The sequence below is a fragment of the Rhamphochromis sp. 'chilingali' genome (assembly GCF_963969265.1).
Source record: "Rhamphochromis sp. 'chilingali' genome assembly, chromosome: 11".
Lineage (NCBI taxonomy): Eukaryota > Metazoa > Chordata > Actinopteri > Cichliformes > Cichlidae > Rhamphochromis > Rhamphochromis sp. 'chilingali'.
The window spans coordinates 34,580,024-34,695,087 of record NC_137938.1 but is presented as its reverse complement, the minus strand read 5'-3'; the positions used below and the strand labels follow the sequence as shown (position 1 = coordinate 34,695,087).

Genomic DNA, 115,064 nt, shown 5'->3' with positions numbered 1-115,064 from the left:
TGCGACTTTAAAAGGTAGAAATATGCTGGTGTTTTGTGGACATGGGAAGCAGGCTGATGGGTGCATAAATAAGGCATGTTGGAACATCTGGTCTTTGTTGTGCGTTCAGCTTTTTAATGTCTTCAAAGAGCAACTCTGACGCATCGCTGACTTCCACTCCTTGCTCCGGCTTCATTTTAGCATGGAATAATAAACCATCTTTGGGGAATTGAGTCCCTCAGTCTCTCTCTCCCTCACTCGCTCTCTCGTTTCATTTGGATATGCCATTGCAACAACCCCCCACCCCCACCCTCACCACCCCTCCACCCCATTTAAGACAACTTTCCTTTTTACTTAGTTGATTTTAAATTTTTATACCTTAGGGAACGCTGGTGTGTGTCACTGCAGTCGCCGGCTGTGTTGCTGCAAGCACAATTAAAATTCACGCACACTTTCCCCGTCCCCATTCCCCAGCATGCTCAGATGCTTCTTCTTTGGATGGCGCCGAGATGGAAAAGTTGTAAATTTCTGATTATATGCAGAATAGATTTAGTCTGGAAGGCCCCTCTCAACACGATTAAGCACCCAGCACCCATAAATTAAACACATATAGGACTTGGTATCTGAATGATAATCCTGTTGACCATGAGAGCTCTGCTCGGCTTGTACTTTCATTACGAGTGTAGTCACAGACTATGTTCAACCAGAGCTCTTCTGCTCAACTTAAATCAACCAGTGACATGACACATTAGGAAATGTTTCTAGCAGCCCAACACAGAAAAGTTGTTCTGTCGCAGGCACCAAAGACACGGCAACACTCTCACAGCGTGTCATGTTGCTATTTTAAGAGAACTCATTCACTTTGGCACATGGTAATTGAAAGATGACGGCACACTGTATTCCCTGAGAAAATGATAATTCACATGTGGACTCAATGGAAGGAAGTGTTGAGGAACAAAAGGCATTTTCTGACTTTGGTGCCGTGGTGTTGTGGGACATGAATGCTGTGAAAATTGGCACGCATGCTGAGGTCAGGCCACTTTTAGTATTTAGTCTTATGAGTGGCACATGACTCGCTGGTGATGCAGATTTAGTTTGTTTAGCTGCAGGAGTTAAACTGAAGCCACCTGAGGTTAAAAGTGTTTCACACTTAAGAATCGTAATGTAAGAGAAGAAGTCCTGATCTAAAATCTTTAACCTTCCAGGGATGGATGCTGGAAAGGTGAAACTCTCTACGCACGTTCATGAGTCAGAGAGAGAGAGAGAGAGCTGTTTCTGAACCAGAAGACACGGACCTCTTACCCTGACTTCATCTGTGCCCTGACACCAGGCTACAGCACTAAGCAGATGGGTCTGTTGCTCTGAATTAAACATTTTTTGTTTAATTTACTGCTGTGAAGAGGAGTAGTTTAACCCCAACAATGAACTCTCTGTTAACCTCAGGAAAAAGGTTTTAGTGCTTACAACTAACCAACTAGTTTTTAGTATCAAACCCAATCAGTGAGTGAAACTGAAAGAAAAAAGTGAGTGAAAATGAAAAAAAATCCAGCACTACTGTCTCCTGGTTGATAAACCTGTGACCTGTCCCACCATGCTTCTTCGACCCTTTTAATGTAGATTTTGTCGCCTTCTAAAAATGGGACCTTTAACTCTCCGTGGCCATTATTGCCACGGCCAGTGCATCAAGGACACCTTGTGTGCAACGGTAAGATGCAGGTGACATTTGAGAAAATGGCTCATCACACCTCGGGATGAGAATACGCTGAACCAGCCTGCTGTATAAAATTATAGAAACCCAAAGAAAAAGTACAACACAAACAGCTCCAATGCTGTTTAAATGCTGCGGCATGCATCCATCTCGTCATGAATCGGCTGTGTAATGAAGGCAGGAAAGGACCCAAAATGCAGACTCACGGAGACGGGACTTAAACTCAAAACTCAGCTTTATTTGCTGAAAGGGAAAAACATAAACTACACTGGGAAATAACAGAAACTAACGACATGAAGCGGCACACAGGGGAAACACACAACCATAAGGGAGACTGGGACACCAGACAGAGGGAGACACAGACCTAAATGCACAAAATGATAACGAGGGAGGTGGAAACACACGGGGAACACAGCTGACACATATTAGAACTGATGGGACGGGGAGGAAAGCAAAAATGAAACACTAACCCAGGACATGGACTGTCAAAGTAAAACAGGAAACATGGTGAGACGTAGACTGTGACAACCAGACATGGAACATGCAGATATGAAACACACGACTGGAACACAAGAAGGGGGACAAGGGGACAGGCAAAGAGTTAAAACACAGACACACAGGACAAAGACATGGGGGGAATCCAATAATCGAGGAACTGAACAGGGAACATAAACTCAGACTAAGGCTACTAATGAACCTAAACCAAAATACAAAATATCACAAAAACACAAGAAACTCAGAATGCTGGGTCAAAAGGACCCAGAACCATGACGCATCTAATGTTAAGCTTATCCAATTTAGGGTCGGGGTGAAAGCCCAGCCCAGCTTACATAGGGTAAGAGGTGGGGTACACCCTGCACAGCTCAGCTGATGCCAGGCTAATGGTGCAACAAGACCAGCTTTTAATCTTTTATCAGAATTTTGAAGCAAGATCTTTTCTTTTTTTTAATAGTATTTCAGCATTCGCATCAGACAACTACAGCTCATTCAGAACTCTGCTGCTCGAGTCCTCACTAAGACCAAAAAAGTGGACCACATCAGTCCAGCTCTGAGGTCTTTACACTGGCTGCCTGTCCGTCAGAGGATAGACTTTAAAGTTCTGATGCTGGCCTATAAAGCTCTGAATGGTTTAGGACCAAAATACATCAGTGACCTCCTGACCCAGTATGAACCTTCCAGATCCCTCGGTCATCTGGATCCGGTCTTTTATCAGTTCCCAGAGTCAGAACCAGACACGGAGAAGCTGCATTCAGCTTTTATGCTCCTTATATCTGGAACAAACTCCCAGAAAGCCTCAGATCAGCTGAAACACTCAGTTTATTTAAATCCAGGTTGAAGACTCACCTGTTCTCAGCTGCATTTGAATAAAGCACCAAATCCACACTTTTAAGCTTAAATTTCAAAACTTACACTAACTACTGATCTTATCTATTTCTGATTTTATCTGTTTTGATTTTATATACTGTTTTGTTTGTTTGTTAAGCTTAAATTTCAAAACTTACATTAACTACTGATTTTACCTACTGTTCTGATTTTATCTGTTTTGATTTTATATACTGTTTTGTTTGTTTGTTTGTTTGTTAAGTGGGTTTAGAGCTCTGGGTAGCTCCCCAGCTGGGTCTAGACTGGGTCTAGAGAGTATTTTAAATTCAGGGAATTTAAAATAGAAAGTAGCTCGTCCACAGAAGGACTGGTAGCTCCCCTTACGATAAGGGTTCAGATCGCGCGAACAGGTGTGAAATGTGTGTGTTTAGTTAGTTTGTTTGTTTGCTTGTTTTAACCTTCCTGCCTTCTTGGGACCTTTTTGTGCCACTGCTATGTGTTAAATGGCTGCCATTTCCACTGTGTTCAGTGGAATATAACCAAACTTGCCACAGGATAGTTTTTACCTGTCAATGTTAATATTCCAGTGTGAATTCCTTAAATCAGCCTAAAATGGCTGAGCAGCAGAAATCCCCACACCCATCACCCTGGGGACCATTTTCTGCCCATTGACTTCCATTATAAACGCTATTTTTCAACCCCAAATTATCATCATATGATTTTATTTTTTCTTCTTTTCTTGGATGTCAATGAAGACTCAGGGCCTTGAAGTTTTAATTTTTAAATTGCAAAAAAAATGCAAAAAAAATAATGGCAGGTCAAAATGTATGTTGGTGCCAATCTTTGGTCCATCTAAAGGCCTACTTATAATGACAATCACATATTACTTCAACTGGTTTTTTGTGGAAATATTTAGTTTCGTTTTTTGGTTTTTGGGGCTTATAACACAGGGCGCTCATGTAATAACACTGGGATTTGAAGGGTTAAAACAACGAAAATATAATTAAAACTTTACATGAATATTTCAGGGAGAAGTAGTTTTACAAGGTTGGCTAATTTAAAGTGGAATAAAATATGGATATATGGTCTTTTTATGGCGTGGCTGAGAATGGTCCCTAGGGTGATGGGTGTGAGTTTTTTAAAGGATGGCAGGAGGGTTAATCAATTTTAAATCATGCTTTTTATTTGTTTTTGTTTCTAATGTCTCTGTAAAGCACTTTGAATCACCTTGTTGTTGAATTGTGCTATACAAATAAATTTGCCTTGCCTTGCCTTGCCTTCCTTTGTTGCTGGCAGCCCATTTTAGCACTTAATACTATGCTATGCTACTGTGATATGATCGGCAGAGTATGTTGCTGTAAAATCTGGATGCATATCATCCAGCACTGATGGTGCCTTCACAGATGTGAAGTGGATGTGGACTTGGATGGATGAACTCAAATCAGTAAATTAATATCTGGATGTTGTTCTATATATTTTTTAAACTTATTAACATTTGTGTGAGTCCATGTAACGATTTACACAAAGAAACTTGTTATTAATCATCTGTGTTTTCTTTAAATTGTACACATTCATCTTATGTCCTGTTATTTTTTTTGTGGAGAAACTGTATTTTCACCCTATTTCCCACTTTTTTTCAAAACCTTATGATCTCCCTCTGTCTATCTTGGACAGACTCGTCCACACGTACACGGGTATTTTTGAAAACGGAGAATTTCCGTTTTCGTTTTAAAAAATAATCCCGTCCACATGTAAAGGCAGAAATGAAGGAAAACGCTGCTAGGAACATGCCAAAGCAACAGGTGGCGATATATTCCTAACCATGCAGAAATGTTGGCCAATCAGAAGTCTAGAAGCCTCGGTGGAAAAAAGTAAACAAAGCTGGGGCATAGAAGCAGAACCGAGTCGTATGTGTGGACGGACAGTAACTGTGTGTATATGTAAACATTTAAACACTGCAGAGAGTACAATTAACAGTAATAGTATTGTAGAAATTCATTTCACCGAAACAATAATGTGGCGCACAGTGTGACGTCAAAAAATGCGCACACCTTTGACGCTGTGTTTTCTGCGTTTTTGCCGTTTTTCTCATCCAAACGTAAATGCAAAAACGGCGTTTTCAAAAATATCCACCCTGGCCGGAGTTTTTAGAAATCTCCGTTTTCAGTGACCAAAAACGCCGTTTACGTGTGGACGAAAGGTGCAAACGCATAGAAAAATCTGCGTTTTCAAAAATACCCGGGTACGTGTGGACGTAGCCATAGCCTCAGCCTCTCTGGAAAGCTTTTTTATTTTTAAATATTCAGTCAAGTTCCATCAGACCTGTTACTATTTAACCTAATTGGCTGTGGGATGCGCTATGCTATCATCAGGTGTTACGCATATGGAACGCACTGCACTTTTCCAGTCTATTATTGTGACTGGGACAACTTGTTTGATATGTGTTTGTGTTTTTCAAATATTCTCAACTTTTTGGACTTTGTCTTGTACAGATGATTGTTTTGTTACTGTACAGATGTCATAAATGCAACAGCTGTTCCCTAAAATTGGCTTAAACCAGTGTTTGCCACATTAACTACTATTAAACCTATTCTGGGCAAGATATTTAGATATTTAGCGATTCACAATATAATTTCAAACAAATGTCTGAAGGAACATTGGCTTCACAACATGCGTTTCAAGCACCTACAAATTTGCATGTAAACCATCAACGAGTCAGTAAAAACTTTCCTCTGACCCTCAAGCGTGAAGTCGATATTTTCACTCTAGAACAAGATGTAGATGCTCATTTACAATGTAACAGTTAGGAAAAGGTATGATACCAAAGGATTTAACTTCTTTTCCCCTGAAATCAACCATTAATTAGCAATAAACAATTTCTCCTCACTATCTAATTGGCATCACATTTGTCAAGATACAGTTAAAGAGACTGCTTAATTAATTAAACATGAAATAACACCTTTCCTGAGTGTTTCAGAATACAGATGTAACCATAGATTTTTTTCTGCACAAACACACATGCACACACCTGCACGCACGCACACACACACACACACACACACACACACACACACACACACACACACACACACACACACACACACACACACCTCCACCCCACCTTCTAACAAAAATCCAGCACCAGATTTGATAAGATTTGTTCTCTTTATCACTTTAATTAGCACCTCCCTCCTGTCCCCTTTGCAAATGAGGGTTAGGTGAGGGGGTTCGGGATTTGATGACTTAAAATGCACACAGCTAACGAGTTATTCATACCCTGCACAGCTGTTAAGGCAATTTAACTGCTTCTTCTCTGTTCTCCCTGCTTTCACGTGATGCTTACTTGTCGAGGAGGGAAAGGTGGCAAGAAGCCGAGAACTGCTCCATTATCTTACAAGAGACACTGTCTGATTCAAAAAGGGTCACAATTTCCACCATTCACCTGTAACAGCAAAGATTTACAACTATTCATATCTCAAAGTTGCATCTTTCCTGGAACTTCTGACAGTTTTTAATGCAACTCTGTCTCAGCTGTGAAAACGTAGGTGTTGGGTAGGCAAGCAGAGTCTAAAAAAACCCCACCTGACTGCTTTAAAGCTGTTCCTGTTTGGAGCTATGAGCACATTTCTATGCATGCTGTATACTTGTGCGCTCCACCATTGCCCATCTGTCACTGTGCAATTATGATCAGGGGAAAAAAATGCTCGAATGTAGTATCTGCACCTCGGCTCCTCTGCAGATTGCCGACCAGGACGTGTCAACTTCTCCTGGATAAGCATCCCCATGATTGGAAGATCACAACTCACATCTACAAACACTGACGCAGATGCAAGCATGCTTTACCTAAATCCGCTGAATTAACTTCAATAAGGTTCAAATATTGCAAAGGTTCTACACGGTTTAAAGACATTTAGGAATATCAAAGACAAAGACTGAATAGGATTTTTCTCCTTTTTGTTTTTGAATTTAATAAGGCCGGAGTGTGGAAACCTCCAAGGACAGGCTTGTGAAGAGACCTCCTAAACTGCCTGATTTTGGGTGAGTGCTCATACCTTAAGTTTACCTACAGAGATGCTTTCAGCTCTCTACTTTTAACAGCCTCGCACTGAATACATTAAACATAATTCACACCGATAAGTGGCGAGGCACTTTGACGTGCCAGCGGCCTAAAAATCTGCAATGCAACTTTCACTGTTGAGTCTGTTTTGGTCAATGCATAAGTGGAACTATTGTGACAAGTGGAGCCTGGTGAGTGGTGTTGTTCATCGATGAGTTATTGCTTTAAAATGAAAGTGGTAAGACAGGTTTAGAAAAGGAAAATGGGTTCAATTAGTACTTCAAATAACAAGTGGCCACTTCAACTAAATTCCTAGAAAATGAACAACAGGCCGCAGACTCGATAAATAGAGAGTAGTTGATTTTCGCTGTAATTTTAAAGCAGCCCGCTGCAGTGGCTGCTCAGTCAGGTATAATTCATTAGCAAAAAGACAGAAAAACCAACATTCGTTAATATATCAGCTCACTTCTATCCCCGAATTTACGTTGCTTTTTCCTAAAAAGCAAAAGTGATTACTCAATTCTTTAAAAATACATTAAAAAATACTCATATCCGTTCCTTCAGACAACAAGGCGAGTGAATGGACTCATACATACATCTCTAAGTTTGCAGATGTCAACATTCTTGGAGGCCTATTAGATTCATCTGCCCGTTTCACAACGTTATGCTTGAGATGCTTGAACTGTAAACGGAGGTGGAAGGGTCTGAGCGCCATGGAGCCACCGCTGTGCTGTTGTGTCTGCCTCCAGACTTCAAACAAAAGCTGTTATGTCTGAAACAGTGGAGGCGAATAAAAGGGCAGCCATAGGTGTCGGCCCCAAACATAAATACAAGCAGTGGAATGTGGTACTTACACTCTCAGAAAATGAAGTACCCTATTGTACTTTTAGTGGTACGCTCCTAGGGTTCTCAAAGTGCCCACGAGGGCAACAAGGAAAGAATGCAGCGCTGTGCATTTAATTCACCCAGAGTTCATATTGATATAACGGCTCGTGGAGCACTTCTATTCAATTCCAGCTCTTCTGTTTCAGCCATCATGGCTGACTAAACCTTCATAACACAATACAACTGCCAGACAACAAGAGTAACAGCGACCTCAGTAATGGTTAAAAAAAACCCTGTAATCTAGCATAAAAGTGCCAGTTACTCTGAAGTGACACCAAGCACGTGCACAGGTAGAGCTCAGACACATTACAAGTGTAAATATATAAGTCCAGAACATAAGTCCGCTTCAAGTGTCACTCAGTTTTTATCAGTTTTGCTTTTTTCCTCTTACATTTTACACATTTTACAATACAGATATCATCAAAAACAGTATTTTTAAATGGACTCACTCTTATGACACTCTCCTACTCTACTTGAACATTCAAAGCACTTTTTTGTTAAGCATTTGGTAATTGGAGCAAAACCAAGTGCAGGTTGGAAATATTCAATGCAAAAGATCATCATATAAATATAAATTACTAATATACTAATTTTTGATCTGATGGATATCTGCAGGAGTGCTGAATGAAAAATATCTCAAGCAAGTAAAAGCTGTGTTACTTTGTGCAGCTTCATTTTTACATTTTTTATTATACTTATGTATTTGCTCCTTTTTCGGTTTGAACACATGCCTCCTAAAGTGTCTGTGCACAGCTATGACTGACACATTACACCGATGTTTGATGTCATAGCCGTGGGAACTTATTTCAGGTATGAGGGTGATGTGGAGATGAGGCATCTGTGCAAAGGAACATCTGTTAGATGAGGGCAGCACCCTCAATACAAATACAAATATAAATCTGTGTTACCAGTTTACCTGGGCAGCTGGCCGTTAACTGAGAAGAGGCAAAGACACTAGATCATCACAAAAAAATCATTTTAGGCTTTAATTTGTCGTTATAGACATGCATCACCAACGCATGCTCCAGGATCCTCAGCAGCCCTGCTTCACATGTTCTTGTCTGTGTGCATTAATTTCTATGTGTGATATACGCCTCATATGCTATAAAAATAATGCTGTTGTACCCTTATTGGTACCCAGGTGAATTGGACATTATAGATATCAGTCATGCTTGTCTGGTGACAATTCTGTACCTTAGCGTAGTGGTAAAAATTGCTTTATATTCTAATAATATTAATATCTTAATATTCCATTCAAACAGTAGTTGTCAGTTTATTTCTCCTATATCTGTAGATACATTTACAATCATCAGTTAACCTATGGACTGTGGGTGTGGGAGTTTGTGTAGATTGTACCTTTAAGGCCAGAAATGGACTATTATTGTACTCCTACTTCTAAAATTGCGCCAGGTTAGACCCTTTGAAACGAGCTAAAGATGATATCTGCAAACCTTTTGTGAGATGAGCCCCTTATCTTGCAATGACATAATAGGATAAAGCACAGGCATGTGCCACTTGTGACATAAATCAGACAATATATGCATGGGAGTGTAATATTTCTACATGAATGTGACCAGAAGGACACCTTGAGTCCCCTGAGTAAGTCCGTGTTTAATTTTATCACCTTAAAACAACGAGCGAGAGGGCAGAAATCAACTCTGTGATGAATGTCATTAATTTCCACACCTCTAACCTGTTTCTGCATCTTTACATTTGTTGAGAAGTGTTTCATTTTGCTCTTACCAAGCAGCTTGGCATAGGAGCGAGGGAGAGACAAGTTCCCAATTTACGTTGTGGTGATCCCGCAGAGATTGCTATCATTAGAATAACTTTATTAGACTTTCTGCTGCATTTCCTGTTTGATTTACTGCGCAGTCCCGAGGGCTCGCGTGTAGGCACAGAGGACTCCGCTATGCGAGCCAGACCTGCCGATGTTGTGGCGCAGGAACCTGAGTGTAACGTCCCGATTAATCTGGAGCTAAACGTAGCAGAAACATAACCAAGACACTGCCCAGTAAATCTGCTGCAGACCTTTTACATCAGCATGTGTATGCATTGGTACGTCAGCGTTTGTGTTAGCAGAAAGCTAACAACCATTTGCGGCTCTGGTACTGCAAAGCTTAGTCCTTGAAATGCAATTAAATATATTGTGTATATTCATATCACAGCTATGATTGTAAATAAATGCATTTAAAAAAAGTAGCTCGGGTGTTTTATCAATTCATGGCATATGTGACACCAGTATTTTACTAAATGAGGTAAAATGTTTGTGATTATATAGAATCTATTCAAACACAACAATGAACAATCAGAAGCAAACAAACTGCGTCACTGTCCCTTGTTGTGGTGTCTGTTAGCGAGCAAAGATTTCCTACTTTGTAAACAGTGTAAATAAACAACCTACAACTTTCTCCAGTTGTGTGACTTTTCCCTATAATCTTGTATAAACCAAGGAATTATTCAAGGACTGCAGCAGAAAATAAACAGAGGTGAACTTTGCTTTGTGCTGTAACTGTGTGTTAAAGAATTAAACTATTTTGTTGAGCTCCCTTTGGCCCGTTAAGGACTTAGACTGTATACAAACAATGAACGTTATGAACGCTATATTTGCCCCAAAACAAAGCTTAAAAATGCACGCAGCTTCATAGCTAAGTAACAATGTCCAGGACTGAAAAATGAAAGCAATATGAAATTGCCAAAAACTCTAATGGGCGCTAGGGGCTGGCTCCCAAAGACTCCCATGTTAAAGTGCCCAACTTCACAGTATTAAAAGCATGTTTTCAACCTTATACAAAACAGTTTTGGTCTCCAGTGCAATAAGATGCGAAGTAGATGTAAAACAGGGACACAAACAAGTATCCAAAAACACAAGGAAGAGGCGAAATCTAAGGACAGCCATGGAAACAAAGTAACTGGGCTGCAGGACACATCTTGACAAAGTACACAGGGAGGATTGGGTTATTTATACACACACAGATGGCTGATTAGGGATTAGACACAGGAGGGGAATGAGACACAGGGCCACACTGTCAACAACAAATGAAAACAATCAGGGAATCAAGCGAAGACAGAGAGGAAGCAAAACTACCACAGAACACAAAAGAAAACTAACCTTCAAAGTAAAACAGGAAAAAACACAAAGAGACTAATATCCATGAACGTTAACACTAAACAAGAGAACACAGAGGGACTAAGGAATAAACTGCTGCTACTACTACTGCTACAGATAACAATAATAACAGACCTAAACAAAAACACAAAATGGAAACTCATCACTAAAATGAACAAAGTAATAACATCAAGACTCACACAATACTGGAACAAAGAAATCAAAGCAGGAATTTAAAATCCAAAGACTAAAAATAAAACACAAACGCTATAACAACCATGAACTGGGGCTGTGTTGAGCTAGGTGGCTTGGCTAGGCTTGCCTTGCTTGCAAGCATTAGCTTATAGCTTGATGATAGCACTTCACCCCGTTGTCTAAACACCTGGCCACAATCAGTGGCGGTCCTAGCCTGTTAGGCGCCACAGACAAAACATATTAAGGATTGTACATTAACATAAAGCTGTTGCACACACACACACATATGAAGAGAGAGAGAGTATGCATAGTATGCTAACGGCTACCAAACAGCCATCACAATTCATCATACAATGAGAACAGGACAAATCAACAATTGACAATGACTAATTAATATTAAAATCTGTAACATAATGTATTGTTTGGAGTTTAGTCTGTTACTGTTACTATTTTTACCATTTCTTCTTGGAGCAACTGTAACCCACATAATTTCCTTAGGGATTAATAAAGTATTCTGATTCTGATTGTTTCAGGATGACCTGCCATTGTCCAATCACACATCTGCTTACCTGCATCTTTTACTCGTTTCTCCTCCTCTTCTTTTCTCTTTTTTCTAAACTGATGGCTTTGAACTTTTCTTGTCCATCTTACATTGGTTTTAATTTTGCACTCCAGTATGAACACCCATCCCTCAACCCAAGGATCACCACAACATGATCTAACACACCTACACCTTAGTTCACAGATTCACTTTGTCTAGGGTGCATTTCTGAGATTTCTTGAAGCTTGGATTTACAACCTTATAAATGAAATGTGCTCTATTTGGAAGCAGCCGCCCCCCGCCCTCCCCTTTCGACGGGTTGTGTGTGAGACTTTAAATCATCAAACTGTAAATTTTAAATTGTTATTGATCCCTTTACCCCAAGTCCTAAAATGTAAATTTATTTTCTTACTCTTCTTATATATATTGTTTGTTTACTTGCACTGCTGTAACTGGAGCCTCGTCGTCTCGTCTCTCTATATACTGGACTGTATGTAACGGAAATGACAATAAAGTTTACTTTGACTTCAGCAGCGAGCAGGCGCACCGAGGGCTCTCGCGCTCACTTTTCGTGTATAGAATTTCGAAAAAACATTGTTGCAAATTATAAGTCTGGTGTTTTCGTGTTTGTTGGTTTGTTTTTATTTTGTTTTATTTTGCGAGTTGGTTATTAGATGCTGCACCAGCCGGTCAGAGAATCCCCCGCCACCGGGCGATAGAAAACCGATCGGTGCCTATGCCATTCCCAATATGCGCTGGCATGACGTCGGGGCAGCATGAGTACGAGCATTTTTTAAATTTTTTTTTTTGCAGATGCCCGTGATGCCGCCCGTATCTAAAACCACTACTGGCCACAATGCTAATGTTGAGACTTGCAAAGTCGGGAGTCCAAAATCAGTCACAGAGCCTACTTCCATCTTTTATGTACAGTTTATGTTAACCCCATAGTACCGACTCAAGCTAATCCTACCAGAGCACTAAACATGCTAATTGATGCTAATTCCCAAACCAGTAGAGGACTAAAGTGTTCTATGAGTATCTGAATGGTGTACTCAAATATCAAAAAGTTGAGTGTGGAGCACTGTACATCTTCAACAGTCAATATTTTGGCTGTATAGCTGAAAGATCGAGGCAAGCAAAGATTTCAGTTATCACTGATAATGATGATGAAATCAGTGGCAGCTAGCTAACTGCAGCAGATTTTTTCATCATGCAGGTGAGAGCAAACATTGCATGTGTTACATGTGTGGTAAACTGTTCACAAAGTGCAGTAGCTAGCACAGCAATTGCAGTCAGATATTGCATGCTATTTATGGTGCACAGCACAGCGCTTCTATTTCAGACAACACTACCCTTTCAGAGTGCATGTAACAAACGAGTAACTAATAAAGAATGTGCAAAAGAGGGACTGGTTTGTATTGGCCACCACCATCTTGTTTTTTATTAGAAGTGACCATATTTGGATTAAAAACTGAGGTTACAAGCTAGTGCTGTTAATCTTGGTTAGTGAGGTCTACATATAAACTATAAGAGTGTAATGTACTGTCATAGATATTTGCTAAGAAATAGTGCTAAGTAACAGCCACTCACCAAAACTGAAGCACAGACCTTTGTTGGCATCACAAAATAAGATATTTTAACTGTAAAATAATTACATTTTTAAAAATTCTCAAAAAGGCACAAACACAGTAGAGAGGTCCAGTTTAGCGACTCCAAATAGCAGAGATGAGGCCTATTTGATCGATCAGGTGTCAAAGTGGCCATGTCTAAAATCCTGTTTTTAAATGGAAGAGTTAATATCATTTTTTTAATCACCCCACTTGGAGTTGTTATGAAGCCGTGCAAGGATTCACTCACCATTGGAACAAGCTTACTAAAGGAAATGCAGTTTTTGGCACATCTGCGTTATTATTCCTTTAGCTGCGCTGCCTAGGCTGCTGGGGACGTCTTTCTTCTTCAATCACCTCTTTCATTCTCTATGTATTTATACACCATTCTGTATGTAATCATTAGTTATTAATAATCTCTGGCTCTTCCACAGTGTATTTTTTGTTCTGTCTTCCTCCCATCGCCCCTAACCAGTCACAGCATACGACTGCCCCTCCCTCTGCTGGAGGCTTCTTCCTGTTAAAAGGGAGTTTTTACTTCCCACTGTTGCTTGCTCAGAAGCGGTCGTTTACTTGTTGGGGTTTTCTCTGTGTTATTCCTTGTCACACAAAGCACCCTCAGGAGACTGCTGTTGTTATTTGGTGCTATATAGATGAGCCTGAATTGAAAACTTGAATTGAATTGGATTCTGCTGCAACTTGGAAAGTCCTTGACGATTGATCTGACAATAATAAATAATAAAAGCTGACAATAAGCTACACACGGTCTGAAGCAATGCAAAACTGCATATCTTTGAGTGTTATTTGAATCAGTCATATATCATCGTGTACACAGTCCACCTTCCTTCCATGTTTGAAGTTTAAAATGCTTCCTTTGCATGGAAGTTTTAAGGTCATGCTCTATGTCACAACCACTTTGCACAAAACTTATGTTAACCTCTGTTTTCCAAGTAAGATGTCCTATTTCTCCCCAGCACTAAGAAATAAAATTATACCACCTCATGATGCTGTAAAATTCTCAGAATTTCTCTCTAACTGCTGAACGTCGACTATTAGTCTGATGAGTACAAACACTGGATCAAATATCACGTGAACGATTACGAAACAGAGCCTGTGAGAGACCGGGCCAAGCCGTGAGCCCATCCCCTGGTTTACCCAACACTGAGACACTTTCAGAGCTCTTTTTTCAGAGTTGCTAAGTGTCTGTTATGATAACACAAAGTGGAAAAAAAAACACTCACACACACACGCAAAATATGATGCATCCCCTCAAATCTGCATTCAGAAAGCTCAAACTCCTGCTTCCTTCAAATCGCCTGTGAAGTGTTAATGTTCATTGTTGATTGACATCTTTGCATGTACCCTGGGGGGTTGTGTTCAGTGGAGCATGTATACGTTCTTTGAATGTGTCCATCGTGCAGCTGTGCAGCCCAGAAATATAAAATACACATTAGTGGGATAACATACTCCTACTGTAGGTTTTTCATCAGGGATGTTTGATTTTAAATTGTCACTTCAGTTCTGTTTCTGTCCACCATTTGTCTTTTTTTTTTTTTCAATTTGTGCGCTGGTGGAGTGTAGCTGTGTACAATGTTTTAAAATACTGTACTTAAACACTTTTCACCACAAACCTGGAAGCCGTCCAGCACGACAATCTGACATGTTGGCAGTTGGAATTAAAGGCCTCACTCAGGAGCTTCTCTTTGACGGAGCACAGAAGGTACTTTTTACAGCACAGCACTGACATATTTAGTTATCAGACAGAAAATAATTTAACTCTGAAAACATGCTAAAAAGAAGATACTACATTAAGATGACACATTTGTAAAGAATATTAAGTGCAGCTTTTTAAAAATCTTTATCAACTTTGACAATGTCCTTTTTTTTGTTACATCACAGGCTTTTGTATATATTAAAACACATTTGGACCAAATATTAAAAGTGTATGTGCATCTTCCATTCATTTGGATAACATAATTTCAACATAAAGTACTAAACCTAATTGAGATGAATAGTTGTCAGTCAAAAATATATGTAATAAAAAAAATATATATATCATATATTTATGAATGTAAAACTGACACGCAATTAAAAAACAGACTTTTTTGTGTATGTTGCATTATTGCTGAACTTCCATGCCTGGCCTGTGTAAATGTAAGGCAAAGCTCTACACCAACTCCATTAAGCTCCTATGACCTGCAGGTAAAATATCACTTTATATGTGACATGATATCTCCGCTTAAAGTTGGATACCTCCTGTGACATCCAAATATACATACCTGTGAATTTAGTTAAAAATAAACTTTGTTTGGCATTTTGACCTCAGCCTCTCCAGCCCACCGTCTGCCAGCCACGTCTTTATGTGGAAGCTGTTTATTTGCTCTGACGCTGAGGATTTCTACAAATATCACAAGAAGACACTGTATCTGCTGGGCTTCTTTCTCCACCGGCGGCATACCACAGTATGATGTGGCGTCATCTACATGCTTTCTGGTAAATTTGTGTAGCCTGCTAATTTTTTTCTAAATAAGCAACAGCATGAGGCGCCCGGGGGTAACGGAGTCAGTGATTCATCAGTCACCATTCTTGTCGTAATTATGATTTCTATTTTGACATCAGGGAAAGTCTTTGAAGTGTGTTTGGTGCCGTGGAGAGCCAGCGAACAGCCTAATGGAGATGGAGTATCAAACCTGTTCGGTGCTTGCCAGTCTTCTCTGAGCAATCACCCATGATACCCACCCATGGTGAAACAGAACTGGCTCTTTCTTGTCATGGCAAACCTCCTCATCTCACGATCCCCTGAAATAACACCATGTTTGCCGAAGACTTTTTTTTACAGCTGCTGGAGAACACCGGATAACCCCTCTGTAGGATATTTCACTTTATAGCTGAACTTTTCCAGAAAACATCAGAAATCAAGTCTTGAACCACTGTTAGAGCAAAGTATTAGCCATCTGTGTAGAAAAACCTTTTGTAAGCGTGCGGCAAATATAGCTGATCCTTATGAAAACAGTGATAATGAGGAGGAGTATTACGCTAGAGTTCCTGTTTGTTGGTGCCTTCACCTCTGTTTGTCAGTGAGTAAGCCATTTGTAATGTCAAAATGGAGAAATAATGAAGCATAATGGCGCCTCTTTGCTCTGTGACATGCGGTAATGTTTTTTTATCACCTCTTAACACGTATCGTGTACCCTCTGATCACCTCTGACAAAAGGATGTCCTCTTGAGAGCATCTGACACTTCTATATGTCTGTTTCGTTTGATTGTTCTTTTCCCGTGAATGTACACAACATTGCACTGTGGATTTCTTTCTATATTTATGGGATAAAAACAGCACAACACAAAGGGAACGCTGGCCCAGACAGGCTGGCACATATCTCAGGGTGTGAACGGGTGGGGGTAATTTCCTAAAGGTGTAGACACCTGGCCCCGCCTGGGGTTTACGGCAAGGTCAGGACACCTGCGCTGTTTTATAGCCGAACTTCCTGCAGAGGGCTTTGCTATTACAGGTGTTCACACCTAACATTTATTTATTTTAGATTTCAAAGGTGGTTCACATACACTCAGCATGTAGAAGTGGAGATGCAGCAGAAGAGCCCCGGTACAGTCGGTTTGGGAGGAAGAGGCACGACAGAATGGCGATTCAGCTTTGTACGGTGAGCTTTTGCACAAACTTCAAATATATTTACAATATTAAACAATTAATGATTCATAAGATGTGATATTTACAGATATTACAAGTGACATGGGTTCAGTGATCGCAGCGGAATGAGTCAGTAACTGGAGTTGCTCTTTCTTAGCAGAACTTGAAAGAAAAAAGCAAAAAGAAAACCAAGAAAAACCAAAAAAAAAACCCAACCATTTCACATTGTTTCCTCTCCTGTTTCCAGAGGAGACAAACACACCTCTGGTGTCAAAAGAGCCTGGTCAAGTTAATGCCAAGAAATCTGTGGTACAATACAAACAGTTTAATTGTGTAATTAACAATCAATAACCACTTCTAGTTAGAACATTTCTGCCGAAAGGAACCGAGAAACACTTATAAAACAGTCAGTCGTAACAAAATAACTGGTGTTCTCATTGAAATGAACTCATAAAAAAGAAACACTTTTTTACAGAATATTTATACAGGAGTAGCTTTTTGAATTGGATTCTTAACCAAAGGAAGACACATCGCAGACATCGATTTTCACACAGATTGCATATGTTTTTCTTTCTAAGGTGTTCTATAGGTTAGTCATTTTACCTAAGCTTATTTGCATGATAGTAAAAATTGCATACAACATTAATTGTGAAGCTTGTAGCATGAGTTGCTTGACATACAGCACTTTTTATAGGCAACCTTTAAAGCACATTTCTCCATTTAAAACGTTTAAGACACTTCTTGTTTTTACTGCCCACTGAAATTACATTTATAAATAGAAACAAGATCGGTGGAATAAAAAAAAGAGAGAGAGAGCGCGCACAAGGAAACATAAACTGTTTTTTTAGTTTTTTTTTTAGAAAAAGTAATTACATCAGAAACACTGCATGAACTGCAAATAAATAATGTCAGACAACATAAACATTGTGAAATTCACATTTCCAACTGTGTGTCAATTCAGAAAGTTACAGTGACAAAGGTTTTGCAAAATAATCTAACATCGGCAGTGCCGTATAGTACAAGGCATTTGTTGGCATAGTTTTTTAAGACTGTATTTTTTTTACAGTTACAATATAATGTCTATATATATATATATTTATATTTCTTCCCTAACAAATAATATGTAAAGAGACTGAGCTATTCTCGTAGATGCACCTGGGCTGGGTGATCGCGTTCCAGAGTTTGGAGTGATCCATAATCACATTATGCGCTTTTTAAAAAGAATAACTAATCTGCCAGCAGGCTCCAGACTTGATACCTCATAATTAAGGCCTTGTCATCCACATGGTCCTTGATTTCATTTGCTATTTTCTTAAAAAAAAAAGAATCCAGTTAAACATCACATACGTAAACACCTATCGAAGTCCTAGCAAACTCCAGGGGAACTTTTTTTTCCTTTTTCAATATAATCAGTAGCTCAAAAAGATAAAGTAAGTCAGTGTAAAACAACAGACATAGAGTGCAGTCAGCAAATATCCACGGCAACATACTTAATAATTTTTTTGTGCAGATTATTTAAACGATGCATCAGTCTTTACAGTGAATAATACAAGTTTTACAAAATCGAAAAAGTAGTACTTTTTGTATTACTGAGTCTGAAATGGGCTTTCCAGTGTGTGAACACTCATTTCGCACTGTGAGTTCATATGTGTGTGTGTGTGTGTGTGTGTATATATATATATATATATATATATATGAACACTCCTCATACAGTCCAGATGCTGTACTGATTGAAAACACTACTTCTCTTTGTTTGCAGTGTGGTGTTTCTGTGGCGGCCAGAGCGTTACATTTAGCACAGTCACCAGTCTGTGTGCACAGGAAAACTCTCAGTACATGTTTCAGAGGGAGAGTCCTACTCCCTGGCCTCGTGCTCTGACTCGGACTGGGCTTCGGCACCTCGGCCCAGCTGCTCTTCGATCTTGATGGAGAAGATGGTGCTGTTGGTCTGCGTGCTCTCGTCCAGCTCCTTCAACAGCTCTCCGCTCTCCCTGAAGTCCGTCAGCTCTTCCTCAAAGGCCGGGCTGCTGCTGCTGCTACTGCTGCTGGTGGTGTTGTTGACGATGGCTGCAATAGTGGTGTTGTTGTTGTTGTTGTTAATGGGCTCCTTGGGTGCCTTTGCTGGGTGACTGACATAAAAGCGCTGGTTCTGGAAGAACTTGATGATGGTGAGCTTGGGCAGGTCCAGCTGGGCTGAAAGGGTGTGGATGGCCTCCTCGTCGGGGTATAGGCCCACGTCCTGGATGAAGCTCTGCAGGATACCTAGAGCTTCCAGGGAGATCTTGCCTCCACCCGTGCGGGATTTGATGCTCCCTCCGCGGCTGCCTTCGTCCTCCGTTTCGGCCGGAGAGGCGGTGGAGGGTTGGCGAGGTGGCAACCGGGGACCGGTGGTGGGCTGCTGTTGCTGCAAGGGCTGTTGGGAGGGGTGGAGGGACAAGGAGGGCTGGTGCTGCTGCTGTGTCTGAGGCGGCTGAGCCTGCAGTGAGGAAAAAAAAAGAAAGAGGGAAGAGAAAGGAGATGGGGATGTTATCAGTGAACACTTATCGGCGCCTTAATAAGGCCTTTCATTAAAATCAATTGAGTTGTGAGGAAAAATGGGCCTGCTGTGTATAGAACAGGCACTTGGTTGAAGGAATTTTCCATGTAATATCTGATTGAATGCAATCAGTTCTGCAGATATGATGTTTTTCCTTTTTCGGTAGTGGGAGCTTGAGTCTCATTGTGGAGGTAGAGGAGGCAACAGCCCCACACCAGCATATACACTCGTACACATGAGTGACACGATCGGCTCCACGCACACTGGGAATTCACAGGCAAACTGGCCTCTCTATTATATCCTGTGCTGCTTATCGGCCTCTATTGCCCGGCAGTGATAAACAAGCTCCCTGTGTACAATTCACATCGCGATGGTCTGGCTGATTTGCCGCCGTGTGAGAATGCTATCGATGGCTTTCGCTCTGCCGTCAGAGTCCCGTTAGTGTAAACACATGACACATTACTCGTAAAATGTCTCATTGTGTGGTTGGAGAGCGAGTGAGTGGGCAACTCGTGGTCTCTATTGACCCTGCAAAATGGGCGCTCTTTTATTTTCATTTCTGAGTCAGACACTGTAGATAGGTGTTTCATAATGAAGTTTGCAAAACAGCACTTTGCAGGGACTCTGCTTGCCAGCTGCATAAATGCACCCAAAGATGTGATTTTTACTGTATCCATATACTGAGCCGGGCTAGTTCTTGTTGAGCAAATGTGAGCTAATTTGGCTAATGTATCACGTTAGTAAAAGAGCAGCACAAAATAGTTAAACACCAGTCTCTTATGGACACTGTAAAACTGCACCATTAAATCAGAAATAATCCTATTTTATCAATCTGCAACCGTTTTGCATTTGCATGCAAAGTATGCACAAAATTCCCTCATTCCATATCTGCTGCTCAAACTGATTTGTCAAAGAAATCCTATTACCTTATTTATATCCACTAAATGACAGTCTTTGTGAAACGCTGCCATTGTATCCAAGTAACCAAATAACTAATCAACCACTCTGCTGTGGCTCAGACTTTTAATAGAAGTATTATTGTACTTCATTAAGATGTTTCGACCGTTAACCGAGCCTGTGTGTTATTTTCTATTCATCTGCCAGATGTCTCTTATAAAGCAGCTCTGTTAAGCAAGTTCAGCCTAATGATATCTTTGAAAACGTTTTTTGCTTAAAAAGTAGCAACTTTTAAGTGTTGCAGTGTTGTTAATTTATGTGTTCGCAGAAACTCCTGAGTGCTGTTAGGGTTAGAATTACTGAAAGAAGAAGTCAAATGGGGAAAATTAAGGTTTCCCTTTTTTTTTAAACTAAATTATTTTTGACACAGACCTTTGGAAAACAGGATATGCACAGATACAATAATCAGACTTCATTAGGATTTTTAAAAATGATTCTCTCCACTGTTACATAATATCTTTAAACTACTTTTCATAAGAAATTGTACCAAAAAGAGATCCAAATCACAAGCACAAATAATCAAATTGCTTTGATTTAGCAATTAGTGATCCATCTATCCATTTTTTTAACAGCTGGGGGAGGGGAGCACCTTATATTTTACTTTGACATCCACACCTAAGGGCAGTTTAGAATAAGCAGTTAACCCAACATGTGATCAGCCACAGCCAACCAGTGGATTCAGCCCCAGAAACATATTGCTGTGATTCAATATTCATGTTCTGGAACACATCTGTTGTAGTTTTAGCTCGGTGCCTTGCCCAAAGGCACTGGCTCAGGTCATAATCTTGTGAAAAATATCACACTCACCTGTAGCTGGTCACTGGAAATGTGCATCAAGTGCGACGGCCGCTCGTTGTGGTGCTGCTGGCCGGCGCTGCTCTCCTGCTCGTAGATGGCATCGCGTTCGGCCTGAGAGAGGCTCAGGAAGCGTCGGATCATGGAGAGGTTCTCCCAGAGTGTTCGGTTCTCTGGAGACGGATCCTCTTTCCAGCGCAGCAGCTCACAGAGCCAGCCCTGGACAAAACATTTGAAAGGAAGGAGGGAGAAGGAAGGAGAAAAAGGATACAAATCAGTAAGAATAGAATGTACTGCAATTCGGACCGTGATGTCCAAAATGTTTAAGCACAGTTGCAGCCCTAAAAAGGCCAAACAATCAACCAGACTACGAAACCTTAAAACAGAGCTGCTTCTATCGGAAGCATCAAAGTACTGTGAGGAAGAAAAAGCCACTGTGACACCATTTCAAAATAATTAACACATTTTTTCACTAAAATGAACAAAATAAAACGAAAACCACTCATAAAATGCACCATTGGGGCTTTTTTGGGTTACACAGCTGAAGATGAAGACGTAAGGTAGACAAGGTCAAGCAGCACAGCAGGAGGGAACATTTTAATATGACAAGAAAGACATACTGGCATATTGAGTAGCACCCTTGGGAGGAAGTGAGTGACTCCCATGTTTAAAATGCTCCAGCAGAGGGCCATGAAAGACAGAGCTGAGGAACAGTATAAGACAAGTGCACTTAGAAAAGGCTTTATTTGATTAATACAATGCACAAAGAGGTCTGACCTTGGTGATTAAAAGATTCAGCGAGAGCCCGACACAGGAAGCGCTAACACTCAAAGTGCAGCGGGGAAGGCAGAACCCCCCCCCCCCCACACACACACACACACACACACACACACACACGTATTTGACAACATGACTTGAACATGCATGATAAAAGTTGGTCTCCTTTTAGAGACATCGCATCATTTGGTCATACTGCTTTGATATTTTATTCTTTGTTATATTAAATTTTTGTTGTTTAAATAGGGAACTAATCAGTTGCTAAAATAATCAAGATGTTCGAGTTCATGTGTTCATTGGATGTTTGAAGATCAAGATGCAATACACATATGAATCTAATGATAAATTGAAATGACCAAGAAATCAGTGGGCAGGATTATTGCTCATAAAAACAGCTGCAGGTAGCGATGCACCAACATGTCAGCTTATTATTGGTACCATCAGATTTTGCTGATGTCGACTGACATCCACGTAATCAGCAAAAACATGAAGACTTAGCAAAGTCAGGCTACGTTTTGTTTTCAAAATATGAAAAATTTAAAATGGTTGCTTCCCCAGTATAAAGGGAGAACACAATAAAAATAGAAAATGATCAGAACTGTTGCTTGGTCAAACTATTATTTAAAGTGTTGGTAACATCGGTGTTACTCGATTCTAACTACTAATCTCACTTCCCTTTCATTTCTTTACAAACAGAAACGCCTCACGGTCACAGTTGCTAAATGTGTGTTTATGTTTGCTCATGGAGCCGAGTGAAAGGCTGAGGACTGCACAGACAGAAGGGTTCTACAGGGGCTGAGTGACGTGGTCAGACGTGATGACCTAAACCTCAGCAGGCCAGTGTGTGAGTGTGTGAGTAAGAGTGAAAGGAAATAACGCACTGAAGAGCTGCGTGGGAGAGAGAGAAGGGTAACGAAGTGGGGGGGCCTGCAGTGATGTGGGCATGAAATTGTAGTGAAGCTAGAAGAGAGCTGTAAAGGAACAAGAGAGGATGAAGAAGGAGGGATGGCCGCGGAGCAAAAAGCAGCGAGGAGGAAACGCGGCGTCAAAGACAGACAGCGAGGTGTGTGAGTGTGTGTGTTACAGAGGGCCGCTCTCTCAGCCGGGTAGTCTGTCCTGGCAGCGCGACAGAGCGGCGCTGTAATCTCCCGGCCAGTGCGCGGCAGCACCTTTCATTTCCACAGGATTACACCGTGCTGCTGGTCTGCACGCAGACACACATGCACACACACAGAGGGCAGAGCCACGCCGCCACACTGCATGCAAGAGATAACTCAGCAGTTTGGTTGTCCCCTGTTCCAACTCCTCCCATAAGCCACATCAAACCCAGGAGGGGTTTTGGAGGAAGGCGAGAGGGGGAGAAAGAGAGGGAGAGAGAGAGACATAAAGGGAGGGAAGGAGAGAGAGAAAGGTGGGGGAGAGGGGGCCATAAAGCCTGCGTGCCCACCTTGTTCCTTTGCCACGTTTATTGTTGCGTTTTTAATTTGCATGCAGAGGGATTTGGACAGCACTCCAGTTGGGCTGTCTGTGGTTTCAGCTGATTCGGTAGTGAGGAAGAACACACACACACACACACACACACACACACAGACACCCCCCCCCCCCCCCCCCCAAAAAAAAAACAAAACACAAACAGATGCACACAAACCACCACACACCATCTTGTCAAAGCCAGAGAAACAGTACCCCAGCCCAACGATGGAGTAATCCAACTCAAACACTCCCCAAACCAGCAGGATTAAACCCAAAGTAGCAGAGCCAATCAAACAAAGGCGCGACGTGAACTCCATTCCAATGCCAGGAAGTCCATTTGATGAAATAAAGTACAGAGTTTATTAGTTCACAAGTGTGAATGTTCGTTTGTGTGGCTTTTTTTCTCTCTTTTTTGCTTTCGACTGTTTCTGGGCTGCCATAGACGATGCTGAAGGAAGAATCACGTGCCAGGAAGAAAAGAATGTTTTTAAACGCCGCCCCTGTCCAACACTGCGGACAGTGGACAGTCAGCACTTTCCAGCTTCAAGAGCTCTGTTTGTGTTTGTCTAATTGCATTGCTTCCACAGTCCAGGCAGAGGCAGGGGGACGGCAGAGAGGACAGAGATGGAGAGGGACAACGAGAGCGAGACAGAGAAAGAAGTGAGCAGTTCCCTCTTGAACTTTGGAAGAAATAAAGTTGGGATAAAGTAAAGTAACAAATGTACTGTAAAATATGGCATACCATGAAATTTATTTGATATAAAACCTACTTAAATATGACTATTTTTCACAAAAATTACCCCATCAACGAGACTTTATGTTCAACATTCCCGCACTCCACTGATATTACCATACTGTTTCAAATCTGTTTTCCCCTTTATTGTTTAATGTAATTTGTTGAGCCTCTCCACTGCAGCTGACAAGCACCAACTGCTCTTGATTGGATCATGGAACTTGCTGCCCCTGCCACTAAAGTGTTCCAATACGGCCCAGAAAACAAAAATCTAGGGCTCTTCAATGCAGTGTACTCAGTGTTTTGTTGAAGATCATTAAGGGCTCTCTATAAATAAACAGAACAGGTAGTTCAGAACAGGCCTGTTTGACGACCAATAGAGAATACGGCGCTCTCTCAAAGTGTTTCACAACAACATTGTTGTAAAGGCATTTTCTCATATCGCATGACTACAAAATGCTGCAGCAACAGGAACCAAAAGTCTACTTATACTTGCTACACTGTCTTTGGCTGATAACTTTGATAATGATCAGTTACAGCAAACCTACATTCATATCAGAAACAGAAGTAACAGATTTATTTTTATTAGGTGGACTCTACAGTTCTAATCTTCGCACCTCTCATCCCCCCTCACAGTTTGCAACCGCAGAAAACAATGTCAGCCAAGCTAGAACTCAACACCCAGCAGAAAAACGACGACCAAACTTAACAAATGTCTGTGTTGGAAGCGAACGGTGACCTAAAACCGGTGTAAACATTCATTTTCCTCACTCTCCTTTGCGTCTGCCGCACCTGTAATTTGCCCATGGTGGGAAATCACTTGCACTTTTGGAAAACGCCACAAAGTAGGCCTTTTACAGTTTTCCACTAAATTTTCTCTCGGGTGAAAACTGTTGCATTGTTTTCATTTGAATCATTAGTTTGACCTCAAAGTCACAACATTGACCCCAAAAATTGCAATTCTTCATGACATTCTGACTTTTTACTGACAATTAACCTTCACTTTAACGGTTAATAAATCATATTTACTATGCATTTAAGGACAAACAGCTTTACAGCTGACCTAATAAAGAAAGCTATTGCTCAGGAGAGCAGAGGTCAGTTCTCAGGCTGCTTGTCCTTAGCATACTCTAAATACTGGACTACAAATTGCCCCCACGTGTAGCTATTAGCATGCGAGTGTTTAAAGTGAAAAAAATGTTTCATAAATGGGTGAATGTGGCTTGTAGTATAAAAAGCGCTTTGAGCGGTCAGCAAGACTAGAAAAGCACTATACAAATACCCGTCCATCCAAACACATTTTTTCCAACCTAGATAACCTCAGAAATCACAGATTAAGTAGTGAACTGGAAAGGCAGTTTATTTGGATACAAAGCACATCTCTCAGTTGAACTCACAGATGCTGCAAACAGGTTCATTGAAGCAATAAGTACTGAAAGGCATAGGATTATCTTGCTATGCTGGCACACACCTGCAACAATATTGCGCTGTAATCCGCTGCCTCTGGGTCATTGTTGCTTAATTATTAATTACTTTCAAACAACTGGACTGACAATCAAGGATTCTTTTTCTTGTTTTGAAACAGACATGACCGGTGGCTCATGGGGCTACGGGGTCATGGGGTGCCAAATTAAAAGAGCACCTCGGGGCCCTAGAGGTCAGATCTGAGCACAGCCCCATGAGCTTCAGCAGACCATTGTATAATATTGATATAAATAGTAACCGGGTGTTCTGAGAGAAACGGTTTCCTTGCAACACAATAGTTGAATTCATGCGCAAGATTCACCCAGCTATGCAATGCAGTACACCGTGTATGTGTGCTGCAGTCACAAGCTGCCAATGAGAGCATAGGCCTGCTCTGTCAGAGAACAGCATGGTATTCACCGCTCAACCCACCCACCCATTCACCACCAAACTACTGCTGCAAACACCCCCAACATGGAAGGAGGAACGTTTAAAAAAAAATCTGGCTCTGCTGTGAGACAGGCCGAGTGGACAGACAGGCAGACAGACAGGGAGAGGTCTGTCATATGGCCTGGACCAACACCTTCCCCCTAATCTCATTTGCTTGTTATCAGCCCCATCAAGCTGACCTCGGCCACTGCAAAAATAAATAACTAAAATAAGCCAACAGATGTCCATCAATTTGCCATTTGAGGTTTTTCCCGCCCTCCTTTCTCAGATTACTGCGTGACCAAAAATAATGCCTCACATTCAACCCAACAAAAAGTACTTTGAGCACCATTTGGATTTTAACCATCTGGACAAAAAAGGCCAAGATGACACAAAAAAATGAAAAGGGAAACTCGGTGATGAAGAAATGATTGTGGCTATTGTTGTGGCTGGCTGGTTGGAGGAGAAGACGGTTTCTGAGACAGCCAGACAAACCTCCTGTGTCTGAATAAGGGAGCGAGCTAAAAGAAAGGGGAAGACAATGCATCACTGTCTTTCCTCCTCCTTGAACCTGGCAGAGGCCCAGCACTGGCAGGCAACACTATGCAGATAAACGCAGCCGATAACACGGTATGTTCAAACCTGTTTCTCCTCCCCGAGCACACCAATCCAGCGTCTGCGCACGCAGGTTCAACCCTGCGAGGTAACGTGCGCCGTGTTGTAAATACATTACGGCATGGTGGACGCCCATCTGCTGACGACGGTGGAGTCTTGAGATGTTCCCGATGCTTCGGCATATGCGAATCTCCCGCAACAATAAGCAATAATTGACTGCACATTTCTGGGCCAGATTCCTTTGCGGCGTGTGGGTCTTTATAAGCAAACAGAAAAAGCTTTGACTGTACGAATTGTTTCTGGCATACAGTGAGGATGAAAAGGCAGTGGAAACGGGGTCAGTAGCCTTAATTGAACTGCAGTGGCAATTGGAAGGACGGCCAAAAAATATACTAAGAGCACATTGTTCCCATCTCTTGTAACAGATGAACTCTGTGACAAAAATGTACACTTCTTCAAGTTCAACTCAATTGTGTTTGTGTAGTTTGCCTTCTCGGAGCAAACGTACAAACTCGCACAAACTTCATCTAGCCCTTTAACAAAAGGACAGGCCTTAATCCAAATATATGTTCCTCTGTGGGGGTGATCCAGTGATCAATGCTTAAAGGGAAGGAATTAATTTGCAGTTCAGCTAAGGATTTACCACATTGATTATCGTTGCACCGCTGCAGCTAGATGAATATGTTGGGTTATGCGGGGAATTTATTATGTAGCCAAAGTAATCGTGTTTATTTTCTTTCATTCTCCGTGTGATAGGCAGATGATCAGGACAAGGGCAAGATTTGCACTAAAAATGTCTGCTAGCAAGATTTGAACATACAAATTTGTCTCGCTACTGGAATGGAAAAGATTACTGAACTGTGCATTCATCATATATCCAAAGTAATGCAAAGTAATCGTGTTTGCATTATTTCTTTTACTTAAGAGAAGGTTTGTGCTGGAAATGGCTTTGCTATATGACAAAATACTAATGTATCCAATGTTGCTGAAAAGGAGATTACTGAGCTCTGTTTCAGGCCGCTTTATGTTGCATTTATAATGCCGCTTCTGGCTAGACTTTATGTCTTGATGCATAGTTTTTGAGAAAGACCACGCCAATACTAAAGAGCCAGTACTAAATCTGATCAATTCTGGAGAAACTAGGGACCCACCAAATCACTAGTTTGCCTCTCTAAGCAACTCATGAGTGGATATTAACTACAGAAGACAACACGGCACTGAAAGTATGAGGCATTTCCAACGGATCGAGAGAAAAACGTTCAGTGCATTTATTACTTTCTAATAATATACCCCCTTCTTTGTATCGTATCTAAGGCTGTTCACCAGATGGTGATCAAAGAGTTGAATTTATTGTTAAGCCACATTTTTATTTACCTCTGCATAATTTTTCATAACCTCACCATCTGATTCTAATTCACACGCAGGTCCTAGGCCCTCATGAAGGAGGCAGACTACAAAACAAACGGATCAAACGACCATCTTTGTAAAATGACAGACAGGCCCCAAGGATGGCTGGATTTGCAACTGCAGAAATTAATGATGAAATTTCTAGTACGGTCGCTTCTTTCTTAAGGAAAGCTTTTAAGGATTAAAAACTGAGTCATCTAAATCTTTAGAAACTTGCCTTTAAAACTCTATTTTTTTTAGTTATTAAATCTCGTTGATACGACTCTGATGTCTTGTCAGAGAGGATGCTTTCCAGATTGTGGTTGCCAGATTGTGTTACTATCTTCTTTTGTGAGGATGTCAGTGGCTGAGCTTTAGGAGAGAGATTCGCCAGTCTGAATCATACATGCCAAACATTTAATCTCAATTCGAGCTGTGACACGGAGAAGTCTTAGCCAAACAGCGAGCGTTTTCTGAAGAGGGGTCGCGACCTCTCCAGATACAATAAGCAAGTTGACAACAATAACAGACTGACAGCTAATGCGACACACATTGTGAGGGCGAGGCATGACTGTGCAGGAAATGGCCCTCTCTCTGTGTCAGCACTCCTTCCCAGAAACAATACCGACTAGCTCTGTGTGGCAGTTTACGTCATGGCTGCCGAACCAATAAAGCATTGAGGGTATTTTCGAGCAACCAAATAGAGGCAGATGGAGCATAAAGAATAACCAAAGGCAAATGACCAGTCCATCAAAAATGGAGCACATTAAACATCTGTGTGGTTACAGTTTCGTTTTTTTTTAACCACACATTTTATTCTTTTCCAGCAAAGTTCTTCACACACAACTGCACATAACACAGTAACAATTGTACGACCAGGGACTTTCCCACAGTCATCCTCCTGCAGAAAATCCTGATTGTCTGCAGGATGAATGCGCTGCCCGAGCCCAAGGAAAAAAATTGTTATAATTTGCATATCCACAAATTAAACTGTTGTAATATTTTGCTCAGTCCTGACCAAACACTTGCAGGAAATATATTTTCTCTCCTAAGAAGGTAAACTTCACATTTTAGTGGACTCTTTGTCCAGGAAAGCACCACAGATTTTTCATGTGTACAAAATGGCTGAAAATGGAGTCACTGATGATGCTACAGTACACGTGTCTCTCTGTATCAAATATTAGTATTGTTGAAATTGCACCATAATCTAGTTTAGCCTGGTGGTGGGCTGATATTTGTATATCCGCACTGTCTGCACAGCCACACTGAATGTTCAAACACTGTTCTCCATCCACAAATTTACCTCTTGTTTATAATCTTTTCTATTCAATACTGCTGAGGCAGATGGAGGATGAATGCACACAAGACAACAAACACATCGAAGATGAACTGCAGATAATCAACAACTGCAGCAACATTACAAACGCAGAAAGCACCTACATGGAGTCTGATTCCATCAATTATAAGAGCTTGATTGAGATTTAATTCAAAGCTGGGGTTTAATTGCTAATATCAAAGCATAATTAAGCTGATAAATCATGACTGATCTTATTGAATTAGGGATTGAAATAGCAGGGAACCTGCAAATTGTCTATGTCAGCTAAATAAGTGTTCTTAATTGTTGACAAGTTTGCAGATTTTAGTGAAACTGATCAAATATTTAAAGGCAGACAAAAGATATATGTTTTTTTTGTTTCCTGTTCAATTTGAAGGGACTTGTCTTAAAATAAAATCACAATTTTCAAATGTTGAGAAAATAGCTGAAAAACCTCAAATGTCTCTGTGAAACATGGCTGGAAGCCCTTCGTCAGGCTCAGTTCATGCAGTATATTGTAAATTTACCCACTAATAGAATTCAATGTGGATAAAGTGATTAGTAGTGAGAGGCAGTCATCCTCAGAGGAAGCAAAGAGACAGAGAGGAGATTTTGAAAGACAGAGAGGAGAACAAATAATGCTAGCAAAACCAAGTGAACGTAAGCAGGATGAGGACTTAGATAGGTCCTAATATCTCCCCATGCAATTCCCCCTCTCTCACACTCTGTATGCACGCACACTAGCACAGATACACACTCTCTCTCTCTCTCTCACGCTGCATCTGCCGGAGCTAGTGGCTGTAGTTAAATTGAAATATTTCCCGGCGTGTGTCAGAAGCATGCAGAATGGTAATTATGACAGATCTGATTAGGCGGGCCGAGTCGGGCGGCTCCGGGCTGCAGGTGCGACCTTGTGCATTCCTGCGTGTGTAAATAAAATTAATTACAAGCGTAGGGGGCGCGCAGCGCGTGACATCAGCGCGCACAGGGGGGACTCCCACGGGGGGCACCCTAATGGAATATTTTCCCCGAGTCTAATAATACAGTTGGTATTGACTTGAGGTAATTAGGGGGATCATTAAAGCGCTTTTCCCGGCGTATTTGCCTGCCTGATCAGATTAGCGAGAATGGGCCTCAGAACAAGCCCTGTGTGGTCTGTCAGGAGAAGTGGAGACAGTGGGAGTGGGTTAGCTTGCTAACATTTGCAGGAAAGAAAAAGCTAGCAAAACCCTGTGCCTGTCAGTGGAATAGGAGTAACTTTTTCTAACAAGCCAGAAAACAGTGAGAACTAGTGATGTGAGCTGTGTGACAGAATAAGCATCGGTTAGGCTTGTTTATCGAGAGAGCTCTAGTGCTACTTCAGTTATGTAGCGAACTGGCTAACAGCTGCTGTGCTCCACGAAACATTTGTCATACAGTAATGTACTAGAGGTGATGAGGATGAGACAATTTGGAGTCTTGACAGTCGGGGCAGATTCCTAGTTTGGACTGCAGGGAAGGAGGTGGGCGACGAGGGGGGAGGGAGTTGTGCGGTTGGAGACAGATGGGGTGAGAGGTGGCACGTAAGGCGTAAGTGAGAGAGATGGCAGGAGAGACACAAAGTGCTCTGAGCATGCTCAGTGAGACCCCGTGCTCCCACTAAGAGGAGGAGGGCTCAGAAAACAGGCTGGTGGGAATTCCACTGTCCATTAAACAATAAGAGAAAGGCTCATTTCAGAGGGAGGGGAAGACTTACCGTTTGCAAGATAATTCGTTCACTAAATTAATTATTCAGACAGCTGGGTCTCCAGTTCAAGAAATTGTGTCTTTAATAATGGAGGGGATCTGGCCTAGCCTGTTTCCCATGGCAACCTAATAACCAAGCAGGCACGGGAGATAAATAAATAAATCAATTAATAAACAGTCACGGCCCTTTTAGATCCCCAGGGGCTGTGATATGCTCACTCTGATCTGCCTAATTTGAGAGAGAGAGGTGAGGAGAAGCACACAAACAAAAATTAAGACTTGATGCCAGCACTGCTGTAACAGTAAAAGTCAAACTTGTGGGAAGCGATGCAAAACTGTAACAAGTACCAGTGTAACATCTTCACTGTCGATTCTGACGATCTATGGATGCCACGATTTTCATGCAAAACGCGACTTTTAATATTCCGACCCCGAGCAACAGACAAACCTCTGAACGGTCACAATCTAGACAGAGACACCGAAAAGGTCAGCCATCTGCCCCTCTTGTAAAGCAGCCACTGGATGGAGCAGAGCTGCATGTGTGTGTCTGGTTTGGTATAGTTGGCTGAGATTAAAGCTAAGAAAAGCTTTCATGTCCATATAAAACATGTAAAACCACTAAGCGGATTCTACCCGTAACAGGAAATTAGCAACTTTGGAAACATGAAGCAGTCACAGTTATGCGGTCACCCTCCCTTCCTCCTATCAGTATCCCCACCCGCCGCCTCCACCCACCTTCACCCAATAGTCCATATCCTTAGACCAACGAGGCACTCACTCCCCGCCATCACCGGCCCCCCACCACTCCCCTCCTCCACTCCAGGGACTGCCGTGCCAGGCGGGTGCAGGGTGACAGATGGCATACACCAACCTCCCCCCCCTCTCTCTCCCCTACTGCACCAGCCCCCCTGCTCGGCCCCCCCGGTGGCGCAGCGGCGGACCAGATCAGTGCCATTCTGTCTCATTAGAGCCTGGCTAATTAGCGTAGCCTCTTCCAGGGGAGAATGAGCGAGTGAGAGAGGGAGACAGAAAGAGAAAGAGAGATGGGGAGGGAGGGCGCCGTTTGTGGTGTTGACTGCGTTCTGTACTCCACTGGCCATTGAGGAGTCGGAGGGCTTTGAGCCCCGCAGTGCGCAGGGCTCCCAGGGTGCTTGTTTTATGACAGCAGGGACTCTGATTCCATCCACCGCACAGTTCCTCTCAGGAAGTGTTGGGAATGTTTAGACATAAAAGTCGTGTCAAAGGAATGCCCCCGATCCGCTCCACCCCACCCTCAGCCGACCTCCCATCGCTCAGCTGAATATTAGCTGCCCTCTCCGTCAGGCTAGCCAACACAGCAAGCCTCCCCTGTTAACATGAATGAAAACAAAGCACTGCAGCTTGCTAGATAGTGCACTAGCCCTACTGAGCCAGTTAATAATGTTGACATCAACTCCAAGCTATCCAGATCATAGCTTGCACCTCTGCAGGCTAAAATGAAATGGGCCGTTTGGCAAATAGCACAACTTCTGGCAGTGTCAACGCTGGATTTGAACCAGCAGCGCGCAGTTGTTTTCTCCAAGTCTGACATCTCCTGAAGCTAAATGGAGATGGAGCATTCTTGGAGCGTTCGATCAGTCTGAATCATTGAGGAACGGATCATGAATAATGATTTCGATTTTATCAAAGAGTAAACACAATATGTATCCTAATAAATCAGAATGGCTTTGTGGATTGCTTAAAAAAATGAATGGTCTGACTTCAAGTAAATAGCAAACATTAATCTGATAAAGTATTATGGCTCGGGTTAGAGTCACTGCTCTATAGTTACTACTCTGAATATGTGGCAGTAAAAGAGTGATTGAAACGCAACGTTGAATATGTGCATGTGGAGGGTGAGGACTGGCAGAGGCCTTCAGTGGTTACGAGCCCTAGGAGAGGACAGAATGGCTGCGTTCCAAAAACTCCCCAAACACCAGCCGACATAAATATGCACACTGGAGTATACATGCACTGGTCCACGCATTCAATGTGCCTCCTCAGAAAAACACACAGTACATGCTCCACACCTAACCGCACGCTCAGTGGAGCGTGAACCAATGAGCAGGCTCGGGTTAACTTTTCTACTCAAAGTATTGCTGCCCGTGGCCTCCGTCAGGTCACCATCTCCCATCTTTCTCTCCTTAAAGATTGTCAGATCTGTTCTCATCTTCTTGGCTGTCTCAGATACTCTAAATACACCAAGTGGTGTGCACCTACCCGCATGTGTCCAAGTCACCTGGTCCCGTGCTTATGTAAACATACTGGGAAACCCTAAGCTGAGCTGAACAGGCAGAGTTTGAAATGCAAACCAAGCAGACAGGACAGTGCCAGTTTCAGTGATGAGGCCTCTTCCTTCCCCTCCCCCCATGATTATTTCCCTGGACCCCATATGGGCATCCTGCCAGTCTAGCCCATCCTCCATCCTCATCACCAACCACAGTACCAGCAGTCTCTGCTGGCATGGTGCTCTACCCACGGCTCGGATGGTTATTTTTTTCCCCCTGCAAGGCTGCAAACCTCTCTTGACCTAAGCTTAAGTGATGATTTTGAACATTATAAATGGATACATTCAGCTGTTCCTCTCACTGATTTAGACAAGCATTTTACTAGCATTTTAAAAACCTAAAAAATGTTTTTAAAGCAACACCTCTTTTAAAAATGAGTAACCACTGCAGCCAATAATATGTAATATGACTAAAGAGACAACAAATCACTGCTAATCACTAACGAGCATATTGTGGGTATGTGTTCTACAACAAACCACCACATTTTAAAATGATTTTTTCTGGTTAAAATAAAACTAGTGCCATCTTTTATCAGTTAGCATAAAGGCAGCACACTTTTACTGGATATGATATTTCATGTTTAATAGTTCAAAATCTACTAATATTTTCATCATTAATCAATAACTATTATATTGACTAATCACTTGGTTTTGTTAAATCGGCAACAATCTTTTGAAAAAAATGGCCGTCATAATTTCCCAGGAACCAAGGTGACGCACTGAGGAAGAGAACAGGACGTCTGCTTGGTTCTTATCTATTTAGGAATCTGTGTGTGTGTTCCTGTCTAGCTATCTTTGTGAGGACCGAAATCTGCATTCTACTATACTTGTGAGAACCAACAGTCACTTGTGAGAACACACACACCGGTCCTCACAAGTTTGAGGCTCAAAATGTATTTTTAGTGTCAGGATTACAATTAGGTTATGGTTAGGTTTAGGGTTAGGCATTCATTTTTAATGGTCAGGGTAAGGGGCTAGGGAAACCATTATGTCAATGAAGGTCCTCACTAAGATAGCTGAACGGGCTTGTGTGTGTGTGTGTGTGTGTGTGTGTGTGTGTGTGTGTGGGTAGCGGGATGGTTTGTTCTCATTTCTTGACAATTGTTCACCTGCTTCGGGTGTATTGCTAGAGACCTGATTTAGTGCAGTGTCAAGTCTTTGTATTTTGACTAAGAGCTGCCTTCTATTACACTTTCACATCTACCGATCGCCTGTCTGTGAGGCATTTAGAGAACATTGGTAAACTGCAGCTTCATCACTCCCAGCCACAAGGATACTTTCAATCTGTACGAAAAACTGCAGTAAAATTGAGTACAAAGATGGTAATAAAGGTTCTCACTAAATACAACTTTGTTCCTTATCTGCATGTCAGAGGAAGTGATTAATACAGGGCGAGATTACATTTGATTAGTTACCAACTGGCTCAGTGAGCATTAGCTCTGCTGCTCAGACTTGCTCCATATGGTTTGTGTTAAGTAATTGTATCCTTATAGGCATCTTCTATTCAATACAGTAACGCTATATCTGTGTATCACCTTTCATAGCCGTTTGCCTGTTTGCGAGGTGTTTAGGGACGTCTGTAAATTTCAGTTGTGGTGATTAACTCTTTCCGCAAGTCTTTACAACGAGACCTGACAAAAATGATTGACTCATTGCTTGACGAGCAAACTAGCTAATCTATCATTTAACATATCATTGCAGCCCTGCGGTTGCCTACACAAAGTGCCATATTTATTTACTTTTGTGTATGACAGTGATACTATACACAGCATTGAGGGAAAGGAAACCCTTTTTTATCCAGACTGCGATGCTGGCATTGAGGATAGTAAGATAAAAATGCTTGAACTGTCTGCCCAGAGCATGAAACTAACACAATGAACCCACTGTCCTGCTTTAAATTAAAAAAATATATATTGACAATTTCTTTTTTGAATATTTTTGAGGAAACTGCAGCGGAAAGCTGGGTCCCAGCATCTGATTTTCAGAGTACGTGGGTGCTGCTGGGGAGGAGCAGCCGCTGGCCTGGCGGTGCTGGTAGATGTGGCAATGCCGGCTGGGTAGTAAGGGGGGAGGACCAGCTGCCCGGGGAGCGCCCATTACGAGATAGAGCCAGAGATAAGTGCTCTCCCAGGCCCCTTTTCAGAGGCATAATTAGCACACTTCTTATCTGCTGCTCAATTCACATTCACACCCGCCTGCCATGAATGGAACGTGAAAGAGAGGCAGAAATCGGGGGAACGAGAGAGGTAGAGGGGCAAGACAGAGAGATGGGAGGGAGGTGGAGACAGCATGATGGAAACCTGTTCCCAGACAAACCGTCATTTGAGAAGAGAGAGACATGAGCGAGTTAATACTGCGACCGCCTCACTCTCCCCCTTTTCTCTATCCTTCCAAGGAGTCTTTGAACTCCTTAACAAAAACAGTGGTTTGTGCATCAAACTGCAATTTGGTAAAACAAAGCTATCTGGGGCTATAATCATCCTAATCAGCAAGAAAAAAATAAAGCCTTTGCAGATATTTCAAGATTATTCCGCCCTTGGTGATCTATTTCTCCCCCCCACCATCTTCTTCATCAAGCACAATTGTGGAAATCTTCCCAACTCTGCCTGCGACAGACACACGAAAACCTTTAATAATAAGTCCTCAGTGCTACATTTTTAATTGCTTTTAATAAAGAGTTAAACTGGCGCTATGTTTTCACCCTCTGTTTCCAACACACACAAGCTTGTGTTGTGTGAGCTCTGCGCTCTTTGTGAGAAGATGACAGGGGCTCCCATCATCATCTAACTGAGTGGAGCTAATATAAACAGGTTTGTTTGGTGTTGAAACAGTGTCGACTGCTAAACTCCAAACCCACAATAAAGAAGACATGTGTCATTATGACGATAAATCGCTCCACTGATACACTGAGCTAAGTTTCCTTATGCGCCGTCTCCAACCTTTGATGGAGATGTACAGTTTTCCTGCACACACGCATTGAAGGAAATTCACCAGAGTTCACCAATCAGAGACAAAAGGTCCTCAATTTCTGGCTTTAAACACAAAGGCTGTGTCTGCACGTGTGTGGACATTGGACAATTACGTATGCCCGTCTGGACTTTCAGGCTTGGATTTATGGCATATCAGTACAGCTCTACTTTAGAAAGCACGATCCAATTAACAAATTATGCTACCTAAACACAGAGGACAATTTGCGACAGTTCTTTAGTGTGTATTTCACTACCTGGCTCTTGGAGGCCGCCACCTTTGCAAACAAGGCCTGGGACACTTTGGCCCTCTTCATCTCCTGCTGGATCTCATCGTAGATGGTGGAGTTGATGTTGAGGATGCAGCTGTCTGCCTTGCCGTTCCACTCGCTGGGCAGCGGTGACGGTTTAACCTGGTAATAAAAAGAACAAACATTTGATTTAAAGGCTTTCCCGGTTTTATTAAACTCTAATATGTTGTTAGATATAAGATTCTATTTGTATTTGGCAGGTTTAGATTGCATGTGTGGACCTGGACTCTCTACTCTGTCTGAAGATTTTTTTTTATTAGTGTTGTGTGACAGTTGGTTTACTAAATACTGCAACAGAGTAATGTAATGTAATTTAACTTTATTGTTCCAGACTTTCTGATAACACTTTGCGCTGATAGACAGAGAAATTAATATTTGCCTCGCGCTTGAAAAATAACTTTCCAGCTTCATAAACATAGAAAACACTAAAATTGCACTGACATAGGGATATTGTTGTCAATGAGAGTGACTTGTATTTTCAATGAGAATGTATCTGCCCAGTTGGCAGTGCTGGGGTTGGGGAAGTGAAGGGGTGAAGTTGTTTGCTCACAGGTGAAATGCCCACAGGGATTCGGGGATTCCAATCCTCCGGCCTTACGCTGTTACAGTCTTCCCTTCGGGGCTAGAACACAACACAACCATATTTGTTCAGGCTCACATAAGAAAAAATAATAATAAAGGGAATCTGTCTGAACACATGATCATGCATGCAGCCAACTCTTACACACACACCCGCGCGCTCGAGTGTAGATTTCACCCACACACAGCACCAGCCTTACTTTGCTCAAAAACACTTAGATGTGTTGTGTGAAACGTTATTATTCTTATGTCAAGCCGGTGATTAAAAAATAAATGTAAGTCAAGTGAAATCAAATCATCTTCATTCAGCGGCTTGTTGCATCTTGACGAAAATCCTTTGACAAGGTAACAAGTATCCTAATAAAAGCATTACCCAAGAACCATTAGCATATGAATCATTCCATACGAGTCTTTTTGAAAGGAACCATCGACAGGGTTGGGTGTGGGTACAAGTAAATGGCATTCAAATAAACCATAATAACACCAACAGCTACCATCTCACGATGGAACTGGTGATCAAAAAACATATATATTCAAGTATTTGTCTAGACACCTAATACGAGCTCCTTTATGTGTTAAAAAACAATCTCTGAAATTTGTGGTGAAAGTGGAATGTCTGAGAATTTCTGGGCCTTTTATCCTGTTTTATGACAGCTCGACACGGGCTTGTCAGCGGGAGCAGGAGGGTACCGTGTCAAGCAAATTGTTAAGGCAGAGACATGCACTAACTGGCTTTGGGAGAGTCGAGCCGAGCCATCGGTACATGTGAGAGAAACATACCTCTGCATCTGTTTTTATGAGGCCAATAAAAACCCTCCTCTGTCTCAGGCTCAATTGCCACCCTGTCTGATTTATGTGCTTAAATTCACACCGCATTGCTTCATAGGAGAGGCTGGCAGATGGCCAGGTGTATGAGTGTGCAAATCTGTGTGTGCGCGTGAGAGGAAGGACAGAAAACAGGTCTATATGATAAATGTCAATTGGTTTAAGTCATACAGGTGAAGCATATTAGGCCTTGAGATATTGTACTGATGTGCCAACAGTATTTTGAGTGATGTGAAAATAAAAATCAGAAAGCAGGATTTGAATTTTCTACACCATGCTGTAGCCACTGCCTTTATTCTCCGCCTTGGAGATTTATTTCTGTTTTATTTTGTTTCGTTATGTGCCTCTGCAGCTCTGTGAGCTCACTGCAGATATGCTAAGATAAGCCTGATATGAACTTAACAGGCACTTCATAGTTCCACGTTCCTGCCTTGGCTTTAAGGACACTAACAGGAACACTAGAAGCAGATTATTTTGCCAAAACCTTCTTTTATTTTCCTTTTTTTACATCAATAAATTCCTGTGCGATAGTTCACTCTGCTGCTTTGAGTTCCCGTCCTGTGCCGGCACAGCCTGAGATTGTAAAGATGAGCCGTGAACTGCAAAATGCTCCTGCTTTAAGTTCAGCACCGCTGCTTCACAGTACGACTCTTTCTTTTCAGCCGGCCACTGCCACCACGCTGAGCCTTTTCAGAGGGAAGATTGATTTTTAAGATGGGTGGGCTGGGGCTTCTATCTCACTCTCCTCCGCACCTAAATAAAAGCCAAATTTTCACCGGAGACAGGACAGAAGAAGCCTTTGTCTGGCCCTCTCACCTCCCAAATGCAGCTGACCGCACTTCAAATGGGCTTAAGTGGTAGAAAGTTGCCACATACCTTTCAAATGAGGGACACTGATTTGCGGCGAGGGTACAAAGTTGTGCTGTGGTACGAAGCGATTTTGAAAGACGCACTGACTAAACGATGTTTGATCTTTCACAGAGCTTGTCATCACCGAGTGAGCTTTATTTTTTTGAAATGGGAGGGCTGTTAATGCTGCCTAATGCATGGTAAAAGGTCAAAATTAGCACAAAAAATTATCCATCATTTGTGCACCATTCTCACCTGTGTGGTGAGGGCGGGGATGATGCACAACTCATTTACATGCAGGAAGAATGTAAAGTATGTTCTCTTTACCACTGACAGACTTTTATTTGTTCCATGTGTTTCTGGAGAGGCTGATACAATAGAGGGGAATGTGAAGTATGCAAAGAAACAATGTGTTGGGGTTGTTCTTGTACACACGCTTGTTGTTGTCCCAGAAAACAGAGTGTGCTAATGAGTGCATGAGGTGCCTGTGTTTGTACAGTATAAATATTTAACATCGCGCAAATGTTTTATACCAACTGACTGAATCTTCTGAAGAAGAAAGAAAAAGGAAATAGCGTTTTGTTTGACCTTGTGTGGTTTGCAGCACCTCTAAAAAAGCGCCCGCGTCACGAGGTTTGATTCACACGTCTGTCTGTCTGTCTGTGATCCCAACACAAAGACGGACGGACAGACATTCTCAGCTCAATCCAACCTGCTCTCACGCATGCATACCTTTACCCGTTGCTCACTGCGTGTAAACACATTCATGAAATACCAACAACATCTCGGCAGAGCTGGCTCAACAGTTCAAAGGAACAGATCCCTTCAGATATGTCGTTTTATGGGGTAGAAATGTAGATTTATCAGCCCTGAGTGTTGCGTGCACACTGAAAACTATAACCGTGTAGAAAGTAGATTTTCTTTGCTTTTTGTCAGCCACAGGACTTTAAAGAACTGTCACTTCATTTCAGATTACTCTGACTCGGAGCAGAAAGGGTTTTCTTTGAGTTGGCCACACAACAGAATAGTTGTGGAGTTTAATAAGCAGGGTAATGGCAATAAACATCTGGGTTCGGTTGGCAATACTACATGATCAATACTACATGATTTTTGGGTCCCAAAGTTGACAAAGTATTTACTACAACTGCTGATGCTTTGTGTTTTATCCATCACACTTCTGCTACCAGTGGAGCACAGCCTCATCTCACATCATATGTCAAGTTCACCGTCCTAATTTGGTGGCGTATTTAAGCTCCATAACTTTGCATGTGTGTCTGCTGGTTGAACCCATCCACCACCCCAGCATCCACTATAAGCAGCAGGGGCCTGTTCTACTTAAGCAAGTTTTTTTTAGGTTATTACAACATGCTGTATAACCACAGAAGAGCATCCACAGAAACAATAATTTACCTGTACAGGTCGGCTGGATGGGGTGCTGATGAGCGGAGCGGAGCCCATTGCAGAGGCGGCCGTGAGGCTGCGCTCCCGCTCATCCTGATAGATGCGGTCACGTTCGGCCTCCGGCAGCTGCAGGAAGTTCTGCATGGCGCGCAGGTTGACCAGTAGCGACTGGGACGCCGTCTTGGGATCTTCCTCCTTACGCAGGATCTCAGACAGTAAGCCCTACATGATGAAACCACATTTAGTATATATATTTAAAAAAAGAAAAAAAGAAAAAGAAACGAGAAGGTGCCAAAAGAGCAGTGGACGGAGAGCAGCATCAAAGAAAAGTGAAAGAGGAAGAGAGAGTAAGAGGCTCCCAGAGCGGGAAATAGATGTGAAGCAGGGGTCACGGTGGTAACCAATAAGGAGAATAATCACATTAGAGGGTTCTTAAGTAAGACAGTAAAGTGTAAATGGAGACTCTAATGACAATGGAGCTGTGACGCTCTCACACACGCTTTCTTTTCTGAGTCAACTGATTATATGAGAGTCTCCACCTCTCACAGACTTGCAGGAGCTTTGTCTACAGAGAGCAGTCCATTATTAATGTTATAAAATCATCCCATCATATCCTCATGACTCTCTGCAGGGCTTTTGTCTGGAAGTACAACAATACTGTTCTGTCAGTCTAAAGCACTTCATCCATGATCATTTGTGGAGATGACGGGAAAAAAACCCACTTTACTGAAACTTGTGTGTGGCCTCTGAACCCATCGCACATGGGTGGTATTTAGCACATCTTGGACATATTCTTTGAGTCGTGTACTGCTTTGGATAAGAGCGGAGCTACTCGCCTGAAACATCTTGTCTTGTTCAGCGGGCAATCAGTGTATCCTCTGTTTACTTTTCAATAGCGCTCAATTCCATCATTATGAGACGGCGATGACTCCATTATCAGAGACGTGTGATTGGGCCTTTTCATCAGCTCTTGGCCACACACTGTGCAAACCATCGCTCCGCTTCTCTCACCATCAATACGTGTGATTTGGTAATAAAACAAAGTGATGGTAAAAACAGATTTGTGCCTTTATTTATTTATTTTTAAAGCATTCGAGTCCTCTCGGGCTAATGATCAGAACTGCAATATGCGATTGGCGGTGTTTCTTCGGTGACTATTAAAATATATGCAGCCATATATGTCATGTTTAAAATATGCAGGTCTGTGGTATGCAGACATGTGTGAACAAACCACACATTTTTATTGGTGTGACTGTGTACTTGATGGATACACATTGTCAGAGGACAGATTAGCAGTATATCCTTTTTATGCTTGAACTCTGTGTGTGTCTGTTTGCATTCTTCAGTGTGAACATGCTTATCAGTTTTCACCATCAACCATTTCTATCTGTCTCTTTGGGTTGAGTAGTGTCCACCCCATTAAAAAAAAAGCAACCTCTGCTCCTTTGATCCACCTCCTGCACTGACAGAGGCCCCTTCACCCTGCTAACCAACACCTCCCTCCCCTGTCCTTTTATTAATGCAGACTTTGTGAAGAAACACAAACCTAATAAATAATCCTCCGAAGGCACGTTGGACTAATTCCTAACATCAGCCACCGATAAGGCTCTATTTGTGTGGGAGCCTGCCATGCTGCACAAAACCACCACTGTCTGAGTAAGTAACACAAACACTCACATAATTTTTGTTGCTGTACGTTCTAACTCCAATAGATCCTTATCGCTCTTTTTCCCCCCTTTTCTTTTTCACATATAGAACTTCAAAGAAAATGGAGAGGTAATGAGGTTTGTTGTCAACCCCCCAACACAGATAGTACGTCTTAAGGCTTTAACGCTGCCATCTGTGTGTCTGTTGATATGTCTGTTAGGCCTCTGACTCTGCAGTGAAACCACATATTTTTGGCAGAGAGAGAACGGATGCCATGACCGAACCTGGGTCTTTCACATGGCAGCCTGCCAGCTGTCTTCAAGTGAAGCAGAGGTGCTAGACTACTGGAGTGTGTGAGAATTATGAATAAGCAGTGGATTCATACAGAAGCCTTTCCTAACATTTCATAGCGAGAGAGATCTCGTGAAATTGTAGAAATGATAATGTGATACGCTTCCTTTTCAAACAGGATGTTGTTGTAAGATATACACTTGATGTGTTACTACGGGAGATAAAAGCTGATGTTTTTGGTTTGATTTTGGTTGGGAGTATTTGGCTGAATTTCACCGGTGCCACTTGATTTTACAACTAAAGAACTTTAAGGGGATGTAAAGGTACCTTTTCCATATTTTAAATACTTTATTAACATCTGAATATACACAGTATTGATAAAAAATGAATGAAGACTGTATGATGTAGGCAGATGCAGTATGTTTTTTATAATTTTCTTCCAGTTTAAATATAACCCACTGATTGAGGTCAGTTCTGTTACAATTCGATCTCCTCACCTGTGTTCTGTTGAAGGCCACACGGGCAAAGACAGCCTGTGAGATGCCGGCCCGTTTTAGCTCGTCCCTCACCCACTGGTAAATCTCAGAGGAAACCTCTGTGTTCGATGCCACCTGTGGCTCCAGAGGCTTGGTGTGGGAGCTGCGGTTGACAGGTGGGTGGTTGAGGTACTGCTGTGACAGGGATTGCTGCGCCAGCAGCCGGTTCACTGCATACTGCTGGTTGAGGATCTGTGCCATCACAAGCTGCTGGTTGACCAGCTGGGGACTGATGGGTGTGGACACCAAGCCCGGGTGATGCAGACCGGGGAGCTGGGGCTGTCGGCCTCCCGTTTGACCACCGTGCGGCGGCGGAGCATGAGGCAGCGGCGGCACCGGCGACGAAGGAGTCTGCTCCGCTGTGCTGCCGGGGATCGGCTGCTGCTGCTGGGAAAAACTCAGGTGGTTGTGGTTGTGGTTAGAGCCAGGTGGGGAGAGGTCGGACAAGCCGTCCATTTCCGCTGGAGAAAGACAAAGAAAAATAGACACGAACAAATGATTGGCTTAAATTCCACAAAGAAAACAGAGGAGGAAAAAACAGGCGCGGAGAATGACGTAAAAAGAAAAACTAGCAGATAGCCATCTAACAATCATGAACATCAGTTTAATGGCACCATAGTCATACTCTCTAATCAGAAGAAATGAAACAGACCCGGCCTGCATCAGATCAAATGTTTGCCTCGAGTCAATCTAAGCCTGTCAGCTTACATTCCTGTTTACATTATATGAGAAGGGAATTCATTTGTGAAGCTCGCACATATCTAAGAAACCAACGAAAAGCAACGGGAGGTTAGAATCTTCCCCCTAACCAGAACTCTCCACTGGTCTCTTCCTCCCTGCCAATGACCGGGTAAAAAAAAGAGAAAAACGAAAAAGATGGAAACGCAGATAAAAGAGCCTCATTGTGTTTGACCTGTGTCTTCCACTAACCATGCCTTCGAAATTAAGTACAGAATGTCTGTGGCCTCATCATGTGAAAAAAAAAAATTCTTGTGTGTGTGTGTAGGTACAGAAATGATATGTGCGTGTTTGTGTGTATGTGCATGCACAGAGGCAGAAGCAATACAGCTAAATCTGATTCTCTCTTTGCATCCTTAATTCTAAAATAAGGAACACAAGCTAGCCAATATGACATATTTAGGGGAGGATGGTTTAAATATAAAATGTTTGGAACAGCGAAGAGAGAAAGGAGGGGTACATTGGAGGACAGAACGAGTAACCGGAGGAACTGCCCTGTTTGAAATACTGAAACGGTTTTGACTCGAACTGTCTGTGAGAAAAAAAAAAATTCTATGTGCCGTCATTTAATGGCATTTTGGAGATTTTTGCAGCATCTCTTGCTTTGGGAATCTTTAAGTCCATAATGGCTGCTGGGGAATATTTTAAGACAGGTTTAAATTATGTGCTTAGAGGATGAAAACAATGATTTAACATTTAAAGTGCTACCCACAACGAAGTGAATGAGCATTTGGAGCAGCTGAATGTTTTCAGGTTACCGCCTCTCTTTAAGGAATTCACATATGCTGAGGCTCTTTGCATGTACTATGCCGAGTGAGTGAGGGGGCAGTATTTAAGAATTCATACGGATGGCAACATTAACACCTCAGAAGTGTGCTGCGGCCTCCACATCCCACAGAAAAGCATCGTATGAGAATGTGAAAAGCATAAATTGCTGTTAAGGGAAGGGGTGGTTTTGGGGGGGGGGTCTTCAACAAGCTGAATTTTTCAGCAGATGAAAGATTAAGTGCATGGATGTTTTCCAAAAATACCCACAATAATCGTGTGTTTGAGCTGCCTGTTTCTTAACTGTCAGCAAGCACAAAACACCCGGCCAAGACGGGTCTATTGAGTGTTTGTCGAAAACAAATGATGTGGAGGGGGGGGGGGGGGGGGGGGGGGGCAACAAAAAATAAAAATCTTGGTAATAATCACATCTCTTTCCATAATCCCTGGCATTCCCTGGCTCTGATGGTATGGTGTGCCTTTTCACTCATATGTGAATGTGTGTATGTGCGTAGTGCGCATATGCTCGCTCACACAGACTGCTGGGGGGCATACTCGCAACACACAAACACACAGGCACATGGAGGCATTTCCATGCAAATTGAAAAGAGAAGGGGTGACAGAAGAGCATGGCAGGCCCTGGGAGAAAAAGGCTGCCACAGAAGCGGGAGTCCTCGTGTGGAATCCTGCCACAAAAGAGCCCCGGATTAAACACACAATGGGAATGGGATGTGGGCTGAGGGAGGGAGGGAGTGTGTGTTTGTGACTGGGAGTGAGAGAGAGAGCGAGAGAATGAGGGAACGAGAAAGAGAGAGAGACACTGACCCAACTCCTGCTCCTGTTTCCTTCCCTGCGCTCACTCGCTGGCACCCACTTCAGCTGACAGAGAGTACCTGTGACCAGGTACTTGTTCCCCTTGACTTCAGGCTAAAGCTACTCACTGAACATGATGTGCTGAAGTGAATTTAGAGTCACATAAGACACTGCTTTCAAAACACAAAGGGTTGCTGTGCCCCCCGCCCCTCTCTCTCTCGCAGCCTTCATGCTTGGCAGTTCACCAGTGTTTTTTCTCTTGCTGCCATTTGTGGCCACATACAACAGCCCATCATAAATACTGAGGTTGGACTGGGGCAGGAGGTTTTGCCACGGGCATGTGGTGGGCACCTGAGGCTCATGTGCCAAAGTTTTTGCTTCTGAGGTTTGGCTAACATGGCGTGCGTGCGTGTGAGTTTATCTGAGTGTGTACGAGTACATCCTGAGATGCTATCGCTGCTTCTCTGTGTGCGTACACATCTGTGGTTAGGTTCTTATCAGGATTCGAAGTCCTCAGAGAGTATCATGCAAAGAAAAAACACAACTGTGTAGTAATTATTGCTTTTTTTAAAAAGACAAGCATAAATCATTTAGATTGATTCTCAAATTGTAAAGGAACTCTAAGTTTAGTTGTGACTGAGATGGAGATTTCCACGTGTAGCCTGTGGGTTAAAGTTAACAGAGCGATTTTTTTTTTGTTTTAATTGTGACTTTAAAATGACTGTTGTTGGTTTTTGGATCAAGATTATAATTGTGATTCAGTTTTTGGAAAGTCTGGTTGTTAACGGCAGTTAAGGTCACAGTCTGAGTATAAAGGAAAGTTTCTCAAAAAGTGACTGTGTGTTTATCTTTGTGTATTAATCTGTATAATCTCATTACAAGAAACAGGTACAAACAAGGAGAAAGGCTGTAAGGATCAGGTTTGACATCACCGTAAGTAATGCTATACTGAGTTTCCGCACAATTAATTAATGCCAAAGCAAAGTCCTCTACAGTGTGTGTGTGTGAGTATTTGTGTGTGTGCCCACGTTGCAACATACCTAGTGCATTGGCACGTGGGCTCTCACGGAGGACACACGTCCCCAGGTACCCCTCCAGCTGGGAGGGTTGACGCATGCCTGAATAGTCAAATAGCGAGGCACACACACACACACACACACACACACACACACACACACACACACACACACACACACACACACACACACACATTGCAGAGTTGTGAGGAAAGAAAGACAGGGTTAAGGCTTTTTACAATTTGTCTCTCCCACTCCAGCTAAGCAGAAATATGACATTTAAAACATCAGCATTTAAAACTGAGGCCGGACTGGCAGCTGCAGCGCTTCCACTTTTAAGGAACATAAAACCAAAAAGAAAACAACTGTGACAGAAAATGTGTAGGTGTATGCAAGAGAGTACTAAAGTACAGCAGGTCTCGAGTAAATAAAGTTCCCAGTGTATGTTGCTACTTTAACTGATGGAGGGGGGAAAAAAAACATCAGATAAGATATGATCACAACACACTATTTGCATGGAAGGCTGTGAAAACATTTTGATATAATATCTGTGTCTATCATCACTGCGAGCAGCAGCAGCAGCACACTGGTAAAGAAAAAAGATAATGTTCAACAGATTGGTAAAGCTAATATCTCAGCATTAAACCAGCTCACAACAGAGCGCTGTTCTGCTGAATCAAAAGACATAAAAATATATCGGCGTGCTATCTGCAGCTTGGGTGCTACTGCTATTATATAACCTCATTTCCTGGCAGGTCAAAGGGGATTTTTCTGCGATTATATAAAGCACGTGTTGGTAGAAGTTTGATAAGAAAATCTAATTGAATTTTAGACTAGGCCGGCTGAAGTCATACTTGCCTTTTGTTCACTCACACACACACACACACAAACAAAACACAAAACATCTTGGGTCACTTTGGCTCTTGCATTAGTGTTAGTTAAAGCAATAATGGATGAAGCAAAGTTAACACTGTGTGTAACTGTAACACTGCCTGCAGTGAGCTTAAATTATTAGACAACAAAATAAAAATGTATTTCTGCTTCATGCAACAGCAGGAAGACAAAGAGACGGTTGGTTAGGGAACATATTGCAATGGTGACTGGTGTGTGTGTGTGTGTGTGTGTGTGTGTGAGAGAGAGAATGTGTGTGCAAAGAGACAAAAGTGTGAGCGCCATACTTTGCGCCCCTCCGTTTTGCTTACCCATCATATCTTTTGTCTTCTTGAAATGTTTATACCAGCGCCCAAATTCCTGACACTTCGCCGCCGACACATTTGCATAGTAAGTGCTGTTCACAATGGAGGAAATCATACTCTGAAAGAGAGAGATTGATTGAGGGAGAGGGAGAGAAAACGAGAGAGAGACTTTAGATTCTCATTGTGGAAAATGCAGACATAATAGTAAAGCTTGTGAAACATGCAGTAACACTGTAGCTTGTCAAAACAAATAAAATATAGGGATCGAGTAAAACCCAGTACCAGGGGAAAAAAGCTAACTGAAAAGTATCAGACATGCAGAAATCTGAGATTGTTTTCTTCTACAGGTAAAACAAATTAAACCAAAGAAGGGGATTTATCTCTTATTAATTAATCAATTACTTTTATTTTTTTTTATCAAATGCCGATGAGTTTGTCTGAACTTTTTGGGTCACTTATAAGGTCACCTGAGCTCTACATCTGCTCACTCCATGAGCATGCAGTGGGAAAGATATTTACCTTTGAAAGGAAAAGAAGATAGCTGCTTATTGAATATCAGCACCTGGGGAGCTCGGCGATGTAAACAGATAAACCTCTTTTATTTTGCGGCTCTTTATTTATACAATCTGTTAAAGACAACGACTTCGAGCAGATTGGGGGCCGCACCGAGCATGTCGTTCTCCGATGCGTACGTGCTCCCATCTCCCCCCTATACAGTCGCCTCTTTGCCCTCTCAACATTTACTTCAACCGCTCTCCTTCGCCTGGGAAAAACAAAGAGCTGTTTTTTTTCCTCTTTCCCATCCAGTTTCATTAAAATGAATGTTTTAACACCTTGCCGGCCTCCGGGTGAATAGCGAGGTTGGCACAGGAGAAATTGTTTTTGATTGTTATAAATATTCAAAAGAACCAAACCATCTGTTTTCAAATTATAGGTATGCCATCTTTATCATTTTCTATAATATATGCGCTTGGAGGATGGTGGGGGGAACCTTCTGGCAGAGTAGCATGGCAGTGTGAGCAGAAATGAACAGCCACAGGATGATTCTGGTTCTCTGGCTCCAGCTTTTCACCACAAAAGGAGGTTAAAGGGTGACAGCTGTGCCATCAAAAAGGTCGATCAAACTCTGAACTCCTGACCTCCGGATTAAAGCTGTACGCCGCACCTTATACAGCAGCGCTGCAGCTAAGTGTGACGCACCGAAAACTTTAGACATGGCAGGAACGAGCCACCCAAAAGAAACAAGACAGACACAGGTTCCTTTTGTTAAAAAAAAAAAAAGCAGCAGGTAAGGCACAATTTTAACCAGCTTCCTCCTAAAAGATTTACATGAGGAATATTTTCCATTCCTCTGTTTGAGACAGAGAATACCACACAGGAGACGTTATAAAAGCTAGAGCTCTGTGCTAGCCAAGTCTTGGTTCAGTAATATTAAAACCCAGCCGAGGTTGGAAAAGAAGCAATTACATGTTTAGGAAGACATCGAATTTTGTGTCATGGAAATGACAAAAGACACCAACTATCACACACACAATTACTACTATACCTGCTTGTACCAGGTGGAGTCAAGTTCAACATTCAGCTGCTTATTATTATTAATATTTCTTTCTTTCTTTTTCTTTAAAGGCAAATTCAGGCAGCTGAGGCGAGTCACATTCGTGCAGCTGGGTGAGAACTTGTGCCAACCATGCTGCGGTGCATGATGAAAAACAGGAGGGTGAAAAGGTCTGCATTTGGACTTGTACGCTACAACAAAGCAGTCTTTTATCAATATATTGAAAAGCCTTCATTCAACGGAAGCGCTGACGGAGTTCAGGTTCGGTTTAATGGGTCACACTTTTATGCATGAACTGACTCATTTTTATACAATACTGGTATTAGGAAATAGTAGCTGCAAGTTCAAAATTCTCTGGTCCTACATTGACAGTCTCTCTCCAACTCCACGTCCCCACCCAAAGATCCATCTGCAAACCACGTATTTAAAACGTAAGAAGAATTCGCCTTTAAGTCAGGGGGATAATGAACTCCTCTCCTCCAGCCTGGCATCTTTTATTTACAGTATATCTGGGCTTAGGCGGCTCCAGGCAACAAACAGGAGGCCTGCAAAAGACGGTGTGCTTTTTTCTCCCTCACTTCCCGTCTTTCTCCCCTATCTCTCTCGCTCCCTCTTTCTCCGCCATCTTTGACACAGATGTTCTAATAAACGCTCCTCATTAATCAGCCCTCTCCCTCAATACATCACTCTACCTCTCACAGGGGGCCCTGTGTGTATGTGAGAACGAAACAACACACACACACCTATTCTCTCCCTCTCCCCACCGCTCTGTCACACACACATGCATACGCACTAAGTGAAATCAAGCAGATAACCAGAGCCTCTGCTGCCACTGCGGTGCCAGCGGGAGGGCTGTGCTAGGGCTTGTCAACAGGTAGCATGACTGCATTTGTGTGTGTGTGAGAGTTTGCGGGTGTGTCTCTGTGCATGAGCACGTGTGTGGACCCTTTAAGTGATAGCCATCTGCAGCACAGAGAGCTTATCAGCAAGACCAGGAAGTGGCACTGGGCTACTATCGGTCCCCAACATCTATTCCACTCCCCAACATGGGAGACAGGAAGAGCGAGGAAAGAGTGTGTGTGTGTGTGTGTGTGTGTGTGTGTGTGTGTGTGTGTGTGTGTGTGTGTGTGTGTGTGTGTGTGTGTGTGTGTGTGTGTGTGTGTGTAAGAAAATAGCAGTGCAGCAGGCAGGTACTGTAGGCACCCAGCTGCTAGTGTTAGAGTGTGGTATATACACACTGGCAAACACACACACACACATACAGAGTACAACCCCTGCAGACAAACACACATGGTGCTGTTACACAAACTCACACAAGCACATACACAATTAAACACCAACACGCATTCCAACTTAGCCTGATGTCTTGAATCAGCTGGGGAAAAAAGCGCATCCCATTTGCAACACTGCGCCTCGTCTCTCGCCAACATCTAACAGAGCTCAATTATGGCACATATCCACCTCAACTGGGATGACCCCTCCCCTTCCTTCATTCTAACACACACACACGCACTGGCAGCCAGGTTATGCCTGTGGCAGCCGAGGTGGTGAAGGCCTGCAAAAGATGGCATTTTGATGACTATTTGCTGCTACACAACGCAGCAGCTGGTGCATCAGGGGCCGCCCAGCGAGAGTGAACAGGGGGTGGGCAAGAAGAGGTAGTGGTGGCAATGGGAAAGAGTGGGGTGAGGTGGTGGCGATGGTGGGGGGTGTGGGGGGGAAATCTCATTTGTTGCCATAGTTTCTGAGAATATGGGCAAGGGGGATGCTAAGCTTGGTAGCAACCTCAGAAAACAAAATCAGCCTGATTGAGGGAGAAGTTGTATTTTGCAGATGCCTCTCCCAGCTATGAACTGTGAATCCTGAAGCGTGCTTCGTATTTCGCACGGGTCAGAAACAGTTCCTGTAGCAGAATGACAACAGGCATTAGTGAACACTGCATTCTCTTGAGTTTCCTCGAGCCATTTGTAGGCCGAACACACAAAGCATGACTCTCCGCTACAAAAGAATGAAACTAAATGTTTGACAAGGCCCCGGACAAAAGAAGCATTTCACAAAATAACGCCCCACCGCCCTCCCCTCGCTGCTCTGCTCCCCCTCCTCCTCTACCCCCCACCCCTGTCTCTCTTCAGAGCCCTGTTCAGAGGTGGGCTAATTCTCTTTCACTCACTCGCTGCGATTCTCTCATCTGTTAACCTCTCTTTTCGGTCTGGGATTACGCAGAAGAATATCAAGGAAACACTAATCCTAAAAAGGTGCCAATCTTCTGCTCCCTCCTGCAACGCCCCTTTCTCCTCCCACTCATTTCTCTCTCCTTTTTTTTTCTGTCAACTCAGAAATCTCAGCGGGTGGGCCAAATGCTTCCTGGCTTCTCACCTTCTCATGAGACTGCACACAGGCGGTGACATCACCGCTCGCAAGGCAGGGAGTCCGTGTATCGAAGCAACGTGCGGATGACCACGGTCGTAAACCAATCGGGTTTAGGAGGAGCAAACTGCCGCTCCATGGGTGTAACTGGCCACATGCAACCCCACAGAGTAACAGATGTCAAACACCATCGTGGCAGCCATGTTTCAGTGAGGCAGATAGAGATACATGCGAGGAGATCATCAGATTATCAAGCAGCAACACGGCAAAGCTGCCAAGTTACACGAAAACTTAAAAACTGGATTATTCTTTTTAAGCTCGCTGCCTTACATTTTGACTGTAGCTGCCATAAATCTACAAAGGACGCTGCCATTTAAATGTTGCCGCTGAAATCCAGACTGGCTTGTAAAATACATAAGATATTCACAAAGAAAAAAAGATCAGATAATTTCAGGTCTGCAGCTCGTCCTCTCTGCAAACCAAAAACAATCTTCAGTTTAATTTGAGACTGGTGTGTATGTCAATATAGCAAAAATGTGTCTGAGCAGGAGTGTGTGTGCTTGTGTGGTAAATCCTCTGAGCTAGCGTGTGCTCTCTTCTGAGCCGTCTTCACATATGGACCGTAAACAGGGTGATTACCAGACCGGGCTGGGCTCCGCCTGAACGCCACCCAGGGACTCTTTACATCATCAGCGCACTGCTCATGCCCGGCTAAACAGACACACACACACGCACGAACACACACCGAGAGCAGCAGCTCACTCGCACGCGTTCGCACACAACGCAAATGAGGGTCTCCAGGTGACCATACGGTGGCCTAGGAGGAGAGCTGGCTTCGTACTGAAGGCACCTACGCACACGCTCCGATGTGAATACACACACGCATGCAAAACGCAAATAGCAATTTCGCATATGCGCTCTGCACATTGATATACAAGCAAATACACACAGGTGCACACATATCTCCTTGTGCTGTAACTCCCTCACACACGCACATTATTGGCCCCTGTGAGAGATATACTGCCATTTCATTCCATTCACTCCAGAGCTGCCTCTGTGATATACTGACTACACCGCCTGTTAATACAATATCTGCACTAGTGCTTTCTATCCAACCTCCCAGCCGACAAAAAAAAAAAAAAAAAAGAGGAAAAGAAAGACACAGAATATAAAACCTAAACATACCTCCAGCCTGAAATGTTGAGAGTGAATCAAATGAGAAAAGAACAAAAAGCATCCAGATCGTTCTGGGCCCGGGCCAGTGTTTATCTCACAATAACCATACGTTCAACAACACCTCTGCTTTTTGGCTGCTGGTACATACGAGCCTGTGTGTGTGTGTGTGTGTGTGTGTGTGTGTGTCGTGGGTGGTAAAAGAAAGAAACAAAAAAAAAATCAAGAGGCAAACAAATAACAATAGCCATTGATTTGGATTTTCTATGCTGATTCTCTTTCCCATGTGATCAAACTCACGGCATTTGATAAGTTAAAGATAAAACACGGAGGTGATGGACACAGTGGTGTTTGTTTAGTTGTGCGGTATGATAGAAGGGTGTAGGGTTGGGCTTTTTGTTTTGTTTTTTGTCTTTTTTTTTGGAATAAGCAGTTTGGTCTTCAGCACCTGTGATAAAGGACATTCTTTAGCCAGAGAGCTCTGATTCATGTCTTTGAGTAACTCCTTGAGGGCGTTTCTTACTGTAGAGTGGCTCCATTGCTCGGGCGGCAGGTCCTCCAGCTTAGGACAACTGTGAAGAGAGAGGAGACACACAGGGATTTGGGGTGGAGGGTGACAGGGAGGATAAGGATGGGGAGAAGAAGAAAGGGATGAGTGTGAGGAAAGGACAGACAGGGATAGAAAGGAGAAGGGGGGAAAGAGTAGAGCATGAAAACAAATTCAGATGGAACGGAGACTGAGACAGGAAGGCAGCAGCTTTGATGGGATCTTCAATGAAATGCTAAAATTCACAATCTTGCAACTGAGTATAGACATTACACATGTGTATTACACATTGAACTATAGAGGTATTTTTGTGCAACTTCAATCCAACATCATAGACCTTAAAAATCTCGCTGCATCTTAAATCACATATTTTCACATTTACATTTGATATTTCAAGTGTAACAGTCAAAAAGCTGGGTGTGAAACACTGTCCACATCTTACTCTTAGAGGTTGCCAGACGGAGGGAAAACCAAACAATCTGCAGCTTTTGGAAAGGGTCAGCAGGTGTCGTGATGTTAATACTGGCTAGCTAAGAGTAGAAGCTTTTTTCCTACTTTTTTCCACACACTGAACGTGTTGGCATTGTTTTGTGTGAAATTTTCATTCGAAGAAATTACTATTCTGTACTAATACAAAACGCAGACAACTGTAGTGAAATGTTGTAAATGACATATCTAGTGAGTATACAATTCTACCCCACTGAAAATGATAAGTGCACAGTATCCAGCGTGTACAACATAAAAGCATAAGAAAAATTTAAGAGTCGAGATAGGTGTTTTCTTCAGTCTACTCCTAAAACTGCCTAATATTTGTAAAAGCTGTGGACATTATCACCTGCAGCGAGTGGATATTTTATTGTAGCATAATTTCAATACTTTTGCTATTCGATTTAGCCTACACATGTCAGAAACCATAACAAAATGTCTTGAAATCGCATGTTAAAATTGTTATGTTCTATTTTCTAAAAACAAGAGAAACGCACCAAATCCTCAGCCACGAGACGCTTGAACCTTTTTCGATTATCATCATTACTCCTGATTAATTTTCTGTCAGTCAACTCGACTGATCATTTCCCCACTAATCAAGTGCTGAGCTGAAAATTCTGGAAGCAAATCACTTTCCCCAAAAACAAAGGTGTCAAACACAGTTTGCAGCATTTCGCCTGACCCCGGTTGAGGAACATATACATGCATACGTGGATAAATTGGCTGGTTTGCATCAAATAGGCAGAGCAGCAAAGACAGAGAGGAAACCAGAGAGAAAGCGAGCTGAATGCACACGGGTCCCTGCTCGTTTTTCCTGCTGCAAGCGCCCCTCCAAGACAGACAGATTTCATTTGGCGCATCAAGCAGATGCATCTGGAGATTGCTCTGTCTCTCTCTCTCTCTCTCTCTGTATCTGCCTGCCTCGATCTCTCTCCCTCTTTCATATTCTCTCTCTCTCTCTTTTTCTCTCTCTCCTGATTGTTCTGATTAGTTAATTACTTTATACAACACATCTGCTGGATTGATGCATGAATTATACATCAGCTGCATGTGGCGACTATTATTTCGTGTTACTTCTACCTTCCTGGCTTGTTGTGCTCGGCGAAACAATTTAAGGTGTTACTGGCGAGATTTCTGCTGCAGTCGGGGCGGGGGGGCTTTAAGAGTTTGGCGGCGTGGGTAAGAAAAAGGGGAAAAACAAATACAAACCAATAACAATATTGACAATTGCGTATATACGGCGTAATCAAAATGAAGCTGTATATCAAACAGACTGTCTTTGCTGTTCGCCTGTGCTGCAATCGCGAGCTGCAGAGACACCGACTGAATTCTGGGTTTTGAAAACGTAAAATATATTTACGTGGTGGGTGGAAGCAGAGAATAACTCAACTGGGCTCCCGTGACTTTGTGTGTGTTTCGCATTACACTTACCGCTGAATTACTTCACGTTAAACCTGGCTAGAGACGTGAATAAGAGAGCGATGAGGGCGCATGAGATGCTGTGTGTGTGTGTGCCTGTCCATAAATCTGTCAGCCGGTGTGTTGGAAATGTTATGAGCGAGGAGAACAGAAAAGGGATGCACACCACATCTGCTACTAAGAAAACATACACATGCACACTCTAACACACAAACAATGGATTTTCCAGAACACCTTAAACTGCTCCAGCAGCTAGAAAGCCTCTGGGGAGACGGAAGTGAACAAGAGGAGGGAGAGTGGGAGAGAGAGACAGGCAGAGAGAGAGAGAGAGAGAGAGAGAGGGGGGCAGCGGAGAAAGACAGCTATCCATGCATTCAGGGGCTAGCAAGCCGGAAATAAACACAACCTTCTGTAGTCTGGCTGGTGGACGTGTTCACATCAGTCGCCGTGCCTGTGTGTGTGTGCGTGTGTGTGAGTGCTTCATTGGTGGAGGTGGGTGGTGATGGTGTTGGTGGCGGGGGAAACAGAAGGAGAGGGAAGAGAAAAGGAAGAGGCAGAGCGAGGTAGAAAAAGAGTAGAAACAGCTCTCCAGAGGGTTGCAGAACACTGGGTTAGCGTGCAGCTGGCACAAGCCTCCACACCAGAGCCAGTCGGCTGTTTGTGTGCGCGCGCATGTGTGTGTGTGTCCATGAGTGCATATGAGCCTGTTTGTGTCCATGTCTATAAATGCTTGTATGCTCTTGCCGTGTGTATAAATATGACAAAGCCTCACACCTACAGAGAATAATTTAGCATACAATATGGTGAGCAATGACAGGAGAAAGCTAGCAGTATTCAGTATAGTAAAGGTTTCATCTTCATCATTCACAATGTAGACTCAAAAGAAATATATTTTGCCTAAAATATCCGCTGCAGCCAGGTTTATTTATGGAACTATTTCAGGTGAGTCATTTTTAGCCACGCAGTCACCGACCACATTCGTTTATTTGGTTTTTTTGGAGCTGAAGCAGAGCTTGGTTTAAAAACGGTTATTTACTTATCATATTTCACGTTTCCACTGCAACATGTTAAAAATCACTCAGCGGTTAATTTCATAGAATCACTTCTCAGCTATGGATAAGCTAGATTGTTACCAAGAGTTCGAATTCTCCGGAATCTGTGTTCTGATCAATTAATCAGTGGTTTTTTTTGGTTTATGAATGGGTTTTTCCCACTTCCTGGAAACGGCCAGTCTGAGTAATAATGTTTTTCTCGGTATTAAACACGTAAACTGGCACATGCTATATGTGTTATTGCTAGAAGCAGAGATTGAGAGGTTGAGATTGAGATTACACACTTTCAAGAGAGAGTTCATTAAAAAAAGGTCTAATTTATGTATTTTTAATTTGGCCTGCTGTGGTATTTATCTAACAGATTTTGGTGTGAACTGTCCAGTTTGGGAGATGTCAGCTGATGTCCCGTTTGAATCATGGTCAATTCACACAACAGCAAAGAAGCTAGTAGTAGCAGAGCTTTTAAGGTAAAAACAAAGCTTTTTAAAAGCCTTAATTTAGGACAAAGTCAAGAAAAAAGTAATTGAAAGAAACTGCTGATTTTAAACAAGTCTTGAAAATCACGCTTATTTACAAAAATGCTTCAAAATAACCACCCAAGTGAGTGCCCGCATGTGTTTCAAGATGGCTGCCAAGTTGCTTACTTGAAGGACTTGTGACACATTTGAAAAGTTGACCATCTCTCTTTCCAGAAAACCCCCCCAAACACTTTTAACTTCAGCCGTTCACTGTGTCACTCTCTAAAAGGGACACAAAAGGCTTATGCTAGTGACAAAAACACCACCAGCACATGTAATAAACAGTGTGATAAACACTGACGGTATCTCCTTTGCCTGAGTTGTACTGTTTGCTAGCTGCACCAATCTTTTGCGTGGCGGATGTAGACAGCAAAAAGAAAATAGTTCCTACACGAAACTACTCACAGCTAGGTTGGTGGACTGTTTTGAGCAACCAGGTTATGATTTCCAGAAATACATATTGCTGCTGAGTTTTGTTTAATTATGTATTGTCTTGGCATTTTTGCACCACAAGATATGTGTCATTTATTTCCATTATACCAATGAGAAGGCAGACATTTCTACAACCAATATATCTTCAAAACGCTGAAACTCACATCGAAATTATCTAGATGGATAAACAGCGCAACAGATCAGAGGGGGGAAAATGCTAATGTGATCATGACTAACTGTTCTCTTCAAACACAGTTTTGTGGTTAGCACTCAGGTAAGAATATGTATGAACATGTGCACACATTCTGGGCTGGTGCAACTGTAAATATTCCGGTGCACATGTGCCCAAACTTGTGGATTGGTTGCTTACCTGTGCAGCTGGATCTTAAGTGTGACCACGTGGTAGACGTCCTGCAGCATGTCTGCCACTGTGGCGTCTGGTGCGTCTGTCACATATGACAGTGGGACGGGGTTCCACTTCCCCACCTGAATCATACCTGGATGATGCAAAACACATGCAGGCACACATAAATATGGACAAAATGTGGAAACGCATGAAAAAAAATCACAGATTTGGAAACAAAAGCACAACAATGGACACAGAAGCAAATAAATCAGCACGAAGCTCGCTTTCACTGTTCATTTCAAAGCCGTAAACATGTACGGTAGGAACGAAGCCACGCATAGATACCCCCAGGAGCATTCCGGTGCCATAAATGCTCTTTATTTCCTTAATTTTCACTGAAATCGCAACAACCACGCAGGAATTTTTCCTGAGAGTGCTTTTAAAACAGTGGCAGCCCGCACAGCAGAAAGAGAGATGGAAGACTGCTCATGAGAAAGGTGGCCTAGGATGTGTATGTATGTGCAGCGTGATGGACAGCCTATAATAAAAGAGCATGCATCGAGGCACCTTGAAACAGCCGCACTCAGCCTACGTGTGCTCAAGTGCAATTAGCAGACCCTTTCCTCCACCTGCCCCTCCCACCCACTGTCACCGAGGGTATATGTATATAAATATATACAATATGAGCACTCAAGTGAATGTGCATGTAAACATTTTACTGTGCAGCTAGCCTCTGTGAGAGTGCGAGGATACCTCTGTGTGGGAATATGTAGCGTATGACCCCTGGGAGACTTTCTGGGATCAGTGTCAGGTTGTGTTACTGTGGCTTCAGATCTGCTGGCGGTAAGCTATTATGGTCACAGAGTGTATGTGTGTCTGTAGGTTTGAGTGAGTGTGTGTGTGCACAAGCACCAGCATGTCTGAAAATGCTGTAGAAAAGACGCTGATAAGCATAAAAGAAGAGCGTCAGATCAGAGAAGAAAGAGATGACAATGATGAGAGTGGGTGAGGGGGTTACCTTTGGCCTGGGCTGCTGAGCTGTGGGAGTAGCCCAGTGACAGCAGGGCCATCTCGATGAGCTGGTTGAAGAGCATGTCCTTGCGCACCAGGACAAATTCAGCGTGCTCCTCCTTGCTGTCAAAATCCATGGGATTCTCGTAGTGCTCGACCACACAGAACACAGGCAGCATGTTGCCTGCAGACAAAGAGACACAAGCCATTTCTTCACATGCAAAACTCTGACCTTCAGTCCTCTGTTTGCAGAGGAATGGGATTAAAATTTAGTGCAGATGATTAAGTTACACTGAGGTTGGCTGTCGAGGGATTAGAAGTGAACATCCAGGTTTAAGCTCTGAACACAAGTTTGGACCACAAAGGCATATTTCATCTTTTATAGGGCAATTTCCTTCAACACCTTCACCTCTTTGTCCCATTGCCAAACTCTATGATCAGCTTGAGGGATCAAATATTACTTGGGTGCATAATTTTAGACACAGAATTTGCTTCGTCTTTTAAGAAATTGCCCTCTTTTTTCTTTCTTTTTTTTCCATTTCCATCATCTCCCCCCTGATGCTTTTTGCTCCAAATTCCCATTTTAAGATTCATTTTAAATGTTGTAGCATTCCTTCATGTTGCCTAAAGCTTTAAGATGATGACATAATATTGCAGAGGTGTTGCACTATGGCCTGCACTGATTGGTATTGCTTGTGATAATGATAACCTTAACCGCGTGTGAACAAACATGCCGCAAAAAACAGAAAGTCTCGTCTCTCTTTTTGGCACAATACACAGTTTATTCACTGTCAAGGTGCTGGGATCACATTAGCCTTTTTCCCCTTGACTGCCAACCCAAAATCATCTTCCCATGATGCAGCGCTACAAATCCCGAGCCACCTCTGCGCCCTGAGGTTTACGAGTCTGTGTCAACAGTGGCTCTGCTGTTAGGTGGAATGAACAATCCTTGTCCAAAGACTGTCAAATGTTCAAGGGACCAACTGTGCAAATATCATCCAATATGCCATTTTGGCTAAAATAACAGGCGTGAAATTTAGACTTTGAGGGCACAGGGGCGGCTTGGCCTTTTGAAGTTTTAGTCTGAATAAAAACAGAAAGTCAAAATTATGTCAAAGTACTGACTGGAGGTAATCTTTTGCTTACTGTACTTTGTAAATGTTGCCCTGTTTCCCCACTTTTTCAGTAGGTCTCTGCTCTACCTGCTGCCACCTGGGAACGTTTCTTTACATACGCTGTAAGTGCAGATAGAAATGATAAACATTGCCATATTTTCTAATCCCAAGCATTCCAGAAGATGCACACAGCTCTGGCAAAACAATCAATAAGCCAACAGATGCAAAAGAATGTGCTGAAAGAGCTGCTTTTCTCCTCCCCTGATTTTAATAGATAAAGATCTAACAATAAAGACTGCTGTGCAGGTTCATTTGGGGGATCAATACTGGCTTTGTTTCCAGGGAGCCCAGAGAGGGCTGCGGTAAATAGTGTTTCGGGCTCGGACACAATGCCCACTGTGGGCCCTCTGCGAAGCCTCCGTGGCTGACCAGCCGCCTCTCTCGGCTGCTTCGCTCTTTTCTAAAATTTGACAAAAAAAAAAGGATGAGAGGAAAAAGAAGAGGAGGGGAGGGCAAAGAGGATGCTTGGAGGAGCAAACGTTGTAGGAGGCCAAGAGAAGCAGAGATGATGAAGGTGAGAAATTAGGCTCTCTCAGCTGGTGTGCAACACGTAGATAAAAAGCAGCGAATAAGAGAAATGGCCCATCCGAGGACACTCTCGCAGCTACATTCCAAGACTTCCTTAGTCCCTGTTGGCCAAAGAAAACCAAACCAGCCAAACAAACAAACATTTGAGCCCTCGCAGCCAAGTGCTATTACAACTCCAAACCTGCAGGATTTCAAACTCAAAAAAAAAGAAAGAAACATAATCATAAAATGAAGGTTCACATATTGGATGGCTTTGCCTGGCGTGTTTTTCACAAGATGACACTGGTTATATTAAAAAGCTATGTCATAATCTCAAAGTAAAGGCTCCCTTTAAGCAGCAATGGCTCTTAAAGGACTGAAACTTTCCCTTAATAAACAAATGTCAGAGCAGGAGTGCCGGGGTTGGAGAGAGCAGCAGTGACACAGCGCTATGCAGCACGGCACAGGAATAATTCTCACAGTGCTTTTCTATTAGCTATTGTCTGGGCAAATAAGTGGGAGTGTGTGTGTGTGTGTGTGTGTGTGTGTGTGTGTGTGTGTGTGTGTGTGTGTGTGTGTGTGTGTGTGTGTGTGTGTACTGAGATGACTAAAGAAGCATTGTAAAAAGGTTTAAGAGTTTTGGAGAGCATGCAGGGGTGGTGGTGGGTGGAAGGTGCTGTGTGTGTGTGTGGGAGGGGGCCTATTTAAACTGCATTTAAATTACTTTCCTCTTTTTACATTGGTTATGTTTCCTCTCAGTCATTACAAATACACGCAGAGCTGCGTATACTTTATTTGTATTGCATGCGGCTGATACAGGCTGGCACTGCGGCTAACATTTAACACCTTCAAGATTATCTTGTTGTGTATAAAGGACAACTATAAAAGATGTCAAAAAATAAGGCCTGAAAGTAAATGGTTATTTTGAATTTAAAATAATTTTGTCTGTAAAATAACAAAAAGTTTTTTTCTTAAAAGAAAAAAGCAGTGAAAACATTTTCCGATCATTTGTTTTTCCTACCAACACTTAACCCCCCTAAAATATTCAGTTTTCTGTCATATAAAAGAAATAAAAGCAGAAACTATTCTAATTTTAGACGCACATATTTGGGATATGTGCTTGATCACCTGATTTGCGATTAATTTTCACCTGTGTGATTAACGCACAAAGCGCCACACAATTTCCCAGGACCCAGAGGGAAGTCTTCAAATTGATTATTTTTGCCAATAAACACTCCAAAAAAACAAAAAAAGAATACAATTATATGTTTACAATTATTCTCAATAAATTCCTTTTGATCCGTTTCGGTCTTTCTTACCTTTCTTATGGCAGGTCTTCAGCAGGTGGCTGGTGGGTTTGTACGGGACCCCTCCGAGTTTGGTCCCGGTGCTTCCCAGCCTGGCCCGTCCCAGGGGGCTGCCGTTCTGCTCCAGCCGGGGCAGCTTGGCCGGCGGGGCCTTGGCGTCTGCCATGCTGTTGACCAGCTCTGAGTTCTCCTTGCCCAAACACGTCTCGCTGAGATGTTCCATCATTCTCAGCACCTCAGCTCACTATCACCTGGGGGAGGCAGAAACAGCATGTAATCAGCTGCCAGGGGAGATATGTGTGTGGCATAAAAGAAGCAGGAGAATGAAGAGTTGCCATGTGATACAAAAGGGGCAATGAACGCAAAATCTTTTGTGTTGATATCACTGACATGTGAAGATGTGAAGGGACATTTTTATAGAGCAAAAAAAAGTCCTTTAAGTAATTGAGACCTCTGAAAACGGACCCATTACGGCAGTAACTGTCAATTCGCCTCGGTTATGATGACTCGGGCCGCGGTGATGTCATCTTGCTGCTGTAATGTTCCCATTTTTTAACGCATGTATTATGTATGGGTGTCCCGCTAGAAATTCCCATGCGAGCGGAGGCAAACAGGCCGAGGTTTTAGAGCAAATACATTAATTTGCTGGGAGATTCCACTTCAATAAATACAGTACAGTTCAAGGAACAAGGTTGTGCTGCGGAGCACGCACGGAAGGGGAAACTAACGTAATTCAGTTTGTGAGTCACTTTGTGTGGCTTACCATTCGTGACGCAGCTTGGAGAAAAAAAGAAAGAAGGCAAAAGGCCGCACCGTCATTTTGTTGTGACAGACAAACAAAATCAGTTACAAGCTTTTACAGGTGTGAACTTTATTTTTAGATTCTGCAAGTGCAGCGAAACACCCGTGGCGAGCAATGAGTTTACAACTTTAGGATGTGGGGGGGAGAAAGCAGCTTGAGGAAACTCCAAAACAGGCAGTAGCTGACTCATGAGGGTAGTCATCTAAAGTGGGAAAGAAAAGGGAGGAAGAGACAAAAAGGAAAGATGGAGGATGGCTGCTTTACCCACAGGTGTGCTTACACACACAAACACACACACAGCTTCCTACATCATTTGAAGTGCTCGGGCAAACTTTGAAAATCTGATCAATAATAATAGTAATATGAATAATATTAGGTCACAACAGAAAAATAATTATTCGTGGTGGTTAGTGGGTGCCGGTGGACTGAACTGGAATGCTGTTGTCAAAGAGTGAAAAGGGCAAAATCATCCACCCCCACTCAAAAGATCATGAACTCCTCGATTCATAACATCCAATGAAGCAACTAATTCCCCACAGAGAGGGAGCCAAAGGAATCCAGACCCGGATACAGTCTGGATCCAGGTCAGGATTTTTATATGACCTTAAAACACAAAAACTCTTTGAAGTTTTTACCACTTATTATTATTCAATTTTTTTTAAATCCAATAAAAAAATTGTAATATTATAAATAAAGCTACCCAACAATATAGAAAATGATTAAATTAGTCTTTTGATGCAAAATAAAGTGCTATGTACACTATTGAATCAGCAAATATGATAAGATGATGTATATTTTTCTGCATCATCAATATTTTAACTGTAAGTACCTAAAAGTACTGCTAAAGTTTTAGTACTTGTAGACTTTGACTTAAATAAAGAGTTTAACCACTTTGTAAAAGAGTTTCTTAATACAAAACAAGTCACAATCAATTCATCAAACACTGCTTTCTACAAGGCCCCCCTTGCTTTGTTCTGGGCCACCCCATTTACAAAAATCCTGGACGCCCCTGCTCAAAGGGGGGTGGGAGTTAAGAGAGGAGAAGTTGAGTTTAAAAAAAAAAGAAAGAAAGAAAAGAAATAGAAAAGAAAAAAACTTCAAACCAACCTGAACCGCAGCACTTCAGCACTGGAGAGCATATAACACCGGCTGGAAAACGCTTCTTCTTCAAGTTTGGCCAGGGTAGAAAAGATAGAAGAAGAAAAAGGAAAAAAGAAAGAAACCCCCCCTCCCCAAAAACAACTCCCGGTTCCTCTCTTGTTATCTCTCTACGTGTGCATGACAGCGAGGGGTTCCCAAAATCAGTGTTTAAAAAGATGCTTTCTCCTGCTCTTCTTGGCGGAGGACTGGCAGGCGGTGCGAAAAAACAACAACAACCCGGGTCTGTGCAAGGGAGGACGAGGTCGAGATGGACCGTGATAGGCGAACATTGGTAAGCGGTTGTGCGTGTGCGGCAGGAGCGGAGAGAGACAGGAGTGTGCAGCCCTGACGTTACAGCCAATTCCGTCCAAGTGGAGGAAAAAGGACGGCAACGGAAAGCGTTAAAACCGGCGACATTTAGCAACGCTTACAAGTGAAGGCGACTTCGGCTTTAGTTCGCAGCACAACATCCAAAACGGCGAGCAGGCAGCCGCACAGTACGGCCAGCACGAACCACAAGCACCTCGGACACAGTTGTAACAACAACAACCGCCGCCGAGACCTAACAAACCCTCGCTGTGTGTGTTCACGGAGGGACTACGGGAAAAAATAGCTCAGCGTCGGCTTAGCTAGATTTGACTGCCGGCAGACTGAGAGAGAGCAAAAATACTAAGAAGCGACTGTGTGAGCTTGCCATGGAGGCGATGTGGAGACGATATGCGGACAGTCGAAACAGGTTCGCAAAATAAAACAAGGAGAGGGGGGTCAAAAAGTGCGGTTTACTTTCCGATGCCGAGGATGAATAAGGCTCGCTGTGGATGCATAAGAGAGCTGCCTTGATAGTAATAGTAGGAGGTGTCCTGTTGGCTGGGGATTGGCGTCCGGACGGAGCTCCTCTTTCTCTCTATCTCCCTCTCTGTCTCTCCCCCTCTCACTCCGTCTCTCCCTCTCTGTCCCCATTAAATTATTAGTTGTATTGACTCATCACTCCCCCCTCTCCTCTCCTCGCTGCTGGTGCTGCCGCTGCCTCTGCTTTCCTTCTCTCCTCCTCATTTCAAATGGCGTGGTAAGAGGGGGTAAAAAAAATAGGGTAAAAAAATAGAAGAAAGGATGGGGATGTGTGTGTGTGGGAGAGAGAGCGCAGGAGATGGGGTGTAAAGTGTGTGAGAATAAGAGAAAATAAGAGGAATAATCCCCTCACACACCACCAGCACCAGCAGCCTTCCCTATTAAAATCAAAACAGATTATTCCTCCGCATCTCAGGCAGGAAAAGTCCTGGCGGAGACAAAGTGGAGAAAGTGGACCGGGAGCGAAACCACACACACATAAACACACATGCATTCACACACACTCACTAATACACACACAACGGGGAGGAACGGTGGTGCGATTTCCGGCTGTGCGCGCAGGAATTTTTAATCAGCTTGATTAGAGTGAGGCGGTCCTGCATTTATTACCGAGTAACACACAGATGCTCACACACACACGCGCGCGCGATACCTTAATTTATGATGTGTTTTATTTATTTATTTATTTCAGGACTTTACTTTGGGCCAAATGTATAGTTTTTGTTTGACAAATTAATCTACATCCAGATGAAGTCAGAATAGCAAAATAAGTAAGGTGGCTGGCCCTTTGAGACAAACTGAAAGCAAAACGTAAAAGTGAGAAAAAATTTAACAAATGCTGTGTTTGCAAAAAACAAAACCCATTTATTTAAAACTCCAAAATAATCTCATAACTAGGAATAAAAATAAATTTTTGCAGAGTAGAAATATTGTTTGGAGTTTGATCCAAACCATACACCAAATATATTTAAGGCCACTTTAAATGACCTCAGGATGCAAATATGATGACTGACCATAACTGACCCTGCTTAAGTCTGAGCTTTAACATTAACCATTTTGCTTTGTCTCATACACATAAGTACCTATAATGTTCCTATTCCATGTGTGGATTACTGATCACAGTTGATTGTGCTGATGTTTATCTTGGCAGACACACATTTCCAAAAGATATTTTTAATCTCAAGAGTCATATTTTCCTAGTTAAATAAAGACTAAATAAAAATACAAAACTAAATACGCTACAAAGTAATATAAGAAATTACACATATAAGTCTAAAAAGCAGATAATAGCTTTATTTCAAATAAAAACTGACTACATATTAATATATTTATTTACATTTTCCACCCTTACAGCAATAATATACAATTTAGACTCATATTTTTGTATTAATATGTACGTTGGTTGTTTATCAACTTGAATATTAAGCTTTAGTGATTTCTCAGGGCTATTACTGACTTATTGCTTTGTAAATAGTACAAGTAATACAGTTTTTTTTTTTTTAAAAGCAGTCTTCATTGCCACATCTCTCATTTCCCTCTCTCAACATTTAGCTTTCAGCAGTCTTCCCATATGTGCTAAAACTTTACCTCCACTGCAAGTTAGACCAAAATATTAGATGAGCTAATCTCTGTTGATATTGTCAACAAAAACCCTGAACAGGCTGATGTTAAGCTATTGTCATTATTTTGTAATTATTTCTCAAACCAGTCCCTGCTGGCCGAACTGCCAAAACATCACACAAGTTAATCTGTTGGTATTGTCAATAAAGGCCTGATCTGGTGTTTTTACCGAACCATTAAGGTGACCCAATAATAAGATCCTCACTCTGACTTCATGAGAAAAAGGTCATTTTAATGATGGACACACCCACACATGGTGTGAGGGGTGGCATATCTGACTCTCCATCTTTAGATCCTAGAAAGAGCCAGATGGGGGAGTGTGTGAGGCAAAGTTCAGCGTTGAGAATACATGGGGAAATAGATTTTGCACATTAAATGAAAGCATGGGGACACTTGTTTCATAAAAAGCGTGCTTTTCTTCACACTTAACATAAGGTGTGGCTTTGTCATCAGGCCAGTGTGTACATCAAAGAGAAATGAAGAAGCACGTCTGTCCAGGCTGTGCAAGAACAAAAACAGGAAACCAACAGAAAACAGGAAGTGTGTGTACCTATCACATCGACAGAACCTGAATGTTGTCGATCGTGGAGGTCAGGTGTGCATGAAGTGCTACATAATGCTACATGCTGACTTACGATGTGTTTGCAGGGTTGATAAAGCTCATCCCCGCAAAAAAAAAAGAAAAAAAAAGACTGCAAATCGTCTCACACAAAGCTGCTGTTTCATAAACAATGCATCCCGGCAGTTGTAAGCATCTTAGCTTAACCAGTGACGGCAGTCGGAGAAGCCCGACAAAGAAAATGGTTCTAAATTTACATAAAGTGCTTCTTTTAGGCAGGGAAAGACCTGGAGGTCTTTAAAATAAAGCCAAACCTGGAACCGATCAAAAAAAACAATCACGGAAGAAGTGATGCATCACAGTTACACCTCTCATTCACCCCCCTGGTTGTGAAACTAAATCATTGTTCCACCCACCTTTGTGGGGTCAAAAGTTTGTTCATTTTAAAATACATTTGTGTCCAAAAACACTGCATTAGGAATTCATAGCAGGAGGCCATCAAAGAGGCTTTTAACGGAAAAAAAAAATGCAACGTGAAACTCACCTTTCGGACCTGAGATGGAACGTCTTGCAATATTGACACCTAGTTAGTGTGAGGTGTAAGTTTTGAGGAGGCGGTTGCATTTTAAAAGGGTCCCACGTCGTATGTGGTTTTTTTAACAGGAAGTAGAAGAGTTGTTGAAAATGCTGATATGCGACCCCAGCATGTTTGAATTCACGTGCAGAGGCTGTCACTCAAAGATTCAGCAATCAATTCTTATCTCCACCAGTCTCTGGTTTTCAGTGAGCTGCCAACACTTGCATTAAACCCAGCTGTGGTGTGCAGTGTGGTTAAAGGACCCAAACTGTGGAGTAAATACTATTTATACATCTTCAGAGATTCATATTATTCAGCAACAAGACTTCCACCAAGCCCTTTAAGACATAAAAGTCACAAATGGATTATTTGTAAGTTTACCACATCATAGATACATGAAAGTAAAGGACATTTGACTTTATTTTTCATGAATAGAAATAATAATCATGAATATCGTGTGTGTGTGCATGCATGCGCCTCCTTTTCAGGTTCTCTGTGATTTGTACTAACATGAATCTGACAGGCTGGAGCCCCCCTACACCCACACCTTCTCTTCAGCAGATTGCTTTGCATCACCTCGGCTTGCACAGCATTGCTACTCAACGTTCTGCACGTTGACATGTTTTCCACGTTTGACATGTTTTACATGATGTTCACGGCAGCGGCTCCCGTTCCTCTCTCTTTCTTTTTTTTAACCAGTTTTTTTCTTCCTTGGCCGTCGTTAGCAGCATCCGGAAAACAGGAGCGATGGTGAAAGCGAGCCATTGTCGGCAAATGCTCTTTTCTATCTGGCATGACGCAAGCAGCCGCAGTCATTTCCACTGTGATTGTCGGGCACCATCAGAGAGCATCGATAACCCCTGCCAGGCCTTGGCACCGCCAACAGGTGCCGGCACTGCCAGCTAGGTTGGCACCGACGTGGCTGTGAAAACCCTCTGACATCCAGAAGGGCACAGATTTGCACTGAATGCACCACTGAATCAACACTGCTGATTATCAATTAACATATACCGTTTTGTATCACACAGAAAAGAGGGAAAAATGGGTTTTGAAACACAGAAAGCCGTTTTAAAAATACTAGCTGTGCGGTGTTATAATCATGTGCTGAATGCAGATTTAGCTCTGTTCAAGGTGGGTTTTTACAAGCCTTGTGTGGCTTTGTGTTGGGGAGATGCATGTACACAAGTGTAATTGTTCAGGCAGGATTTTGTGCCTGATGGCTACATTTGTAAAGAAATCATGAAAAATGACATGACAGACTGGATGCTAAAGAGACACCTCATATTTAAATAATATTAAAATATATTTCACCCTCAGTGTGTGCATTATCACAGGTACCGCGTGTGTTTTTTTCCCATAACACACTTATCAGTGGTATCATATCTGGCCCGCTGCTTTTTAAACTACACGTCCCTGAAGAAATGAAGTATTATGTGCCTTTCATTTAAAAGGATACTAATCATTGGCACACAAAAGGGGGAGAAAAGGCTGAAAATGAATAAGAAAATATATTATTGTTGGCTCAGCATCGAGAGGCGTCTTTATTTAGTGTGTCAAGCGAAGCGGCAGCGCCATCACTTACTCTACGTAGGTGTTGTGATGTCTTCATGCTCACCACTTGTGATGCTTCTAATGGGAATTAATGCGATTATTTGGTTACTAATACAAATTAGTCTGCGGATCCAGTCTGAGCAAACACACAGACGCAGCATGGGGGTTAGCGCTGTCACTGGTTCGACTTTGAGCTCTTTCTGCAAGTGTCTCGCGCAACAAAAAAAACACACACACATAAACATAATAGTATTATTAGAGGCTGAAGAGGATTTAATAATCTGTCGAGGAAACGTGTCAAAACACGCCTGCATCAGTGTGGGTGCGCAGACGAACCTCAAAAATATGTCATGTGCAGAGAAAAAATGAAAACAAGGGTGTTGTACAGTAGATGCCGTGCAAAACCAAGAAGCAGTTAAATGAGTAGCAAAAAAAAAAAGCCACAAAAATAAAGCGAACCTCTTTTCTAAACAAGAGCACAGCACTTGGTGCAGAATTGATTTTTCTATCATGAATGAATTCAGGAAAAAGGGAGGCGTTTGACTTGTTTAGTGCCACTGACATTTCTTTGACAGTGTGTGGGCAAATAAGTTTCAAAAGGCGCTACAGACTCCACTAACCCAACCCAGAATATTACACTTTCTTAACAATACAAGCGCAATGTGTCATCATTTGGTTCGATGCTGTCTCAGAGGTGCTCATTGTTTTCTCAGAAATGTTTTTTTAAGAGTGACCGGTTTCACCCTTGGTCTGTGTGTGTGTTTGCTGTCACAGGTACTGCTTGCGTTTTCCTGTTGCGCACAGACAGCTCGCATTCAGCTCTGTACAGAGCTCAGCTTTGAGGTGGTTTATTAATATTTACATGCAAGACGTAAAGAGCTACTTACACAGCTGCTGCGAGGTGACCACAAAAAGACAAACTACTCCGCCGTGAATATATCCTTCAGCTCGAATTAGTTCCGTGTTTTAAATTAGCTTCTCATACAAGGAGTGTGGCTTTCAATTAGCGGCAGGAGAAGGTGATTTCTACATTTCTCATATGTCCGCACTTTGGTGTGGGAGGAGGCAGAAAAGAGAGAAAGAAAGAACAAGGGGGATGTAATGAACTGAGAGTCGGCTCCTAAGTACTTAATTGTTTTATAATCACATGAAGTCGACAGAAATAGAAGCAGAGCAAGTGGTCTCCACCTCAGGCCTGCTGACAGGAAGGCCTAACGCCAGTTCCCCTCAGAGGGTCTTGGCGTCGCTGCAGACAGCAGACCCCACGAGGATTTCCTCCCTCCCCATTTCTGATACACAGACAGATCGACCGCTGCACTCCCACCTCTTGTTTTCAGGTTAAAACTCTCCACACCCAGCAGCCACCCCCGATGGCGTGTGGTGTACACTGTACACTGTGCAGCTCCCACACAGATGCACGCCACACAGACAGACACATGTACATCCGCTCAGTGGTGGCGAGCGTTTTTCCGCGCCGTTTGTAACGAGGCCCCTCTGCCCTGGAAGTTCGTGCCTTTTGCCCGAACCCGTGACCCCCGCCATCAGGATAATATTGGCTGTAATGACCGCCGAGCAGCGCCGTGTCGGTTCAAGCCCATGTCAGGCCTCCTCACAGGAATCTGCGCTAACGATTCAAAGCCAACATCCCCACCCAGGCGCACCCAGAGGACCCTTCACCGCCTTGTTTATCACCCCCCTCCCTCTCTTGCGCCTCTGCGCCTTTATCGAATTATAAAACCAATTAGTCATAGAACAATCAACAGGCATCAGAGGCAGGGCCCTGTTTGGAGAAATTACTTTTCTGTCACTGCGTGCTGGACACCGGTCGTCACATGATCAAATAATTAAACTCTAATTTCTGCCTCGTGGACGGCAAAAAATAAACAATTAATAGAGTTAGAGAGACACGGGTGTTAGTGTGTGAGAGGCAGAAAGAAATACTGAAGACGGCTTTGTGAGAGAGGGCATGCTGAAGGGGCGAGAAAGGTTGTCATGGCTCGCTGGGTTTTTCCTGAAGTGGGTGAGAGGCGGTGAAGGGCACAGTTCCCCTGGCCTTGTGGGGAGTGTTAAGGAAATGAGGGCAGGTGACGGGATGGTGTTACTCGCCTCAGTGTGCAAGAAGTGAGGCTGCAGTGAGTTGAAGGGAAAAAAGATGGCACGCAAGCGTGTAAGGAAACCGCACTTAATATTCAGGCTTAGGCAGAAGTATTGAATAAGAAGCACAGACTTAAAGATGTGTTTCTTTATCTACATATTTTTCTTTGCATATTTAATCCCTTGTCAAAGGATGCATCATCCATCCACTGACGAACAAAACAGTTGATAAGGCAAATGTGTGTGTGTGTGTGTGTGTGTGTGTGTGTGTGTGTGTGTGTGTGTGTGTGTGTGTGTGTGTGTGTGTGTGTGTGAGACAGAGAGTACAGTATCTGTTGAAATTGTTTCATTGGGGTATGTGGGTGGGTATTAACAACCTGATCTTAGCGGGATGCGCTTTCCTCTAAATCGCTGTTTTTTTTCCTCCCTCTGAACAAAGGATTCAGAAAAACCTACACAGATCGGATGAAGACAAGCATCGAATGAAAGACAATGAGGGTTTTTTTCCCTCTTGAGAAAAAAAACATACGATTAGACCGGTAATAATATGATTTGAATCATGAAAACTTGAATGTGTTTGCGTCTGTAATTTATATTTGATACAGGAGCATGAAGCACAATAAAGAACAAGAACACACACCCCCCAACTCCAAACTCCAAAAAAAAATCTAACATAAGAGGGATGTCATTTCATAAAAGCGTGACAAAACCAATGTGACGGACTTCGGATATTTTTTTATGTCCCAGGGAGGACACGCCAAGCCATTCAGCGAACGGGGCTGACTGTGGGGACCCAAAAACAATATGATGCTTTTATCACTAAGCCAAGGAATCTGGATCAACAGTATGCAAAGCATATGCCAAAATAAATGCAGTTGAACATGCCGGGACAACATAACCCACCCCTGTTTCTTTCTTATAGAGAACTTTCCAGATAATGACAAAATGAGCTGTAACTCCTGAATCACACACACTAAAAGCATGCACCCAGGGTGGTATGTCTGTAACTGACAGGGGGGGGCTTTCTTACATTTTTGAGCCCTGGAATGCAGCAGTCATTATTAACTCACCAGCGTTTTCTTATTCCACACTAGTTGTAACACGCCACCAAAAAGAAAAAACGGGGAAAAAAAGAGGGAATCATTGTTATCTTTCTCCTCTATTAGCAATCATAACAGAGCTATTTCATACAGAGGAGGCATGGCGGGGAGTGTGGAGGGATGGAATCCCCAAAGAGCCACACATTAAAAAACGAGACAGGCCTCTTATTTACTGGCGACAGTCTAATAAATACATTTGCTGGCAGCTAAACAGGTATTTACTCTGCTCCCTACCACAGGTATAATTTCACTGTTTGCTGAGCTGTTATTTTGCTACAGCGATAATTATCGAGGTGGTAAAGAAAGACGATTAATGGTTTTAGCCTGAGATATCAGCCTCAGCAAAGTGAGGAACAGCCCAGCTCTAAACTCCCAGCAAATACTCAGCGAGTGAGGTGGTGGTGGTGGGGGAGTTAATAAACAGCATCTTTTGCTGGAGGAATTCAAACAACAACCATGACACACAGCCGACACAGCAAAGCTTATGGAGACGTATAGGAGTGTCTGTTGTGTGTTTAGAGACAGCCTCTTTCCCTGAACTTTTTTGTCTAATTTTACTGAAAGCAATGATGATTGAGAGCATAATTCAATTTTAAAGCAAAGTGATGAAGCATTCCTAATATAATTTGAGTGCAGACTGCACAGCAAAAACAACAACAAAAATCACAACCTGTGCTCTCCGATGTCCACGCTAATTGGTGTCTCGGGGTCACCGGACAAACTTTCTGCTCCCGCTCACTCCTGACAACCTGCCCTTCAGAGTCTGTGAACCTGACACTGAGCGAGAGCACGGCAACGTGCAGACACTGATATACACTTAACTAACACCACCTCCACCTGAGAGATAAGATTTAATTTGTCATCCTGCCAGTCCTACGAAACCCTTTGACCTGACGACCTGAAACTGATGATTAAAAGAGATGTGATGCAGAAGCGTCACTGGGATTTAAAAGCAAAAGACGGTGAGAAAGCCCTGAGTGTTTGTGCACACTACACGCTGATTTCCTGCTATTACAACACTACTACAGTACAGTAAATGCCGCGTGCACTAGTTTCGATTAGTCGTAATGAAAACAAAACTAAGCTCTGAGGGGAAAAATCTGAGTATAACAAGGTTAAACCTGTAACTTAAAAGAAGAAGGGTGAGTATATTTAAATGTCTTCTCAGATCGTAGGTTTATTGTAAATCACGGTAGGGTTATTGTAAGAACTGGGAACACATTCAGAGGATTTCATTAGGCACTAATAAGCTGTAACAGATGTTTAAGCTTTACTGCTGGATCTGTGTGACCCAGCAGTATGAAGCAACGCTGACATCTTCACACTCTGATTCTTATCATTCCTGCTAAACTAGAACGAGTGGAGAAATTTTGCCAAACATATTGACATGGTATCGTATGTACACAAACATTTTTTGTGCCACTTTCACAACCGCAAGCTGATAAGGAGTGGTTGTAATGAAGGCGAGGAGTAATACCGAGAAGTTTTGCTTCAACGCTCACAAACTGCCGTTGAGGCTTTCTTCTGGTTGTCTGAGGACTTTTACAAGAAGTGACACATGGCAGCCCGAGACAGGAAAAAGGCTGTTTGTCATTGCTGTCTAAGGCACTGACCAGATAAGCCACAGAACCTTGAACTGCCACAGATCTGCAAAGATAAAAGGGAGAAAAATCACCGGTGTTGTGCCATAACCTGCTTTTTCCCATGCAGTAGTGCCACTCTTGACCTTGTAATTTGCACGTGCGTGAGCAACGCACATGACCTGACTACAGCAGCAACATGGTAAACAACCGGTGACACCGTGAAGTAATTATTATTTTTCAGAAAGCTATCAGATCAGGTCTCTGAAATGCAAAACGCCGCTAGATTATTATTATTTTGTATAAAATTAATTTCTCTGCACAATTGTCACAAATGATCACCCCTGTGCCACATCTTGCTTGTGCCTTAAACGCAAACTCTACTCTGTCTTACATGTGTGTATTTATGCTGATATCTATATATAAATAATCTCGAATATCTGAGTGAAAGCCACTGGCCTTGCTGCTGTGTGAAATGTCAGCTATTTTTCAAAAGGAACAGACAGAGAGTGAAACCTTTAAAAACCTGTAAACCACAGAAGATTGGTGCCCACGCATTTTGAGCACACTAATACATCTTCTCATAACTGCTCCCTATTCTCTATCTCTTTATCTAACACACACATAAACACACACACACAGGTCTGGTTGTACCTGAAATTACTTTATCAGCACTGTGACAAAAGCCATAAGGCAGACCAAAACAGCATTACCACGCCGACTCTGTCATCACATCCTCCTGACTGCCTCACGCCATGTCAAGCAGAAAGAAAGCAATAAAGTCATTTAATGTTTGTTTCCTTCTGAGTCTCTCACACCTTTTTTATACCTTGTTGGGCTCAGTCAGTGTTTTTTTTTAAGAGTTACACAAAATGTTTCATGTCACAGCAGTAAAAATGTTGAAGCAAGTTGACACGTAATTAAATGGTAAGTATGTGGAGGAAATAAATGAAGTGGCTCTAATGGCCTAATAAAAAGTAGTAAAAGTAGATGGGCAGTTGGGCTGCAGTAGATTCATTTCTAATAGACGTGTCAGCTGTTTGATAGCACGCACTTCATTATAAGTAAGAGAGGAAGGCCTGATTTTGAAGTCTAGTATTTTCTACAAGATTCACGACTCGACGGAAAACTAAGCAACTTTCTGTGACACGGTCAGGCCAGGAGCAGCGGTGGCGATGGCTGCATCACTTCTCCTCCTCCTCTGCTGCGACGCAGAGTAAGTTGTTAAATGAATTAGAGGAGATGGGTGCACTTAACCCCGCGAATATCACGAGTGCTTTGCTTATTTGTGCAGAAACGACACGGGCCCGTTTAAATTTAGAAAGTTCTGAATGCGTGCGTTTAGGTTCGGCGTCACCGCTCACAATCTCGATTTTAATTTTATTTATTTTATTTTAAAAATCTCTCTGAAATATTAAATTCTTACAGCCACTTTTGGTCTGCGGGTTTTAAGTGATTTGGAAGATGAAGGTCTGCAAAATTGCTTTTAATTCATTTAGAGTATCTCACTCTTCTAATTCCAAGGAGACCCCCTTTTTTAATGTGACACGCAATAAAAATGTGATTTCAAACCCGTGCAGATGCTCTAATAAAGAGGCATGTGACAGAATGACAGCGGACAGCGATCACTTGAGCAGAAACAGTTTAGAGTAAGAGACCGTACCTTTAAAGTCAGCAGTCGCCCGACCTCTTGTTTTCCATCAAAAGTTGAACAATCTCTTGTCACTGCTCCACGGCGAGAGATCCAAAAATAGGCGACTGCTCTGTGGGAGGAAGAACTGCTTTTTTTAAAAAAAGAAAAAGAAAAAAAAAGTCAAAAGTCCTACGGATGAGGAGGAGGAGGAGGGGGTCGTCAAGTAGAAACCGCACTGGCGGAGGTTGGAGTGAAGTTGGGGAGCGCACACGGCTGATGGAGCGCAGAAACGTGAGCAACCGTGCGCTGCGGGCAGCGGGGGTGAAGAAGAGGAGAGTAGAGTAGCGGCATGTGAGGAGGGCTGCTTTGAGAGGGTGGCAGGTAAATGAACCGCCCCTCCCCGTTTCTGATGCTCAAATCGATGATTTGCCAGCTGTGGCGCAGCTTGTCTCATTGCCCCACTTTGGTTTTTACAGCCGCTCCTCTCCGACGCGCCGCTCTCCGGGGACAGAGAGCGAGCGAGCGAGAGAGCGAGAGAGAGAGAGAGAGAGAGAGAGAGAGAAGTCACTGCCAGGAGAGCTCTTATACTCATTCATTTTCATATTTACACGCCACATGTTTGCATGTCAAGAAGAAGAAGAAGGGAGGAAAAAAAAGTCTGGTAAATAGTAAAAGTGCGCGCAGCGGCGTGCGTTTTGCTCCGAAGCGACTCAAAGCCTGTTGTTTTAATAGCGGAGGGCAACCTGCCAGCTTTCCCTCCCCGCACACCTGAGCCGAGCATGAAACCGTACTGCCCGGTACAGTCTGGTATACATCACATGCTCGTATCGACATAAAGAGCTGTTTATTAAAGCAGATGGGTTGATTTGTCTGAAAGCCGCCAAAATATAGGAAACAAGGAAGGGGGGGAAAAGTTTTCAAGAATAATTAAGTTTGAACAATGCTGGTTGAAAGGCGTGTTAATGCTGCAGTCTGTTCTTCTGCTGTGTTTGCCGACAGCTATTTTTCCAATTAATTTCGCCAATTTAAACAAGGCTTTTAGTGGGAAATAATTATTATTCCGACTATTCGGCAGTGAACATTTTTAATGCATCATTACTGAACCACACTCACTTTGATTTTATCAACGCAAGCTGTTGCTGTGTGCTTTTTTTGCGCTTATAACTTAACTGCGGACATCACGCAGACACAGATCCACCAACCGAAGTCAATACAGGCCTGTTTAAATAAGAAATTAAAAAATATATATACTAAATGACTGCAAATTTGTAAAACCAGCATAGAGAGAGGATCATTTCATTTTATTTGTTGTCTTGGATATTTTTTAAGAACACAGTAAGAAGCTGAATTAGCCGAGACACTGAGGATGCTGACAGAGAAAGAAGAAGAGAGAAAAAACCTTTTATTTTCCGCCCTGATAGCGTCTAAATATATTTGTGATATTTTAATTGATTTTCATATACTGAGTGCTGTATTTACGTGAAAAAAAAATACAATATAGAGAGATATAGGTCGCTTTTTCTGCTGAAGTCTGAAAATAGATGGGAAACATCTGTACATATGGTAAATTCAATTTAATAGTCTTAATGAAGTACATATTACACTTAGTAAAGGAAATTATTTTTATACCTCTACATGTTGTGCTTGAACGTCCCCAACAATATCCTTCAGCATCAGAAAAAAGATGAAAGAGTTTAATGCAAAAATAATTTATTATATTTGACTTTATTTGTGCCAATCGTGTATGTGCATGAGCTGCTGCTGATCATGTGGATGTGACACTATAATGTGAGTGTGTTTTATACTGTGTGTGTGTGCATCACAGATTGTGGTTTGCAAGAATTTTTTTTTTTTTTAATTTGTGTCATGTGTTTGAACTTTCTTGCACCTTGCACATTTATACACATTTGTCACATGCACGCCTTTGTTTGTTTGCCTGCGTGTGTGAAATGATTGACAGTTTGCATCTGCACAGGCTAACTGCTATGCACTAGCAGGTGTGCAGGAGCCCACAGGTAATGCAGCTGTTTACTTACAATACGAACGTGTTTCTTTGGCTGGATTTAGCATAATAACACACTGATCCATTTACATTTACACTTAATTTACAAACCCCCGTGAAAATAGAATTAGTGAGGGGAGGGAAAGGAGCTAAAAGAAACTGAGCAACAGAAGGTGAGATGAAGATAGAGTTAGTCTTAAAAAAATCTGAATGTTTCTCTTGTTGTCCACGCTGAACGTAAAGGACTGGAGTCATTATTGTAAGCTCATATATGAAAATACTTCTCAGAAAAGTTCATTTGTTGTGGTTTTGGGACTCCACAAAAGTTTCATTATGAAGTATCTGAGATCTGCATTAAAAAAAAAAAAAACAGGGAGGAAAAAAATCACACACACACTCTCTCACAGATACACACAATCTCTGCATATGATTCACAACAGCTCTCTCCCGGGAGATTGAATGGGAATTGAAAAGTTCCAGTAAAGAGATTCAAATTTGCTTTTTGCATAATTATAAATTCATGCTAAGTTGGGGATGTTTTCATCATTACGGACAACAGCTGGTGATTTCAATGCAGCCTCTGTTTTATTCAACAATTCATGCTGCTGCCTCCCTGAGCCCACATGTGCTGCAGTTGTTACTTTAACCACAAGGGGGACCAGTGAGTTTCATGTTAAACAGGGTAGAGTAAGAGGAGAGGAGGTCAGCAAATGATGGCCCCTCTTTATAAGACTCTTTTCATTCTTTGGGTTTAATATGCTGGCATCCAGCAGCTTTTACCAGTATTTCTGAGAGTAAAAAAACAGCAAACCCTGACCTCTGGATTCAAACACAAAGAACATTAGTGCAGCAGCGATGTGCGAGAGCTGTGGATGTGTTCCAAAACATTAATACAAATTGTTAATGTGCATCTATGTTGCTGAAGCATGAGTAGGGCACATATAAAGCACAAAGAGAGGACCAAGTGTGTGTGAAGCGCAAGCAAATCAAAGCAGACCTTGAGCTGAGACATTTCAATCGTCTGCACTAAAAAAATTTTCTCTGAAAACAATAAACAGCACTTGCAAAATTACAAGGGTTATACACCCCAGAATTAATCTTTCCAACCCATAACTAAATAGAGAGACACTGTTGCGTCTCCATCAAGTGGGTATATTTTAATTACAGGCTATTGACTACTCAAAGTAATTTGTCTCAGAAAGATGCCCAAGAGCTATAAGACAGACGTCTCGTCTAAATCAGGAATGCTCAGCCACTTTGTGTGCGGGTGTGTTTTCTTTTTTAAGCTCTGGTTTTGTGGTTAGCCTTTGTAACTTTCCTCAATAGATCTTTTATAATCTTTCACCTTTTAAAGATTAACAAGGATTCCTGTCTACCTATGACTTGTCTACCTGGCTTCATCCAAGGGTAAACACTGGCTTCCCACATTTTCTCCTCCTCTGATCTCCTCGGCAGGAATCGAAATGGAAGTGCAATTTTTCCTTGCTTTTCTTTACAGCATCTCTTCACATTTTGAGAGAGGAGTATACTTCACAAGCTCACCTCTCAAATGAAACACTATTAATCCTCATTTGCGTGCTGCCAACGAGGACAGTGGAGATGAGAACCAATCAGAACAACAAAAGCTGACCCGCAGCAGCAACTCCAAAGCGCACACGCCTACAGCTGTTAAGTCAGCTGGGCGAAAGAAAACAGCCCAGAAGAGTAATTACTTTCCGGTGTGAACTCTCCCGTCAGATGTGGCAGCTTAATGTCACTTAGTACATTACTGCACGTGGAGAGCGTCAGTTGAACATTGGTGGCAGCTGCCCAGATGTTAGAGGACTCTGTGATCACAAATTTTCTTCAGGTATACCGATGTGCTCGTTTTTCTGTGTAACACATTAAGATCTTGTGTCAGTTATGCAGTGAGGGGCACAGTGGGATTTCTTTTCCTTGAGCATCCTGGTAATGTGAACATCATGAAACCATCTCCAGCCCTGCAGTGTTAAACTCTTGACCTCAAACTGATCCTAGGATCACGGAGGATCATAAGGAGGATTTTTTTAAAGCTTAATTGAGCAAAAAGTTTTGAGTTTTAAATTTATATCACATTGTGTCTGTTGATCCCCAGAGAGAATGTGAAGTAGTTTGGATCATCGGGAACAGCTGTGACTTTAGTGGTTGTCAAAAAAAGACTGTGTTCTTTGTCCCTTGTTTCTTTTTTTTCTCTTATCCACAGTCCTTGTACTGATAATGGTGACGCATCAGCTTCTTAAAGTTGAGAAACTACTACCTGATTAGTGTCAGAGAAAAGTATGTTTATTGTCAGTGGGAAACTCCTGTCTCCTCAGTCTGATGTTTGATGGGCTCATCCATCCCACCCTCCTCCCTAACTTACTCTGGGTGCCTACTGACTTTCTCCTTTTCCTGGAGGGTTTTGTCTCTCTATTTCAAGCAACATTGTTTTTAAACACTTGCCTTTCTTGTTGAAGGAAAACTTTAATCAGAAGAGTCTGAAAGTCCAAGAATTCTATTTACAAAAATCCAACGCAGCATTAAAGAGTGGCTCTTGGTTGGTGGCAGTGTGCATATGAAATTACGATGTACGATTGTAGCTCTTTGTCATATTTTGGATGTCGTTGGGTTGTTCGTAGCTCTTTCAGAGGCATTTCTGCTCTAAACGTGTCACACAGTTTCACTTTGATAATCTCTGAATTGTTCAACAGCTGAAAAAAGAATCAAAGATTAAAGGAAAGTAGAAAATCAGATATATTTCAGTCTTTCACTCTGATACATATCAGTGCTCTGAACTAACTGTTTAAAAAGGACACAACATTAAACTCACCTACCTAATAGTGTGTAACCCTCCCCAGGACCTCTGGAGTATCCTGTAGCATTTGTCTCTAGAACATCAGAGCCTTTGGGTGGGGCTGCAGATGTTGATCAGATTGGATTTCATGAACAGTTGACCCACTGAGGGAGGCTAATGTCGTTGGGAAGTGCCATTACCACGAGGCATGTGTGTCTGCAGTGTGCAATGTTTAAATGAGTGACAACTAACAAATTAAAGTCCACACAATGACACAACACAGTGTTATCAGTGTCATGCAGTTCACCTGGGACCGTAAGTATGAATCATTCAAATATTTGTGTGTGTTCATATAAGTAGAAAACAATGTAAAAGTGAAATGAGCACTTTGAATGGAATATTTCTACAGTGCAGTATTGTTGCTCTGAGATCTGGTTTATTATCACTTATGTGTAGACGACATCATGCCTTTCATGTGAATTCACAGTTTTATAAAATATGCTTTTAATGCAGCTGGAATATATAAAATGACCATATTGTCTCTGTCAAAGGAACAAAGAAACACCAGGTGTTAAGAACATCTGGTCAAGGGTCGGTTAAAGTGTCTATATGTTGCAAAAAAGCAGTCGTGTAATTATATATCTTAATATTACACATTATTTAGGATGATACCACCCGCAAACAGTTGGATTTTCTGTCATAGAAAGGAGGCTAAAGAGCATGTATGTTGTTAAAAAGTTACGCATTCCTCTGGCATCCATCCACGCAACATTTAACCCGTAGCTTGGTCGTGTCAAGTCTGTAAACACGGCTGGATGTCGGGCATGTCAACCAGCACAGAGCTAGGGGAACTACAGCGTCTAGGCCTCTGTGTTTGACATGCATCTCAGAGCAGCGCTGCCGTCACAGTGAGACACCCTATCTCCTGGAGAGTCTATTAGCTGTGCTTAATTAAACAAATGTGATTAGACTGATCCAAACTCACACAACTGAATCCCCGTTAAGAAGTCAACCATGAGAGGAGGCTGCAGAGAGAAAGTCGAGTCACGCATGGCTTGGCTTTATTAATAGCGCCTATTACACGCTAACGCACAGCCTTGCAAGCTGCAGAGTTAACGTGTGAGTAATGTGTGCGGGCAGCGACGTTTTCGGGTCCACTTCTGAAGTTTGTCAATCAGAGTTTAGTGCTGACGTACAAAGAGAAAACGAAAGTCGGAGTATCAGGATAAGGTGATAACTAATAAGAGATTGATTACTGGTAATTTAGTGCAAAATACGTGGGAGGGATTTAGCCACGGCTGTCTGCTGTAACTGGGTGGAAAGCAACAGGGAAATTTTCACTAACTTGAAAAAGATGAATCATTGACAGAGACAGAGAGATGAGAGAGAAACCAAGGTAACTCCATGTGCTAATATTTTAGGGGGATTTTAACTGTGAGTCATTTCAATTCATCGTCAAGCATAAGCTGTTTCTGTCAAGAAATATTATTTGCTACTCAGTAGGTTTTTAGTTGAGGAAAGAAGTAGCAGAAAGATGCAGAGTTGCAGAAACTCAGTTAAAGTTTGAACTCTCTCTGCCCTTGCATCTCCTCAATTTGATTGTGCACTCATTAGTCAATCACAGACAACCTAGACATGCAGGGCAGCGCTGCTTAAAACAATGGTCTGTCTATGTCTGAGTGAACCGAGGGCTTCTAATGAGCCACTGCAGGTAATATGGCTCTGATATCTAACTGGGTGGATGCCAGTTCAAATAATGAGGCCTCTGGTAGTTTCTTAAAAAGTTCACCAAGTTTAGTTCAATTAAATGACTCCTTTAAAACCCTCGTCTTTCAAAAATAGCAAAGTTCCCGTAGTTGAATTTTTTCCACAGGCTTCTCGGGTCAGGCAGTTTCAAAACGGTATAAATTCATCTACACACCGTCCTTAAAACAACAACTGTGTCATATATTTCCTTTCATTTATTATTTGTGTCGTGCACTACATTTTGTCACTCAAAGGATCCGAGAACAACCAATTCGGTACATTCAGGAAGCATCAAGGTGCTAAACTCCTCCTCCTCCTGGATAGTGTTTCTCTAACCTGAAGTGGTGTGCTTGGAGGAATATTTGACACCCAGAGGGACTGTGTTTGGGCTGGATTGGTGACTCAGTACCAATATTTTTGAATCTTGCTATCTCAGATTTAAAATTATTAAAATATAAAATGCTTTCTGGCAGAAGTGACCCTTGGTAAGGTTACTTACCAAAGTTTAACCTCAGTATCTTCATGACTTGGTTTGTTTTTAAAACTTGCTAACTGTCAGAGGTGGGGCCAAGTCATTGTTTTGCAAGTCTCAAGTAAGTCTCAAGTCTTTATCCTCAAGTCTCAAGTCAAGTCTCAAGTAATGTCAGGCAAGTCAGAGTCGAGTCTCAAGTCACTGGTGTAAAAGTCCAAGTAAAGTCACAAGTCTGAAATTTTGAATTTCAAGTCCTTTCGAGTCTTAAAAAAAAAAACGAAAAAAAGCATGTTGCAGTTATGCTAAATGTAAATATTAGACCATGTAATTTTAAATCTGTGTTTTTCTCAACACATGACAAAATAGTGAACTTAGAAAATATACACAAATTGTGAAATTGCACCTCTTTAAAATGCAGCTCAATTAAACCTAGCTCCAAGAATAATTTTCACCGACAGTTCTGAGATAAGCTGCATGTTATTCTTGGATGCGGTTGTAGGACCGGCTTTAAAATCGCATGACAAAAATATCATACATAAATAAATGATATTTTTTTTAAAATATCATTTTTTAAAAAACTGCATCACCAACGTAGCCTGGAAAACATTTGCTAGTTAGATGAAGTCAGCTATCTCATCGTAGCATATTTATATGCATATTTATAATTATACGCTTCTTGGAGTGAGTGCATACACTCATGAAGTTTAGTAACTTCCGGTCACTGCAACAAGCCCAGGTACAGTTTACCGACGGATGGGTACAGGACCTTGAAATGCACCGTGTAGAAAGTAAAGACCATCGTACGTATCATAAGTTTACCAGTCTCACAAATCGTCGTCATAAATACACATTCGTTAACCGTTTATTAATATAACCTTTGAGCTCAACGGTAATTAATTAGCAGTGGAAATAATTTCTGGTAGCATCACAGAAATGTAGCAGTGACAATAATACTGTATGCTGTAATCGCACTGGGCAATTAGTGATACAAAACAACAGTTTTATCCTGTGAATAAAAGTATATGTTTTTGTCAATGTACCATAATAACAGAAGCGAAACGCAATATTGTGTCAGGACAATTCACTATTTATGCACAATAAACACAATAAATAAAGGAGCATAGCGCGACAATTTCTGTTCAGCGCCAGACTTGCTTGTAACCTATATCACCAATTATGTTAAGAAAAATGACGCATTAACTACAACAGCAGACTGACCTTTGTGGAAATGCTTGGAGCAGACTAACCTGTGAGCTGGAGTGTTCTGGGACGTTATAATTGGTCTTTGAATGGCTGCAATCCAGTCGCCTCTTTATTACTTCGGAAACATGGCTCGAACAATTTCTCTTCAACGACGTAATCCGATAACAACCGATCTCTTTACTCGTCGGCTTCCCGTGGCTGTCATGCGACCGGCTATTGCAGTTAATAATACAACAGCTTCTTGACATTTTTGTGTTTCTTTTTTATCGCTGTATAACTGATTTTAATTGAAAGCCTGCGTGCGCTAGTACCGCTTGCCACGAGTTCCCAGAATCCTTTGCGGTTCTACCCGTGAATAACGTTACATTTTCAATCTCTATATAATATGCGTGTTAAATTTTATATTTGGGGTAAAATATCAAGTCTTTTCAAGTAAACCGGTTCAAGTCCAATTCAAGTCCCAAGTCATTGGTGTAAAAGTCCAAGTCAAGTCACAAGTCTTAGAACATTTTTTCAAGTCAAGTCTAAAGTCATAAAATTAATGACTCGAGTCTGACTCGAGTCCAAGTCATGTGACTCGAGTCCACACCTCTGCTAACTGTAGATATGAAATGGTCTTTATATCAAAAACAACATACTGCTTTCCTCTATCTCAGCTTCTTCAATATGCAATAAAATCAGAGTAGGTGGATAGTAGCAACCTAGCATATGTTACAGGTATGGTAGCCTCCGCAGTGGCACCCTGCAGAATACACAACACCAGCGGAAAACACGAAACACCAATAGTTCGATGTGGAGAGTTTAGTGTCAGCCGAGGGGGTAAAAGCTGATTAGGAATTATTTGCATCATGACAAAAATAAATCTGATGTCTGGGTGGAATTTTGGCAGCCTCATGTAGCAGGGTGCAGAAACCATACTGGTCAAACCTGAACAAAAAGAGCATGGGGGCTTATACCATAACAACCTGTGAGCCTGGTTTACCAGCTGCTGTAAAAATGTTGGACATCATGATATTTCTTTAGCTGAAGAAAAACACGGACAGCAACAACAAAAAATAAATACACAAAAGTGGGAGTTTTTTGTGTGTGATCTAATATTTACAAACACAATTATGAAAAAGTTGAGACGCTGTGCAGAATGTTATTCACGATAACACACAGAAAACATCAAATGTCTGAAGAGAGAAAATGCACCATTTTAAGAAAAATATTAGCACATTTTGAATTTGATGCAGCAAAGGTGGAGGAGCGTATTACAACTGATTACGGTAATTGGCAACAGGTCTGTAAAACGATTGGGGTGTATAAAGAAAACTTGGAGAGACGGGCAGAGGTTCACTAATCTGTAGCACACAAATTGTGGAAGAGTTTCAGAATAATTTTCCTCAATTTAAAATTACAAGTCTTTTAATATTTAATAATTTAAACGTTTGGAGAATCTGAAGAAATCTCTGTGCGCAAGGCTGAAAATCAGTATTGGATCCCTCTGATCTTTGGGCCCTCAGGCATGAGTCTGTGATGGAAATCATGCACTGCATGAGCTCAGGTAACCTCCCAGAAATCACTGTCTGTGAACACTGTCTTCACGGTGCTGTCCACAAATGCAGGTTAGAGCTGCAGCTGACCCAAAGCTCATTTAAAAGGGAATGAAGCAAAGTGGGAAACTGTTCTGACGTCAACATGTGAAACATGGGCGCTGCACCCTCTGGACTAAAGAGAGAGGACCCATTGATAATCATCAATCATATCACAACAGTGAGAGATACAATGTGTTTCTCAATTATTTGTCCCTCTCCTGCAGTTACTGCCCTTTTTAACAGTAGACTCTCATCCAATAAATCATTCAGCCTTAACAATTTTGTCACCTCTCAAAAGTTGGATATTTTCTTTGTCACTGAGATCTGGCTCAAACTTGGTGGCTGTTGTGCCCTCTCACCAAGGGAAAAGTTCTTGAATTCCCAGAGGTGCTCGTCAGCTCTTTCAAATTATTGAAGGAAACATCCAACCCAGTTACAACCACAGCACTGAAACAGCATATTGAACATTACTAATGATATCCTTATGAGCTTGGATAATAGTGAACATTCCACTTTAGTCCTGCTCGACGTATCTGCAGCCTTTGATACTGTTGATCATGCTGCTGCTATTAGCAGATTACAAAACTGCTTTGTCATCACTGGTACTGCTCTCAAATGGTTTTCTTCATACTTATCAAACAGACACTTCAGAGTTCATATTAATCTATGAATGTCCTCATTTGCACCGCTCATATGTGGAGTGCCCAAGGGCTCAGTCCTTGGACCAGTTCTGTTTTCTTTAGAAATGTTGCCTCTGGGCCAACTAATCAATGGTTTTAATGGAATCTCCTACCACTGCTATGCAGATGATGCACAGTTATATTTTTTCTGTGAAGCCCAACAGCCTCAACAGCCTCTCCTGCTTCAATAAGTGTTTCTCTGATATTAGTAATCGGATGTATTCTAATTTCCTCTATCTTAATTCTAGTAAAACTGAGGTTCTAGTGCTAAGCCGAGGCAGTTTCTCCAAGGAATTTAGTCAAGCACATCAGCCCCCTCAGCAATAACCTCGAATTATCGGCTAAAAACCTTGGTATCACTTTTGAGCAGCATCTGAATTTTGGAACTCTTATCTCAAAAGGTTACCCAGTCTAGTTTATTTAATATGAGACATACTGCAAAAATCAAATCTTCTCTGTCAGTCAACCATCTTGAACTGCCCCTTACTCTGACTTTAATACCAGAGGTCATTGTGCTTTTGAGGTTGTAATGCCCAAACTGTGGAACAGCCTTACTCAGGCTGGCTGACGCTGTTATTTTTTTTTAAGCCAATGCTGAAAACTCAGTTTTTCAGGTTAGCCTTTCCTTAAACTGTTGCCTTTCGTTTGTTGCCAAAGTTTGAAACCACACATGCAGGTATGTGTTCATGTTGGAGTGAATGTCCATCAGTATGGCTGAATATGTGTGTGATTATGTGTCTGTATGTTTTAACATGTACACTTATGTTCAGTTTGTGGCTTTTTAAAAAACAAACTGTGAAGCATTTTGTAACTCTGTGCTTTGAAAGGTGCTGTATAAATAAAGTTATTATTATTATAAGATCATCATCTTCTATTAAAACATTGTGCTCATTTAAGGCAATTTTATTTTAAAAAGGTAAAACTATAGATATATTTTTCTAAGCTGATATGGCTCATGTGACACTATATAAATATTACATATTGTTTGGTTAATCTCCTCCCTACAGTCATTTTCTTAGAAAGATTAAGAGAAGACACTCCCTTCTATATCGACAAAGAAGCCAACAGGAAGGATGGAGGAAGTATTTACTCTACTTTGTTTTGTTCAAGAACAATGTCATGGTACTCTACATAATTACATAGGGCAGGTAGGCATGATGAATCCATGGCAACATGTACAGTTTGTCGACACCAGGGAACACCTGTAATGATGTGAAAGGGAGCATTTGTGTGTGTGTGTGTGTGTGTGTGCGTTTGAGAGTGTGATTTAAAGAACATTACAAACAGCGTTAGTTTAAGCTTCACTGGAGACATGAAAACAATGAAGTAGCAAGAATGATTCAATTAACTTTTTGTCCAAGCGAGCGCTACTTTAACCACGGGAATGTTAAACTGCAGTGCGGCGAATGCGTTAGCTGCACTGTATTTATTAATTATTAACACATATCTATTCTGATTCATACCAACCACATAAATATGGGCTCAAGAAAGGTGGTCTGCTGCTAATGATAAATTAGCAATACACAATTTCTCTATGACTTGATGGTATTTATATATAGTGATTTTAAGAGCAAGATAAAGAGATTCAGCAAAGTTTTGGTGACCTCAAAGGACTTGAATGAGCTCTGGCAAAACTTTCTCCGCTTGTCTTCATTAACGTGGAACACAGAGGCAGGTTTATCTTGTAAGGGGGCTATATCTGTACTCAACCATTTATCCAGGCCTGCAACGCCATTTTGTACTACATCCATCACATCACCATTAAGAATTGGAATGCCTTTAAGCCTCTTATGCACATTTCCATTTTAGCCACCATGGCTTTTTTGATACCACTGCAACCAGAGGAATCTCTAATTCTGCATAATTTTTCAGCAAAGCTTGGCTAACCTAATTGTGTTCTTAATGTCTGGAGCTGTTCAAGTAAAGACACCGCCAGCTGTGCGAGGTTAAGAATTTATGGTAAGTTATTGTTTTGTGACTGAGTTGTAATGGCACCTGTGCAGGAATTCAAGTCCAATTTAATACCCACTGTTGAAATCGCTTCATTTCTGTTAGCGAGGCCGTGAACAAACCTACATCACTGTTACACTGAATGTGACGGGATGCGGTGGAACAAACGCTAAAAATGTAACCGTTTACAAGCTTAAAGCCTACAATAAAAGTTAATGCAAAAGAGCAGTTCAAAATGAGCACTGAGCTGCAGGATCGATTCACCCAAATTTCACAAATGTGTCTACTGATGTCACCCCATAACAGCGAGGTAAATTGAGTTTAAGATGAAAGATAGAAACCATGTCTTAGTATGTTTTTATGCCAGTGAAGCCCTTTGAACCTTTTACATGTGATATTAGACTAGACAAATCAAATTGAAATGAATTCTATGAACGTCTCATGTTTACAGCAACAGAAAAAAAAGAAAGCTGCAGCATTTCTAGAAATCATGAAGTTGTTACTCAAAAAGGAATCCACAAACCTACATCTCGCATGAAACTCACATGAAACTACTCTTAACTAGGTTTGAGCTGTTTTTTCCTTTCTTCTTTTTGAAGTAATGAAGTTGTGGTTTCAGGACATTGTTGCTGAGTTTTTCAAATGTGTTCTTCTGGCATTTGGCGGTCACCAAGTTTCGCTGAATTCAAGAAAATGCTGAGCTGAACCTGGGAAAGTTTGGGCGTAAACTGCACCTCTAAGTCCATTATTTAGCTGCAGCTTTAAGCACAAAAATAATACTTGTAATAGTAATCTTAAGAGAGTGCATATTATCCCTCTATTCAGCACTTTGGCTGACACTTGATGTCTTTTAAATGTGCTATATAAGTAAAGCTGACTTGACTTGACTTCTTTATATTACTTTTTGAGTAGTGATTTAAAGGTGGATGCTGAGTTTGCTAACCTCAGTTCCTCTGCTAAACCGCTAACAGAAAATGCCCAATTTCCTTCAGTAATGAGATGGTGCCGGGAGCAGTTTGGAGAATCTGACCCAGGCGGCATCTCGGTTCATAAAGAGTGACTAAATCTATAATGTAGTTAATAAGTAGGGAGTAAGGCCACGTAAGGCCTGAAAGGTAATTAATAAAAGTTTAAAATCAATTTGAGGTAGCCAGTGTGGAGACAATTTGTTAAGTCTGACAGCTGATTTTTAAATGAGATGAAGGCCGATAGGGACTTCTGGCTGAAGTTCAAGGAGAGAAGTTCACAGCAGACTTAAAGTGTGATGAGATGAAAGCATGGAAAGCAAGCTTGGTCCTTTTTTAATACTACATAGTGACTTTCACTGGGCTGTTTATACCTGGTAAATGTTTAGCTTGCATACAAAAGAAGGGCCTAGTCTGTGAATCACAGTTTTTGAAGCCTCAACCACAATATGGTTGTTAATTTTAGAAGTTTGGGCTGGCTTTAACCTCTAAACCAAAGGTAAATGCAGACCCATTAAGTAGCGAGTTATAAGGTAGGCCTGCTTATTGTCATGCTGACTGTTACAACCCCCAGCAAAATCCATCCTACGGATCCTACAGATGGTTTTTACCAGCCTTGAGGTACTTCATGTTGCTCAAGTCTGTACACAGACATATATGTAAACTTATCATGTTATAGTTTTTATGTTTATTTTATCACTGTACATAGTGAGATGGCAAAATGAATAGTGATATCGTGTTGGTGTTGTTCCTGCGTTATCATAAAAATGTTAGTTCAGAATCAACATTGCAACTTATTGATCATGTTGTTTTCATGCCACAGTTGGAGGGGAAAAAGGCATTTTCGTTATTAATTTATTTAATGTACCAAATGTATCATCATATGGGGTCTATCGTTAGCCAAATTAAGGTTATTCGTGTCGGTTTGCTTATGATAGTTTTTAATAGCATTAGCTAACTTCTTGGCTAATCTCTTTAACAAGCTCTTCCACAGCCACAGAAGACATAAGTCATTAGATGAGGGTGGGAAGTCCTGATGATGCCAAGCAAACTGATTTTTAATATGTAAAATTTGTGCTAATTCAACGGGCGAAAAATACTTGAAAGGAATCACCCAGAAAATGTCAAAGGAGTCAAGTTTTCTAACTGCACATGGAAGCACTTCTCCATTTTTAAGTGTACGTGGAAGTGTCAGCAGATCATCCATCAATCCACAGACATCTCCATACGCTGTAATGCATCACTTCACTCCTAACAATCACTCATACAGTAAACCTCTAATCCAGCTCGTGCTCTCCAGTTGCCTTTGACAGCAGCTTAGCCACCCTGCCATCCAGCGTAACACAGCGGGTGTGGAAAAGCCCTCAGGGGGGAGATATCCTACGCCACCCCCTCGCCCCCTCCACCTCCTTCCCTGTTGCCCCCGGTGACAGTGACAGAAGTCTGTAATTGCCACCTCATCAGACGGCTTCATTAAGACGAGCATTGTCTGCGCAGCTGAACGGCGGTGGATGGGGAAGAGAGGAAACTGAGCTGAGGAGAGGAGAGAGCCCACAATGCAATTACTGCATCGCAGTGACAGGTGGGGCCTCCAATCCTCTGCGTCTGTGGGGCCCTGATGCATGTTGGGGAGCCGCGGCAGGCACACATCATTTTTCACCCCCCCGTCATTAGTTGGTAATGATTGGATTATTTTGCAGATGAATCGCTGTACATGTCTTGCTCACAAACATTTCCTCGCCATATTAATCAAAACCATCAAGGCAGTGTAGTCAGAGCGAATTAAAAAAACAACATGTCTACATTAAAAATTACCGTAATCCTTCATCAGCGAGCTTTTAACCCTCTGATTTGAGGTGTGTTGTGGTGTGTGCCATCTATAATGAATGCCTTTGACATCATGACAGTTTTTTATGAATTGTAAAACTCACAATGTTGACAATGTTTGAGGCTGATGACACTTGAAGAGTAGAAGGAGTAATACAACCATAATTTTGGTGTCTTTTTCCAGCCATATATCTCTGATATCTGTTCATTTTAAATTACACTGCCCAGCTTACATCCATTGCCAGTTATGTAAGGCTTGATTCACAGTAATTCATAGCTCTATACCATAGCCTACACTGTAGGCTAATGTGTACCTACCTTCCTTCCTGGTAGTAATATACTCTGTAACCACAGTATTGATAAAAACAAGAACAATACCTCAGAGAAACAAAGTGTAACTGGCTACAATTGTATTTAATTTGCTCACTTTGCTAATAAATAGCAGACTTCCTCCCAGCTCAGACAGTGGATGTATAGATCATTTCTCCTTCTTGTGTTTCAGTAAAAGTAACTGTTTATAAAGATCTTTTAGCAACAAGTCCACGTGATCAGCTTAGTTTCAGTCATAATGTGGGCACACAAGCCCACAATGAGGTCTTCCATTGCATCAGTCTCTATAGTTTACTGAGATTCAATGTAAGCTTGTAAGTTAAGTTTAAGACCAACATGTGTCCAACTCTGATAACAAATGAGATATTGCATCATCATAAACATACTTTATAATGATTGGCTGTTGTTTTAAGATCTTAGTTCTTGGTCACCTTTTTTAGTCTGCAAATGTATCTGCACTTGTAAACTGTGGCTCCTTAATTGTGAGCTAGAATTAGCTTGCCTAGTTTAACCAGTGTTTTCACTCATAAACTTTTTGTTTCTTTTTATATTTGAAACGTTATTTTCTTAACTGCAATTGAATAAACAGAGAGAGAAAAAAGTGAATTTGCTGTAGGTTTATGTGCTTTTTTGTCTTTTGTTTGTACAGGTAACTAAGTACAAGTGACCAAGATTCTGGAGAAATAGGCCTTTTAACTCTTTTGATGATAGTAATGAGCTCTCAAAAATTTCTCAAAGTTAAGTCTCAAAGTAAAGGTATGGAGCCTTCTTGACTCTCGGAGAACACATTCCCACCATGTGAACTTCAGGGGATAATTACTATTTCATTTATAATTCTTAAAACCATTTCTGCCTGGATGTAGTCAAAAATGGATCATTTATAATATTCTGAAGTTTTGTGAATATCACTGATGTTTTGTGTAGTGAATGTCCAATGAGAAAACATCTACCTCGAATAATATTTTAGCAAAAATGCAAAGAGCTTGTGGTAGTAACACCACAAACAAACCTTAGGTGGTTTACAATAAACAGTAAAAAAGTTTTTTACTCTTACAAGAACTTTTGCACAACCCAGACCTTTCAACAAAGGAGTAGAATGTTTTAATATGATTTCTATGAATGACCCTTGAAAACTTTTTAGGTACATTTCATTAAAAAAGAAGAACGCCTTGTTGTTTCGACTATGAGATGAGGTAATGTGTGAAGGCAGCAGTCTGATTCTCTCCTGCTCAGTCCACCCCCGGCGAGACACATTCTTTTCATCCATCGAAATTCCACATGATTGAAATTGCCCTCGGTGGAAACATATCATAGCCATCCACAGCTCTTGGATGGCTCCCATTGGGCGGTTCAGCCCATGCCAAGCATCTGGGTTGGCCGAGAGCCTCCAGGGAGGCCGGGGCTTATGTCTCCATGGGCCAGTAAGCCTAGAGGCCCCGTAGCCCTGGGAAACGTAGCAAATCATGGGTGCACCTTGGCAATGCTACCCCCCCCCTCCCCCCCCCCATCTTTCCCCTTAGCCTTAGGACTGTCAAAGCTAAAAGAAGGCTAATGGTGGCCAACTGTGCAGCGAGAGGGTCTGGGGTGTTGGGAAGTATGTCTGTAGGTTCATCTGGATTGGCGTCGATAAGGATGTGCGCTCTTCGTCCTCTGCCTATCACTACCCTGCACAGGGTGTGATGCGTTTATGTTTTTGTGCGTTAGACAGTGTATGTGTGTTTGTGTGTGTGCAGTAGTGGCACAATGATGAGGGACTGGCAGACCATCTCCTGAATGCCAGCAGTGACTGATGCCACACCAGACATTCCTTTCAGAAGAAACAGCAGTGCGGTCAGCACCATGCCAGCTTCCAGGGGCCCTCAGGACAGCCCCTCCTCTCGTCTCTCCTCTTCTTTAAGCAAAGACCATGGCAGTGATGGCATGAACTTCCAACGAATGTGTGGAACCGTGCAAAAGGGAAAACAAACTAAAAAGATGTGCTTGGTTTCAACTTCCCTTTTTTTGTTGTTGTTGTGCTGCAGTTTTACTTTGATTCACTTTTAATCAAACACATTTTACTGCATGCGGACCAAAGATTAAAAAAAATGTTTGATAAAAAAAAAAAAAACTACAATTAAAAAAAGTGTCCGCTCTTAGAAATTCAGGAATCTTATTGCATCCGTTTGCCAGATTCAGCATTTGTGAACTTTAGTTTTTGACAAAACTAATCAGGACACTCCAACTTTCCAGATATTTGTGGTGTAACTTAAAACATGTGCATTTGCTGGCTTCTTGTTTTAACTGTACTAGTAGAAACCCACCCTTTACAGGGTGGAGTAAGAAGTAGGTTGGGCCACAGGTGTAGCAGCAAAACTGGACATTTTATCCAGGTTTTTATGGTTGGTGCCAATTATCAGACTAACAATATATCTGGATGCAGTTGATTTTATTACTGATTAAAATTCTTTATTAACATGTTACAGAAGACTCATTAGTAGGCATATGTCTTTGAACAGTGCAGCCATGCAGTTGGCAAAGTTTTTTAGGATTTGCTGATAACTTTTCCACTTTCTCCATCTAATACGGTCACTTCTAGGTCACAATTTATTGCTTAGGTTTTCCCAGGCCAAGGGGTAATATCATGGTGGCTACACCCATTTTTTTTTTATACAGTCCAAGTTATAATCACATGAAAAGCTATTAAATCCACTGCGACCTTTCTGCCTCTCACAGATAATGCATTTTGCATTGGCATTGAGTTGGACATTGCATGTGAAGTTTAATGTGCAGATTCCTTCTAATGTGTGTTATAAGACATCTCGGTGGGACTGATTGAGTCCAAAGACAAAGTCATTAAAATGCTGAATGAATATATTTAGAGATGATTGCAGTTAACAGTGTTAAAATTGTTGGGTGCAAACTCCTTACAAGCCATACAAAGTTTGAGATCAACTGTAATCACTGAGCTGGTTTTTGGATTTTTTTTTTTTTTAAATGAATGAGTCTAATGATTACAACATTTGAGTTTTTGGGGAAATCCATTTTTATATGAGTGGTTTCTATGGGTTGTGGGTTTCAGTTATTTGTAGCTTCACCCTCGGCTATAAAATTTCTCTGATTACAGTCAATCAACAACCCACATCATTCAGGGGTGTTGAGCTAAATATCTGAGATATTTTAAAAACTACAATGTTAAACAAATGTTGAAAAATAAATGCTTTTAAAAAAATATTTTGGAGGTAAATTTTTTCATCTTTTCTTTTCCGAAAAGTAAAATTTAAGCATTAAAGCTAAACTCAAACCCACACAGCAGAAGATATCGTGAGCCACGGCTGAGCACTCCTGTCATACGAGTCGCTCCGTCACGTACCACAGATTATTACAGAGGTTAAGGGGGTATTCAATCGCCAGAGCCCCTCATGCTCCACCAGGGCTTAAGTGATGACACAGAATGATTATAGCACAGTTAAATACCTGGTCTAATGAGCCAATTAGCCCTATTGACATCCGTGGCTGTCTCAGAGGTGGAGCGAGCGCCATGTACATGCTCCTTAATCAGAACCGATAACACCATTTAGCCTTCAGACGCTAATCCTGACTCGCAGGCTCTCTCTGGAATCCACTGTGATTTCTCTATACTCACGCTGAGAAACTTCACGCCTGATTCATTTTCAATTCCAATCTTCCTGCACAGTTGTGACTTCGCTGTGGTTTTACAACCATTATGACTACTCAGTTTAGTTATGATTTTTTTTATTACTTGCTCAATAACTTCTAAAATAATTTGCGCAGAGAAGATCTTTTTGCACTCTTTCGGTCCAGAGGTGTTCACGTGGACATAAAAATATATTTTCTTTTAATGAATATGTTTTTAAGATGTAAAAGCAGGCAGTGGAAAACCTTTATTCTCTGATTTCCGTTTGATGTACAAAAAATGAAACTGAGAAACAGAAAAAAAATGCACTTCAGGTAAATTTGGGGCATTTCATTAAAACGTGTGCCACAACAAAGACTCTGAAAGACAAACTTTTAGCCACGGGCACTTGTTGAGTCATAATGGAGTGAATGTTTTGATATTATTCATGTTACTGTAAAAATTATGTGTCCTCAGCCTTTCAGCACCGTGAGAATATGTCATATGAAACTTTCTTTCTTCTCTCAGTGTCGCAGTTTGTTTCTCAGGTTTATTTAAAAAACTGAAAAGAAAATCAGTTTGTCCACAGGCAGGAAAAAAAATCCTACTCCAGGGTCTCTTACAAAGCACTGAAATGTCATATTCGAGGAAACGTGCTGGTTTTATATCGAGCGCAGACAGGATGCAAAGACTTCAGTTTGACATGGAAGAAACAGAGCACCTTCTTCTGTGTCTTTGTGGTTGGAGTGAAGCGAGGAAAGAACGACTGAGGTGACAGTCTGCCGCTTGTCTGCTCATCCTCACTTCTGGGTAACAAACATCAAGGTCAGTTGCAAAAACACACATAAACACCAGACACGGGCAGATAAGCACACTTACAGACACACGTGACCAAAACAGAATTTAGGGCATTTTCCATCTGCTACATGTGTTGCACACAGTCCCTCCAACCTCCAAAGGAAGCAGTTGTGTACATACGTTCAAAAAATGCACACGCATGCAAGGAGTCAACAAATCTTACTACAGTGCAGTTACACACCTACATGAACTTTACACATCACCAGACATACAGTGCATGGGCACCCGCTATGCCCACAACAGAAACAACCTTTAAATCATCCTACACTTTCTCTCAGTATCGCTTTGTTTTCACAGTTGTGTCGCTCAAACACGTTCATACACACACACACACACACACACACACACACACACACACACACACACACACACACACACACACACACACACACACACACACTTGTACTTCTTGAATTCTGAGGTCTAAGATTGAAATAATATATTACTTATACCACAACCCCCCCCCCCCCCAAAACCCCCATCACTCCCCCAAATATAGATCTGCATATTCCAACATTGTGCACTGTTTCAAAAAACAGCTTAACCCCCCAAAAGAGCCCTGCAAACTAAAACTGCTTCTGCTCCCTTTCTTAAATATTTGCACGTTCAAATTGCTTCCCGACTTTCCAAAAATGGCTTCACTTTTGAAAAGTGCTACAAAAATACCTTCACTTTTTTTTGTTTTAAACATCCCCGTCACATTGCGCAGAACCTATTATCACTCTTCCAAAATGTATCTGAATCAAAATATTCTAATTTTGCAAATATTTTTCACAAAGATAAGCACAAAAAGTCCTTTGGTGGCCTTGCTCAGAACCATCTGAAACAATTTGAGCTGAGAAGATTTCAAGTTGTTTTAATAAGTTTTTAAGGTGTAAAAGAGACATAGTGAAAAGCTCTGATGTCCTGGCATCACAAAGCTATGCACAAGATATCTTTTGGCATCACAGCCTTGGTGAATATTAGCAGCCAAGAAATAATCGCCCTGTTTTAAAGAGGTTGAAGGGACGGCACTATGGTTCATGCCATGTTTAAGGCCTTGTTTCTTCTTATTTTCTCCTGCTGATTTGTATCATTTGAGTTTGTTTTTTACTTGCATGCTAGTTTAGGACAGCTGGATAGGCTCCAGCGCCCCCCGCGACCCTGAAAAGGATAAGCGGAAGCGAATGGATGGATGCTAGTTTAGCTTTAGACACCAAAACTTTTGTATTCTACTATAGTGGAGTAGTTGCTTAAAGACTGCTTTAATCTATATGATAATTTGGGTTAACCCTACACGCTGAAAAATGATGCTTACCCATTGTGTTTAAATCTGGGACTTTAACTTATTTTCCATTGTGGACCACATACAGCTCATTTTGATTTCATTTTAGTTTCCTTTCCACCAGTATATAGAAGTCTAACCACAAATGTAATCCCTTCGATATAATATAAAAAAAAGAAGTGCTTTAACAGTAGGTCTCAGTTTTTCAACATCATAAAGAAATGCTCTTGTAGTAAATGAAAGTTGGAGTCTTTATTGGTCTGATTCTGGTCTCTGGGCCTTATGTTTGACACCCCTGGTTTAAATGAAGTGCTAAAGGGTTAGACAAGTTGGGAATGTGACAGGCATGTCACTATTGCCACAACTGTCACTTCTGTTAAAGGAAACCTTGTTCGTGCCTTTAACAAAACAACAGTATTTGACATGCTCATGTCTTCCTGTAGTTTACAAAAAACGCCCACAAGTATCCTTCATTGCATAAATGGCTCTGAAAAGTCTATGACTCAATTTGGACCTCAGAAAGACAAGAGCACATGCACGCACCAGTTTGAACAGAGGTGTTATCATCTAAAATCATGTTTCATCATGTTCATGAGTCTCTCTGGTCCCGATCCGTTTGTCAGTAAATCTGGTGTCCAGATGGTGAAGGAGGGAAACATCATACTGTCGTCCCTAAAGAAGCGATATACAGAGCCGCATAGCTGGCGTGAATCTCTTTTCCACCAGTACCTCTGTGGACCCGCAGAAGTGTCTATCGGGCCACGTCTGCCTGCTTATCCAAGTGGCCACAGGGGAGGGCTAATTAGCAGTTCCCATGGAGAGACACTGTGGCCCTAATAAGAGACGGAGGGAGAAGGAGAATCAATTAAACCTGCGCTGACCCCTGGAAACATCATGGGAGAATCCGTCTCCACACAACCTTTAAAATGAGACAGCAATATGATGGCGGGAATTTAAGCCTCTTGCAGATGAATTTGACCACTCTGGCCTATTTGTGGAGGACAGGCAGTGCAATGAAATGAACACGAGAAAACGGCTTGTATGTGAAAGAAGGCCTGATCCTTATCCCATCTCCAACCTCAGTTTCCTTCTAAGACCTCGATGATATTCTGCTGTGGACATGGACAGCTGGAGATCACCTGTAATACTTCTATGAAGTCTGCTTCATAGAAGTATAACAGGACTCCACATGCACCCCAGTGGACATAGCCCACCTGGGGCTCATGTGTAGTTGGTGCAGTGTAATGTACGTTCATTGAAGAGATGTCCTTAGGATCACGATATTCAAGCAGAACCTGCACTGATTCTCGCACATCTTCTGAACACAAAATGTATGCTAACTGGACTTGAACAGACTCCCAAACCCAGCCTATTTCTAACAGGTTAGACAGGCTACCAGTAAATGTAGAATCATGCTAACCTAACATAACAAAAAGAAATAAATCTTACATATTTGACCTAGGTCATTAAGTGAAATAGGTATGTAAGCATTCAGGACAGCTGACAGTATAAATAGGGATAAAGCGACTCACTATTTAGCAGTTAGCAGTTGCTGCCATGCTAGCTTTGACTTACGAAGCTAGCTATCAGCCTGTGGCACTTTTTCCTGTGTCATTTTTGAGAGCTGTCCAGTGACAAATTTGTTGCCACTCCTCACATTAGCACGAGTTGCATTTAAACAAACACTTAAAACAGATGCTGTTGCCAAAGTCCAAACCACAAATACATTTGTAAGTGTTAATTTGACTTGAGACAAATGCATTTTCAGTTTGCCAGATCCCAACTGCTTGTTAAAGCAGTCAAACATGCTGCCTTACTTTCGTTTAAAAGAATGTTGTATCTGTATGAGTTGGTGGTGCTACATGGTTAACGTGCAACAACCTTTCACATATAGCCAGGAGTTAAAGTGACACCTTCAGTTAGTGAGCAATTAAATCTAATAGGCAGGTTAGTGCATATTACTGTTGAGTTCATTTTAATCCACCTGTTGTTGCTTCCAGTGGCAACATGGAGACACTTGCTCAGTAATCAGAAAATGATGACATCCCAAAACCTGGTTACATGGTTACATGTCAGCACTGGTTACATGTCAGCACATCTTTTTTTTTCTTCCTTCTCATCTTAGTGATGCGTTAAAGGTCCTAGTGCAACAGAAGATTTTTCAGTTTTTCAAAAAGCTCAGCAAAATATCACCAAAGAAAGAAATGTTTGCAAAGCTTGTCACACAGTGTGTTGGTAGCTATGGCTGCTGTATTTTCCAGATGTAAGAAATACAAAACAGGACTGGAGAGGAAGATGGGTGATTGTTTTTAAAGGTATGGACTATTCAAGTAAAATTTTATAAGCTGGAACTGATACTGTAAATGAGGCAAAGCATGAATCTTTTTTTTTTTTGGAAGTGACTTCCAAAAAAAAAAAAAAAAAAAAAAAAAAAAAGCATGAATCATTTGCTTATATCTTGTTGTTTTCAGTTGTATACAAAATCTACTTCAATGCAGGTTTTTACACAACTTATTTCAGAATCATTTTAATTCCCACGCTGAATTGTTACACCCGATCTTTGGGTTCACTCACACATAATTGCTTGACACCAACAGCTTCACTTTTAGGAATTTGGTTTGTTCAAAATTTGAAACTGTCAGCTAAATCAATGGTGCATACACACTGGTACCAATACTGCGATACTAACCAGTCTGATACTGGAAACAATTTAACAAATTCTCAATATACAAACATAAAGCTGTTTCTACATTTCATTTATGCCCTTAAATTTCTGAAAGTGTCCTCAAATATTTAAAAATGTTTGCATTTTCTAAGTGTTACTGCTTATAAATGTGCTTTTACATTTCAAAAACGTTTCTTTCAAAGTATGTCTAGATACGGTCAAAAATACCTTCACTTGTGACATTTTATGCAAAAATGCACAAAATGCCACAAAATTAATTCCTATTTAAACTTTAAAGAACAGATTTTGTTGTTTGACTTGGATGCGCTCTAATGCAGAGGTCCGGTACCAGACCGTGAGTCGTTTGGTACCGGGCTGCGAGAGTTGAGGCTCGAGTGTGAAATTTATAGTTTTCAGGGTTTTTATCGTTATTTTTTATTGTTAATTTGGGTTCCCAGGGTCTTCTCCTTTGTATTATGAATAAATCATCTTTTTTTTCTACCGGTACTGTTTTTTCTTTTTCTATTTATCTGCAACACCTATGTTAAACATAATCCGGTCTGTGGCGCAAAAAAGGTTGGGGACCGCTGATCTAATGGTTATATTAACATATATCACTGATAGCAACAGTGATGTTGTTATCAGTGGTGTGGTGTTTGCTGAAAAACAGAAACTTGTGGGATCAATATGCAATGCATTGTGGGTAGCTTCCTCTCATTTATGTTTTGGGAGTTGAGAAACAAAGATCTAGAGCGAAGCAGCAGAGGCACCTCAGGAGGGAGGACAGGATAATGAAAAGTTTGATTATCTGAGTTGCACTCTGTTTTCAGCAGTAATTCATACCAGAAATTAAATTCTGCATAGAGTTCTCTTAATTTGACTTTAATTAAACAATACTCTATAAATGGTACTTTCAATGACCAAATGTTCCCATGTAGCCCGGTGGAGGTCCCCAGGCATTAAGACTGCTGTAGTTGGTCTCATGGGGGTGGACTTGAGTCTGATTTGCAAGAATGACAGCTGATGACTTCAAAAAGTTAATTAACTTTTCAATTAAGTCTGCATCTGACATCAAGTTTTGTTTGCTATAGAACAGCTAGACTGCTGTTCAGGGAGAAACAGGCTTGTGTAATGTAATAGATTGATGCACTTCAGTGTTTGAGCGATCGAATAATGGTTTGTAATGTGAGCACGTGAAGAGATTGTACTCTGGATTTGTTTTAATTTTGTCGTTAGATTGGTGCTATCGTTGTGCTTGAGGAAGTTTTAAATGGTGTGAGCTCAAATATCATGCAGTTCAATTTGACTCCATGAATATTTGTGTTGAAGTGAATTATTCTTGATGCAGTTATGTTGTTCGTGATCTATTATCCATTTTTCCTGTGTTATCCAGGGCACGAAAATATTAGCAACATGCTTGAAATTCTGTAAATAATCTTTTAAAACATTTTATTACTATGATTATATTATTAAAATTATGACTATTCAAAAAAAGTTGTTCAACAAAAATATATTAAAGAAGTTTTTTGTTAGTCCCCTCGTGTCCCAGTTTGGGTTCAAGGGGGCAAATTGACCTCTTTACTTACTTAGTTAGTTTAAGATTAGGCTTAAAACCTGCTCTGGGCTCCATCCCATATTGTGATACAGAGCTATTTAAATGAAATTGTATTGAAAATCCTTTGCAGTCGATGACTGCCTGAAGTCTAGAGCCCATGGACATGTGTTTCCTCCTTTGAGATGCTCTGCCAGCTCTTTACTGCAGCTGCTGCTTGTTTTGTGTCTCTCTGCCTTCAGCTTTGTCTTCAGTAACTGAAAAGCATGTTCTATTGGGTTGACATCAGGTGACTGACTTTGCCATTGAAGCATTTCCTATTTCTTTGCCTTGCGAAACTCTTGGATTGCTTTCCGTCATGGTGGATGGCACCTAGGGATGGGTATCGTTTAGGTTTTATCCGATACTAGTACCAAACCGGTACTTTTGAAATGGTGTCGGTGCTTAAACGGTGCTCGAGCCAGTGCTTAAAGAATGAAGAACACAAACTTTGTCCAAAAACCTCTCATGTTCAGCTGGTTTTTTTGTAAAATGATAACAATATTAGCCTTTTCTGCAGCTATAGGGGATTTATGGTATCACTCTTGGCTGGAAGCAGTGCTTAAACAATGGGGGAAAAAAACACAAACTTTGTCCAAAAACCTCTCATGTTTAGCTGTTTCCCTCTTTTTCTTTGGTCATTTTAGCCTTTTTGGTCAGGGTGAAGGGAGTATCTGCCATCAAACAAGAAGACAGCCGCATGTAACTACGACGGTGTTTGCTAGTTCACCTTACATGCATTAATTTAATAACGTGGTGAGCCTACTCAACGTAAATTATACATGAACAACATTAAGCTACTGACCCAGAGAAGAACGGCTGCTGCTGCTGCCATCATCCATCATCATTTCTGCTACACTGGCAGGGCTAGGGGCCAGGACTCTACTCTTCGGGTTTTTGGGGGATGTTGCTAACTCCGGGTCTGATAACAGGCACCACACCTGCAGTAGATGTGCTCGATGTGAGGTCTCGCAGCAAGCTATCAAATACGGTGCATTTCTCGGCTTTTAAAAAAACGCTATGCGTCGCCAGGTGTTTCATCAGATTCGAGGAGTTACTTCCTTTGCACAGCATCACCTTAAAGCACTTGTTGCAGGCTGCTGAGTTTACATCTTTTGCTGTGAAGTACAGCCAGACTTTTGACCGCTTCGCCTTGGGCGTTTTTAATCTGTAGCTCTGCTCTAAAAGAACGTACGTACCTGGGCCCGCCTACTATCCTCGGAAAGGTAAAATGATTGGCTAGAATCCAAAGTGTATGACATCTCAGGAAAAAAAGCACTGAAATAAAGCACCGAAATGTGCGCTGCTTTTCGGTCTGGTTACTACCGCTTATGTCAGAACCGGTGCCGGATACCGGTACCCATCCCTAATGGCAGCCACACATGCTGAAGCCATAATACTGCCTCCAACATGTTTGACAGATAATGTGTGCTTCGAATCATGAGCTGTTTCGCTGCTTCTCCATCCTTTTCTCTCCCTGTCATTTTGGTGCACGTTCATCTTGGTTTCATCTGTCCAAATATTTCTTTTTTCAGAACTGTGCAGGCTCTTATGCGCAGTTCTGAATCTGGCCTTCTTGTTGTTAAGTGAAACCAGCGGTTTACACCTTGTTGTTTCCATTCACAAAGGCGGCTGTTGATTTTAGACCTTGACGATGATACGCCTACCCCCTCGAAAGCGTTAAAGACTCGGTTAAATGTTGTGAAGCTGTTTTTCTTTGCCATGGAAATAATTCTGTCATCGTGCACTTTTGTTGTCTTCTGTGGTTTTTCAGACCCTTTGGGTGTTGCTGAGCTGGCCATTGCATCCATTCTTTTCATTGCTGATTTGTTGATTTTGCCACTCCTACAGTGTTTACTTTCTCTCTGACCTGATAGGCCCTCATTTCCACTGACATCTCTTTGAGCCGTGTATTTAACACTACAGTGGAAAATATAAGTTAAACACATTAAGTGAACAGGCCTCAACTTGTCCAAATAATTTTGAGGATCTGAAAGTGTCTTTGTTCACATTATTGCCACTTAATATCCACACAGAAAAGCAGGTTTTCAAGGAGAATTAAAAGACTACAGCACATATTAATATGAGAATAAGTGATTATCGTATCCTTCTTGATATTAGATCAAATATGCTTCACCATTTGCTTACAGCCACTCTCTCTTTGAATACAGTATTTTCAATCAGTGCACGATTCCTCAATTTTCAGCTAATATTAAGGAGTGCGCCAGGCTCTAATTGAAGTGGCTGTGTGCGCTGATGTGAGGACAATGTGCTAACGGAGAGCTACTCATTAGCCAGACAGTGCCTTACACCTGGGGTTCATTCAGAGCACAGGTCAGAGGGCACGGGAATTTGTACGATAATTATTGACAAGCAGATGTTATAAAATCATTTATGGTAATGCAGTCATAATAAATGGGCTGTGTGCAGCCGGGCAGATGAGTGTCGGAGGACAAAGTTTATGCAAGATGGAGAGAAAGGAGGGAAATTGACTCTAGTAAGCTTTTGTGGATGATGAAGAAAATCTATGTCGTAACGAGCACTTGCTTGCATCTCACGGCACACACACACACATACAAATCATCTGTACACTCAAGGATTTGACTGGTGAAGAATGGGGATAAAGCTATTTTAAGGTGTTTTATTGTGTGTAAATTTAGCAAAATAAAATTGTAAAATTTGAATCTTTCACTGGAGGCACATTTGAGTGTTATGTTGCTAAAATAGCATTTTCCGTATGGTTGCAGGCCGAGAGTCACACTTAAAATGTGCGCTTAGGTGTTTGCTACATGTCTAGTTGCTCTTGATCACAATGCCTCCATTTAATTATAAAAATAACCCCTATCCTTGGTGCAAGGAGGCTCCTCACAAATAAAATATTAGGAACTAAAAGGGGGGAGAAAGCTAGGTGTCTTTACATATATTGTCATTTGCTATAAGACACCCTATCTGTCTCTCGAAATGTGTCAGGAATTACCACCAATTCCAAAAACATGCATTAGCCCCCACCTTAGGTGCAATAGTTCTTTTTACAGCGGGCAAATATCGCAGCGAAACATGGCTGTGCGAGGCAGCTAACCTGGCAGCTGGCGGAGAATAACCCAGCACAGGAAGAAAGCAACCATGTTATCATGCACACACATGTGGCCTGGGTAAAGATTAAGCCGTATTCATCCCTGGCTGCTTCGCTCTCTCCTGCCTCAGTCCATCACAAGATATGGCAACCGTTCAGCCAGGAAGCCAGGAGAGGTGCCATGGATTTCACGGCGTTCCCAAATCAGGCCGTCTGGAGACTCGGGCGAGGTGCTCTGCCGCTCTGCAACTCGCCTTGGCTTTCCCACAGATCATAAGCTCTGTACTGATGCTGGGGGTTTGGAATTTTTCTGGATGGGAGTGTCTGCTAACAGAGGCTCCCATCCACCCACCCAAACACACACGCATACACACACATTGACTAAATACAATCCCCTGTTGTGTGCATGGAATTGGGAATCATCTGCTGATTCATGCTTTCTGAGGACTATTGTTTGACAGCGTGTTAATATTTTCTGGGAATTTCTTTTTAGGGGAGTGGATTTACGTGAATGAAAGAAAGAGTGTAAGAAAGGAAAATGATTATTTAGCATGGAGAAGTGAGGGATCATTGCATGTCCCTGCTGACATGTACATTATCACTGAATGGGACTGAGGGCTCAGAGTGCTGTTGGCCTTGACTTGGGAGAGAGGCTTACACCCTGAGATCTACTTAGAGGCCTCTTGCGGTTAAGCCCCTAATAATTCCTGCAGTTCCCTTAAAAAAAGAAGAAGAAACACAAAGGGGAAACAAAGTGATGAATGCAAGCTGTAGCTTAATATATCAGGAGGTGTTCTCAATGAGCTGGAAGCTTTGAGTAAGAGGAAAGGCCATTAACATGGGTCAACAAAAGCAAAGATTAAAAAGATATTAAGCAGCACTTTGATGCACTTGAAGCAAGTGCTGAAAATGATAGAAAGCAACTCTGCATAAGCAAAAAAGTGTCATAATCTACAAAGGCTGAGAGTAAATCTTCTTTTCATAATCAATCTGTCTCGAACTGTAGCAGCAGTCAGTTGTGTCTAACTCACACACACTTGCTTTGTTTGGCCAAGAGTCCACAACCCTAAATATCCGGTTAAATTTCATTCATAAGGGAAAAAAGTTTTGAACCTACTCAAAAATTTGTGTTAAAATCTTAGTTTATTTGTGTATATTCTGTGCTATGTTTGAGCGTGCTTTAGCAGCCTAAAGGCAATCACAGGAAATCTACCCCAAATTTCTCAAAACATTATACAAACAATTACTTTACAGGTGTTTGCAGGAGAGTATAGTGGGGAAATGTCCCTAACAACATCCAGCACCTTTGTATTTTCCATCCCTAGCAATAATGATAATACAATTACAATATTGTCCACTCTTAATTCAAATCAGTGATATAGCTTCTTTAGTATTAATATTATTATTTGGCCATTTTGCCTTTATTAGACAGAATAAGGGAGACAGGAAACGTGAGATCAAAAAGCAGACATGCTGGCCAAGAAGTGAGGCGCACAATCAGTGCTGGTGACATTTGTGTGCCTGCTTTACCCAAGTTAATGTAGGTTAGTAAAAACTACCGGGTATGATAACTGACACAGCTAACCTCTATAACAACAGAGCCACTTTGTACATTTACTGTGAATTGTGAAGCATATGTAACAATGTAGTGTTGAAACTGTATGTTATTTAATGAATTTCAGAGTATTCTATAAATGGAATGTACATTAAATTTGTGTGTGTGTGTGTGTGTGTGTGTGTGTGTGTGTGTGTGTGTGTGTGTGTGTGTGTGTGTGTGTGTGTGTGTGTGTGTGTGTGTGCAATACTTTCCAGTAAAACAGGTAGCTCATTATGCAACTGTTTTACTGGTCCAGTGCACTTGAGATAGACTAAAATGAGTCTGACACCCCGGCTCTGCAGTCATAATCTCAGAACTTCCCACTCATCTGGAATAAGCCACGACAATAACTGTTCACCAGATTTAATCAGTATTGGTGATTAACTTGTAGTTATTCTGGAAAGGTTTACTCGGAAATCTAAAGTCAGAAACAGGATGTGTTTGAAAAGTAGGCAGCAGAATTTACACATTATTTTATATTTTGCTTTCAAACTAATATATTCCGTTAAAGTTTAAATGATTTGCATGGGTTGTATTTAACTCCTTCCAAAATCCTTTTTACACTGAATAAGAAGATTTGGCAAAACATCATCAAACACTTGCTCATTTTCTGTTGATCAATTAATGCATTAACTGGCTAATTTGAGCCGGAAATTGGCAAAACAAAGAGCTCTGCAGAGCTGCAGCTAATGAAATAAAATTTGAAAATCACAGATAAAAATATTTATGAAAAGTAATGTGTGTGTGTGTGTGTTTTTTTTAAATAAAGTCATCCATAAATCAAACACTATGTATGAGTAACAAGAACCAAGTGATAAAATTGGTGTAAAAGTCTCAGAAATTTTGCTAATTTGCACCAGCTGTTAGGTGGTAAAATCAATCTTTTAAGGCACACCCCTCATTTAGGGTGTTTGCCACAAAAAAAAGTCAAGAATCAAAACAAAAATGAAGACTTGTTCGCACAGTAATCACGGGTTGCTAATGCAAAAGAAAAAAAAAGTCATTTATTGCTCTGAATTCATGCCGTGAACTTCAGTAATAAAGTCTCATTTTGCGCTCTGAAACTTTTTAATGGAAGCGCATGGAAACAAAAGGCACTCTGCATCGCCTTGAGAGAGCTCTGAAGTGAAGCCAGGTAATGACAACGGGTTATCCAGGCATAAACAATTAGCTTACCCATCTGAATATTCAAGGTGATGCCCGAGCCATTTGTGTTGTACTTCCTACATCTTCGCTTCAGCACACACAGATGATGGGGGGAGGGGGCACAGCGCTGCAGTAGTGGATCCAAAGTGGTTTCCCTGTGTCAGTAATTTTTTATTTTCCAAAAAGCCACTGGTGCAGTGTATTAGTCATAATTTATGTTTATCATCCCTTGTACCCCGACTGACTTCAACAAACCGTTTAACGCTCCAAGCATATGTGCATATGGCTGCTTTAATAGTTATTCTGCATGGAGGAGCACTTTAAAGACTCTAAATCACTTCTTTGGACAAACACTAATGAATTATGTCACCACAAGTGCAATTGAAAAGTGCAGTGCGAACCAGTGGTAATTATTGGGACTCTTGGAGATTTTAATTATCAGCAGGAAGCTCCTTCAAAGTGTAACTAACAGGATTCAGAAGGAGGGAGATGATGGGACAAATCACTCCGAAGCACTTTGGTTACAAAAAAAGAGGACGGACGAGACAAGTGGGTCCCAAAAAAATTTGATTTTTTTTTTTAAAGTTTAAATTAAAAAAAAAAACCAACTTGCTGATTCTTCTGTAATTTAAATAAAATCATGCAGCCTTTTATAAATTAACTGCCAAATGTTTTTTATTTAGTTTATTCATGAATGTGTTTGAGGTGAAAAAGTCATCCTCACCAACTGAAGGAAAAGCCCAAAAAGCAAATACAGTGCTGAGTTGATGCTCATCATGAATTATTTAATGCGTTGTTTGTTCCTTGCATGCGGAGCCTTGCGTCCTCATGCATGTTGGCTTTTAATAAAACATGACCTTTCCTCCAGTCTTAATCTCACATCTACTTTTTGCATTTACTTTTGAAATGTGAAAACGAGACAAAGCTGCATAACAGACTTTCTTATTTATCCACCATCATCTAGGCTTATTTTGTCATCAGCAGCACCTGATTTGTATTTTTTAAAAATGCTAAAATTTCAGTCTTTTCCTAATCTCTTTTCCCATGTTTACTGACATGTTATAAAGTTTGTTTACAAAGTCAGATGCAGCCGGTGTCATCGCACCGAGTGTATTTATGTCTGAATACGTAAGCACGACCATTATGAATGTCCTGAAATCAGGTTTATTCTAGTAAAAATATCCTCATTCCAAATCATTAAAAAATGGCAACGAGCTGTGTTTTTTTCTCCACACAAAAAATAGCTGAAATATGGCGTGTGAGAAATGTGCAAGGTGGCCGTCTTACAGAAGGTGTAGAGGTGGGATAAATTTAATTACAGCTTCAAATATTCATTTGGCAAATATATCAAGGTTGGAAACACAGGCCCAGAAATGGCAAGCCAGCCTGGCAAGCGCTCACAATAGTGGATGGCAAATGACAGTAATCCATGAAAAGAGACCAGACATTTATAGAATTTATAGAGAAGGACTCGCCATCCCAGATCTCTGATGTTTGTGGGATTTACTCACTGGCATGTTAAACGTAGGAGAATATATATATAATAATCCAAAACATGTTTTCTATCCACTACTTTAGTTGCTACATTTCCAAACTGATTAGGGTTTAATTATTGAGATGTTTGAACACATTTTCAAACATCTCACCTGACTTTTCATGGGATTAGTCTAAACACTGAGAATATTTTCAGTTAAATGTGCAAAGCCCTCATTTTATTTTCATTTCAGCCTAATGAGCACATACTGACACTCTCAAAGAGCGGTTGCTAATTTCAGTTATGCCAGAAAAGAGCCGCAATCTCTGTGAGTCTTTTGTTCTGAGGCCTCAGACGGTCACTCGACACCGTCGCGGTAGCAGGAAACGCAACATGTGAGCTTCGCTGCTCTCTGATCTAACACGCTTGCCTTCTCGTCTCCAGCTGTGCAACGGGTTGTAGCAGCAGCAGCACCAGCGAGGCATCGAGCACAGGTGAAGGTACACTAGGGCACTTCCTCTTCCTGTGACAGCGAGCAAAGGCGGCCTACTTTGCCTCTGTTATCTCGCTTTGCCCTGCTTAGGGTTGATTTAATCAGCAGGTCGGAGCGGGTGGTAAAGGAGGAAGACGGCCTACCTCACCTTTCCCAAAGCCTGGAAATGGAGGAGAGCACGTGGGCGCTAAGTGGTTCTCCGAAGACCACACAGTCACAGAGTCCCAGTACCGGTGCCAAACATCCACCCTCCTCCCTATCATCTGCTCCTCCCACCCACAATCAGATTAGAGCAGTTCAAACCTCACCCGCCTCACCTCCACCTCCAGGGGGCTCTTTCTTGGGCACGGTTGGGGCTCGGAGCAGGAATCGCTTTCAGGAGGGGAACATGAGGCATCGGTGGGAGCTCAGGTGCAGGGTTTGGTTAAACTTTAATAACAAACTGGTGCAAAACAGTTTAGTCAAAGTTGGAAACTGACACTGACCTACATAATGGAAAGCCACAAAACATCTTCAGTTTGCTGCACGCAACATTGTTATTTCATACTAAAGTCACACAGACACTTCATTGTAGGATCCTGGGTAATAAATTCCGACGGTGAATATTTCTCACCTTAAAGTAAAGACATCGACTGTAAATCAAAGTTTCCTTAGTATCTCGTGTCACGCAACCTTCGGCTTATATTGCGTTTCATACAATATGAGCCAATTTCCGGGCAAATTAGAACAAATCAACATCTTGACTGTGTCATAAATCTGAACAGAAACTTTTGTTTGAGTAAAAACAAGAAGTTATGATGAGCTGTAAGAGAAATCCCCCATACGGGCTTATGTTTACGTTCAAGGAAGTCGCGTGAACAACAAGGAAACCGCTGTTCGGCAGTCGCTGTTGTTTTGTTTTTAAAAGATGACCAACATGATTCCTTAACCGTAACCGAGGGTTTATTACTGTAAAAGTTTAACAATTTGAAGCAGTCATATCAACCCACAGCACAACCTAAATATTATAAACTTAACCAGAAAACATGGTAACTTGCAAACTACTTTCTTTTCAATGGTTTTGAAGCCCAGACAAATTGATTTAGACCTGCTTTTAAGAAAGGACGATAAGGAGGATTGATGAATATAGAAAACTTCTTTTGGACAGTAGTGAAAATTTTTACTTTTAAGGCTGTGGTTCTGAAAACATATGTGTGATAGGTCTTGCCAAAGAAACCTGTCACACAGCAACATCAGTGTTTGTTTGGGATGAGATACAGAAACTTGCTAATGACTGCGCCCGAGCACCACCTACAGAGATTTGAATGTCATCATCGACAACAACAACGAAAAAGAAATCTAAGGAAAAAGATGTAGAAGTGTTGGACAGAGTCGTCTGATTCATGTTTGGTTGGTGCCATGGCAGAACCAAAGAAACAGACGAGGCGATGGGAACTTCTTGCAAAATCAAGACGCTGAGTTAAAATCGTAGTAGTCGGGCTGCTGCACCTTGAAGTTTTGAACAACTCCAACGTCTACCTCCACGTCAGCCCCTGCGACGTTACCACTACTGCTCAAATCAAAGACTCGTAAGAAGCGAGTAAATTTGCGAGCCAAATCGCAAAGCGACTTTCAGCTCGGCTGCTGCACGAGAACAGCCTGTGTGGAGGTATGGGAGACGGGAGGAAAGTAGAGGTGGTGGCGGTGGGGTGGAAATCAGGGAGGGAAGGAGGGATGGATGTAGGAGGAGGATGAGGGGGAAGAGAGGGAGGGAGGATTGATAAAGCCTGATCTGTGCCACGGGGCATTTATGGCTGTTGGGGAGGCAGGGGGACGGGGATAGGGGGAAACGGGTGGGAGGAGGCATTGTCTGCTGTGTCCATGCGTTTATAGGATTGAGCTCAAGTTTCCTTTGTGTTTCCATTTTGTTGAGGGATTATGTTCTTTGAGAGAGTTGTGCAAGCAGGCAGGCACACAGAGTGGAGGCGGAGAGGGAGAGAGAGAGAGAAATGGGTGAGGCAGGGAGGGGGCATGAGGGAGGGAGGATGTCTTTGTTCAGAGCGTTGATCATGAACAAGACAGATAGCGGAGGGTGTGTGTCTGCAGGAGTGTGTGCATGTAAGTGAGCGTATCTGTGTGTGTTTAAATGCCAGAGAGAGAGCGTGTTTATGTGCGTGTGTGTGTGTGTGTCAGAGAGAGCAAAGCAAGATGTCAGGACATGTAACCAGCCATGTAACAATTTAAAATCAATTTGCCTCCCAAGAAGGAATTGCTCTGCGAACAGTTTTTCCCTCCGAGCGTTCTACAGGACTTTCATTCTATCTAAATAGATATCAATTACATAATCGCTTTTCTTCCCTCTGCCCGGCCGCCGGCTGCAAAGTTTGTCACACCGAGCTGCGGTGTAATTGCCCCTCAAGTCGTAATGTTTTGTGATTGCTTGTGACATTTGCAATGTCATTGATCAAACAGGGCACAGTTCTAATGAAGATGCAGAAAAGCTCTGACTGAAGCGAGGAAGTGGGGTGGAGGGGTGGGGTCGGGTGGTGTCTTATGCTTCTCGTGAACTATGTCAACTGAAGCAACAGTTTCATGTTGGAAACCACCTCCTTTCCCTCGAACCGTCACATCCAAAACCACTTTTCCCTCATTAATCGATTGGTGGCGGATGAAAGTGTGTGCCTCTCCAGCATTCATCATAAATTCAAAAAAAGAAAAAAGAAGAAGTAACTGGAAGTCTTAACTGGTGATAATCTGAGCACTGAAAGTTTTCCAGCTAAATACACTTACCTTGTTCCAACCCCACTGGGTAACCACGCGCCCATTGTGTTTTCCTCAACTTGTTAAAACACCACATGGTACATTTGCATAGGATAACCAACATATAGCGAATCATTTGCATGCCTGAAAGTGCACTTGAGTAACCGTAATTACACGTGACACCAATTACTCTGTTACTTTGTATTAAATTATAATGGAAAATTCCACTAGAGAATTGGAGCCTAATTGCATCTTAATTTGCATAATTTTGCATATTAATCACATCTCAGATGAATAATAAATTTCAGCCGATTTTTTTAATTTATGCGCAGATACAAAAACAAGTTGAAAAATAATTTGTGAGTGAAAAAAAAATAAATCAGAAACTATTACTAAGAGCATTTGTGCTAATTTCTCTCATTACCCGACGTTTAAGTTAAAGATATCTGCTCTCTTGATCAACGAGTTCTGCATTTGGAAATTGACGGTTCACTCCGGCAGAAAAAAAGACACAAAAGAGGTGCGGAAATGTGAATTTTGGAAATGCCCGTGCGTCCGTTTTAAATAAAAACTTTACGACTCTATTTAAAGCTTTTTCCGCTGCAGCCATGCCAAATGTATTCTGCAATGATAATTCAAATCACTTTCCACCTCTACCTTTTCTTTCTTTCTCTTTCACTCTGTCTCTTTTTTTTCCTGGTCAACACCTGTGCCTGCTATTGTGTGTGGCTCCCTGCCAGCTCACACAAAATCCAATACCTGTGGCCCAGATTAAATTCAAATTTACAAAAACAACATATTTTCAGATTTAACACGCTATCCTTTCCAGCACAAAGTTGACCAAGTAGTTCTAAAAACCGGATTATGAAGAAATGTAAAAAATAAAATAAAATTTGAAATTGCAAAATACCACTTTTGTAAAAAAAAGAAAATGTAGATATAAATATATATATGAATCGGTTTTATATGAACCAACGCAACCTCTTCTTGTGGCACAATGGTACAGGTTGTATCTGGCTTTTTTGGTTTACTGATTGCATTTTAAATGGCAAAGATTAAAAAAAGGATACATCCAAACACCTCAGCTTTACAAATATTAGGCGATAATGTGACACACTTATAAGTCATTACCATTTTGACTGTAATTTCAGCTTCTATGACTTTTGTTTCATTTTGTTTCACTGAAACAATTTTGAGGGACTGCATATTTAAATTTCACTCGGTATACAGATAAAGTTCACTGGCATGCATGGCTGTGGGTGTGAATGCCAGAAAAATAAAGAACATATAAAGAAACTGATAAATTTGGCTTGTACAGTATATCACTGTGTGTGGTCAGTAGGGCTATAGAAGCACTGTAAATACCAGCTCAAAAAAAATAATTACAGTATATATTGTGCGTTATAGGCAGCAGTTAACAGGTACTTATTTGGATAGCGTCATCATTTTCTTGAGCTGAGAAATGTTTCTGCTTTCTTGTCATTATTTGTTTTAATCCCCAGGTTAGAAACCACTGAGTTAAAGTGAGACGTTTCACCTCGTCCTCCCACGTGAACAGCAAAGCTAAAGTGCCATTTACATTCATTTTGTGACGTCTAAGATGTGCTATAGTTGTGATTCCACCCAGACAGCGTGCCCTTATATTTTATATCTACATGTTGTTTATTGATGGAGTTGTCTCATTGCCTCTGATGAACCAGTGTCCATATTTACTCTCAGTGACCTGCCTCATGCACTCTGGAGGGTTTGTTCAGCACGGTATGTTCATCTCTGTTAGAGCACGTTACACCAGCGTGGAGCTCAGCCGTGGACAACAGTGCCTTTCAGTGGCACAACAGAGGAACGGACCCAGCGAAGACGCAGGCTGCAGTGTTACAGCTCACACGCTGTGATACTGAGTGACAATAATAACACCCTGAGGGTCCGACACTACAACATTATAAGACTAACAGGAAATTAGATTGAATGAATTCAGAAAGAGCAGAAATACTGCTCGGCCTCGAAGGCTATAAATCTGCCAAATATTTTGGAGGGAAATTACCTTCATTTATTAATTTAGTAATTATGACTCATTTACAGTCCCATTTGAAGATACTGACGCCCGAAAATCTCAAAACCAACCTCAACTGAAGAAGGTACACTACCTTTAAGTCAAGTTCAGCTCTTCAAATGACCCCAAACGATACACAAGACTTTGATATGGCTGTATGTGATCACCTTTAAACAACATCACAATTACTTACACTTGCAATACAACAACATGAGGAGAGACCTGGGGACCTAAAAGTTTCACTAATGTGAACTTTACAAGAATTTGAGCAGCTTCAGATTTGTTATTTTCAGCTAAATAACACCAAAGTCCTTCTACAACCCTGCAAAGCTTACAGATTTATCTAAAAGAACATTTTTACCATCAAAATCTCCAGTGTTAAATTAACACTAGAGAGTGTCTATATGGGTCCACTCCTCTGAGTGTTAAATACAACACTGTTGAGTGTTAAATTAACACTTTGACAGTGTTATATGTTTAAAAGTAACTTAGTCAGTTTTGAAGATTAACAAAGACTAACACTGAGCAGTGCTGATTTTCTAACACTGGAATATTTCTAACATTCTGAGTTATTTTCCAGTGTTAGAAAATCAGCACTGCTCAGTGTTAGTCTTTGTTAATCTTCAAAACTGACTAGGTTACTTTTAAACATATAACACTGTCAAAAGTGTTAATTTAACACTCAACAGTGTTGTATTTAACACCCAGAGGAGTGGACCCATATAGACACTCTCTAGTGTTAATTTAACACTGGAGATTTTGCTGTGTACAAGTGCAGGTATAGAATCTGTTCTAAATCTGATGAAAATCTTTCAAACTTAATGAACCCTGAATTTGCCCTCAAATAAGGCGAAATTTGCCCATCTGAATAATACTTCCACTCCAGTCTTTGCTACTTCTCCCACAGATTTCAAGTCCAGGATTCATTGAATTCCACAACTTGCTCTGATAATGTCTCTGATCGTGCCCTGCATTGTTAGTGCACAGCGTGGCCCTGTCTTGGGGACCTTCCCTGTGTCAGTTCAGACTGTGTATGTTTAATTTACCAATGGTGCAATAAACAGCAACCCGGACTCTAACTCTTCCTCGCTTGTGTATTAAACTGCAGATTCTCCAACAATTAATCCCACCCAGCGAGGAGTCGTTAATATTCTGCTCCACTCCACTGGCAGATGTAAAAAGCATTCTCAACTGACACATATAATTACTATGATACATCCCGGAAAGGTTTCCGTGTCTGAGCGCAATTTCAAATAACCAAGTGCTGCGCGGCTAATTATTGATAAATAAAATTAGTTGGGAGAACTTCAGGTGGGCGGGGCCGCGCGCAGGTGTCTGCTGAATGCGTGCGAGCGCGTGTGTGCACAGAGGAGGGAGAGCGCGACGATACAGCGGAGCTGACCTGCAATCACCGAGAACAGCGGGGACTTAATGATGTTTTGGTCTGCTGATCAAATTTCACATTTTCGCACAATCATTTTGGGCACCTGCTCAGAAAACAAAAGCCTGGCTAAAACTGCTGGCCCGTGTGAACAACTCAGAGTGTGTGTGTGTGTGTGTGTGTGTGTGTGTGTGTGTGTGTGTGTGTGTGTGTGTGTGTGTTGCTGCTGCTTTTTTCTTTTACATGTTCTCTTTTATTGTTTTTATAATAGACTACATGCGGGCAGAGACACACGTAAAGTTTGTTTTCTAGTTCCCTTATTCGACACACACACACACACACACACACACACACACACACACACACACACACACACACACACACACACACACACACACACGATAAATGAGTATTTATCTCCCTCTACTGGATCCTATCAGTAAAACCACTTTGCTGCCTTTAAATACCCCCAATGAGTGCCATTCACGCATAGAACTCTTACGCAGATCCAGTCTAGTCTTTCAAAAACAATCTGAATTCAATCTGAAGGACCGACTGTGTAAAATACGGTATAAATATGTAGTCACACATTTTGCCAGAAAATACTGAGCATTATCTGTCTGTGCTCAAATCGGTAATGAATATTATATAAAAAAACAGGAAATAAAATGTAGCAGATCGTTATTG

At 41.7% G+C, this 115,064-nt stretch overlaps 1 protein-coding gene across 3 annotated transcripts; it reads right to left on the bottom strand.

Moving 5' to 3' along the window:
• Window positions 1-16,974: 16,974 nt before the first annotated feature.
• On the bottom strand, window positions 16,975-75,130 carry satb1b (SATB homeobox 1b). Of its 3 annotated transcripts, none has more exons than XM_080895710.1 (13): window positions 74,921-75,130; window positions 61,398-61,636; window positions 58,404-58,580; window positions 57,410-57,536; window positions 53,034-53,157; window positions 47,497-47,608; window positions 46,319-46,396; window positions 42,924-43,423; window positions 40,498-40,710; window positions 37,385-37,456; window positions 36,781-36,936; window positions 21,348-21,554; window positions 16,975-19,523 (listed from the first exon to the last, which is right to left on the bottom strand). In XM_080895710.1, the coding sequence occupies exons 2-13, from the start codon at window positions 61,609-61,611 to the stop codon at window positions 18,903-18,905; spliced, it is 2,601 nt and encodes an 866-aa protein (XP_080751836.1). In that variant the 5' UTR covers window positions 61,612-61,636; window positions 74,921-75,130; the 3' UTR covers window positions 16,975-18,902. The 3 variants fall into 3 exon arrangements, with proteins under 3 accessions (XP_080751836.1, XP_080751835.1, XP_080751837.1); XM_080895709.1 differs by lacking the exon at window positions 74,921-75,130 and adding an exon at window positions 63,295-64,574 and having other exon boundaries at window positions 16,976-19,523; XM_080895711.1 differs by lacking the exon at window positions 74,921-75,130 and adding an exon at window positions 63,295-64,574 and having other exon boundaries at window positions 16,976-19,523; window positions 53,109-53,157.
• Window positions 75,131-115,064: the final 39,934 nt, after the last annotated feature.

Bases quoted from the DNA above. Each gene is read 5' to 3' on its own strand.
- satb1b (XM_080895710.1), bottom strand. From the start codon at position 61,611: ATGATGGAACATCTCAGCGAGACGTGTTTGGGCAAGGAGAACTCAGAG. The intron at 46,397-47,496 runs GTAAGCAAAACG...TTGACTATTCAG, and splicing joins GAAGACAAAAGATATGATGG to GCATGCGTCAACCCTCCCAG. The intron at 43,424-46,318 runs GTATGTTGCAAC...GTCTTTCTCCAG, and splicing joins CCCACGTGCCAATGCACTAG to CGGAAATGGACGGCTTGTCC.